We start from the raw sequence: 144,179 nt of genomic DNA on the forward strand, positions 1-144,179 counted from the left end.
CTTATAAAATTGAAAGCATTGGATTAACAGTTTTGATTCCAAATAACATTTTATAACATTGTTTGCGTGATTAACTATATCGTTTTCTTTTATTCGTGTTTTTCTTTCACATAAAAAAAATATATATGTTATTTTACTATATACCATATCTGAGACAAAAACGTATACTATTTACTTTGAATTTTACGCACCGTTTATTATTAAATTGAATGCACATTTTCTTTTGCATTTGCTTTTAACATATTATACAACGATTTACCATTTATGAATTTAGGCAGTGTACAAACGGATATGGTTCGATTCTGCCAAGTGTTTGGCAAACAATGATACTCCAAAATGAACTGTTTTTGACACGGTAAAACAATGTTTGAGCACTGCTTCAGTTTTGCTTGATGGATCCATCCAGACCTAGTTGATGGACAACTATCCTCAATTTGTATTTTTGCTGCGTAACAGGAGGAGGTTATTTCTTCAGAATCGGCCTAACACTGGATGAAAAATCAAGTTTCAGCAAAACTGAAACTATATGGAAACCTTGCTGAAACTTGAAGTTGAAGTTTCATGTATAGTTTCCGCAATGCGGAAACCATTATATCGATTCAGCAAGTATCCGTTAGGTTTCAGTCAGCAGAAACTTTAGTCTAAGATTCCTGATGGTTTCCGCAATGCGGAAACTAAATTTGAATCGTGTGAATAGTTGTGTAAATTATTATGGAAATATCAATCAGTTTCAGAACATTTCCGCTAGGTTTCAGTATGCTGAAACTTTAAGTTAAGATTCCTGATGGTTTCCGCAATGCGGAAACTACTATAGTAAATTTGAATCATGTGAAAAATTGTGTAAATTACAATGGAAATATCAATCAGTTTCAGAACATTTCCGCTAGGTTTCAGTATGCTGAAACTTTAAGTTAAGATTCCTGATGGTTTCCGCAATGCGGAAACTACTATAGTAAATTTGAATCATGTGAAAAATTGTGTAAATTACAATGGAAATATCAATCAGTTTCAGAACATTTCCGCTAGGTTTCAGTATGCTGAAACTTTAAGTTTAAGATTCCAAATGGTTTACGCATTGCTGAAACTATTACTAAAAATTGATTTAAATTTAATAGTGATATCATTTATTTTCAAAAAGGTTTAAGTTTAATTCTAGCCTAATGATAATGAATCCGTACATACTAAAATGTATAGTAAGGTTTCAGCGTGACTGAAACTATATGTATACATGTAACTATCTTCAAATGTGGCAAATAAGGCGATTAAGAACCTTACTAAGTAATTAATTGAATTTGAAAAGAAAAACTGATGTCTGATCTTGTTTAATGCATATGATGAAATCATTAATCTTAGGTACTCGGGCACGTGTATACATGTGTATACATTCTTTGTCCAGGTGACCTCCTCTGTGATTTTCCTGTATATTCTGTGTGGATTGCAGGGTTTTTTCTGTCAGGAGTGAACAAAAGACTGTTACATAACATATACACAGTACGAAGCGTGAGTTTATAACTGGAGCCCGGCGGGAATTTTTTTTCAATTTGTGTGTACCTGAGTTAGTAAAACTGATAAGTAAATTATAATTATTTAGTAAAATAAATTAATATACCTATTTTGTAAGACTCCTTCTTAAATCATTTAGTTATCATTTGAATGAACCTTGAGGTACAGTAACTAATTAAACAAACAAATTAAGGTAAAGTCGTTGTAAATTTTTACAAATCGTACCAAATATATTCGTACAACCTGAAGTTTAGAGCTAATTCATTTCTTTTTTACTACCACGCCAACACATGTACACAGGAATTTTTTTTAAAAATTCTACAGTTGATAATAACAAGTAAAACCCACTTGGAGTTTGAGTCTAATATAATAATTGTTTAATTATTTACATGCATTTCAGACTTTACTGCATGTATGACTGTATTATGATTCACTGGCGTCGGAAGCAAATTGAAAGTGGGGGGGGGGGGCTAGACTAATCCTCAGAAATATTGAGGAAAAACCCTAAAAACCCTAATTTCCAAAATCATGAAAATCCTAGTCCGTGGGGGGGGGGGGGGTGGTGTATACCTATACTATATACTTCCGAAAATAAATTTCCCTACCCAAATTTTTTTCCCCAAAATCATGAAATTCCTAATCCGTGTCGGGGGGGGGGGGGGGGGGGGGCTAGTATGCCTATTACTCCAACTTCTCAATCTTTCAAGGTAAATTTAGGAACAATTACATTTCCGGCGTGAAAAAGTGGGGGGGGGGGGGGCTATATGCCTATTGGTTAAGTCTAACTTTGCACTAAGCCCCCCCCCCCCCCCCCCCCCTGCCCCCCCCTCCCCCGGTTCGACGCCTATGTGATTCGTGCATTTCTATACTTTGTATTTACTTTCTGTAGTGTAAACACAGATATTGTTACATGTTTATGAAACATGCACATGTTTCTGTTATAAGTTATAATAAGCATTATTTATTATTTTACTGAAGTTATACGTTATATAACAAAATCGGTTTAAAATCCAGCACAAGCCATGTGGTGCACGTGATTTTTATCCCATTTTTAAAATTTGATTATACGTTCGTATACATTTGATGTAGAAAGTATACCAAATAATTGAAATTATATTGTGTTTATATATCAGTCCGACGTGTACGTCTTACTTCCCGGCTTGTTTAACGCGTTTGTATTTTAATTTCATAAGTATTCTTAACGTACTGTTCATCGCATGACCAATCAGTGCACATGTGTAACTGTAAAATAATTGCCATCAATTCATCGTAGTTGTAAATTCACCGTACGGGTGAACGCTGTTAACCGGACCCCGTTAATTGATCGGCATCTAATTATATTTGTGATTTCTGTGTGTTCATGCAGAACCTGCTCTGTGATGAACATAATATTTTCACACCTCTATATTTTGAATAAGAATATGACCGTGCTTAGAATCGCAGTGAAAATTGGACAAGTCAAGACTATATAACTTGTCAGTAAACTATATATGGCTCTATCAGATTAGTTTGGCAAAATCATCAGTACATGTAAATAAAATATAGTTAAAGACAAAATCTGATACATATGTCTCATTAAAACTTGGTTAATTTCATTAGACATTTGTAAACAAACGGTCGGCCATTTTTTGGGGGGTTAATCACGTGTTACAAATACAACTTGTAACAAACACACGCCAATACTTTGTCGTATTTAACCAGGAAATACTGACTCCGACAGTTTCTATTTAAAATAAATATACATGTAAAAAGTATACTATTCGGTAAAAAATCATAATTTTGATTAAACATTATTCATTTTAAACTATCCCAAGATGCAATTTTCCAAGATTTAGCGGGTTCTGATTGGTCAGTATTGGCGCACTTTATGATTCCGAGCGAAGGTTAAAATGGACAAGAAGGTGCTGATGTAAAATGGAGAATTGAGAAGCATTAATAGCCTCTACAACAAGGAGATAATGCAGAAAGGAAGAATTCATGTCAAGGTAAATTAAATCACAATATAGATACTATCAATCACATTTTCAAGGCTCTAATTTATCTCTCATTTGTAAACGAGATCTCGCGCCATCAAATCAAGATGGCGTCATTTTTTCAAACTTTGTTCGGCGTTTTAATTTTTATTACCGTATCTCTTTTAAATATACGTTTTGACCAAGTTAACCATGCATTAACCAACTTTATATGCATGATAATCAAGATTATCCAGGGTATACACATATATAATTATATAAACGTCCCTAATATATGAATGCTTGGTTGGTAAACAAGACGAACAATGAATCTTTCGCACATTATACAATTTACAAACTCTAAATGTAACGAAAAAAATTTATGAATTAAATCCGGAAAATGAAATCTTTCACGTTTTTCTTTTTCAGCATTGACAGCAAACAAAGTCAATGTTTCCGGTGATTAGTTGCATCCTCTGTTCGGTGATTCGGGTGAATGTTTTGACCAGCTGGACGATGTGAACGCAAGGTATTGCTTTGAAATTGATTATTTTCACCATTAACTTATACATGTGTTGGATGTTTATAATCAACTGTAGTAATTTTGGGGAAATCCAGCTCTAAGTTCTTGAAAAGGAGGTTGTTGGGGGGGGGGGGGGGGGGGGTTGAAACACACTTATTGTTGATAAGTTTTTCCATTGTTCAACAAACAATAATTGAATCAAAATGAAAATAACATAGCTTCAAACATATAATGAAACATTTTAGACCAGATACTACTGTAGTCATTATATGACATAGTTTAAACAGTAACTGGCAACTGCATAGTAGCTTCTGTATTCAGAATTTTATTCAGAATGCTTTTATTACATGTTAGGCTGAATGACTTATGTTTATTGTTTAAAAATCTAAATGAAACTTTATTATTCATGTTTAAGATAAATAGACAGACATAAAGTACAGCCCAGTGAAAGGAACAAGTTCATCGCAAGAGGAAGAATTTTAATGCTACCACTGTCCAGAACTACTAAGTCTGCTGTAGCCATGATGTGATCATATGAGTGCTTCACCGGTCTGGACAATGCTCGAAAGTCCCCCAAAAAGGCCTATTTCCATAAACTACGACTCGGGTTATATCAACAACAGCCAAGGACACTCCTTATTGATTCGAATGGACACATCTCTACGACCCGACTAAACCTCTGCAGAACAAGACTTTTTAACTGTAAAGTATTCTCATTTCAAAAAACTTTTAAACTATAAAAGTACTTTTTTTATATGATCAAATACCAGTATATTACAATGTCTGTCTGTAAGCTAGAATCTTAGAAAATCACATGGTTTGACTTATTAAATGATTGATTAGACCTTGCAGATATTAACTTTCATTTTCTTAAATAATTTGTTATATTTGCAAATATTGCATAAAATATTAGACTCCATGTAACATATATCCTCACACCTCCAAGTTGATAAGTGTTAACTACTTTTTTTTTCCATTTTCTTTGTTTAAACATTTATTGATAACTTAGTTTTTATTTGCAGCAATATATGAAAAATTAAGAAACCAATCTTAAATGTAAAAACACTGCATTAGGAGATGAATGCATGGGTCATAAAAATGATAAAATACACCAAACAATATTCAATTATGTCGTATATGAAAATATATAAAGACAACATATACCCCATGTATTACAATTTTTATATAACAAAATTACTTGAATGGAAAGTTGTTTCCATGTGGGTTTTATTTCAATCTGTGTTATGTAACTAATATATAATTGGAATTAGCTTTTATATCATAAGTAAAATGCTGGTATTGATGAGAATTGTAAGGTGAATGATCTGTGTGATACTTTGTATTTTATACATTCATGCTACAAAAAGCAAGTACATGTACATGTAGTAATACTTGTCATATATAAACAATGTATATTTTACTTCATGTCTTGGATTTAAAAATATTAATGTAGGTAAAGTAGTGAAATGTAGGAAGGTAAACCGTGTGTAAAGAAGAATATTCATCAGGAATGAAGTGTGTTGCAATCAGCATAATTAATTAAATGTGTACATCATATTTTTGCACATGATTTGACAGACTGCTCCATTGTTAGCTTTTTATTGGCCAACAAGCTTTTCATATCTCCCTCTGGATCATCTATTAAATACTGACAGGCTTATGATATTAAAATCTGATCAGTTGGTACATCATGGGTGGAAATGAAAAGTTCACTTTGGACTTAATGGATTATCAAAAAAATGATATCAAATCCTGTTCTATTGTAAAACATTAGATTATATTACTAACAAAGAAAAGGTTTATCCCAACTTGTAAGTGGGTCACTTTGACCTCATTTTAGAATTTATTGACATATTCAAATCAAATCTGGGTCATACCTCTATAGTCAACTACTATCTTGTAGTGTATTTTTTTTTTAAAGATGGATACTTTAGACTTTTCAAAAATATTTTATGGTGTACATATTCATTGTAGTTCAAAACAAATTGAGACAAGTGTACCATGTTCATGTAACAGTGAAGTTTTCTTTGTTTATTCATGTACGTGCAGTTATTTTGTAAATTGCATTCATATTTTTAAAAAAAGTAAGATCTTTGTTGCATTTTTAAAGGGAGATTTTATAGGCATTTAATCGAGATGAAAAAAATACAAATGTAAAGATTTCTATGGGAGTTTTTTTTCTTGTGCAGTTTTATCATTTTTTAAATAAAAGTCCCTAATAAGGGAATTGCCATATGGATGTTTCTCCATTATTGTATCTTGGCTGTATTTTATTTATTATTGGAAACAATTTCAGATTTTTGAACAAAATAAATTTGGAACTGTTTGAAATTGTTTTGTTTTTACATAAAGTAGAAACCTTGCTCAGCTTTTGTGAAAGCAAAAATATAAAAAGTTTCAGTAAGTTTCAGTTGCGGAAACCCTTTGTAAACAATATGTTTCCCAATTGTATATGGAGGTTGAAACTATGCAGAAACTTCAAGTTTCAGTAAGTTTCCGTCGCGGAAACCATTTGTAAACAATATGTATCCCAAACGTATATGGAGATTGAAACTATGCAGAAACTTCAAGTTTCAGTAAGTTTCCGTTGCGGAAACCATTTGGATTCATGGACAGCCTAAGTTTCAGCACTGCGGAAACTTAATGAAACTTGAAGTTTCGGTGCTGAAACCTGTCGGAAACTTAAAGTAACCTTAAGTTTCCGCAGAGTTTCCAAAGGGTTTCCGCAGTGCTGAAACCAGATATTTCATCCAGTGTAAAGAACAAAACAAGTATAACACATCATAACATAATGTAAAAACTTTAATGAAAATGGGAAAAAATAAAATTTCTTCGATACAGTCATGTAATTTGCTTTTATCATACAATATAGACATTGTATTTGCTGTTTAATATGTGTATACAGGGTTCCCCTTAATTTCAAATAGCGCGTTGCATTCATTAATCAGAGGGAGCTGTTAGCCTCTGTATAAATTCGATGTTACAGAATATTTTTAATATTGATTAAATGTTTAGTTAAAATACTATTTATATACCATTATATACTATTTTCAGTAGAATACATGTATATTATTTCTTTTTTAGTATACCATACGCAACAAGTCGCCGGAATAAATCGTTCATGACTCATATGTAAGAAAGTCAGTTAGTTAAAGAAACGTAGTATTACAGAATGTTCAAATGTGCCTTTCAATTGAAAAATCGGCTACTATTATTTTTTTAGGAACGTGGCCTTTTGTATTTTTTGAAAAGAGTAATGGTTTTTTTTTTCAGCACAATCCTTTAAAATTTTTAAACGGTGTAAAATATTTCAGCAGTGATGTAGGTTACAAGAACAAAATTCATATATATTTGCAGATTCACAAGAAAGCTCGTGTTCATTGATTTTCGAGGAATGTTGCCTTTTTAAAAACAATTATTTCAAGTTATTGTAATAAAGCACTTATTCAACGCAAATCCTCGGTAACTACTAAATAGAGTTACAAGGAAAATGGTAGTTGATGATGACTTAATATGTACTGATTAAATTTGCAAATATAGAGGATAATTAGATTTCATTATTTTAACGAAATGTTTTCCCCCTGTAACGTTAGAGGTACGCCTTTATTGATTACAGCACTTATATATATTTTTAGTGCAGCTCCTCTCGAACCACGAAGTACATGTACAGTTTCACGAAAGTCTGTAGTTTGAAATGATAAATTAATAGATATTATACTTACATGGAATTTTGATGTGATAACTTTTATTTGAGTTATACACCTTCACATTATTATTTTGTGAATTTTTTAAACCCTGCCATTTATTGCATTTAAACATGTCATAATCACTGCATGTACAACATTATGCGGTTCTGTTAAGTTTCTCATGTTTTCTTTCACCAATTGTTCAATTGAAATAGCATATGCGTATTGATTTTGAAATAGAATGAAAAAACGACAATAACAAACCGTCAACCATCTCAAAAATCCATAAACGAAATAAAAACTCAAAGCAGAGCGACACGGACCTCCAAAAAGATAGAGGTAGGATATGTTGCCATTGACCATAATAGAATTTCAATTTCAATTCTACCTCCAAATAGATAGAGGTAGGATATGTTGCCATTGACCAGTCGAACCCGCCGTGTGCTCTTTGTTGTGTACGAGCTCTGGTGACCTCATCTTATTCAGTTTTAGACTTGGATCTCCGTTAATGAATTTTTTTAACAATATGGTTTAATAAAGCACCTAAATATAAACAAAATATATAACAATGCATTTTCGGGGACAAAGCTTTTCTAACTGGGTATATCCCTCTAACTATTTTTAGAATAGTTAAGAAAACAAGGTAGTGCCTTTAAACAAAATAGTTCCTATACTTGCAGAGTGTACAACATGTTTAGGGACATTTTAAATCAAAATGCTTGACACATGTAAGAAAAGATGATTTGTAATTTTAAAAGCAAGCGCCAAAATTGAATTATCATTTGAAGAAAAGAATTGAAATTGTTTGATGTAAACCCTTTCCAAACTTTTGAAATTCCCTACTTTTACTTTCATTTTCAGAGTTTTTCAATACAGATGCATTTTGCCGGAAAACGAATCTGACTCCACACCACAAAATTTTAACAGGAAAGAGACAATTTGATGAGTTTACATTCAGGAGGTCCTTCGTTGCTGAACGATAATTAGGGCTGGAGCTATGAACCCTAACGTTAACATTACCGCCCATGGAAAATGCACTAGTGGACTATATCCAACTGAAAAGTAAATCGCTGAACAAGATGCCAAAATATTGAAAAGATAAACTTCTGTTAGTATGTTTTATTTTATTTAAGCACATATTCATCTATTGGTAACATTAACACATATTCAAAACGCTTTACATAACATAAAGAGACGCACGTTCTTTATTTTATTCATATTGTAAAGTTGATTTCCGCTTTACAATTCAAAATCTTATAATCTGTAAGTCTGGGACCCGTTTTAGAAAGCTGTCATAAGATTTATCATAAGACACGTCTTAAGATTGTCATAAGATTTGACTTATGATTATCATAAGATATGACATAGCTGTTTCACAAAGCTGTCATAACTTTAACTTATCTTAAGTTAATCGTTAATCGTTATTATAGTAGCGATTGCATAATGTAATCAGTAAATTGTAAAGTTAAGAATTTATTTACGAAAGCTGCAGTGTAAATATATATTTAATAACATTACTGGATACTTTATAACATACCATATGTTTTTGTACTTTCTTTTGATAAGAACAATAAAAACAAACCAGTGAAGAAAATAGTGTTCTTTTTTTGATTGATGATTATAAAGGAGGCTGAATGTTTGAAAGATAAATCTACAAAAATATAAAATGATAATTTTGAAATCATAGAATCTTAATTTGTTCTATAGTAATTCAAAATTGTAATTTACTGACCATTTGGCCTCCTAAATACCTGTATACAAATGCATGTCTCGCATTAAAATGATGAAATATCTTTAAATTACTATTACTTTATCATTACCCGTATATAAAGCAAAAGAAACAGTTATGAAATTTTATTAAAATTTGAATGAACACAATATTCAAAGAAAAGATGACAATTACTTAGTTCTCAGAATCGAGTTTGAATTAATCTTCTTTTAACTTCAGCACCGTCATTGTTTACTCCTTGGTATATAACATTGTCTGGTTGTTGAAAAACACGATAATTATTTATGTTTTCGGGCACATGGACGTTATTTTTTATGCAAATGTGATGTAGCACCGCACAAGCAGTCACGATTCCACAAGCTCTCTCGGGCCGGAAAAGTAGGGTCGATCCCTCCGGAGCGCTCGATGCATCGGAACCTCATTTAAAGGACACCAAACGCTCGCTCAATGGGGCCCTGGTTTTAGCGTTGTCATCATTGTATGCCTCCTCATGGGGGTTGCTTGGGTTCAAGACGGGTGTTAGTAAGTGATTCTTTAACGGGTACGCACTGTCACCAATTAGACAACCTTTCTTAATGTTGCTATTCTCAAACATTTGACACAAAACAGAATTTGAGAACACAAATGCGTCATGAGATGATCCAGGCCACTTTGCTACCAAATTCAAAAATTTCAAATTGGAATCGCAAACTGCCATCACATTTATTGAATGAAAGTTTTTTTCTGTTAACAAACAAATACTCATGAGTTGAAGGTACCTGAATAGGAATATGTGTCCCGTCTATTGCCCCTATCACATTTGGGAAATTGCATATATATGAGCGAAGTCCAGTATAGTATTGTTTATATCTCTGTCAGTAGAAGGAAATTTAATGTAGACAGGACTTAAGGCAACTAGAGAAGATGTAGCAGCGTAAATAATTCTGGACACGCTTGCTTTACTTATACCATAGATATCTGCACATACAGCTTGAAACCTTCCACTTGCATAAAAGCGAAGCGCAACCATGACTTGCAATTACGTTGGAAGGGCATGTGATCTTTTGGTCGGGTGCTATAAACGATCATTGAGCTCATTACATAAGTCAAAGATACCATGTCGTGGCAAATGGAACTTCTCTTATATGTCACAATCGTCCATATAATCTAATGGGTTGATTCTGTCCCTGAATACACGCTCACGCCTTATAAGTTGCCTATTTCTTATCAAAACATAGGCCGCCGCCATGTTTAAATTTGACTTAAGAGAGGTATCTGGGTGTCTTAAGATTTTGAACAATCTAAAGATTATCATAAGTTAAGACACTTTTGTGAAACAGCTATGATAAAAACTTATGACAAATTTTGGTCTTAAGAGAAATATTTGTCATTAGATAGTTTTGTGAAACGGGCCCCTGAGGTATTTATATACAGCAGGATTGTATCCCAAACAGCGGCATCATTTTGCATGTTCCACAGCATTTAGAATTATTGATATCCTTGAAAAAGAAAAAAGATAGCAGTATTTGAAGCTCTACCTTTACAATGTATACGTTCATGTATACAAAAGTACCCATACAAATTTATATTATTTGTATTATTTAAAGACGTTATTTTTGTTATCTCATGTTGGACTACAAACTGTGTATTGGCCCTTCTATGCAGTGTCTGCTAGATTTGCAATTATCATGGAAACAATGTAAGGACTTTTTGTAAGTTGCATGTTGGTTGCTAACTGTCCAGTTCCGCTGATGGTGCTTCTATCAACTCCGATTTTGTTATAATCAACAATGATGTGCTCAAAACCATCATCTTGCTAGAAGACGCCATTAATTCTTTGATAACTCTACCTAACAAACAATATCACACAAGTATGCTGTCTGAACCTTAATGATGTATAAAAACAGTGCATGTGAATATTCAGCTTATTAAAATTTGAAACATGGAACAGTTTGAAATAACCCTTGAAAAAAAACCCCGAAAACTAAAAAAAGAAAAGTTTTAAAAGATTTCTGAAAATGCGTATTTTTGTAATTTGTTTTTTTTTTAGTTGACATATTTCGTTTAAATCTTCAAATTACTGTATATTCTTAGATAATTTAAAACAATGTATACGCCAGGTCCGACAGCAGCAATGACTCTCCGTATTGGTTAACAATATTACTTAACAATCCATTGTTATAAACAATAAACCAATCAAAAATCAATTTTCTTCTGCTCACTTTGAACTAACATTTTGATATAATCCCAGCAAAATGTCGAAAGGTATTGAGTCTTATTTGATTATGACCATGATCGTTACTATGGAATGGTCAACGCAGAAATTTCGCAAAAACGACACTAAGGGAGGCTGAGCTTAACAAAGGAAACATCGATCATGATATTAGTTTCCTATTCTTATTACTCGTGTCATTCCATCAAGTTTTTTCACGCGCGAAGTCCAGCTAGATTTGACAAGAATGTGATTTTAAAACTAACGAAGAAAAAAGGAAGGTTGAGATAGATCGTCCCTAGCAAACAATTTCCAGATTTAAGCGATAAGCAATATGTGTAAGGCATTTTACTTAGCCGCAAATCAAGTTACTTAAAGAAAACCCTGTATCCATATAGTTTCCCCACAAAATCTATATTAGGTTTGTTATATTTATCTTACACACACACAGAGAGAGAGAGAGAGAGAGAGAGAGAGAGAGAGAGAGAGAGAGAGAGAGAGAGAGATTTCACCTGAGCTCTCTTAAAAAAACACACAACGGCTAATATCGGAATTGTCATGGTTATCTGCTTACACTTTTTAATGGATTTCGAAGACACCTTCATGATTTAAACTAAATAAAAAAAAACAATCCACGTAAATTCACAGATGTTTAAAAAAAAAAGTATATTATTTTTTCCACTAAAATTAAATTGTTAAGTTTAGATAAAATGTATAATATATTTATTCCTTTCATAGTCATAACATAGCAGCAATGTGAAAATACAATGTAATAGCGAAATTACATACTTTAATGTGTTGCAAATTTTCTTTTATGAGAATTTTATAACAAGCATTAAAACACAAAAAAATATATTTTTTCCAGCAACAGTTTAATATACATTTCACGTTCTGAAATGTATTGATATCTACTAACTGGATGTTGGAAATTTTACCATTCAAATCGAAACTGAAAGAAAATATTTAATTAATTCATGAGGTTTTTGATTGCGGTTACAATAAAAAACGTTAAGAAAATTGACAATGTTGTGTCACAATAATTGCATACTTCTTCGAAAGAAATAATGTTTTAAACAAATACATAGCTCAAATCAAATCTTATTTACCTTGGCCACATGCAGTTCATGTACTTTTAAGGTAAACTCGCTGGAATTTCCTTTAAAACGAAACAGAAACTTCTTTCATATTTATTTTTGTACAGGTAAATTATTTAAATACCTTTAAATAACACCTTTACAGTAGGCGATGCGGTTATTTTGGAACTGTTATTATCATGCAAATTAAGCAGGATTTACCATGATGATGGATAATCTTTTATTTTGCTTTCCAAATATCAGACACAACTGCAGGTTATCGGTTCATGTATCTGACTATACTGTATTTTAGACCAAAGATGAATGTCAAATACAGATGTGATGTACTTTAATAATATATTTATTTATCGACTTCTGTCCGCTAAACACGCTATCTTTGCTTAACAAATGCATAGCGTGCTGCTCTCGTACAAGACTCGTTTTAGAGCGTTTAATACCTGTTGATATGGAAAGGATTTTAAGGCAAGAATATCAGCTTTAAATATGCATGATCGTTCATACTTTAATTCATGAAACAATTTAAAGCCTTATCAGTCATAAAATATTGCAGAATGTTGCAGAAACTTTGGATAAGGATATGTATGAGTAACGCTGACGACAATTGATACATTCTTGCTTAAAAATGTTAAGTTCTTTGAAATAGAATATGTTAAGAAGGAAAGATTTAAAAGCTTATTTGGGTATTGTTGACACTGTACCAGTATGTCATTTAAAACATGCCACACAAAAACTTCAGCTTAAACAGTGCTTCTTAATTAAATGGAATGTTTATGCATTTAAACGAAATTAATGAACCCATTTCACAGTGCGTTGATTGTGTTCCCAATTTAGGGATCCAACTAAAAAAGACTTGAATTTTCACAACGGAACAGAGAAGAGAGAGGTTTGAATTACAGTTTGTACTTAAATTGTTCCTCTATTTATAAATGTGATATGATGTACATGTATGCGATGCAAACCGGAAATTATTAAAATGAAAACCATTAGAATGTAATTTCCGCAGACAAAGTACTTACATAAAAAAAAATAATTCAATAAACCTTACATCTAGATTTTTTTTTCGAAATGCCATTTTGGAGGCTCCTACTAGCGTTTCAAATATATTTTGGATATACAGGGTTTTTAGAGACTGCTGCTCAAGGAGCTGGCAGACTATGTGATGGGTAAGAACTTAATTATGTTTATTGAATAACATACTATTTTGACACTCGATTTATTTTTACTAAAACGTGTTAGTAAACTCAAATTAAATGGACCTTGATTAAAATTATTTACTGGTGATAATGTATTTTAACAATCAATTATTCACATCAACCATTGCATCAAATATTACACCTATCGCTATATCTAATGCATGCGTTTAACGTTTACAAAAGGACATTTGTGCAAAAAATTATCATAATGAATAAAAAGGGTTAGATTATTGTTTTTCTATTCATTTCTATTTATTTGTAAATCATAACTTGATGATTTATTTATTTGTCATTAAATCTGTACTAATCCATATACATATAGTTCATTAGAGCATAAAGACGTCCAACATTAATAATTTGGCAAAATTCCTCTATACATAGCACTGTCATTTTTTACGTGGTTAACGTCGCATGTATCATATTGTACATTATTTGCCTAATACACAATTGGAACTGAATCTATAATTTAAAAAATGTGGCTATGTAATTGACTACCGACTGATATAGTCAGTTATACGACTGTATTAGAACGTTCACTTTAAGACTTATGTTTTAGACGGTTACCATATCCTTTTAATCGTCATTTGTTTACATTTTAGACTAAAAAAGATATTTATATTGCTCCTAAATGCCGGATTGTCTAAAATTCCGACCTGACTCCATTGATTTACATGTTACGTTTCTAAAACCAATATACATGTATGGCATACACACTTTGAATATTTTATTATGATAATGTAGAAACTGAAAAAGAAAACTCGTGATGCATCATTCTTAAGTGTAGCAAAATAAACATAAAAAAACTAAAGATAAACAAGTACTGTGGGATCATTTAAATTCGTGGGAGGAGATTTTCATAGATTTTGGATTTTTGCTGACTAGTTTGGATGTATTTTCTATGGATTCGTCTGTTTCAGTTTCACTAGCTCTTGTTCTTTGTTTTCTTTGATGACGCAAATTTGTTGGGGGTGGGGGGGGGGGGGGGGGGAAGGGGTGCTACCCAAAAATTCCACGAATACCACAAAAAATTGAGTCACAATGGATTCTAATGATTATTAAGTTTTTGCTTCCATTGCTTCGTATAGTATTTGTTACGGTTTTTTTTTAGTTTATCTTTTGCAAATCAAGATAGCATATGGGAAATAATTTGGTTTTATTTTATTTGATAGGAAAAACGGATGTTGTGCTGGATATACTTGGAACGAAGCACTTCAAACGTGTAAAAGTAATTGCATGTATCTACACCATTTTACTTTATTGTATTGATAGTTCTCTTTGAATTCTAAATATATAGACGTAGAAAGATCTAATCAATTAAAAACGATTAAACTTTGATTTCCTGCAATTTTGAACTAAACAGTTCAGGAAATTTGAAAGAGCACACATATTACTTTGTTGTAAAAGTATATTTTATAACAAATTTGATACAAATAGGCCTATATCTTATTACCGATTAAGAAGCGCAAAAATACTTTTCTTATGTATGTACATTTTATGAATACATGAAGAACAGACAGTTTGTTCAGGCAATGTAAAGTATACTCTGATTTGTACGATATGTTTTATTATAGAGTGTGCTATAGGTTACTATGGGGCTGACTGTGAAGAACCCTGTCTGTATCCGTATTATGGTGAAAACTGCAACGGAGAGTGTGAATGTTTACGACAGTACTGTAATATGTCAGTTGGATGTTTATGTAAGTTTCATCCATTTGAAAATCTTTTTGCTGAATGTAACAATTTACAAAACTGTATCATTTGAAAAAAAATGATTAATCAACTATAAAGATTAATGTGTATTAAGGGTTTGAAATTTAGTGTTTATAACATACTTAAATATGCATTAGGGACATGTAAAAATTTGAGGAATAAGGAATCATTCTCTGAGTATTGTGAGGTGACAATTTTCGTCGGAGCGTGGTCAAATCCGATGAAGCCGTTATTATTGATTTGATCATGCCCCGACCGAAATAATCACCTCATAATATTAAAGAATGTTTCCTTATTACATTGTACTTACATATATATGATTTTGAGCAATTGTACAATCAAATTTTAAATATTGAAATATTTAGGTGATTTTCATTCCTTTTTTATTATGCAATTCGCTTGCGCCCCAACAATACGTCATTTGAATTTATCTGACTGTACAGTACAAAATCTATTCGTAGTGTTTTCACACACAAAGACACTGAAACATGTAAATATAAATCAATAACCGGTGCATTTTTAACTTTTAGATCAGAGAACATCATCTGTAGACTTGCAGCCCGATCAAAATGGAACGACCCAAAGTACTAGATTTTCATCAGGCATGGATTCAAATCTTACAAATTCATCTCCACTTAACCCGACAAGCTCCGATATACAAATACTTCCTAATGATTTCGGATACATTGTGATATATATCTGTACAGGAGGGTTTTCCTTTGTTGTTATTGTTATTGTTATCAATTGTTTACTCTATAGACACGCTGTTCGGCGTTTCTATTCAGTCTCTATCACTGATGGCGATCGTAATTTAGCTAGTTCCAAATTTAAACAAAGCAAAAATAAAATATTTGAAGGCAATGCAACCATGACAATGTTCTATAACAACGACACAGATTCGTACCATGTTCAAATTCGAACCACAAACCATCAAACACCAACTGACACCGTATACCTCAAAGCTGAGGAAACAAATCGGGATCGAGAAGAAAAACCGGTATATGAATCACTTCAGGATGAAATGAAATTGACGCTACGTACTCTGTCACGCTGTCCTGATGAACATGAAATAAATGACGCATCAAATTCACCAGAAACTGAAAGTGAATGTGATACAAATGTCAAAGAAGTAACTGTTGCCAGTGATTCACCACACAATGAACACCAGCATCGCGATGTGACTACTCAAAATGTGTATTTAGCAATCCATTAGGTTTAATTGTATGGTATCGTAAAAAATAAATACAATATAAATTATCCTCTCAGTAAATTGTTATTATTTAAACATGTGTATCTGTATATCTACATGCACATCTTTTCGTCTGTATCTTTGTGTCTGTCATTCCTTTGTCTCTTTTTGTCAATCTTTCTTTAGATCTATATCCTGGTCGGTAATTTGCCAAAAAAGTTTAAATTTTACGTGTATGTATCTTTCAGAAATATCTGTTTATTCTAATTTTTGTAAAAATTGCGCATTTTTTTTTCATGTCTCGGGGGTAGCTATAACGTATAAACTTGACACAAAGCAGTTGGTCCCTCGTTTACGTTGTTTCTTATAAAGACGTTATCGTGTTTTCATCAAATCGAAAGAGTAATTTTATTGTGCTTTATTTTGATGTTCAGTTTAATAATTGGTTAAAACGCGGGATAAATTTTTCAGGTGGAAAAATATCATTCAATTTCAGCTTCGCTTTATAAATGAATATTATCTATGGTATGAATATATGCAGTTTAAAATTTTTTGATTCGGAAATTGCGTTTATCATTGTATCATTGTGTTAACAAAGTACAAATGCCTCTTATAAAAGTATAGATTTAAAAAAAAAAGTATCACATCATTATCACAAATATTTTAGCACTCGTAAACTGGAGTTGTTTTTTGACAATTAGGTTCGATTTTATCCAAGCTAAAAAAAAATATTCGATGTTAGACAACGAACGATAACCCAATGTGTGCTTAATGCACCAGAGATGCCGAGTGTCTTTCCCTTGTGTTTACTTGTTGTGTTATTTTTCGAAAATAAAATGTTTATTTTAATGCAAATCGACTATTGTATGATAGAGACAATACTTTTCTATATGGGTTTCTGCAGCACGTAGATTTAGAATTATGTTATTAAGCATGACACTTCTTATAACGTGATCACGCTGAGGACTTGATTATGTAAGAAAATTCGTTATGGTTGCATTTTTCTGGTCGATATATATATATTAGAAAAAAAACTTGGTTCCTGTATAAATATCACACATGATACTAATGTGACATGTAGAAATAAATTCAAACAACAAACTCAGTCAAAAAGTGTCCATGTCTCTAGCAATTTGTGTCTTAATAAAACAAGACTTTATTAATCATATCAACTTAAATATTTTTTATTGATCTTTTCATATCAAAACGTAAACCAAGGAAGAAAAAATATATTAATATGAGTCTAAAATCTGTTCTTAATTTGCATCGAAACGTTTTTTTTCATATAATTTTTAACGTTATTTATGCGCCGTAGTTAACAACTTTGTGTTACTTAACATGATTTATAATATTTCATTACAGGAATCAAAGGACTTGATTTTTACGTATACGTTTCAATGCAATTCTAAAGAATAAACCACGTTTTAAAAAAAAGTTTGTCCTTAAAATGTTATATTTTTAATATATATTCATATTTACTTAATATAGAACATGAAGAGACTTCCTTAATAAGTACATGCCAATAAATCTAAAATAAAATCTGAATTTAGAAATGTTATTGCGGTTGTACAAAGTCAAGACATAGAATTCACTGAAATGCTCACAATGAACGTAATGTGGTAGTATTATGCAGCGAGTCCATTTCGTTTAATTTATGTAAGGTCGAAAATATGGATTTTCTGAATGATAGATCATACATATTCAGACACGATTATGTATATGACAATCCAAATATACATGTGCATGTAATAGGTCAGTACTAATTACCAAAATGACATTGAATGGTCTGTATGGTATTTAGTTTCCTAATGCTTATATATTAAAGTACAAAAGCTCATTTTCATAATTTATAATAAAATAAAAATGTTTATCATATAAATTAACATTTAAAAAAAAAAGTGATTTATAAAATTCATTTCATTTAAAGTGTCAATATGTAACGATACACTTACTTTAATCAACACTACTTTTCTTTCTACGTACAATATATGAAAAGCGACACATAGCCGACAAAGAGTTGAATTCATTTAACCGTGTTTTATCCATATTTTATTTTCTTTCTTTGCAGCGTATTAGGTCAAAGTGAACAAATATAGTGAATTACCTCCGTATTACAATGTAACATATATCATACAGATTGTCTTTTTACTTTATCTAAACTTATCTACATGTGTTGATGCGCCCCAGTCTCGTTTTTTTTTTAAAGATACAAGTTACCATTACATGTAGCAAAGAGGGGCAGTTTCAAACAATCACATAATTTAACCCCTGTTACACTTCTTTCGTTCCTTTTTTTTTATTTTGAAGCCATGCAGTAAAATGATTGCCATTTAAATGATATCCAATACTGTGGTTTCATCAATATTCGTTGAATACCAATTTTCGTGGATTCCGTTGTTGAATTCATCCACGAAATTAAATGTTCGTCGAAGTGCAATTTCAGCTAACATTTTGTATTGATAGGGTCATTGGGGACGAATTTACGTGTCCTTGAATGTGTGATTTTCACTTTATCCACGAAAATTGATACCCTTGAATATTAATGAAACCACAATATTTGTGAGAATGTTTAAAGGTACATGTAAACCATACCGACAGAAACATTGTAGGATTGGATCTGACCTAGATCTTGAGGATAGTGTATTAGCAGTCTCACCTTTCACAATCTGCTGTTTGAAAAAGCTCCCAGTGAATTGGCAATTTAAAACCGAACCAAAAGCTTTATCTGAACAACAAAATTTAATCAACGTTGAGAATCCCCCATTATGATGTTCTATATGCTACCCAAAGGTACATGTATGGAATATGTTTGTTGTCTAAAAATTAAAGAAAATGGATTTTCTGTGTGTTAGTGCGTGTTTTTTCCCTTTCGAAGCAGAATCAGCTTTCATAACTGGAATGCAGTTTGAATGTAAAACTGTCAAAATAAAAAAAATATATATTTATTGATCTGCATATCTTGTTAAAATTCCAACATAATAAAGTTCTCAGAAGACAATGATGTTTGCTTCCTAAGACCTTATAGTTTATGTATGCATACATATGCATTTAAGATAGTATGTCTTACATGTAATTATATGTATAATTTTGATCAGCTAAACCAAAGGCTCCACTTGTCAAATGTAGGGAAAAAATATTTTACTACCTGTTCAAAATCGTTAACAAGAGAAATTAATAAAGGCTTCTTGTCTATTATGAATAATTTAAAAAGTTTTAAACAATACTTTTTAATGAAATCGGGTCTCTGATCGCTTTTATCAACTCGGCCAAAGACAAAAATATATAATTTGTAGGTGTTTTTGATTATTAGTGACTGTAAAGTAGCTGTTTTAATGAATTCGTGAACCACCGTAAACCAGAGTTCGTGAAAACACTGCCTTGATTATTCTTCCCCAGCAGGTATTTTAGAAAGTCTTGTTTTATTTTATTGGTTTGTTTAAGACTATTTTCAGTTGCAAACCCTATCTCAGTTAACTAAACTACGCAATATTCGTAAAGACCTCTTTGCTTATCGATGTATTAACTAAGTAAACAATTGTACCTGCTAGATGTCACGTCACTACGTGCCTAAAATAACCCCAGACAATTTTGGACCTTACTTGTTATCTGTTTGTTTTGTTTTTTTAAGTTTCGTCAAACTTTATGGCAAATTGTTTTATTTAACAAATGAAAAAAAAGTTGATAAATGTATCATCCAAATACTTTATTTAATTGCAATAAAAAAAACCTGGAAAATACGATTTGTACAATCAAATTATCTAATTAATAATTATATCTAGAAATATCATAAATAGAATAGATTGTAAAGATAAAAGAAATCTGAATACACCAGTAATTGTTTCGCGTAAATGTCTGAGTGAAGTGTGTATAACGAGCGCTTCAATTGTTCACTTAGAAAATCGAGAGAATTTTCCAATCAGGTATATCTACTATATATTAAGTGAAGATTTAAAAAATGCATTTAATTATACGTCTTTTGTTTGAATCCTACATGCTTCTTACGGTTGTTCTACATGTAATAGCATGGTAGATTAGCAACGTGATCTTGACACAGAATAAAAAGGCTTACTCCATCCAATACATTTGATTCGCAAAAACACGGCAGCGATAAAAAAAAAAGCGAGGTTATTTAATAACTTCGAAACCTACGCTTAAAAATCATATTTATTTGATCGTTCTGCAAATTGGCCTAATACCATTTAACATTGTGTAAGTTTTGCTTGTTTTATAGGAAATTCTTAGAATGTGATCATAATCATCGCAAGTGTTTAAGCTTTATGCACATACGCTCCCGTTGCATTTTAAACATTCGATATGCACATCTGCATAAAGTATAATCTGATTATATTTGTTGGTAAATAAAATATATCTAATAAGCGTTGTATTAGACAAAACACTGATTAACAAATGTTAAATTCGATTACATACCCATACTGATTGATTTTGCACAATGCAGCAAGATAAATATTTTATCATAAAGTCACAGAATATACTGCAGAATCATTAGATTTCGTAGTGGTACAGTATCCGTGGAAGTCGTGGGTGCCTCGCATCCACCAATTAACATCTTCCACGAATTAATAAATTAGTGCTATAAAGTCATATTTCCTTTTGTAGGTATAAGATAATAAACAAAATTACGTCCTTACATTCATGTACCTGTAAAATTAAAGCAATCAACGGAAATGGGCCCAAAACATTTTGTAACTTCACAGTAGCTGGAGCAAGAATTTCAAATTACTTCACTACTTTTGATTAAAATACAGATGTCCGCTGGTAAGTACATTTGAAAAGATCATATGCCGTTCGTACTAGAATACGCATTCATATTTAGTCTCATCAATGCTTTTTTGCATAAGTTGCTTGATGCCACGTCTGTCGGGTTTTCCGTTATTCATCAGGGGAAATTCCTGAAATATATGGATGATCTGTGGAACGTACATCATCTCTGACATACGGCTTTCCCTTGTGATATTAAACTCTTTTCTGATGAAGTTCTGCATACATTCCTTTGTTTCTTCACATCCTTTTTTGTAGATAATTGCCGCACCAGGAAGGCGATCTCCGGACTCCTTCTCTTTAACCGGAATTACAATCACGTCGAGCACACTGGGATTACATTTGATCACGTCTTCGATTTCATATGGAAATATCTTACGTCCTAACACTTCAATAACATCTTTGAATCTACCTTCAACCACGATGGTATTCTCATCTGTTACATAACCACCATCTTCTGAAAACATCCAACCACTTTTTAACAAATAATCTTCCAAACTAGGTTGGCATTTATGGTTAAGGTACCCATTAAATATTTTTACTGTTCTTATGTAGATGTTGCCTCTCTTTCCAACCGGTTGCAAAAATCTTTCGTCATCCGTAACCTTCATTTCAACCCCAGGTAAGGGCCTGAGACTCAATAGACCATTCAAGCCTGTTTTATTTTCTGCATTGAACGTCATAGAAGCAATTGCAGCAATTTCAGTCATACCATAGACAACCTGAAGTTCATCGCACATTTCCCCAATGCATTCTAAAAGAGATGAGAAAACAGGAGAACTGCCTGTAATAATTTTGTTGATTCTTAAAGGCATTTTTCTTTTCAGGATGATTTCTAGCATCGAAGGAACCATGTATGCTAACGTTGCCTTCTCGTTCATGATTATCTCACATACAGCTTCAGTTGCATCGAATGCTGAAGGAAACTGCAAAGAATTGCAAAGGGTAACCCGGGTTGCACCACATCCCATCTCAAACTGGGGATAGCCGCCTCCCCAAAAGAAAGCCCTATCACTATAGAAAATGTCAGAATCGTTATTTGATTCAGATATCCCCACGAAAAGCCAGCACATGATAACTAATACATGGTGGGAATGTGGAATTGCCTTTGAAATGCCCGTGCTGCCTGATGTCAGAAGAATGAGTCCTAAATCCTCCGGGTCGAGTCGGGGTAAGTCAACTTCAAACTCTTTGGTGCATAAATCGTCCACCGTGCATTTAATTGATGCTTTTTTGCTTCGATTGAAAAGAATCAAATGTTCCAGGGTAGGTACATCATCAGAACTTGTTTTGCCATCAGAATATGCATGATTAGTGATTTTCATAGCGGTTTCTAAGTTATCATCGTCCAAACCCGGATCTATTATCAAAGCTTTAACAGGTGCAAGACTATTGAGTAGCCTAACAAGATCACTTGATTTGTAGCAAAATGGTAGACATAGAACACACCCTCCTGCCATTTGTATGCCAAAATTTGCAATCAGCCATTCGGGAACATTTCTTCCACTTAGACCAATGGTATCCCCTTTTTGGAATCCAAAACTTACCAAAGCTTTTGCAAAATTAACAGCCTTTGTGTAAAGGTCTTGAAACGTCAAAACGGTTTTTTTCTTCTCTTCGTCAATAAATATATATGCAGCTTTGTTTGGTGTTTCATTTGCTCTTCTTTTCAGCAAGTCGGGGAATGTGATATAGGGCGAATTTAATGGAATCGAAGAGGAAAGGTAACTGTTTGCCATGTTGCGAATGCAATTTCATACGTTATATTACCCCAGCCAGTACTGCAAAATGTAAAGTTATTATAAACATCAAACCAATGTTAGTGAACATAATTTCGAATTTTTTATAACTTTTCTTATTAACTGACAAATTTCTCCCGTTTGTTATCTATGTCTTACCTGTCCGAGAAATAAATCGCCAACTGAAGCAATATGCGCCGACACAATTTAGATAAACTTCTAAAAACCGGGACGATATCGATGCAATGTTAATCTTACCTGTCCTAGGCGGTTGAATTAAATATTAGAGAGCAAGTATCATGTTTTGGTATGCAGGTTATTACGTAAGCATTATTTTTGTCACGCAAACGAGATTGCCGGTTATTTGTCTCGTCATTGAATTAATTTCGAAGGGGATTTTTTTTAAGGACGCACCTACAATTTTGCGTGCATAAGAGTCAAAATTTGCGACATATATAATGTGCGTATTTTTAATAAAAAGTAGTAAACGAAAAGAAGCTCAATAGTTATAACGTTATTGTTAATAAACCAATCTTGTTTAATTGCTCGCGTACCGTGGGTGATCGTTCGTGTATCGTGCGAAATCATGCATGTATCAGAAACAAATTAATTTTAATTGTTTACTGTGAGTAATCGTGCGGTCTTTTCGTTTTGTATTTTTTACGGAATGCCAGGAATTTTTCTTAAACAACGACAAGAAGGTTTAAAAAAATGAAAAAAAAATATGCAAGAATGTTAATGCATAACGTTTTGAAAGAAGAATACCAACAATTGTTTACATTAATGTATCATGTCATCGCTATTCTTTTTATAAAATATTTTCTCTTTCGTCATTTAATAGTTCGTATTTCAACAACTCATTTAATCCGTTGATACAGTCATTCCATGCATATCTTTTCCAATTTTATGCTATTCTATGGTATGCGATTTTAATGATATGCTGTGAGATTTCAATGCAATGCTATGAGATTTGTATGCTATGCTATGAGAAATGAAATGAAGGGCTTCTCTACTATGGTACGCAATGAGATTTTGATAAAAACGCCTCCATACACAGAAGAGTTCCACTCATTTGGAAGTTTAATGATGAAAAACCAAATTTAACCACTAATCTGCGAAACCATTTAAAACCCAGTAAAATCATGTTGTATGCTATGGTAAAATATGACGAATGAGATTCTGAGATTGTATGCTATGGTATGATATTCCAATGCAATGCAATGGAATTTCAATGCTATGCTATGAGATTTCAATGCTATGCTATGGTGTATGTTGTAAAATTTATGCTTGAACTGACTGTAAGTCGAGCGAGTTTTGCATGATTTTATAAATCAGACTACTAGTACATGTATTTAAAGGGGCATGGTCACGATTTTGGTCAAAAATTATTTTTCCTATTTTTAAATTTACAATGCTTCAGAAAGGCATTTTTAATAGGCAACCGAAATCTGAGTGTCATTTGTTGAGTTATAAGCGAGTTATAAGCGAGTTACAGAGCTTGAAATTCTTCGCTATGTAAACAAAGCATTTGTTTACTTTTTGAACGTTGAAGTAAAAATTTCAGGCTTAAACCAAAAATGAATGTACTAAACGTTAGGAACTGTTTATCTATGCTTAAAAAAAATAAAAAAAATAGACAAGTAAGCTGGAAAAAGATTTTTACTGATATATTGAACCTTTGTAAACAAAAACAGGGCACGAGCCTTGTTTGCATGACAAAGAATTGTGAGCCCTGTATCTTGCTTATAACAAGTTTTGTGATCATTAGAAATGCATTTTTAAAGCATTGTAAATAATAAAAACCTATAATTAGAATTTGACCAGAATCGTCGTGACCATGCCCCTTTAAAGTATCCGCTATATATCCTGACACATGATTTTAATCATATTAGCACGTTGAATGAAATCAGTCACGCTTACACATTTACTGTTTACACAAACTTAAATCCCTGTTACACTGGAGCTGCGTCCTCACGGCGATCCCCCTGCGTCCTTAAATAATGTAAAACGCCTAGGTAAACGCAGTAGAGTCTCCTACAACGCCGTAACAACGCAATGGCGCTTTCCTCTTCGCGGTGGGATCGCCTTGAACATTTTAGAACGCCATGCGACTGCGCGTATTTTGAACATGCAGAAAGTACGCGCCGTGGCTATGCGCTCTGAAAAACACGCCATAGAAGCGTAGTGAGGTCGCCGTGACAGCGCCGTAAGGTCTCCAACAGCGCTCATGGAACGCAGCTAATCACAGTGTAGACGCAGTGATATGTCAATTGCGCTTGCACGGAGAATTCACGGAGTTCTTTCGGGATCTCACTGCGTCTCTATCGCGCTCTCACTGCGCTTCCACAGCGTTTGAAGAAGTTTGAAGTTTGCACAATAGCAAGCGATGTAGTGATTACTAAACTGGATGAAGATGACTATGTAAAAAGTAGCATTTGCTAATATTCCAAGACCTATCAATAGACTTGGATGAAATTCATGCCATTTGGTTCTGATGTTTTCACATCTTTTCTATGTTTTCTAAAAACTAATAACAAATCATTTTTTGTAGACCTGACTACTAAGAGTTTTGTCCTAGTCTTTCACAAATTGATTAGAAGTAGTTACTTTCAATTACAATGTACTTTTATTAAAAACAAAACAATTTTAATCACTTATTTACTAGTTGTGAATTCTTGTTTGTTTCCCATACAATTGTAAAAATTATTATTAACCTACCAAGAAGTAAAGAACGTCTTTGCACACAGTCAGCGCGCAGAGCACGGCGTGAACGCGCGCTAAAAACTCCTAGCACGTCAATAGCGCTCGGCGGAGACTCAGCGAGAGCGCAGTCAATCGCCAAGTAGAACTCTGTGGAAACGCAGATACACGCCGTGGGAGCTCCGTAAGAACGCATTGGTCGCCGTCAGGACGCCGTGGCATCGCCACTTGTAAAATTTTCAAATAAAACTGTACAATTTTTCCGAATTTTCCTTGCGATCCTACAGCGATTGCATGAATTTTACGACGCCGTGAACACGCCGTGGGGACGCAACTTGGTGACAGGGCCTTTAACAATCAAGTTTCCTTTCAAATGAAAATACGATACGCATTTCTCCCTGTTACACTGATTAAACGTTCTTTGAATTAAAATTTATTTAGACGCTTTAAAATTTAGACTTAATCAGATTCAATCAATTTTGAACCGTATATTATGTAAATACGGGATTTCTAAAATCAAAATTTACATGTACCTGTTTCTCGCACAACTAAATCGTACGTAAGAGGACTGAATCACAACAACATCAACTTGAACGTAAAAAATATCGTGAATCTATACATTATGTTTATTTCTTTATGTTCATTTACAATTAATTTTTTTTTAACTTATGATGTTAGTTAATATTCCTTGTGAAGACAAATCAATTGAATTGGTGTATGGATTCTATCATATCGTTTACTCGTATAAACAAAACAGTGCATGGCTACCATGCATGCCGCTTTTCAACGAATCAAAAGCATATTGTAATGCAAATACTTATAACGCGATGTGTTTCTTTAATACTAATATTTGTATAGTTCCCATAATTAAATCTTTAATAGTCAATCAACATTATAAAATACAATGATATTGTGTGGTAACTTCAAACAATGGACGCCAACTGCATGTGTTAATCGCTTTACAAGATAGTGATGACATTGGCTAGCAATTTAACGACCAAATTAAAAATTCAAGTTTAAACGGATTTACCTACATTCATGTTTTACCACGAACACCTTGCAAAATGTAATGATACGACAATTATGCAATCAATAAGCTAAAACGTGCAGGTGAATGATGATCAATCCCTAGATTGCTCTAAAGATGTCGATTCAAGGAAGGAACGATGACCTTGCTTGCTTGATTCTACTTATCTCAACACTCAATGCGACAACGACCTTAACCATTTATCAAGGTGCAGACAACTACAGGCGAAACATAACGTGCAACCTTTACAGGATGAATCACATATCCTGTTTGAGCACATCATGTTTTTATTTCTGCTGACACATAATGGTAAATAATTAAAATTCTGTAATTAAAATTCATAATAACCATTTACTGGACAGACAAAGTCAGTTTCCATAACAAAAATGAAAAACCGGATTTCTTTTCGGCAAATCTTATGAAAGCTTGTAATTTTATATGTTGGTGACTCAGTTTCAAGTTTTACTTGTCAACTAAAATATTTTAATATATTACAAATTTTATCAATGTACAAAAACACGTAATAAATCTCCCAGATATAACACAAAGATCTCCGAAAGAAAACACTTGTCTTTTATGTGACACCTCTCCTTATGTGAATGGTTCAAATATGTACATGTGCATATAATTAAACATACATCTATATCGATCTAATATCTAATGGGTTTTTGATTGAGAATGATAAACAATTTGCAGTACGGTCAAATCATACTTCCTTGCTCTACTGCCCTCGACGTTTTACAAAAAAAAAAAACCCTGCAGCGTTTGGTCAGGTGACACTGGTAATCCGTAGTCCCATTGTAAAGCTGTATCACCTACGTGTCCTTCTATGGAGTAGATTCATCGATCAATTTGTGTAGTAAACAAGCAAGAGTTATCTCTCAGAATATAATTGCCTTATCTTTCTTTATTATGTTAATGAACCTCATATATACTGGAAATGATATTTTGATCATTGAATTTGATAAATTACTGTTCACAATACATGCATATAAAAATCCTCGTTACTTTATTTTGGTATCAAAACATTAAGATGCATTGCTACTATATAAACTTGTTTTTTGAACACAGTGTTTTTTACACGAAGAACCAAAAAAAAAAAGTCAAAAAATTACGATGTATCATCAACAAAGACTTAACTAATGTACATGAAGTTGTACTTAAATTCGAGTTGTGTAACTTAAGAATAGTTTAATATGTCTGTATATATTGTGAAAACACAAAACATGCATGTAATATTGAGGGTAACCAGCAGAAACACCGAAAGAACTTAATTACGAATACATTTCCGACCTGATACTGTTTTAGTATCATAATTTGTTTTATACAGAAACGAGGAAGGAAATTCAAGTTTAATAAATTAATTTCAAAATTGAACAAAAATAATAAGAACAACCATGCTTGATTCATATACTGGTATTTGTCCTAAATAACATGTAGCGTATACGTGTAATTATATCGTTCTAGTCACCGTGATGTTTGTGAATTGCAAAAGTTACTACTTGTTATCAATATTGTTTGCAATTAGTTTAAGAGGATTCTGTGGAATCTGTAAAAAGTAAGAACATACTTCATTGTTTTCCAATCACTGTATTCATTTCAAATTAGAATCTCCATTTTCATTTTTCACATTCGTGTTCTGGAAGCTATTTGTTTGTTTGTTTGTTATTTGTTTGTTTGTTATTTGTTTGTTTGTTATTTGTTTGTTTGTTATTTGTTTGTTTGTTATTGTTTGTTTGTTTTGGCTTTTTATTTAATTCGTTTTTGTATTTGATGATTAGGTACACTGTGGGGTTTTAGTAAGATCTTTCGAAGGATACTTTCTCATTTTATAGTACATGTATGTAGTACAGTATACTTATACAACGTTTCAAGAAAAATTAACAATATTGTCTTACAACAAGAAAGATGTAAAGATATCTTTGTATCGGCAACTCTAAGAAAAGTCATACGTGTTTCTTCTCGTTATTTATTTTTTTTAAATCTTAATTTTGTCTAAACGAATAATATTCTCAACTGAATCGTCTACATGTTGAATTATAAAGTACGTCTAAATACAAAACATTAGACAAATGGGGGGGGGGGATACATGTATGGAATTATTATCAACACTTAGTTTCTCACATACACACAACAATAAATCTTTTATGATGATCTGAGCCTGGTACTAATATATTTTTGATAATTATGTCTGTTAGGATTACTCGTATTATCATTACTTTAAACAATATCACATGTACCTGTTACCACAAGAATCACACCATGATCAGAATGGCAGATAATCAATAATCTTTTAAAACAAGACGTAGCTCACCTTTATCTGCGAAGCTTATGAAACTTGTTATCGATGTGGTTCACAGACAATTGTTTTTAGAGAATCGCATAATTTTATAATTTTAGGTTTAATAGGTGGCAGTAAAATTATATGTACTATTTTATATACATGTGTACCGTATTCATAATTTCAGTTTTTATCACTTAATGATGACGGATTTCCAGAGATTTACCTTGATAATGAATGGTGTTGGGAACATGTCCAAATATATCTATTAAGATTAAAAAATTTGAAATCAGAAAATATACAACTATTCTCGTTTGTTATTGTTTCGTAATGTTCGAAACTTCATACAGATCTTAAAAAAATCCATAATCTGATTTATATTTGGATTTATCCTTTTACTTACTCACGTAAATTCAAATTGATTTCTGGTTTCATGCTTTAAATATTGAAAAAAAAAATCAGGTAGGTGGCATCCACGTGTATCATTTAGTGTTTGTAGAGTTGATTTCTATTTTCAATTCTATTTTAAGTAGTACCACCGTAATATGCTGCTTTGGATTTTATTTGAACTCCGTTACCTACACCTGTAAAAGTAAGGTATAATGATAACACAAATGAAATTTGATAAATTCATTTTAGCTGAAATTATTAAAAGTAAAACAGAAAATAACATACATTCATCGTCCCAATCAGGCTAGCTTCATCGTATTTCATGATTGAAATATCACTTGGATTTTTGTTGATTGTTTTGTTTTGTATTCTGTTTTTACTTGTTTTTATTTATTGAGGGTGGGTTTTTTGTTTGTTTTTTTTTTTTTGTATTGGTTGTATATATTTGTACAGTTGTATTTTAATCATTTGCAAACGGTTTTTTGTCCTGTCTTGAATTCACCTAGACACAATTAGTAGTGGATGTTCTTTCTGTTGAACACACTTATCAAAAAATTCTTTTCAATTCGCCCAGTCTTTATGTGGGCGGCTGAAAACGAAGACAAAAGGGGCAAAAATAAAACGAGAGAAATGTCTCCAGATAAACATTAAAGTTTTTTTTATTTAGAATGTATGTCAGGATACAGTGGACGGTATTGTACGACTAGATGTCCTTATCCTACATATGGAAGCAGATGTCAAGGATATTGTGACTGTAGCAATGACACCTGTGATGTGTCTATTGGATGCAAAATCCTAACAACAGGTGTAAACTTCTCTTTCTTTACATTTCTAAGCATCTGTCTTACATGAACCTGTTGAAATAAAAGATAATGTTTATATCAACTTTCAAACAGATCAAAAGCTCATATTCAAGACGTCATGTTCATAATTGCACAAAGCTATGATTTGGATGTTTTATTATGATTTGAAGTTGATTCTTTTGTTTATATTTTGTTTTGTTCTCTTGAAGCTATTAGAAATAGAAAGCATTTTCTATAAGTTCTCATGAAGATGAGCTTGTTTGGTACGTAATGAAAGCTTCTGAGCAACATTTCAGTAATTTTAATCACGTAAAAAAAAAAAATTATTTTCAAATTAACTCATCTACAAAAATGTTAACATGTTTTTTTTTTTTTTTTTTTTGGTTTTTTTTTTTTATATATTTCTCTATTGAGAATGCATTTATATAACTTTGATAAAAGGTGACAAATGCCATGACAAACACAAAAAACAAGAGTTTGATTTCGTCAGGACAATAGTTAAAGAAGCCTCAAATAGTGTATTTTTTCCAGTCTTTACTTTAAAGATCTGCTAAAGAGAACGTCCCAAGCCAGTTCTGTTGAAAGAGATGTAATATGGATCAATAATAAAGGTATGTGTCGTGTAATCTGCGGTCCGATTACTTTGACTTGCAAGCGTGCTATGGTATAATCATAAACATTTTATTTCGAAGTAAAAAGGAAAAAAATGAAAATAACGCGTAGAACGATATTTTAACTGACACCAAATGCTAAAACACTTTACCACATCCTATTGAAGAAAGTTGTTGTTTTCGTAAGCATGACAATCTTTGTAAGTGGAGTTTTATCTCCATTTTGAAAACATCGATTGTCATCTCATACAATGTATGACCCTTAAAACTTTATAAAACTGTTTAAATAATTGTATCAAAATCAGAATATCAGAAAAGAATGTGTAGTCTTTGATGTATAGAATGGGTGAAGTGCAAATGGTGTCAATCCTCCGAAAATAACATTTGTTAAACAAAGTAATTCATTGTGGGTGTTTTTTTCTTTTGATTTAATGGTTTTTTGAAGCTTCTTTTGAAAAAAAATTGTGAAGTTCAACTTGTTAAATCTTTTAAAGACATTGGCCAAGAAAATCATTAGTTTATTATTAATTTCGCCGATATTATATTTTTACGAGGACTTTTTCTTGATTTCAGAGAAGTTTTCAATATTTCAAAGCATTACATTCAAAACATCAATTGTTTTTAAAACAGCAGGATCTATAACTGATAGTCACCTTTTTCTACGAGGTCTTTGCCCAAAGTAAAAAGTGTTTTTAGTTGTACGAAAACAATGCGAATTTTCCGTGCAGCTATCGTAAGACAAGGAAATACATCAGCACGATTGACTTGCAAGTGACCAAAATTGTGAATGTTTTACTTTAATTCGCAAGGCAACCATACGTCTGGTGCACAATAATGACGAAAGTATGATGCCTAAGAGTATCGCACGTTGCGAGTGCCAACTCGTCTTAAACAATGTGTACATGACATCTACGACCTGCACGTCCATTTGTCTTTTTTAACCAAAAAAAAAAACAAAAACACGATTTTTAACGCTACGATCAGCCATGCCATTGGAGCCAAGACTGGCAAAACTCGTAGCACCTAAACGATTACCAAACACGTACGATCAGATTTAACTGAGGTTTACAATAAACGCATACATTCATTTATTATTTGATTTTATTGTCATTAAATACGAGAGAGAGAGAGAGAGAGAGAGAGAGAGAGAGAGAGAGAGAGAGAGAAAGAGAGAGAGAGAGAGTGTTTGTATACATGGATGTAGTTTATAAAATTACACCAAAAAGGAAGCTAAACTATTTACACGTACGGTTCTTCTTCTTCTTTACCAATTTAGCAAGTGTTTGTAAGGTGGTTATTGTGTAATTCATACAATATCTTAATGCTACGCAATAGGCTCCAGTTGTAAACAATTTTGTTATTTCGTTAGAAAATATTTGGATGAATGATAAACTCCCCCGACTTAGAAAGCTGTAAATAACGATATATTTTATTCACAGCAGAATTAATCCATTAAAAATTCGTAAAAAGAGTATCATATGTCGAGAAAACACTTTTGCATAATGATTTATCGGTAGCGTTTTTGTGAAGTTAAACATTCTGTGAAAAGAGCAAGGTATTCGGTAACCCGTTTGTCTCCCAAAACAGAGAAGGATTTCAATTGTAAAACGTGTGTTAATTAAAAATATAATAAACTTAGACCAACAATTACTATTGTGAATAGAGAATCATTTAAACTTGAAATACTTTTCTAAATTATAAATGTGATTTGACAACAATGTGACTGTATGTATCTAAAAAACTGTATGAAAAATATGTACTTTTTGATTTTGATAACGAAAAGATCAAAAACATACCCTTTTTGTTGTGCCATAAACAGAATTTCGTCTTTAATTAGACTTTGACTTTATAAATGACCCCTGAACTATACGTTTTTTAGTCTGATTCCACAGGATGGAGTTTTGTTATTCAACTGAAAGAAATATGACTAAAAGGTACGTAGCTAAATGTGACTGAATGGCATAGTTCTGTCAAACACCGACCTTCCGTTAACACTCAGTCATTGAATAAATGGAAGAACTTATTATATGCTTAAATGCAGTTTTACTAGCACTGATATTTGAACTTAGGTGTAGCTGTTTTTTATTTCTCTTCAGAGGATCTAATATTAGTCTTTTTGGCGATTTATGGAGAAAAATAAAATATCCCAATTTAAAATTCTTTTGATGCAACACATTTCATTTGTGTAGCGTATTTTTTTTTTCTATATTTCTTTTTCAGAGGATGTGAACATGCTGTAAACAATGACAATTGTAACATATACATGTATACTATGTGTTACAGATACATGTACATTTACTCATTATAATAACTCTGATTATGACAACTAATAATGATAATCTAATAAAAAAAAATCTTTTCTTATTGCATAGTTTTTATCAACATTATAAACAGGGGCTTTATTTTGTGTTGTGTTGAGAGACATGTGATTCATAATCGACTGTGATGAAACTGATTTTCTGATTAAGGATACTTTGCAAACAGTAATAAAAAACAAAACTATTGTTTATATCTTCATTTCTTTTCCAGAATATATTTGCTATTTATTCGTTACTTTTAAAAAACAAAATAGAGAGTGTGTTGTTAGGATCGAGCATCAAATTCTGCTTGAACTGCATTTTTTTTAATTATTGCGAGAATTTAAAGGGTTTAGTTTATTAGCACATTGAAACTTATTTTTCTCAGGAAGTCGTTAAATCGTTTATCTAAAAACTGCAGTGTTTCCTGAGTTGTAACACTTATTCAATTTCCTCTTTATTTAAGGAAATTAAATTATAGCATACATGTTAATCAGTGAAAACAAATAGAGTCGATTGACCTTATTAGTCCGTGAGGGTGAAATAATCAGTACTGCATTTATTCTTTTTTTGTACCCAAATCATTTTCGCGGCAATATCTTAAATATTTCGCAGAAAGATGTACATGGTATTTGTGCAATGAAAACAGGTCGTTTTCGAGATAGGAAAATAGTGTTAATTTGAAATTTTTTACATGAAAATATGCTTTTCATCTATTCAAAAATGATATATAATAAAAATCAAAAATCGTGTCAAAATCTGTATCACACCAAAAACAATCATCGACCAATAACAGCACTCTGGGCTTCGGCCAGCTGGAGGTGGCCTGGGGTGCTGATATTGGAGTATCGGTTTGATATGAGGTGTAATATAGATTTTGCCATGTCTATTCTTTTTGTTTTCTATTTATTTGCACAGATTGAATATTTTGTTGGATCTGAATAAATGGACATAACTACTATTGTAACGTGTAAGGAAATAGAAAATGTACGCTTCCAACATTGAAATTTGTTACTTGATTTGAATGAAGAAAAAGGAGGACATGTGATAAGTCGTATTGTCCCTGTTTTTCTCCTTTACAAAATACTAGCTACTTTTTTACCGCTTAAAAATATCAGTTTAAATGAAAAATTGCGTATGATCTAAGTACATTGCTCTAATTGATCAATATTCACAAGATGACAATAAAATAGTTTATGTCATACAACTTAAGTGTGTTTGGGATTCTATTATTATTATTATTATTATTAATTCTAAATTTCTTTAAAAATGTTGAAAGGATATTATAATTTTACAAGTTGACTTTCATTTCTAAACCTTGCTATCAATGATGTATTTAATATGAAGGAGACGATAAAATCTAGATTATGAACAATCATAAAGGACTCAACAAAGGACTCTATCAAACAACTGAATTAATTGCAATAAAAATCAGATATCTGAACCATTTTTTATGATTGCAAGGTCAATATTTTATCCTTCATGCTTGAAATTTTCAAAACAAAGTTATTTAATTCACCAGCCCTTTCAAACTGCAAAACATACTATCATAATGTTGTTTTTTTTACCCACAATTATTAATAAACGTACTTATATTATGGCAAATTTGACATAAGTACAAAACATTATGCTGTTGTTTTCAGACAATAACAAATGATGTATCTATACACAAATGGTCACGTAGATGGCTAAATCAGAACATGTTAATCTATAATATTAATGATAATATATCTTTGTAGCTTCCTTTCTTTCGTACCCAAATTATCCATTTTTTATCAAATGGAATACATATGTTGTCAGTATGTGCTTCTTCATTCCGTACTTAGACAGATACAATCACTTGTGGCCGTGCAGTCACCAATAAGAGTTATCTTCCTTACAATAAGATGGCGTTATTTGGATAGGCTAATAAATTAGTTGTCATTAAATACTCGTCCATGCTGTTTTTACACAAACCCTCCACTTTGAACACAAATACCATATAATAATCTAACTACCCAAAGTTTATTGTTGATTGTCTTGGTCACATGATTGCATTGAATTCGTCCGTTTTTAACATCAACGGTGTATATCTATTTTTTATTTACAAAAACATTTTGATACATCAAGTCAACTTTTATATTGTTCCAAGTTTTGCAACAAATATTAAATATACATAACATTGTAGCACTTGTTATAGAGTTTAACAATCCTAGTTAACATCTATCTATACAATTAGAATTTTGTGATGATTTACTTTCTGAAAATGTTTGGACTTTTAAGGACATTTCTAAAAGCAATATGATAGAATGATCATTTTAGAATTAACAATTTAATATTGCTCAACTTGAACAACTAATTTTCACTGTTCAAAGTACAAAGTGTATAGAGAAGTGTCTAACACTAAGATTCAATAAATTTAACAATAAAAATGTCACTTTTTACAAAATTAATACAAGCTGAAATAATCTAATAAAAGAGAACGTGTACATAGATAATTTAAATATAAAACCGATGATGTAGAAATGGTTTATACCTATTTCTGTTTTATTTTCGATATAAAAAAAACAATTAAATCTGCTATTTCATCTTATAAACAACTTCGCCATAAAATAGTATGAAGTCCTTAAATGGCATCTCTGTGGTATACAATGCATGATTGCATAAAAAGGTTCAATAAATCAATAGCATCAGAGCTAGAGTGGGAACATCTCTAAATGCAACGCACATTTTACATGTGATAATCCTTTACTTTAAAGTGCACCTCTACCTCTAAGTTACTAAGATTTAAATATAGTGTAATTAAGAATGTCTATTTTAGTTACCTGCTACATAATATGTACGTCTATTTGGAAAAAATAAATTAATGATAAAACCTGCATATATGATAATTGCATTTAATTTTATTAATATATCATTTACATTTCATTCTTTAACAATAATCGCTCATCTATAGCAGTAATTCTATAATACGTCCTCGAAAAATATTTTATTCAAGGAAGTCATCAGGACAGGCGGATGCGAGAGTGCGTGTTATAAACTTGATAATTTAAGCACTTTTAAACTTGAGGTCAATGATATAACTAAGGTCTGCTCATTAAAAGTGTTCATTTTCGAAAATTTTATACAATGTACATGTATAAGGGAAGGCATAGTATATATGTGAGTCAATGTGTATTTTGGGCTCAGATCGGTCCTTACATGGTACATGTACTTACATGTCCTCTTTCTCATTTTTAACAATCGAACAGTAATCAATTCCTTGTACTGTGAAGCTTTTCACTTAATTAATCTTGAAAATATTGTTATTATCATAGTTATATCTTATAAGTGCATGTAGCACATTTATTACATGGAGTTACATAGGTAGAAATAGAGGTCGTGTACATTATTGAAATTATGTTAAGCCGTATAATCTTGAAACATAAATTGCTAACCATGAGGTTTATAATAAACACCTTATATCGATTTTAAGTGAAATGTACATAAATACAAAAAAGCAAAAATTCCTCAAGTTAACACAACACGCAATATTTGCATCATAATTAATTCTAAAGCTATGAAAAAAAATAGGTATATGGCTTATTGAGATCGACAATATGTTAAATGTTCTTCAATCAAATAATTAATTGTTACATGAATCTAAAATCAGTGACATTGAGGAGAGATACATGAAAAAATAGAGAGCAATTGTTAAGATTAGACGGAGATAAACAGAGACAAGAAAGAGGAAAACAAGGAGAAAAAAGTTCAGTAGACGAATGTTGCCGAAAGAGAGTGAAAAGTATCGTTATTTTATCATAAATGGAACTTAGATATAGATATAAGAAAGAAACTGGACATTTTTAAAGTAGGATGCGGGCATATTTGAGTTTAGGAATCGCTATAAAAATTGTCAAATATTAGTGATTGTGAATGCTTTTCAAGTTTTATTTTCCCTTTGCAATTGTATACATTATATATATATTGGATTGACAGGAAGCAATTAATTCACTCATAAATCGGATGTTTTCTACATTGAGGGTTCACACAGTCCAAAGTACATACATCGTCCCATTTGCAATTTTATTTGAATGTCCCTTTTATCAACTAAATTAAATTGTATCAGCATTCTTACAGTTAATGGAGGTGCTGAGTAGTAAACATATCTAATTAGATAGAAAAAAGTTCATTGTGTTAAATTCAATGAAATATCACATCTTATGTACATCACTAAAAATAGATCTAGAACTGTAATAACACATTGATTAAAATATGATTAATATTCTCACGAAAACTAAACATATCCGAGTGTTATCCTGTATATATATATATATTTTTAATTTTTCCGTGAAAACAAGTGTTGTGATCTATATAGCTAAAAAAAATTACAACATTGAAACGTGAAGTCTATTGGAAAATGTGTGACAGTATTTGTTAATGCCAAATTAAAATCATAAAAAACATAAAATTCATCAGTACAAATAATGCACATACTATTTTAACTATTTCGTTATAAAACCAAATGTCTAATTAAATAATTATGTATACTGACCAAAGTGTTTCTCTAATATTTTTTTTTATAATACAAACTACAATCAATACAAAAACTGGTTTTTTTTATCATCAGCCACTGCCTAACAGGTCGATTTTTTATATGAATGTAAAAAGTAACTCTGCACACAATTATATGAAGCATTGTTATCAACGTATACTGTTGCAGAACAACTTGTCTTCGCAACGCCGCTTAACCCAAAGAGGACGTGTGGTTAAACAAAATCAACTGTGAAAACTAATCAAAATTATTTATAATGCAAAAATGTACTGGTATTGTGTTTATTTGTATTCATTTATTTAAAAAAGTAGTCTTTTGTGCACAACTTTGTTGAACTTTAACCCCTGACATGACACACACTCAAAATAAAAATGAACACCAGAATACTAGTGTGATAAATGACCAATCTCTTCAAGACAACGTTGCTTTGTGGATACAATGTACGTTGCCCTACCTACGGCAACACCTAAAGCACAGATTTTTCTAAATCATAATACCGATCTTCTAATGTCATGACTTATAGCTTTAGCGTTGTTTAATCAACCAAATCAGGACGTCTATCAAGTCAGATCTAGTTAGTCTGAGATGTTTTTATGTACATGCAAGAAGAGAAGTTTTCATATCTCTGAGTCTCTATCTAACCTCTTATTGGGCGTAAATATACTTCTATGAGATGGTTTTGGGACTGTTTGTTTCGATTTAACGCAGCAATTATTTGCAATCGTTTATCTTGCCTTTCAGATGGTCGATTCTTACCTACGTGAATTTAAGTGTATCAACTAGGTATACTTCTTAAAAAAATTTAATTTTGGCGTTAGAAACACTATGGATTGTTATTTCTATTTATATATAAACATTCCTTTAATGTATTTCTCATTCTGTCTCTCCCGCTAATCAATCGTGGATTCTCTTCCCCGTCGTGCCAGGCAGAGCTCATTACAGTATTAACTTTTTATTTGCACGATTTTTACAAGTTTTGTTTTTGATAACTTATACATTGTTTATGCATACAATATGTTTATATCACTGTAGAGGCGTTTTGACATTTAGTGCAAACAATTCAATGTTCAGATAGGGAATCGAACATACGATGCTCCCTACTTGCATCGTCTCAGTCCATCCAGCTGAAATTGCGTAGTACAATACGCTTGGAATTAATATGCAATAGACTAATGTCCCATCCAGGAGAAGTCAACTTCCTCTCAAGCTCTTATCACCACGGTACAAGAGCCAGAGAACAATCTAACTTAACATCACAAACATTGGATAAAACTGTATTTTTTTTAATTTAATAAAAATTCAAGTCTTTGTTAACATATTTTGCAAAATTGAGTGTTTGGAAATGTTTACTTAGATTTTGCATTCTTTATATAAACTTCGTTAATTTTGAAAAAAAAAATTGTTTTTGTTTAGAAACAATAACTCGGTAAACCTAATTAATTTATTTGTATTGCTAAGTTAAAACGTTCACTAGGATATGCATATCCTATACTGCGCGAAGTGCTTCTCAGACGATATGGTCACGTAACAACCAAATTCAAATTCCTGTGAAATTTCTAGCATTCCTGTTTCTTACTTTCATTTACATTCTAAAAAAAAACCTTCGGAATTGTTAAAACTATTGAGATTTTATTTAACCGACCAGCAAAAAGAGCGTGCTATGATCACTGTGACGTCATAAAAAAAGTTCACCCAGAATGAACGTTTTCGCTATTCTAGAGGTTCATATAAAGAAACTTTGCAAATGTAAATATAGAAGAATGTTCAACACTCAAAATTCATTAATAATGAATATACGTGCGATTTGCAGAAATGGGTATTTATCATATTCAATTAAATGCATGATAATTGTACATAGATAATATAGTAGATAAGTAATGTCGAAATAATCTATACGTCTGTGTGTGTTATTTGTAACATATTTATATGCAAAATCAAGACAAATTAATCGACGGTTTTATCTAGACAACTCATTTTGTAAAATAGTATGAAAAACTAAAATATCATACTTGTGATATATTACGTAAGACTGTCCTTGAAAACAGTCGGAATGCTTTTAGAGCTAGACGGGGACATCGCCAATTCGCGAGGAACATTTTACATATGTTAGATCCTTACTTCATAGGGCATCTACTAAGTATTCCTTTACATATCACAGATCGGTCAATTATTTGAAATGTTTGTAGCAAATAAATTTAAAATGGAAGAATCATATCAACCATTCAAATAGCAAGCTGCCTCAATGATCTTTAAATTTATATGTTAAGTATATCATGTTCATCACATATTCGTAACAAATAACTGTTCATTTGTAGCGCTTATTTGACACCTCTTTCTTGAAGTGTATTTACTTAAGTAAATCATTATGAGAAGCGGGTGCAAAAGTGCATGTTTTAAAAACTTCATAATATATCCACTTTTTAAACAAGTGTTTTAAAAATTGAGGTCAAAGATATAACTAAGGTTTGCTAATAAGAATTATTTGTTTCCCTGATTTATAAACAATGAATAAGGAAAGGCGTGGCGTACATGTGATTCAACTTGTAATTTAGGCCCAGAATGATCCCTACATGGTACGTGTAGGCCTCAGCATTCTCTTTTAAAATAATTGAACAACAATCACAATACTGCGTGCCTTACATTTCCTTGTACATTTAAGCTTTTTACTAAACTTATCTTGAAAATCTTAATATAGTTCTATATTAGCACATTTATAACATGAATATATAGATGTAGGTTGTGAACATTATCGAGATTTTGTAAAGCAAAAAAAAAATCTTTGAAACATAAATGGGTAATTGTGTTGTTTATTATCAACACCATGTTTAATCTTTAAAATAAAATGATTATAATTGTTAAAACGCAAACATTGCTCATGTTGATATATAATTGCAACATTCAAATCATAAATAAATCAAAAGCCATCAATAAGGAAATGGCCTAAAGAGGTCGATATTGTGCTTTTTTTTACAAGTATTTTATAATCGTTATAAACAAGTAAATTAAATTTATCCGCCAAAAAGTACTTCGGTACAAAAATAGAATACGGAACTAGGGGTAATTCCAAGAAAGATGAATAAGAAAAATGGCCGCAAGGTAAACAACCAAGGCATGTGTGGAGAAAATAAAAAAGAACTACAGGAAGTCCACTGCCTGTCGTGACCAACTATTTCAAGTTGGAAATGACTCCCGACGGGTAAGGGTACTAATACTAAAGATTAATTATTTATATGAAAATATTTAAATAACAAATGCATAATACACAGGTCAAATGCTACGTCATACTCGTCAACGGAATCATAACGATACACAGGCAAACCACTAAGACATCGAAAACATTCATACAGAATTAAAAACGAAATAAGGGCATTATAATGTTACAATTACTTTATCTTTAATTGAATTAAGATATTGTATAAGAAAGAAACAGGGCATTTTAAAAGTATATTGAGTGCATGTATCCAGGGATAAAACACAGAAAGACAACAAATATCAAATACTTGTAATTAAGTTAGAATTACATTTCAGCTTCATTTTCCCTTTGTAATTGTATACATCGCTTTTGAACAGCTGTGTTTATTTATGGGGATAATTACCATTGCTTTATTGGCTTAAACATGACAAAAATGACACATTTGACCAACACTTTATTTTGGTTTCCTTCAATGAAAAACAAACACAAAAACAAAATCAAAGTGTCATCATCACCAGTGAGTGTAGCGTACGTAGCTTTACAAAACATGAGGGCCAAAAACGATTTCAACCCGTGTCTATTCAAAGCCAATGGCATGGAACATTTTGGTAAAAACATTTATTAATGACTTCGTAGATTAGCGAAATTAAGTGACATGTTAAGAGGTGTATGTAAAGGAATTGCACCACCGGCCATCTCCGTCTGTATGATTTTTTTTAAAAAGTCAGTTTGCACTTTTGCCATTATTTTTATAAAAAAGGTAGTTTATGAGGTTACTATACATAAATATATGCATGTATGTTTATGGATGATTTTTGAAAAACATTTTCAAAAAAACATACATCTGTAATAGTGGCAAAACATTTGCTTAATAACATGAACGTGGATAAGCATGAAGCAGTTGATCCGCTCAGGAATCGTACATTGAGGGTTCACGCAGCAATACTCACATACATCGTCTAATTTATATTTGAAAGTCCCTCTTCAACTGAATTGGATGTTACCAACATTGTTAGAGTGCTTGGAGGTTTTGAGTTGTAAACATATCTAATTATATATCAAAATATTATATCATATGCACATCAAGTAGAAATGAATTTGGACCGAATAACACGTTGATTCAAAAACGATTAAAAAAATTTCCACAAATAAATAAGAGTTCTTCCTACATTTTTTGATTTTTCCGTGCAAACAGGTGTTGTGATCTACATGTATAAAGCTAATTACAACATTGAAACGTGAAGTATATTGGAAATGGTTTGATAATATTAGTTTATGCCAAATTAAATTCATCAAGTAAATAACCTTTCAGTTATCATGTATTAGTAAAAATGATAGATAAAGTATTGTAAATATTTCATTATAAAACAAAATGTAACATTAAATATGTTCACGGACAAAAGTGCATAATATTTGTTAATGATATAAAACACAATCCATGCATACAACTGTTACTAATAACGGCCGCTAGAAGGTCAATTTTATGATATGAAAGTAGACAGTGACTCTGCCTTTATATGGATCATTTTAATCAACATCTAGTATAACAGAACAACTTGTCTACGCAACGTAGCTTTGCTCAACAAGAGCGTGTGGTTAAACAAAATCAACTCTTAAAATTAATCAAAATTATTTATAATGACAAAATGAAGTTGTATTGTGTTTCCTTGCACTCCAATCATTTTTTTAAATCGTCAGATGTCCTCAACTTTGTTAAGAACATTATGGGGATTACGGCCGTTCTATTTGCGCTAGCGTCATTGTTTTCTATAGTTAATAATGATGGATATTTTTTTAAAGTGTTTGTAAAAATCGGTAAAGTACCATATGAAGGTTTAATGTCACTCCTGACATGCCACACAAAAAAAAAAATGAACACCATAATATTAGTGAGATTAATAACCATTCTCTGCAAGACAACGTTGCCTCGTGGATACAAAAGAAGTTGCCCTAACTGCGGCAACACTTATATTTTAAATCTTAATACCCATCTTCCAATGGCAAAAATTTGCTTTATTGTGGTTTAATCAACTAAAACAGGACGTTTGTCAATTCAGATCTGGTTAGTTTGAGATAGTTTTATGTCCGTGCCCAAAGAAAGTTTTAATATCTCTGAGTCAGTATCTAAGTTCTTATTGGAAGTAAATGTTTTTCTATAAAATGGTTTCGGAACTGTTTGATTGGATTTTACGCAGCAATTATTACCATTCATTTATTTAGCCTTTGAGATGATCGATTCGTACTTACGTGGATTTAAATGTATCAGCTAAGTATACTTCTTAAAATACTTTAATTTTGGCGTTACAAAATCCATGCATTGTTATTTCTATTTATATGTAATCATTCCTCTTATGTATTTCTCGTTTTATTTCTCCCGCTAATAAATCATGGATTATTTTCCCCGTCGTGCCAGACAGAGCTCATTACAGTAAGGAACTATTTATTTCCACGATTTTTTCATCTTAATAATTTTAACTTATATATGTTAAAAATGTTTTTAAATTTTTGTAGAAGCTTTCGATATTGATTGCACTTAGTAAAAAAGAATAGGTAAAGAAGAAAGCATACAAGGCTCCCTATTTACATTTCCCAGTCCACCCAGCTGAAATTGGTATTATTTTACGCTAAAGTTAACTTGCTATGGACTAGTATTCCATCAAGAAGGAGTCAATTTTCATTCAATCTCTACGCAGCACGAAAACCGGGACGGACAACAGTATAACATTTGTCACTTTATCACCATATACTAGTATTTGATAAAACTATTACATAAGATTAAACAATTCAAGTCTTCATTTACATGTTTTTATTTAAACATTGAGAATTTTTGAATTTTTACTTTGTATTCAATATGTGTGGACATTGTTACTTTTGGAAAAATGATTTAATTTAAGGAATTGTTTACGAACAATAAATTATTTTAACCTTAGCAATTGATTTTGAATGTTCAAGGTATAAAGTGCATACGAAATGTTTAACACTCAAAGGTTAATGATAATGTATGTACGTGCAATTTTCAGAAATGCATGTCAATTTTATGAAATTGAATTGAAGATAATGATTGCACAGATATCAATAATGTAAAAGTAATGCATGTAGATATTGTGTATATTATGTGTGTGCCATTTGTAACATATTTATATGTAAATTAAAGACAAATAACTCTAGTAATATATCTAGAAAACTTAAACCGTGAAATAGTTTAAAAACTTAAAATATCATATCAGTGATATATTTAAGAATTGAAAACTTATTTTTGAAAGTCGTCGGTCCTGTAATACACCTATAATATGGTTTGATAATTTGTCGGCACCTCATGGTGTGTAAAAGTACCGACGGCATCCAAAATAAAGCAATAAATGCTTATATTTATTTTCATATTGATATCTATTTTTATAAAGTATATGTGTGCGCTGCAAAGCCAGTAAATACGCTCTCAACCAGGGGTATGAAACATACATGGAACAGCCATTTTAACATGTTATTATGTTCGATTCTGCGACTTAATATATATTGCCAGAAACTGTGTAGAGAAAACACTTTTTAAGGAGTAGATATAATTTAATGATTATTTTTCAAACGTACATATTAATAAATTGGTTACGTAAGATTGAAGGTTTCATTTAATCCCACGAAACTAGCAAGGACAATTTTACAGTTGTTATTTTTTGAATACTTTATAGGGCATCTACTAAGTATTCATTATTGTATCACAGATTGGTCATATACACTACTGGCTCTAAGAACCCCTGTCAAATCAAATCAAATTTAAATAAATGTATTATATACTTCTAATCCGAAACACGGCACATTGTTTAAGATAATGCATGTTTGTATTTATGTTACCCCGTTACCGGCATTTGTATAAAGTCATGCATTAAATCATTCATTAAACGCATCATTGCTCTACATGCATGAGGACATTTCTATACAATAATGCAGGTATATTATAACTAAACTGGAAAATGCACACTGATAGAAGTTAAAAGTGTCAATGGACCGGTCTAATCCCCCTTCCGAAAAAAAAACAACTCTCTCTCTCTTTCTCTCTCTCTCTCTCTCTCTCTCTCTCTCTCTCTCTCTATTTACATGACCTTCATAAAGACTTTTTAATTGTATGCATCACAACCCTGGGCACAGAACATTGCAGATTTCATGCACTCTTCCACTTATTTTTATTTTATTATTATTTTTTTTTACAAATTGCACAAAACAGTCAATTGTTTAAATGCATGTAATAAAATATCTTGATTTGTGTCAATGTGGAGTCAAACATTTCACGTCCGTAACAATATTGCCCTCTATGAAATGCAAAGGAAAATAAGCACCGTCTAAAACAGGAATGCTAAATATGATTTTTTTAAAACCTGAATTAATTAAAAGCTATTCATTTACTTAGACCGAACAGGGGATGTCAGGGGCATGCACAGGGTAAATAGTGGCTTACAGGGGGTGACAGGGGCGAACAGTGGGTGACAGGGGCGAACAGTGGTTCACAAGAGATGTGTACATGGGCGCACAGAGGATGACAGTGAAAACACAGTGGGTGACATGGGAAGACAGGGGGTTTTCATACGGATAGGGGTTTTTAGAGCCATTAGTGATATATGAATGTTTATTTTAGTAGCAAGTAAATTCTATACGGAAGAACTATATCAATCATACAAATGTCAAACTGCCTAAAAAATCTTTGCTTTTCACATTTTGAAAATATCATTTACATAATATTTTCTTAACAAATAATTGCTCATTTGTAGTGCTTATTCGACAACACGTCCTAACGTTTTTTTTAATTCAGTTATCACTAAAGGCGGATGCGAGAGTGCAAGTTTATAAATTTGATAATTTGAGTACTATTTAATCACAAGTGAATTGAAATTGAGGGTAATAATAAAATTAATGTCTTCTAATTACAATTGCAAGTGGTCATTTCCTAGACGATGTGTATACGTGATGCAACATGTAATTTAGGCTAAGATTGGTCCTTACATGACACTTACATGTCTTTTTTCTCCTTAAAATAATCACGATACAACTTGTCTTACATTTATTTGCACTAGCAAGCCCTTCACTTCTCTTGAATTTGTTACCTCTGTTATATTGCTTTACTTATGGCTTTAAATGCCAGTATATAATGAATACAAACAGCAAATGTAAGATTGTTACAAAATTATGGAGTAATAGAATTATATCGTAAATCAAAAATTAAGAGTAATATCATTTTCCCAAACGTTGTATACAAACAGACATAATTTTATTTATACATTTGATTTCTCATATCAAAGTAAAAAAAGAAAAATAAATGGGGTTCACTTCTCAAAAATTAAGTTATGACTTGAAATAAGCTAATTTTAGGTAAAAAAAAAAAATCTTGACTTCTATGAAATATAAGCTAAATATGTCAAAATATATCGATAGAAATATCAAAATATTGTTCAAAATGTTTTTCAGGACATGAATATATCTTAATACACAAATTATCTGGAAGTTTAGGCTACGCTGAAAATTAGGAAGCTAAAGTTACAATACTCTAAAACTATTGAGTTATGACAATTGTTCATTTTCTTCCTTAAAACCGTTTGTCACAAAATATAGTCCCTTAATAACCTTAATAAAAATATATAACTTTCTTTTAACAATTTTATTAGATATGGTTTAGTTGGCATTGTTAAAAATAAATATACAAATACAATTCATATATGTTGCAAATTGTTAAGATAAGAGTTGACATAAAGTAGTTATCCAAAAAAGAAAGAAAGAAAGAGAGAGAGAGAAAGAGAGAGAGAGAGAGAGAGTAAAAAATAGCTATCGATAAGAATTGTTTAAAAATAAAATTAAGAACAAAGTATCGTTATTTTATGATATACTGTATACAAATTTATTTTCGCTTCTTCACTCGGAAAAAGTTTTGTCCCGTCTTGAGTTATCTCAGCTTAAGATGGGTTTACAGAAATGTTTTAGCCATTGAATTATCTCGTTAAAACTAAGGCGTAAGGGGCAAAAATAAAACGGTGGCGAATGCTTCCGTTTAACAACTTAAAATTTAAAAATTCCTATACGGTATTGAACATAAACATTATTTAAGAAAGAAACTGGATGTTAAAAAGGGTGTGAGCACGTTACCAACTACGAAACGCCTAAATACGAAAATAATTTTAATTGCTAAAATAACGTTTTGCCTTCATTTTCCTTGTGCAAATGCAAACATCACTTTTGAACAGCTGCGTTTATTTATGGGGGAAACATTATAAATCTATCACTATTATTGCTTAGTTAGCTTGAACAAAACATAGAAAATACATTTTTGAGCACCATTTTACTCTGATTTCTTTCAAATCCAAAAGAAACCATTTTCTTGCTTAAAAAATAAAATACCATTTAGCCAAGTTTAAACGTGGATGTGGTTTTAGGGGTTTATTTTATGAATATTTTTACATATGTTGTTAGCACGATTAAAATTATGGCAATTGCTATCATATATACAGTGTTAGTGATGTATTTACTTTATATCAAACACTATGACTAAAAAAGTAATGAACATCTAAACTAAACATAACCATATATCAGAATGTAGATACTACTTTCACAATTTCACTTTTCTCACTCCTCTGTGTTGTTACATGTAACCCGACTGACAGGGGCCAGGTGAGCTTGTGTTGTTTTAATAGACATGTGATCAAATATTAACTCTGGTCCAGAGTTGCCTGATTTATATTGTCTTTGCTAACAGCAGATTAAAATTAAAATTGATTATTGATAGTTTAAACCTTTTTCAAGCATTTATTTACCATTCATTAACAATAAATTTGAAGTGTGTGTAGTCTTGATCGGATATCAAATTTTACAGCCTCACCATGGCGACATGTTATTAATTAATTATCTAATAATACTGAATAAGGTCCTCATCAAGGAAATTGGATTCATCAAAATGACATTCGCCAAAACTGATTGTATACCTTGTACCCCCTACCCCTATACAAAAGGTAATGTAAGTTTGATGCATCTTCAAAACTCTGTCTTCTCTTATCTATAACAAGGAGTAATTTTACTATATGTTTGTACTTATGATCTTGTGACGTACACGTGTAACTCCCTCTCTACATTCAAATGACATCATAATATTAAGTAATGGGTTAGCAATCACTTTTACTCTGGGCACATTCTGTGTCTAATGTTATAAAATGAGTGCAACTCGGAACCAAAGTATACATAACTATGTAATGTTTAGATAAAGAATAGTTTTTAGTGATGTTTAACCTGGTTTTTCTTTTTATGCTATTAACGTCATTGCTGTCATGAAATATGTTATTTTCTGGGTTTTATTGTATCATATATCTGATCAATTAATTATGTGACTGTGTCACAGATTATAGAATGTTAAAAGTGTTGCCTTGGTATCAAGCCCTTATAATTACATCTAAATTCAACCCTGGCTATAAATATTTTCAACATCGATGGCACGATCAAATGGCGTATCTAAATGTTTAATTAAAGACTTCCTAAATCAGCCAGATTCAGTGTATTTAATATAAGTTTCCCATTCAATATGATTGCACCACCCAGCATATCTGTCTGTTGACTCGTTTGTTTTAAACATAGCCATATACTACTTTTGTCATTTCATTCTTGTAAGACATTAATAATATAATTGTCGTAACGTTATTATTCCTTAACAAATACGATTATATTGGTTGTTTGTCATCTTTGGTCGACAAATATACATTTATACTTCGAATAAATGATATTACTGGTAATTAATTTAGATGCTTAGTATTTTTTAATTGACTTATGAAAGTGGATAAGCAGGAAGCAATTGATCTATATCGAAAACGTATATTTTCAACATTGCTGGTTCACACGGAAAAACTCTCAATCATTGACACAGGTTCATACTAGTATACAATTATTTAATGCTTGAGCAGTCAATGGACCCGAATATTAATCCTGACGTGCAGGGAACAGAGCTCTCAGTATGATCTATTGCCCGAGTTTGCAGTCTATTGACCGGCGGCCTAATAGATCGCAGTCTATTGAATATCTGAATAGAACGGTTTCAATAGTTAAGAAAACCCGCATACACGTACAAAATAAACGTAGATATTTAATTTGTAATAAAACAGCAAATTTCCTTTGATTACGTAATAAAAAAACATTTATTAGCAATTCCGTTTCACAATATTGTTTGGATGTATCTCTCTTTAAGTGAATTGAATGATAAGAGCAGTTCTCATTTTTAGAGGTTTTGAGTATTGAACATATCTAATTTTATATTTGATATATACACATTTGTTTCTTAAACTCGATAAAATATGATACCTTATATTCATTACCTTGAATATATGTTGACTGTTTTTTTTATCAAATAAATAAACTTTCGTTGATCATTTAATATTATTACAACTGATTCACTTTTAGATATTGCATTTTAAAACCAAATCAAGAATATTATATTTACAATGTATCTATCAGGTACACTTTTACACAACATACTTTTAGTGGTACAGAAATCATGTTCTTGAATGTTTTGATAAAATATATCCGTTTACGTTTTTTATATGAATTTAATATTTGTTCTTTCTCTCGCTGCATTTGATATAAAAAATGTATAAAGATATTATCCAACAACGGTGGTATAGAACCTATATAGACGTAGACTACACATTATATGAACAATGATAATATACACATAAAAAATATTGATTCATATATATGAACATTTTATACATAGAACAAAATTCAAGTGAAAATAAAGGGAAAGAAAGAAAAAAATAAATAGGAGGGGATGTTTAAAAGGATTGATGGGAATAACATAGAGGCAGACGGTGAAGAAAAAGTCAAAGAAGCTATGGGTGAATGATGCAGAGAGAAAAAAAGAGAGAACTATAGCTTGATAACTATATTTTGAAAACAACATAAGGTCAAATAATCGATATTCTATCATAGATCGACTGAATTAAGATATTGTACCGGGGGAAATAACTGGATATTACAGTAAGTTCAAGCATAACTTTTACAACATTCACCATAGCATAACATTGAAATTTCATAGCATAGCATTGGAATCTCATCCCATAGCATGCAATCCCATAGAATCGCATTCGTCATATCACACCATAGCATGCCATATCTTAGTATACAACATTATTTTAATCCGGTTTTAAATGTTTTTATTTGAAAAAATAAATGTTCACATAATAGATTTGTGGTACACTTTGGCTTCTTATTAACTTACTTCGAAATGTGTGGAATTCTTCTGTGTATGGAGGTGTTTTTGTTCAAATATCATAGCATACCATATCATAGCATAGCATACCATATCATTAAGCCCTTCATTTCCATTTCTCATAGCATAGCATCCAAATCGCATAGCGTTGCTTATAAATCTCACAGCATATCATTAAAATCGCATACCATAGCGTAACATAAAATACTAAAAAAATATGCATGATATGACTGTAAGTAGGGTGTTTGCATGTTTCCAAATAGAAGACGCAAAAATTATATTAAAATATTGTGTATACAATCATTAGTTTTGAACAGCTGTGTTGAATTATTGGGAATACAATATGATAGCTATCACTTTTCTTGCTTAGTTGGCTTGAACATGGCGAAAAATACATTTTTGATCAACATTTTATATTTCTGCTTTCCTAAAAGCAAAAGGAAAACATACTTTTAAAACAACTTAACGTTATATACTAGCCGAATTTCGACGAGACCGCCGTTTTGAGGGTTTTTTTCATAATCAATAAACATATCAAAGGTTGAGAACATGGTTAAAACGATGGTAGTTATTACATGCACACAGTGTTACAGATTCATTTACATGTACGTATCATTATCTGATTAAATAGAACTTATGAATATTTAAAACCAAACATTACTATTAATCAGAAGTTGGTTATTTTGATACTATTTAGAATTCGTTTTCTCAGTTTATGTGCGTCATTAATCCCAGCGATAAGACACAGCTAGTGTTATTTTATCCGACATCTGATCGAATTACGTATAGATAATTGTCTAATTTATATTTTTTGCTAACATCTGTACAGTGTATCAATATTAATTGTTTATAGAGTATACCTTTTTTCAAATATTTACATAAAAAAATCATTTTTGTGAAAAGAATGAAGTTTGTGAAGTCTTAATCGGATATCAAATTTTACTGCCTCGCTATACCGACTTGAGATATGTGTTTACTTTCAGTCTGATAAAAATATACTACAAAGCTTCTTATTAAAATATTTGGATCAAAATGATATCAACCAAAATTAATAATAAACCCTGAATGAACAAAACGCTAACTTTGTGGACCCCCCTCCCCCCCCTACCCCTCCAAAAAAGAGCTATATAATATATGTTCGATTGCATTTTAAAAATTTCCATTCTTCTTTTAATCCTGTAAGAGTGTGCAGTATTAGAAATTGTATACCTTTTACATGTTTGTTTATTTTAAGATTGATACTGTGCTTGTCATTGCTGGTCTTGTGGGGTACACGTGTGACCTCATCTCTACGTTCAAAAAACAAAACATTAAATAATGGGTTAGACAACATGTTTACTCTGAACACATGCTGTACATTAGCCTATCAAATGGGTGTGACTCAGAACAAATCATATAGTAAGTAAATATGGGATATTTTCAGGAGATCTTTTGTTCTATTGCTTACAATAACATATTGCTGTCATGGCTCGTTACTACTGTTGTCCCTTCATTGAATGCAGAAAGCAATTGCTTTACCCGGAATTCTTATATTTTGCAAATTGCAGGTCATACAGCAGTACTCACAATCATTGTCAGAACTATTCACATAAATGAAATAGCACATTCAAATTTAATATTGTTTTAATGAATCTCTTTTTGACTTAATTGGATAATTAACTTAAGGTGGTTTTAAGCTGTTTTCTTATTGTAATAACTATATTTAATTGAGTATTTATTATATGCATACTTATTTCTAAAACACAAAAAGATATTATATCTTATGCCTATCATGTAGAAATTGAGTTGCAACTGTCATAAAACATTGTCATTGTGATCAATTTTACCAGCACTTCTTCTTATAATAGATAACATTAGACTATGTTCCTGATTTGCATTTTTTGAAATTGTTCATGAAACAGGTGTTGTGATCCGTGTAGCTATTTGCTGTTGAAACTTTAAAAATACCTTGGGTATAGTTTGACAATTTTGGTTTATATCAAATCAAATTCATCAAACAAATAAACTCTTCTGTGATTTTTTATACGTAAAACTGATGCATTTATAAATATTGATAATAAAGTTGTTCGAATGTTGAACTTTGGGCCGTACAGCTCATAAGTATATAATAATAACTTCAAGTTACAAGTATACAATATTTTCACTCCATTGAGAGCAAAACAGGGGTGAATCCCTAGTCGCGTATTTGACATTTCACAGTTCATAGTTCTTTATAAAAAGCATATAATATATGAAACTATTTTCAAGAAACACAGACTGTGTGTATTTGCTAATACACGAATGTAAGTATAACTAAAAAATTGTAGAAGAAATACTATTAAAGAAAATTACGATCTTCATACAGAGAAGATCAAATTAATACAATAATACATGTTTGTTATCTCAACGTGACATTAAATTATGATGATCAATGTTGAATTTAATATGGATATATCAGACACATCATTATCAGGTATAATTTTACAGAAATCATGCACTGAAATGTATTGATAAAATCTCTTTCTCTCCCTTTCTTTTTTAAAAATAAATCTCTATTTTTTTCTTTGTCTCACTGCAGTTGATTTTAATTGTGAATTACATTCCCAGTTGTGCCAGACAGAACTCATAACAATAAGGAACTATTTTTTCCATGACTTTAACAAGTTATTTATTTTGATCGAGATAGCTAAAAAATATTACTTATTTAAAACAGAAAAAATATACTGCACGCTATTTAAAAGAGAAAAAATATACTGCACGCTATTTAAAACAGAAAAAATATACTGCACGCTATCAATGATTACGATTTATTACTAATGTATCTCAAATGATCAGTCAAAACCTTAACAACAGTTATCAAGTTAAAAATGAGATTGTTTATTGTTGTTGTTGTTGTTGTTTGTCCTTAGTTTGCAACTTTGCTACTTGTAGTGACAATTTACCTGCTCACATCTGCCAAGACTTTGCTTTCTAAAAAGCTCAGCTAAAAACCAAATAATTCATCCACTCAAAGTGGTCATGCAGTAGACATGTAAGTCAAATGTTCAGGTATCACCATCATCAAAAAAATTATAGCATATGCAATGCAAACAGAATAATTTCTTTTTTACAATTTGTTTTTTGAGTTCAAAGCAACCCGATTCCAAACAATCTTTTTATATGATAAAATGTATGTGCTGTACACATATAGTGCAAACGATCAACATTAATTTGCTTATCGCAGAAGGAAGGAAGAGGGAAGTAGACCACTCATTAGGATTATTTAAAACCATTTATTGTGATTTCCTCAGTTGGTGTTTTCAATTTCAATCAGAATGGTCGCAAATCTAACTCATTCAGAACTGGATTACTTTGAAAAATTAGCAACATTAATATCAGTATTATCAATGTGCTCAATATGTGAAGGTATCGGATGTGAAGGGTAAGTAAAATGATCAGAATAATTGCTAAGAGCTTAAGTTAAACCCCTGTCACACCGGAGCTGCGTCCTCATGGCGATCCCGCTGCGTCCTTAAATAATGTAAAACGCCAAGGTAAACACAGTAGAGTCTCCTACAGCGTCGTAACAACGTAACGGCATCTTCGACCGTCGCAGTGGGATCGCCTTGAACATTTTAGAATGCGACGGTGCGCATTTGAACATGCACATAGTTCACGCTGTGGCTCTGCGTTCTGATAAACACGCCGTAGAAGCGTAGTGAGGTCGCTGTGACAGCGCTGTATGATACCCAAAAGCGCCACGAGAGCTCCATCAGCGCGCTCAAGGAACGCAGCTAATCGCAGTGTAGACGCAGTGATAGTCATTGCGTTTGCACGGACCTCACGGAGTCCTTTGGGATCTCACTGCGTCTCTATCGCACTGTCAGTGCGCATTCACAGCGTTTAAACAAGATGTTTTTCATTTGGCTGCTGTGAACCACAGCGACCCCAAAGAAATGTTGCTGCGTTCATCGCGCTCTCGTGACGTTTCTTCTGCGTTTATACCGCGCTCCCTTTCTAGTGTGTTGTCATCAAGATCACGAAAACTCGAACGATGGCTGTTGTAAAATAGCAAGCGATGTAAAAATTATCAAACTGGATGAAGATGACTATGTAAAAAGTAGCATTTGCTAATATTTTAAGACCTATCAATGGACGTAGATGAAATTCATGCCATTTGGTTCTGATGTTTTTTGACATCTTTTCTAACAACTAATAACGGATCTTTTTTGTAGACCTGACTACTAAGAGTTTTGTCCTACTCCCTCACAAATTGTTTAGAAGTAGTTATGTTTCAATTACAATGTACCTTTTCATAAAATCAAAACATTTTCTTAATCATTTATTTACTAGTTGTAAATTCTTTTTTGTTTCCCATACAATTGTACAAATTAAAATTAACCTACCAAGAAGTAAAAAAAACGTCTTGTGCACAGTCAGCGCGCAGTGCACGCCGTGGACGCGCGGTAAAAACTCTTAACACGTTATGAGCGCTCGGCGGAGACTCAGCGAGAGCGCAGTTAATCGCGAAGTAGAACTCCGTGGAAACGCAGTTACACGCCGTGTGAGCTCCGTGAGAACGCCTCGGTCGTCGTCAGGACACCGTGACATCTCAAACTTGTAAGTGACATCTCAAAATTTTCAAATAAAACTATTCATTTTTTTTAAATTCTCCTTGCGATCCTACGGCGATTCCATAAATTTCAAACGCCGTGAACACGCCGTGGGGCGCAGCTTGATGCATGTGACAGGGCCTTTATCGCTCACGAACGAATTAGAAGCAAATGAATGTTCGGATTCCATAAATTTAATGAATACTCTTATCCATTCTCTTGAGAATGTTATTGACTTCTTATCTTTTTCTATTTTTTTTTTAAATGTAGTTTTTACAAAGGGTGCTGCCCGGGTTCTTCATGGAATACAGTGACTCAACAATGTGAAAGTGCGTTCTTTTTTTTTTTTATAATTGGTCGACAACAAACATTCCACAAATAAAATTAATGAATTACCAACAATAATTTATCGACGATTACACGGCTAACGAGCATATAAATATTGATCTTTAGATAATGATATAATCTTATTTAGATATTTAATAGCTTAACATATTTCGACTTGTTTAGAATGTATGCCAGGTTACAATGGGATCAACTGTACAACTGTGTGTCCTTATCCTCTGTATGGAGTAGATTGTCAACAATTATGCAACTGTACCAAAGACTTATGTAATGTTTCTAATGGATGTGTTGGTCCAACCACAGGTAAAGATATTGAAAATATTTGCAATCAAATCCGCTGTAAATGAAAATGTAAATGATTTGAAAAAGCATGTATATTATTTGATATTTTTGTTATATTGTTTATAATTGTTCGGTCAGTTTATAACAGATCATGAGATCATAGTTTTTTTGTAATGTACATAATCTTTTGTATCTTACTGATTCATTCATTCAGTATACTGCATAATTCGATTTACAATGACCTCAGAGGCACTGTTATCATTGAAACAAAGGTTAATACAAAATGTATTATACGCTACAATATGACAATGCAGATGATCCTATGGTGAATAATATTTTTACTGACATACATGGAAGTATAAGTATCATTAACTAAATTTGCAAATTGTTGTTGTTTTTATCCAGACGACAAAATGACAGCAACACGATCAACTTTCCACGCCATACAGAACTTTTCGCTTGTTGTAGAAAACAACACCTTGTCAATAGAGAACAACAAAACAGGCACTATTTATCAGCAGCCAAGGACAGTAAATACCAATATACTCATGTGTATTCAAGTTTTTGGATATGTTGACATATTTTTAATCTGCGCATACTTCGCATTGTGTTTATATGATCGACAACACTGGACTACTGGCATGGAAACAAATCATAATAATGTTCCCGGAAACAATTCAACATACGAGAATGCTGAAATAGTTTTCCTCTCAACAACAAGAAACCAACTATAGTAATGTTTCATTGTTATACGTGTTCAGTTAGTGCGCGATTGCCATTTAATATTGACTATGTATGTTATAGCACTTAAATCTTGTATATACCAACTGGTGAACTAAAGTATATTTTCTTAGTTAGTTGAGTTTATTCCCTAGGTACTTTTCCTTAAAATAATATGGATAAAAAAAATGAAAATGTATGAGTACAATGCAAAACATTTGTTTATTTGAAGAAAAATCTACAGAGTGTCATTTTTATTCTTTAAATTGAAAATACTGTCCATCAACACATCATGATAATACTAGAGTTTGACTAACTGTACTTTTAATTTACATTTACATGTGTATATAAATTATATACATCACTGTATTATTGTTAAAGTTGTCTTCAGATAGTACACTTACTATAGATTTATAAAATGCAAAAGCATTAAAAAACATTTTTATTTGATTTTCATTTTCTTTTAAAACAAATAATAACATGATTAATAACAATTTCAGACTAAATGTTAGAGAGACAAAACAATGGGAGAAATATATTTCAAACAGTATGCAAACATAACAGTTGTATTGGTTGATACTTTGAGACCTATCTTAAAAGACTACTTGAAAACACATTATAGGATTTGAACTCATTATCATTTAATATTTATCAGTTTGACGAGACATTAGCGCATCTGAATGGTCGAAATATTTCTTTGATACCTGCATCAATAAAATTTTGCCGGATATACAGTGTACTTTTCTAAACTGTTTTGATTTAACACTATTTATAGAACGGGAATTTCCAAAATAAACACTGTCAACAAAGTATAAAGTTATGTCTGTTTATATATCGGTCTTCTGCTTCTTGTAATATGTGTAGCGAAATTGAAGATGTAAAACATTTGATTTTTGAGTGTGAACATGTTAAGATGATATGGTCAACTTTAAGCTTAGTTATAGGATTTTATATACAGTGGAAACATGTTATTTTGGGTTTTTATTTTGAGAGAAATACAAAAATACGCTATTTTAATACTGTTGTGTCATTCATAGCATACAAGATATTTGAATATAAAATGTGTTGTAGGTCTCAAAAGAAAACAGAGAGATATAATGAATTAGTTTTATATTTGAAGAACAATATCAGATACAATATCGATGTACTTGTAAATATGTCAAAAATACAAATGTTTAGAATTAATATTGTGAACTTTGCAGTTATGCTGTAATTGTTATAATACATGTAATATTACTCTATTATTAACTTTCTTTGCCCGAGATAGTTGGATTTTGTTAATGTGCTGATTTGTAATGTGAAATAAAAAAAAAAGTTATGTCTGTTTAATTGTAAAAAAAAAACAAAAACAAAAAAAACAGCTTTATAAATATCAAAATGTTCAAGTTAAAGCTTGACAAATTTGCTGATTTGTAATGTGAAATAAATAAAAAAAAAGTTATGTCTGTTTAATTGTAAAAAACAAAAAACAGCTTGATAAATATCAAAATGTTCAAGTTTAAGCTTGACATATAAACAATACAGAAAAACTCGGTTATATCAAAGTCTCAGGAACCAGTGGAAATACTTCGCATTATCTGTAATTCGTTTTATCTGTTATTTACATTTTCCAGTGTCTTTGCCTGAGATAACACTACGTATCGATTTTGTACTACAAAATCCATAACTTCAAATGACGCAAAATTCAGGCGCCAAAAGGGTTTGCTTACTCATATTTAATCGTACGATTGCTTAAAATTATATAAATATAAGTAATAAGGAATCATTCTTTGAATATTATGAGGTGATAATAATGTCTTTCGGGGCCTGATCAAATCTATCATAAAGCCCTTCGAGCTTTTTTTGGATTCAATCACGCCCGACCCAAATTATCACCTCATGATACTCAAAGAGTGATTCTTTTATTCCTCATACAAAGAGCTAGTAATAATTATTATGGCGAATTTGCTGTATACATGTTTTCTTTCAAATGGCTACCATTTGAGCTTATTGTGGCATGAAATAAAATCCATAAATAATTTTAAACGGTTATTTAGTGATTGATATGAAAATAAACTCATTCAAACAATTGTTTCAATGGGTACTGCTAAGTTTTTTAAACTATAAAATACTTCGTTGTAAACGATGTAAATTTACTATAATTATTCAGCTCTGAAGGACTTAAAGTCAATTCGCTTTATCCGTTAAATCTTTATAAACGAGCTAGATATAATCCTAAAAGTTTGCAAATATTTGTTAGGAATTTTGCCCAACAAAACGTCGCTATATTCCAGAATTCGCTATATTAGTGTTCATAGTAAACGAGTTTTACTGTTCACATTACTAGATTCTTAAGGCGACGATTAACATATACGGAAAGGCTGGCTGTTTTAAAAATAATGATACTGAACATAGTGGGCGATGCACTTTCACAGTAACACTGCTGTTCAGATTTGCTAACAATTAGTTTTAAATTAACACATGTACTTGATCAGCCATCAGAATAAAGCCTCGTAAACAAAGCTATGTGTAGTGTATCAACTTCTTTAGCGTATTCCAAGCGGCAGATACCAATAAAGTACCGCACTGGCTATCTAGTTACCACAACATTTACGCACATACATACTATTCTTTGTCGCCATACCAACTACTTTCTTCCAAAGTAGCGTCTACTTGCATCATGGTTATCTAATTCACATTTAAACCAGTTTTACAAAATCTTGATGCACAGTAAATAATATCACAATCCATCACTTGTATTTTTTTCCTTTCGTTTTCAATTCATCCGGTTCATATTTCAATTTTCTATTCGTGTTTAATCCATCAAATTCAGCTTCATCGCTCTGCATCAGCTTAAGGCTTATATCCAGTTTTAATATTTTTGCTGTTATTGTTGTGTACTCATATGCATACGCGCCGCTTCACCTACTGTACATTATTTACATATTTGATTAATGACACTTCACGCTTTAAGATTTGAAAATGATTTTCAAATGATAAGAACTGAATTTAATAAGTTTTCTTTTCACCGACGTTTCAAAGAAAAAAAAGACCCGAAAACTTTTTCATCAATGTGCTTAGTGCATCATAATTATCATAATCATAATTACTGCCGTTTCAATTTTTTACTGTTTTCTAAAAACAGTTATCTCTCTTTGACTATTGAGTACCGGTGTTGTATAGCAGTTTTTCCCCCATAGTAGCTTTTCCCCCCGGAAAACCTACTATATAGTAGACTTTTCCCCCGGGGGGAAAAGCTACTATATAGTAGTTTTCCCCCATAGTAGGGTTTCTCCCTCACGTTTTTGGTTCAGATTTTATAAAAAATATTTATGGAAATCCAGTAAGGATTAAAATCAATGGTTCTACACTCCCAGGTTGCATTCATCTGTACAGGTTAAGTTTCGTTTTGCCGATTTATTATTTTTATAGACAATGCTGAAAGTTGAACATGTGTGTAATGGAATTACACATAGAACTTAATTAAGGTAATTTATTGAAAAAAGTTTTACAAGTTATACACTTATATGCATAATTCTGTGTTCTGAAATTGTATTAAGCGAGAATGTTTTAGGAATTTTTTGATAAATCTATCAGACTGTCTGTTTTCATCCAGGCTAAACCCCTGTTTTAGAGAAATTTTGTTTCCGATGTTTCAGAGCCCGATTTTTAAAATCCTATTATAATAATTATAGTGCATATTCTTTAGGGTCCAATGTCTCATAAACTAGAGATAACCATATCACCATATTTTTATAGTCGCAGTGGTTTACCACTTGAAGATGACTCTGAAAATTTCAGCACTCAGGGTAGGGGCCTTTGATGTTTCAGGGCACGATGTTTAAAACCCCATTATAATGATTGAATAGTGTTCTATAAGTGGGGACCCGAATTTCAAATTCTAGAGATGACCAATTAATCATATTTTCACAGTGATAATGATAAATTATACCACTAGTAGATGACACCGAAAATTTAAGCCCCCATGCAGGGTAGGAGCCTTTGCTGTTTTCGAGCCCGATGTTTGAAATCCAATTATAAAGAATATGTATTTTTTAGGGCCCCATATCTCAAAAACTATAGATGATCATATTAACTTATTTTTACGGTCATTTGAAAGTAAAAAACATCATTTAAAAATACACAATCACTAATATATTTCTTTATCAAATGATTGAAACTTACGTTTAATTCTGCTGCTTTTTTTTAAATTTTCTAACAAAATTTTTTTAAAAGGTACGCGGGTAAAATTCATTATTCTTCAAAACATTTAATCAATTCATGAGATGACTTATGATATAATAAATAATTAGATAAATAAATCAATGAACTTTTATTCATAAAAGGAGAAACCGAAAATAAAAAATGGATAACCAACCTAAGCGCATAAGCGACTTTTTTACTTGTTAGTTGATTAGAAGTAAAAAAAAAAAAAAGTCAGCTCATCACAATATATGTGTTTGTTGTTTTTTGGGGTTTTGATGTTGTTTTTTTATTACCCTTGTTTAATTGTTCGAAGAAATAATATGGTACACAAGTAAATCTTTATTGCAAAAATATGAAACAAATAGTATAAATGTTTAGGTAATTGAATCGTCTTGATTTATATGGCATCGTTTTCAAAATTGTACATTTATAAATCACGTTGCAAACTTAAAAGTGGAAAATTTAGCAAATAGTGAGTGACAATATAAACATAAAGTTAGTTCAGGCTCCATTTCACATTTTCCAACGTAACATGCAAAGATACCCACATTGTTCTGGTTGTGAAGACATTTCATTGTTTTTTAAAATGTTTATATCATAATATCTCGCGTTTTGTAGAAATGTGCTTAAAAATATGAATATGCGTAACTTTAAAACGAAATGGTACACACTAACTTTACACAATCATGCCTTTAATACATAATTAAAATACCCCTTACCTATGATTTAGAACCCCATCAATCAAAGTAAAACTTAAACATTTCAGTTTATTATCATGTCATTGCATCATATCTCCCGTTTGATATTTAGAAGAAGAAATATATAATTGTTTTTAAGATCGTCAATTCTAACGGTATTGATTTAAAATTGATAGCCTTTTGGACGAAGGGAGTAATAAATTTCCACTTCTTATTCCCTTCCTCTACAAAATTAAGTTAAGATTGGTCAGTTAGTTCCATGGGAGAAACTTATACATTGATGTTAATACATTGGAAAATTAAAGTTCCAAACTGGCGTATTTTCACTCAAATGTGTTCTCACGTGTTCATAACGTCGAAGTTAAAACTGTAGATAAGCATCGATTAGATGAAAAAGTTTCGAGGTATTCCGAAATTCGTCTAAAAGGTGTTCCAAAAAGATGTGAGAACATGTGAAATAAACGATTATGACACATGAATGTTATGAAGGCGCATGTCTTAGTTCATATTTGGGGTTGAAAAACCATGTATTTTATTCTATGTATTAATAAATGCCATAATTATCCTTTTTTGTGAGAAATTAATATCATATCAGTTATTGCAAATTATTGTCACGAATGGTCCGCAATAAACATGGCCGGAAAGTAAAAATGGGGGAGAATCCACTATATAGTAGGTTTTCCGTGGGGGTAATCTGGCTATAAAAAGGGGGAAAGCCCACTATATAGTCAGCTTTCCGTGGGGGAAAATCTGCTATATAGCCATTTTTCCGGGGGGAAGAACTGCTATATAGCCATTTTTCCGGGGGAAAAGATGGCTAGGGGGAAAAGGCACTATATAACACCGGTAGATCGCTTTCGAAAAATATGCGGAGTTTTCCTATCCCATGATTTAAATAATAATATTTTGCATAAAAATTAACCCAGATATTACACTTTGTCAAACCAGTTCATTGTTTGTATTTTGCTTCATTTTTTGGTATACATGTAGTGTTCTCCGCAGCAAGTGTCCATATTTTAAAGTATCTAAGTTGGTAGAAATTGTACATATGTCATAAGTGCAAGTTATAAGTAATTAGTAACAATTTACAAATATTGACAGGGGTTGAGGGCAAATTGATAATATTAGCCCTCGAGGCACGAAATATTGTCCTACGCAAATCAATGTTGCCGAAAAGACTGTCAACATTTGTTTTGTTATGAGAAAAAAAGATCGCAGTCTATTGTCCGGCAGTTCAATATATCACTTTCAAACCCGAATACACATACAAAATAGTATGCAGTTGTTGACTGGGGTAAAAGGCAACAGTTGATGTGTCGGACCGGCTCGCAAACTATTGCCCAGGGCCGAAGGCCGCGGGCAACAGTCTGCGAGCCGGTCCGACACATCAACCGTTGCCCTAGACACATGCAGTCAACAACTGTTTTGTTATACCCTTCTAATCAATAACACGTTTTCGCGGAAATGTGACGTCCCCGGTCAACAATCTTTTTTAACAGTCGATTTTAACATTTCCATCTACATGTAACAGTTCCAGTCCAACAGTCAAAATGCTGCACTTTTTTCGTATAGAGTTTTATAGTAACTGTTTTATAGGGGTATAATAAACGAAAATATTCAATCTGTCATAGAACAACAAAATCTCCTTGATTAGGTAATAAATGATTTTATTTCTCAATAATTTGCAAATCCTTAAATTTCTTGTGATAGCTTAAATCGTCGCATTGCCCGTCCCTTGTCTACTTGCTTTGACCGATTGTATATTATGACAAATTTACTTAATTACGTCACCGTTTACGAATCAAACTATCAGAGGCGATTAGTTGAAATAGAGGGGATACTTTCTAGATATCAATCCTAGCCGGTCAATATTAAAAAACAAATGTTGACCGGTCAATTTTTTTTTGGACGAGATATTACAATTATTGACAATTCGTATACTAGAATATAGAGTTATATAGTTAGAATATACTACTGAATATAACAATGTTATTTATTGTTATAAAGTATCTATAAAAGTATCTGTAATACATAATATAAAATATAATTAGTGATATATTTTATCACAGGTTAATTAGATCTTATTTTTTCATTGAAATTCATTCTATTCACCGGCTACAGGTTTTCATTTCACAAATAGGTACATGTATTTTAAATGTTCCTATGATTATTTTTAAATAACTTGATTAAGATTGAAGTTTAAAGATAATGTAATTTAGATTTATCGATTCAAATGTCTAATTAATTTATTTATTAGTTAATTATATCCATATATTGTAAATCGATTATATATATTTTATATTACATTTATTATCACTAAATATTATTTTATTTCTATGACCTGTCTTTTTTATTCCTTCATTCATTTATTTCATCATGTGATCATGAATAAAATTGACAGATCTAACACAGCATTGCACTTTGTTTATTTATATACAAAAGACCCAGATTCATGAAATAGGTTAGGAGCAGTTACCCTTTTAATGAATTATTACGACTAAACGAGAACTATTCCCGGTTTCATTAATAAAAACATGATTTTGACACGTTTTTCCATCCACGTCTTGTTTTTGTAATCGTATAGTGGTTATTGTAACGTTACGACACCAATGTAGTCTAATGTTGTCAGTCTCAAACAACTTTTTTTTGTTTGTTGCATTTAATAACAACACTATTAATTATCAATTTTCGTGGTATTCGTGGGTAGCCCTCCACCTTGAAATTACATTCTCGACGAAAACAAATCTAGATAGCTGCAATTCTGTAGCTCCCGCTCTGAAAAGAAGGATGGACGGCCTGGGGGCTACCGTGCCACCCATTGAAAAAATGTATATTTACTGCACACGAAAACGTGCGCTAGATTTGGACTGGTTAACCTTATTTGTACGCAAAATCTGTGAAAACAACTAGTACCATTAAATTTTTCATGCATTATACTACTGAATCTGATATTCTATTCACTTGCCTCGAATTCTCTCCGGAACACACTACCGACCTCGAACAATCAAGTATGTTAAATTTAATTCAAGATCAAGAGTTGCCTTTTCATATGTAAACAAAACGCACCACTTCACTTTACGGGACATGTGATGGTGTTTAAAAGACTAAAAGAGCCAAATAAAGATATGATATCAAACACGATAGCAGTAAATTGCATGAAAAAATTCAATGTTGTTTTCATAGAATAAGCGTATAAATAATGTTAAACAGTTCAAAACTACCGCTTTTGTGCGCAATAAATACAACAGTTTTTTTCAATGGGTGGCAATGTAGCTCCCAGGTCGTCCATCTAATTTGTTCAGACCGGGAGCTACAGACCAACGGCTTAAAGTTAGAAAGATCGGGTTATATTTTTAAATGAAACTGAAAACGACGCATCCACGAAATTACTTCCCCACGAATAAGCAAACAAACCACAATCCACGAAAGTTGGCCCACACGAATTTAAATGATTCCACAGTATTTCATGCAATATCTGTTTTTAAATGCATGTTATGCCCAAATAAGACGGCCAGTGTATAAAATTCAAAACTTTCCAATGTCAAATACAGTAGTAACACAATGAAAAGTTGTTTTTTTTTAAAAGTAAGACGTTTATTTAAAATTAATATCCGAGCAACAAAAAGGCAGGAAAAGCTCACCTGTAGTCAGAAACTGAATTTAAAACGACTTGTGAAATAGGCTCACTAATGGAAGGAACACATATAATATATATAAATACACACATACAACTGTTATTGCAGTTATTTGAACATTGGACTAAACCAACAATATACCAAAAACACTGGTATTCTTGAAGCTGACATGAATTAATAAAACAAAAATATGATTTATATTTTACATTTTTTCACCAAACAGGCTGAAAACACAATTCTACTACTGAACAATTATAACCCGAATCAACGAATGATTTGAAGCGGTCACTATTCTTTAATATACTACAACATAATTATTAAATCATCTGATAATAAATACATGTACGTAGCACATTCACTGATAATGAGTATATAACATCAAAACGTAAATCTGTTTAAAATCATGTAAATCATAACGATGTCTATTGTCTAATTTTTTAAAGCTCAATATTAGGCTATCCCAATGACCCTCCTAACACATTAGCACTGCGTGTTCTTACAAAACATTGAGGAGTTATATTAATGATCGTACGTTTAGTCTAAGAATAAAAAAGTATACAATGAAATGATAAATCGCCCCCTCAAAAAAAAAATCCAGATAATTAAAACAAACTGTTACGATTATTGTAAAAAGTTCGTAAGTATGTTTTTCTAAAAAAAAGTGTGTTTATTTTCTTTTCATTTGTGTACGCCTATTTAGCTATCCAACAACTCGAATACTTTGATAGGAAGTACATTGTAAAACATCCATTATATTATTAAAATGAACATTCAGTCTGATACAATCGGCAGATGCCTAGCGATGAAATTCAAAACAGGTACTATTGCCTTCGTCCGATATTTTTTTTAAATACCTTTAATACTAATGATGAAGTAACATTGACCTTGAACAATGAAGCCAGATAGGGTTCATGGCTTTACCATGATAGAACAGTCCAAATCTCTTAAATATGATCTAATTAAAGATATAGACTAAATATTAAAAATTGAGAACCTAATAGACATATAGACATACATTTTAATTCTTATATACCTATGCACCTCGTTTGCAAGGAAATATGGGACATAATTAAATTACAATAAAATTATTTTATGATTTCATGTCAACTTACAACATGTATCTAATAAACTAAGTCTTTGCTTTACTAGCAGGGTGAAACATGAATAAAATATTCAATGTATATTCTATAACTTTCCTTAACAATCTACATGTAAAGCCCCTTTCACAATTGGCGGACGACCACTTTACACCACTTTGCGATCGAAGTTGTTGAGCTTCGCGCGAGCTCCCGCATACGTTGCACGAGCTCTCGCATTCGTTGCATACGTTTTACTGGTAGCATCAAGTCTCCTCTTAATAGTGGACATGCACACTATTCAGACGCGATCCAAATTATTGCAGTGCAACGCACGAACTTACGTACGAACGTTTTACAACTTTTTGTGTACTCGTAAGACTGTTACACGATTTATTAAGATCGTAAGATAAATCGCTGGTGTTTATGCGTCTGTTTTGCGACCGTGAGACTGTTGCTCAGTGTGTCTCATGTAATCTTGCAACGTTTTACTATCATTGTACGAATTATCAGCCTCAATATGCTATGCTTTGCTACTAGTATATATACCCTATTTCATATATTCTCTGTTTAAGAACAGAATTTACAATATACATTTATTGCATGTTGGTGAGGGAAATACATGCCATTGTATGAAGATTTTTTTCCTCAAGAAAAATCATATTTCCCGATGTTTTTTCTGGTGAATAAATCTTCATATTCCTTTGACATTAATGCAATAAACGTTTTACTATACCAAGCAACAAATGATTACACAACATACGTTGATTTCTAATAATGTTTGACTTTTTAACAGTCGCAACATTAACGTCGTGATTGTTTGATTTTCCATGCAACTGTCTCACTTTCCTTTCATAAATCATAGATAGTTAAGTTCGTTCTGAGATATAAAGAGAATCATAATGGTTAAATATTTTTGATTTGTCATATTTGTCCACATCGTATGCTCATATCGGCTTTTTCATTCTTATGACATTGCCCTGTCACGTGACTATCTAAACCAATCAGATATAATATAATATTCATATTGAGGTATAAGGCCTAATAATAAATGCTACTGCAAATCTGTATTTTTCTCGCTTTCAACTATGTCTACTGAATATGGGCGGTCTATATACCCCCTCTGACTCACACGATCATTCGTACCATGAAACGCATAATCGCACGTCCAATCACATTGGCGCACGTTCAATCGTCCGATCACCTAGTCTCTCGCGCGTTCCTATCTTTCAACAGTTGCTTTCATTGTACAACAGTCGCATACAGATGCAAGATATATCGCAAGATTCAATGCGTTTACATCGCATAACGCTCGCTTAGATCGTGCGAAATTCGTACAAATACTTTTTTCATATGCGATTATTTCGGCAACAAGTAACGATTCATATCTAACTTTTTTGGTCGCACGAATATTTGGTCGCTTCTGCCCGTGCGCCAATTGTGAAAGGGGCTTAGGAAATAAAACAATGTGTAGAAGAAAAACATAGATATTGACTTGTAATGGTATCAGTATTATTAGTACATGTATGTATCAAGGTAATCACAGTACAATAAATGCTTAAATTAATAGCTAAATAGCTGACATTAAACAACAACACTTCTTTACAACACGTTAAAAAAATGTGGGATACATTGTTATTCCAGTTAAATCATTCCAGGCTGCAACAATTTAGCCCTCTACCATTTTCCCCTTCATTTCTCGTAGGGAGGGGGTGAGAGGGGGTACAATCATTTAGGAACCACGTAATGGTCCAAGCCATTCCCGCTCAACTCATCAATTAAAAAATCTTGAATTTCCCTCCACGTTTACTGGCCTTGATCGATATGGACAGTCAATGAGGATTGAGAAGCATATCTTAAACTAAATATAGAAATACCTATTTAAAACAAATTAACGTAGCTCGCGGGTTTGCTGACGTCACAGTAGGAATCGACGTAAAGAGATGACCGTCATAGTAAACTCATAGGCCACATTTTTTATTAAATGACAAATTAGATATTTAGAAGCATGAAAGGAAATATTTTTAAAAAAGATTATTAATAAATGCAGTTTATTACTATTTATACAAACATTTATTATTATCAAGTGCTGAAAATTTAAAGATGTCACATACATTGTCACATTTTGTTCTATAAAGTATAATGTGCATTGGAACTCTTTTTAAAATCATGTTTTAAAATAGACAAGTATAAAATTAATTGAACCGTATGCATTAACTTTGCCTTTTTTTTTTTACAATTATAACTTCCGTAATTTTAACTACCGATCAAATTTTTAAAATTCTTTTGGTTTTAGCTAATTATTTTTTACGATTACAAACTTTGATATCATTTGTTACCTGGCAATTTTTTTTTATGCATTGATTGACTTAGAGTTTCATAAAAACAAAAATAGCAATTTTCTGTATCTTTACAGCCTTACATTAATTGGATTTGTGCATTTGATAACATTCACAATAATGTATAATTATTATTTACATGTTCTAAAATATGTTAATCAGCTAGTCTTGTCAATAAATGCATTTGAATTTTGGGGTTCTCAGACGTAAAGAAATAATGACGTCGGGCTAACGTCGTAATGAAAATATAAGGTTTTGAGAAATCTTTTAAATCTTTAAAGTTGTGTTGCCAAAAATTGGCTGAGAACACATACTGATTATTTTTTATGAATTGATTCAAAATTATCTTCTCTTTTATTGTGTTGAGTATAATTAATTTCGTCCGAATCGTTTAAAAGATTGGAGCTTAGTTTTGTAATGCGTTTCTCGACTAAGATGTGCATTTTACTATATATTTCATTTAAATGGCGTTGCTTGATTTTGTCAATAACACTGTATTTAAAACACGGTAACATTATTACCACGCAGACGAATTTCAAATAAATTTTAGAAATAAATTTCTGAAACCTATGGATCACGTAGACAAATTTTCAAGGTAGGTTTTCTCACAAGCATGTAAACCCGCGAGCTACCTCAAATAATGCAGTAGATTTGAATTTTTCATCACATATCGTTTTTCATAAATGTTGTTTTAGGAATGGAATGACGTAAGACTGCCTAATTTGAACTCATATTAAATTTATCAAGCCAAACAAAACTCTACAGACCTGTAGAGGAGCAGATTGGATCTTAAACCCTTTGGCTAGCGATGAACAAAACTCTAAACAAAATTCTTTAAAGAGGACTAGAGACATACCATGTTTCTGGAAAACCGACTGGTTAATATGCGCGTTTTTTTTTTAATCGGGTGTTTATTTACATGTACATGTAGGGTTAATCATGAATCAAAAATCTTTTAAACTTTAAAAATTTAAAAAATCTAACTTTTAAAATAAAATCAATTAAATCGGAGTCAAATAAATTAAATCATTTATTTACTAATATCTTATGGAATTTTAACTCTGTCAAGAAAAAGGCAGACAAAAATGGGAGATGGCTACATTATTGCAGTTAAATCACTCCTTGCAAATACCTTGCTTATTTTTTGATTTTTCAAAATAATCAATCAAAGATTCGACTTGTGCAAGGTCTTTCACCAGTATTTGTGTTGATTCTTGCGAGATACTTAGATCTGGGCTGTAATACTCATGATGAAGGTTTATCAAATTGGGTTGATTTTCTGCACTGCAGTTTTCTGAACTGATCACTGCAAGTCTTTCAAATCCATCACTAAGGAGGGACAGCAGAGTTTGGCAATCCTTTAAGAAAAGAAAAGAAATAAAGTTAGAGGCCTGTAAACCACACTTCTCACCAAAGCAACATTTCCAATCTTACTGTATACTCGTTATTTTATGACACAAAAATGTGTACTCTTACTGTTGTCATAGCATGTCATTTGGGGTTAAAAATTTCAATGAGTATTTATGTGTTTGGGCTTTAGAAACACAATTACTTTCTAACAATTTTTTTAATTCAAAATTTATAATGAACTCTTCAGGCCTTTTTATCCAGAGTCCAAAATTGAACCAATCTTACTCTGTACTTACAATATTATCACAATGCTTGCATACTAATGAATTTTAATAAACTGTCAATACCAAAGTAGTTAATATATATATATATATATATATATATATATATATATATATATATATATATATATATATATATATATATATCCTTCATTTTCGTATGGGAAGTATCAGTGTGAGAAAATTTGCACCTCTCCTAAATACAAATGCTTAACAGTAACGTTATATCTTTAAATACATTTCCGCATTAAAACATGATCGAACACCTCAGTACTGAACCAAGGGTCATAACTTGAACAAACATAAATCTACCTTGTATTAAGAATTTTTTAATGGACAATCAGCACTCGTAGTGCAAATAATTTTCAGAAGAATTGTTTGACTGTTAATAATTGAACTACTATATTATGTTTAGAATTAAATCTTATTTTAAAAGTTTGTCTGAAAGTTACTGAGGGGTTCTGGATAACACCCCAAGATTCCAAACACCCTGACCCCCCCCCCCCTCCCTTTAAATCTGAACACGATTTAAACAGTCCAAACTGTAACAAAGATCACACAAATCATTAACATTGAATGAACGAGTTCTATGGATTAGAAAAAAAATAAACCAATTACCTGCTTGAGGTCTTTTTCTGGTTTCAAAAAATGTTCTATAAGACATAAAATGATATCATAAAAGAAAAAATAAACAAGACAGTCTACTTTGATAAAGCATATAAAATGTGGATTTGCGCAGCTTCTATTTTCATTCAGTCATTGGTGTACTGTGGGTGATACTTCAGATGTATTGCAGTTTAATTTTAATACTAGTATATATATAATTCTGTGTTCTAAATATTTTTATTGGCAATGTGTACTTATGACGTACAGCTGTTGCAATTGTAATATTACTGAATGTAGTTACATAATATTATAAGCAATTTACCAGAGATTTGAACATTTTTGGAATTTTCCTGAAGCTAGCATGATGGCTGAAATGTCTTATACTTCACTTAATGCTATGTAATTATATTACATTGTATGCCATAATGTCTCATAAACTGAAAAAAGGTTTGCATCATGTTTTGTAAAACCAGTTTTGAATAACTCATAATTAAATGCGACATAATGTTTTTTTGAACTGGTAGATGTAAGGTGTATATCTAAGAATGCAGTTATTTCACTAAAAGTAACTTTGTGAGTCCAAGAGTATAAAAGCCTTCTCAAACCATTTTGCTAATCAGATTCAACAACACAACAAAATGATAATTCTGTAACAACGCATGATTGTGTGTATGTAAGTTTTAACAACTGGCTCTGTTTGAGCCTTTTCAGGAAACATAAATTGACAAGTAAAAAAAGCAACATCAATTGTACTAGTCAAGATACAAAGACATGACAGGAATACAAAAAGCACTTATTTTACAATGTCAGAACAGGATTTCAACACAAGAATATGCATGCAAGAGGTCCATTTGATTACAACTTTGAAATTAAAAGGTAGCAAATTATTCAATTGTTTCAGAAAATGTTCTAATGATAACATGATTTGCTAAGGGCTAAATATTTAACCTCCATGAATCAACAGCTTTAATTTAAGAATAACTACTACTCATTTTGCACAAATACCATGGAATAAGAATTTTCAAAAAACTTGTATGAATTTTGTAGCAAAGTGATGCTTTGTACAATTTTAATATCTTCAATTTACCGCTAAAATTAATAATTTGAGATGACCTATATCGTAAATTTTGCTAGCCCAGCATTTGTTTGACAGTATGTGCACATCCATTGTAGACATTTTAGTGTGACTTTTATCAAGAGGGTGTAAAGACCAAGTATCAGAAGCGATGGAGACAAAACACATATGTGAACTGTATACATGTATCTAATAAGCATAAAAAATATAATAAATTTAACTGTGTCATCAATACATCATTATATCATACGGATACTTAAACATCTAGATCTGCCAAATATGTTTATTTCACTCTTTCTCAGGTGTCTCATTTTAAATAATGTTCTGAGGTTGTACCAAGTGTGGAAATTTCTTAACACTTAGAGTTAACGAGGCCGGGTCTAATTTGCTCTGCCCTAGATTTTTGAATGAAACTTTTTACATGAATTTCTACTGATATAATTATCATTTTAAGATTAAAAAATAGGACATTTACCACACCGTTTTCTTAGGGGGTCATTTCAAAGTTTGTAAATCTTTAACATAGGACCCTATGGGATTTTGCTGAAATGTATCAATTTTGCATATTTTTTACATTTTTTCAAAACTTCTGCCCTAGGGATTTCTTTTTCTGTTCTACATATTAGAGTTATTGCTAAAGGGCATCAAATGGTCAAATAAAAAAACCTTTTACCTCCTGGTTTGTTCCAGGGGTCTTATCAAAGTTGATTTTTGTATGCCCAATTTCCCAGATTCGTCAGATAATGGCTATTTTTTATATGACAAAGGCGGAAAAGGTGATCTTTATAGTATTATTAAAGCATTCAGACATATTTAAGTAATAAAAAAATATATAACTCACATATTAAGGGTCATTAATATAAAATACATGGTTACCGTCTTGGAATGTATGAATTAAGCTATATTTAGGCGGGTTAAGAAAACGTGACAGAGGGCTAGGCTTGCTGAACCCTCTTCACGTTTTCGACCAGAGCCCAAATATAGCTTATACTTCGAGACATTTATATTTATTCCACAATATAACATTATTCTTACGCATCAAACGAGACATTTTCAACAATTTTCGCTGAATATCTGCAGTTGAAACTATCACGCCATGGCGTCAACCAAGCAAAAAGATGACGTCACAATACAAATGAAACGCTGCGCGAAAGCGTGCGTACTCGTTCTGTACTCGGCCTCGTTAAGACGCTTTCTTTGTCATATGCATGAACAATATTCACTGCCTGTTTATTTCTATAAAACTTTTTCCAATATTCCATTGACACTTGCTGTCATTCAAAATCATCTGATGTATTCAGTAAATAAATTTTGAGTCATTATGATTTATTTTGAGTACACAACATCTTTAACAGGCAATCACCAGCTTGGTATTGCATAAAAAATGTGAGAAAGATTCAAACGCTTAGTACAACCACGACTTCTTTTCTTTTATTGAATTGTGTTAAAAAAGAAATAATAATAAGATGAGAAAAATAAGCTGTAGTGTCTCTTTTAATAAATTAATTATGATAAAAATTTAAGAAAAAAACAAGCAATCATTTTTATGATGAATTCCAATGTAATATTCCTTAAATTTTCTCTTGAGAGCCAACGTGTATTTGTCTACTTATTTTCCTTAAGTGTAACTGACCAAAAAAACTCAACTAAAAACTTAATTTTTTTTCCAAATTTTATTTTACCTTCATGCTACCTTTAACAAAATCCAACTACAGCAATGAAACCAACCCTTTTAGCTTCATTGATCATTACCTGAAGTACATTTTCAAAATATGTTTTAGTGGCAAGCATACAGTACATAGTTACTTAATATCTATTTAATTAAACTGTCTCATTTAATGCAGACTTACCAGGCATTATTTCTTCCTCAACGGTCATTATTTTTCTTGTTTTTTCTCCTTGAATAATTAAAAAATATCATGATAAAACATAAACATATATTCAAAGAAATATCTGTTACTAAGGCAGCACCAGCTTGCTAAAGTATATGTATCGCAAATACATGTAAACAAGGCATTGAAATGTATCTGCCTGCATCAGCAATATATTGCAATTTCAGAACAATTTGAAGCCATTCTATGATACATTGTGTATATTATATCCAAACATAGTCAGCTTGCATGAAAAACTATCACAACAAGCATTCTGAGAGTATTGCATAAGCAATACACGTCCCCTACCGGTTTGGGGGAATAGTAAAAACAATGCACTGTTATGCAGAATATCGAACCTAAACATTAAAAAATTGGAATATAGAAAATAATTTTTTTCGAAAATATGTCAACCAGACGCTACAAAAGTGTAAACTTGATATGTATTTTACCATTTTGAAGCTGTTCAAAATATTAATATTATTCCTCAAACGCATAAAGAAGAAAAATGTGGAATACAGAAGTGGGACAGACAGACAGACAGACGGACGGACGAACGGACAGACATACAGACATACGGACTAACGGACGCAGAGGAAAGCTATAGTCCCCTCTGGTGAAAACCGGTAGGGGACTAATAACTGACCTTCTATGAATCCATAGTAGTAAGTATTACATAATGGACAAGATTGAAAGTCTTAATATTAGATTCCTTCTATGAACAAAAACAAGAGGCCCATGGGGCGACATCGCTCACCACAATGACTTTATATGGGCGTTCAAAGAATATTGTACCATATGGCCCCTCAGTAGAGTAACAAAAAATAAATATTGTAAAGTTTTTGAATTTTACAAATATTTTTGCATACACTTATTCTTCGACATTGTACCTTTAGGGAATACCATGTTTACCGAAAATAAGAAAATCCTATCCAAGATATAACACTAAACTTTTGGTAGGGGTACACTGTTTACTTCCAATTCCCTATATTTGCATTCTGCATCCCTCCTTCCACTCCCTTTACAAAGCGATCAAAATATTTGAAAGCATATAGGTACATTTTCTTCCTCAACGTCTTACTAGTTATTGTCTTTTTTTTAAAATCATTTTAATAGTTATTGTTAGTTATTAATAAATTCCTATAGATGTGAGGAATAAAATTGTGCCTCAATGAGCTCAATTCCTCAAATTAAAAACATTCAAACACTTAATTGGTCTTCTCCATTATACTTATAAACGACCGTTGTTTACCTGGCGTAAACTCATGTGACCTTTTAAACATACACACTTGATTGCTTAATACTCTCGAATGAAACATGTTGTCAAATGACATGTCAAAACGCTTATTATAGTCAATGTATCGACAGGCAAATCACTGTATTTTACTAAGGCTCACCCATTATTTTAATCTTTATTCAATTATAACAAATTACTACAAACCATGATAATTTTCCGCTGTAATATTTTCCTAAGAATAGCGATAATAACTTTATTCCCGTGACAAAATGTGTCAGAACTATGGAAACTGTTTTAACGGTGTTGTTTTTAACGTGTCTTAAAAAAACTATCGAAATTGATGTAAATTCATCGTATATAGAGGGAGCCCTAGAAAGTAGTTACAGCATATCATATTTAAATCTTTCTTTACAAGTATTTGACAGATATATAGCGATACATTTTTAATAATCAACCAAAATTTCAACGTCAGTTGTAAAATTAAAAGCAAGATACAGAGCTAACTATTATCATGCTAGGTTTGAGTCATAATTTTTTCACATGGGTTTATTACATTCATCTTAAGTTCAAGATCTAGTAAATGATTCCAGGCTGTCTTTTTGGTTCTAGAACCATTATGACATCATAATTGATTTGATGAATCTTTTCTCGTATTTTACGACTTTAAAGGAATTATGTAGAAAGTAAAACAATATTTTTATGTTCTATATTTAATCATGGTAAAAGTAATCCCGGTACCTATATTCAGTTTGACATCATTTTAAAGAGGAGGTCAAAAGCTGGTTAAATGCCGTTTTTGGAGACTGCAGGCATTCTAGATATATTTCATTTGTCACAAAATGGACAAAACTCCGAGATTTGTTACTTTTATCCTTCATATTTCATTGGGGAATTATTTTGCCTCAGCCATGTTTTGACGTGAACCTTCAGTGAAATACTGTAATGACACCAGCATTAAGCAAAGAATCTCGTTAATGGAATACCGAACCCGAAGATATCAAGTGATTGAAACACGCGTTTCCTTTATTATTATTTTCGTATTAACTAAGATTAAAAAAGAATTAGCCCATAATTTTAGCAATTTATATTTTCCTTTCCATAGGGATTTTTTATACTATATTACGTTGAATTTGACTCAGTAGTTTTTGAGAAGATTTTTTAAAATGCACCCCTTTTTCTAGTTTCGAGAGGTTCTCCTCTTTGAATCAAGATCAGTCTTTTAATTCTGCAATTTATATTTGCCTTTCCATACGGATGCTTTGTGCCAAATTTGGTTGAAATTGGCTAGGCAATTTTAGAGAAGAGGTTCAAAATGTAAAAAGTTTACAGACGGACGGACAGACAGATATTTGTCAGACAAAATGTGATCGGAATAGCTCAATTGAGCTTTCAGCTCAGGTGAGCTAATAAAAACTGACACCTAAATATCTTTTCTGTGTTAAATTTGAAATATGCTTCCCTATCAATCTCTCTCTCTATTTTTTCTCTTTCTCTGTCTCTCTCTTAGTTACATGTAATTCATAAGTTAAGTTAGTTTAATTGTAATGATCAGCATAAATACCACTTTCACTGAAAGATATTGTAATTATTAAAGATAAAATACCATTTCCAATGCACTGTCCAGATGGTGCAACATTTCTGCTTCCTGAAAAAAAAAATTCATAATTCCCACAAAATTACAGATAAATCATTGAATAAAGGACTAATTTTTATCTGAAAGTCTCTGAAAGATATATTTATATTACAATGATATGTAACTATAGGTTGAAGAGAAACACTATATCTATATGTTTAGTGTTCAATAGCAATATGGAAAACCCCATACCTGTTTCTGTATCCCTTGATACTATTAACATCGGAGATTCCTCTACACAAGTACTATAATTGGAATCTAACAAAATAAAAAAAAGTCTAAGTTGGCTTGTCGATAGTTTTACAATTTAAGAAAGACTAACATTTAGCGTTAATGGCATAATGATAATCATCTATACTATGAAGGATATAATACCTCTTTTTCTTTTCTTTGTCCTCCAAAAACGTATATACATGTACACACACACAGTGAGAACTAAGACTAGAACCACTAAAATTAATACTATGACTATGACTGTTGATGACACTCCATTTGATTGTTCTTCACTGGAAAAAAAACAAATTTAAAGCTTTTATGATGAACCGTGTTATTATCTTTAATATAATGCAATGTCGCAAAAGGGAAAGTTTAACAAATTGACAAAAAAAAAACCCACAAAAAACCCCCACAGAAACAGAAACAAAACCACATATATATATATATATATATATATATATATATATATATATATATATATATATATATATATATATATATATATAACATTTTTGAATAAGTTTTCTCGTTATGTCACAAATGAGATAATTTTATTACTATGCCCTGAAAATTGCTGAATCACACCGGAAACAGTTATATTGCCCACCCGGAAACAGTTATATTTCACAGGAAATAGTTATATTGCCCTCCCGAAACTGTAATATCACCATCGCGTGCAAGAATTCTGCATATTAATTACGTCGGGTTCGAAATTCAACGAGTCAGTTGCTAAGCAAACGTAAACAGATCCGCGAATTTTAAACATGTCAGGCCAACGTCTGCGGTTTGTTCATCTAAATTCAGATGTACTCGATAGTTTAATTGATGAAAAAAATTCGGCAAATACAACAAAAGAGAAAAACTCAAGCATTAGTGTTTTAAAAAAATTTCCTCTGCCTTGTGAATTAAATAATATGTTGATAACCCGAGTTTGATTTGTTTAAAAATGTTATATAACATATATCACATGTCTTCTCGGGCGACAATACCAGAATATTTGTCCCTCGGTGACAGGAAAGCCCTGGAGTGTTATGTCGCCCTCTGCCTTCGGCATCGGGCGACATAACACTCCAGGGCTTTCCTGTCACCTCGGGTCAAATATTCTGGTATGTCGCCCTCGAAGCCATGTAATATATGTATAATATATATATATTTGTTATATTCAGTAGTATATTCTCACTATATAACTCTATATAGACAAATAGTCAATAACTGTAATATTAGCTCGTCCGAAAAATATTGACCGGTCAATATTTTTTTGATATTGACTGGCTAGGAATAATATCTAGAGAACATTCCCTCTATTTCAAATAATCGCCTCTGATTTGTTGATTTGTAAACGATGACGTAAATAACTCTTCGCGACTCCAAAACAAGGTGACGTCATAATAGACAGTCAGTCAAGGCAAGTAAACAACGGACGCGCAATGCGACGGTTTGCTATCATAACGGATATAAGGATTTGCGAATTACTGTGAAGTAAATCAGGTAGAACATCTGTATTTTCATTCTTCCGGTCAGCGGAATATCAACAGTGACCGTTTGATGCTGAGGATATTTTGGAAATGAACTTTGCACAAATTTGAATTCGTGAATTCTTTGTTGAGCTGAGAAAATTACGGCGATCTGTTTTCAATTACTTTCTTAAATTTTGGTTTGTTTCTTCATATAACAAAACAAATGTTGACTGTGTTTTCGGGCAACATTGATTATATTAGCCCCCTTGGAACGAAAATATTGCCCTCCGCTTCGCGTCGGGCAATATTTCGTCCCTCGGGGGCTAATATAATCAATGTTGCCCTCAACCCCAGTCAATATTTGTATAATATATATAAAACTTAAATAAATGAAAACACAAAGATCGAGTAAAACATAAGCGCTTTCATTTTCTTCAGATGTTTTACAATACTAACATGGTAACGTTTTACTCGATCTTTGTGTTTTCATTTATTTAAGTTTTATATATATTTCACCGACCACTGAGGTTTTTCTTGGATTTATCTATATATATATATATATATATATATATATATATATATATATATATATATATATATATATATATATAATCCAAAATGAGTCAAGTTAATCCACACAAGTAATAAATAATAAAAAATAACAGAAAGCCGATTCAAAACTCTACCGGTTTCATTATAATCTTCAGGAGTTATGAACAATCACCATAGATACATAAATACATACATTTCAAATGATCATTGTGACGTCATATAACATCAAGTATATGTTGCGCTTTTCAGAGTTCATTATGACGTCATAGTATAAGCGTTTTGTAATAGTACGGGAAAAACATATAATATATTCAAATATTCTATAATTGTTCAAGAAAAACATAAAATATATTCAAACATCATAATTATAATGCATTCAGTTTTGGTTTATATAATGAAATGAAATGCTGTTAGCGGACATCTCAGAAACTGTGCCAAGAACATTTTTCCGAACTTTACAGTGTGTCCTATCTATAAATTTTAATATGTAAACGGTGTGACCGTTGGACCGAGCGCAGATTTAACACAGTGCAGTTTGATTTTTGTATAATAAAATCTATTTAAACGCACACAGAAGGATCCGCCTGCATGGTTGCCTACTCAAATCATTCGTCAAAGTTAAACTAAACGTCGCGTGCTCAGTCTACATTATGACGTCATATTTTAGACGTAAAACGTTCAAGTTTTGTCTTCGGAAATAGCCGAAGAGAGTTACGCGATTCCGATTTTTTTTTATTTCTTCTTTCATTGTTCATCAATTAAATTCATATGAATGCCGCTGTAATAAAATTAAATATTTTGTTAAGTATCTAAAAGATCAGTTTCTTGACGTTAATGTTTTTATTTTCCATCTGATAATTTGATAAGACATACATAGAACAAGTCGTGTTTCTTGCTTGAAGCACTACTGAAACTTATCTGGTTTCCTTTTTAATTTCTTTTAGTTCAAATTACCTTCTATTGAAACACTGGAACTTATTTAATCGAGTTCAGGGGCAATAAACATCGATAAGTACCAGTCAATCAATGATCGAACTAACTTTTTAAAAACAAAATGGCTGCCAATATGGCGGCGCCCAGGGCTGGAAGAATTTTTTTTTTGGCCTTAGTATCCCTGATTCAACTTTCATTTTTCACTGATTTTCTTATATATACGTGTTACCATTAATCCTCGCTTCGCGAGGCGGGCTTCGCCCGCCTCTCGCTGCGCTCGGTATAAAATAACAACCGAAAAAGAGCGTGAAACAAAAGAAAAACATTTCATTTCATTATATAACCCAAAACTGAATGCATTATAATTATGATGTTTGAATATATTTTATGTTTTTCTTGTACAATTATAGAATATTTGAATATATTATATGTTTGATAAAGTAAAATATATAATACAACATTATATAATACATATTGTATAATATGATACAATAATATATTTTACAATATCATACAATACATTTCATGTGATATGATAATATATCATATTATAAACCAATATCATATTATACAATATCGTATGATACGATATTATATAATATTTCAGTATCATATTATACAATTTCATGTGATATAATTCTATATTACAGAAACTAATATCATATTATACAATATCGTATGATACAATATTATAGAATATACAATATTGTATCATAGGATACAATATTATTTTTTATAATATCTTATGTAATAGTATCATGTGATAAAATAATAAATTTATAATACAATATAATATTATACAATATTGTATCATAATTTACAATACTATACATAACGATATCATGTTACAATATCATAACATAAAATATCAAAATAATTGATACAATATCATATCGTATCATATAAATTTTTATAATATTACATATGATATTATATTGTATCATATTAAACAATATTGTTTTATACCATACAAAATTCTATCATAGGAATCATGTTAAATCATTTATCAGCAAACACAGCTATCTATCAAGCAGGTTTGAGTGAGGTAGGAGATTTCTTTAGCATCCTTGATAATGGAGATCAGGCTCTGCATCTGAAGCAACCTCTGCGTTTCATTTACAATATAGTTAAATCAACTATGCAGGCTATCATCTATAAAACATTTGACCTGTTCCAAAAAAACTAAACCTCATCCAGCATCCGAAACCTATGGCTCAGATTCAGCATTCATTGGCCTGTCAGGTGCATCAGTATACATAAGACGCATCTCCATGCAAGTTTGGTGAAGTTCAGAACAGTAATAACTAAGATATCATCATCAGAGGGCACTAGCAATTAATACCTTAATCTGCTCCAGCATCCGCAACCCATGTCTCAGATTCAACATTCATGCCTGTCAGGTGAATCTGTATCATAAGACACACCATCCATTCAAGTTTGGTGAAGTTAGGACCTGTAATAACTAAGATTTATTTTTTAGCATCCTTGATAATGGAGATCAAGCTCTGCATCTGAAGCTTCCTCTGTGATTCATTCATATTATAGTTTAATCAACTATGCAAGTTTGTAATAGTACTTTTTTCTATTAAACATGTGACGTGTTCCAAAAAACTTAACCATATCCAGCATCTGAAACCTATGGCTCAGACTCAGCATTCAAGCCTGTCAGGTGCATCAGAATCATAAGGCTCACCATCCATGGAAGTCTGGTGTAGTTAGGACAAGTTATAACTAAGATATAATCATCAGAGGGCACCTTTTTCAAAAACTTTAACCAGCTCTAAAAACCTTAACCTCCTCCAGCATCCGAAACCTATGGCTCAGATTCAGCATTCAAGCCTGTCTGGTGCATCAGTGTCATAAGACGCACCATCCATGGAAGTCTGGTGAAGTTAGGATAAGTAGTAACTAAGATATAATTATCAGAGGGCACCTGCAACAAAAACTTAAACCAGCTCTAAAAACCTTAACATCCTTCAGCATCTGTAACCTATAGCTCAGATTCAGCATCCAAGCCTGCTTGGTGCATCAGTATCATAAGACACACCATCAATGCTAGTTTGGTGAAGTACGGACCAGCAGTAACTTAGATATTGCTATCAAAGGGCACCTGCAACAAAAACTTTAACCTGCTCCAAAAACCTAAACCTCCTCCAGCATCCGAAACCTATAGCTCAGATTCAGCACTCAAGCCTGTCGGGTGCATCAGTATCATAAGACACACCATCCATGCAAGTTTGGTGAAGTACGGACCTGCAGTAACTTAGATATTGCTATCAAAGGCACCTGCAACAAAAACTTTAACCTGGTCCAACCACCTTAACCTCCTCCAGCATCTGAAATTTAGGACTCAGATTCAGCATCCAAGTCTTTCAAGTCCATAAGTAGGTCCAGATGCATCATCCATGCAAGTTTGGTGAAGATAGGACAAGTAATAGCTTAGATACAGGACCTGCAACAACAACTTTAACCAGGTCCGGACGCCGACGCCGACGCCGACGCCGAGGGTATAGCATAAGCTCCCCCTGACTTCGTCTCGGTGAGCTAATAAAACCAGCTTTATGGAGTCATATACAAAATATCTGAACAATGTATAATTAATCCTTATAAAAGAAAATCCCCCTGCATATTCTTCTGTTTATCATTGAGCTCCTTTGTATAAGGAGGACTTTTTAGTCGTATTACATATTGAGCATTGCAATTCTTGAGAAGATGATCAGACTTAAACAACTGTTCATATATGGATTATAAACCTGCATCAAACTTTGAACCTCTTGTAAGGTCCAAAAATTGTCCAGGGACGAGAGTCTAAATTTAAGAATCAACGATATGTCAAATGCTTGCATATATAAGTCAAACCATATATAAAAACATTTGAGTTCTTGTGAAGAATTTAAATGTTTTCCTTTGTAAAATTGGAAACCCCCCACACCCACCCCCCCAATGTCGCCCGATCCTACTTCTGAAACATATGATTTTGACAAATTTTAATCTAGACTATTTGAAGACTGAACTGACTAAAGTCAAAGTTTTTCTAAACAATTTGTGTTTCAGAAGATGTTTCCCTATATATTCTTATGTAAAAATTTGACACCCTCTCTAATTGTGGCCCCACCCTACCCCAAGAGATCATGATTTGAACAATTTAAATCTTCCTTACTGAAGATACTTGCAGACAAGTTGCAGATTTCTGTCCAATCTGTTTCTGAGAAAAATATTTTTTAAAAGAGTTTTCTCTATATATTCAAATTTAGAAATGTGGCCTCACTACCCACCTCCCCCCCCCCACCAATTTGGCCCCTCCCTACCCCTAGGGATCATGATTTTATCCAACTTGAATCTATCCTAACCGAGAATGCTTTCACACAAGTTTTAGCTTTTCCTGGATTTAAATCTACACTACCTGAAGGTGCTAACACTCGGGTTACAGCTTTCCTGTCTCATCAGTTTCAGAGAAAAAGATATTTTAAGATTTACTCCATATATTGCCAAGTAAAAATTCGACCCACATTGTGGCCCCACCCTAACCCCTGGGGATCATGATTTGATCAAACTTCAATCTACACTATCTGAGAATGCTTCCATTCAAGTTTCAACTTTTCTGGCCGAATGGTTTTTGAGAAGATGGTTTATGAAAAAATACCCACAAATTTTCAATGATTTTAAAGTATCTCCCTGGTTGAAATCTGCCTAGTGGTTCTGGAGAAGAATTCGAAAATGTAAAAATGTTACGGACACTGACAGACGGACGGACAGACGGACAAAAAGTGATCAGAAAAGCTCACTTGAGCTTACAGCTCATGTGAGCTAAAAATGGGTGAAAGAACAACACAAATTAGTTTTTATACTATTCTGTTAACAGCTGGTACAAATTATGTTAGCGGTCTATGTAATAGATAATTAGAAATCAACCCTCTCACAGTAAACTTGTAAAATCCAGATAATGTTCATTCTGCCTGTAACTGTAAATAAATAGTTGTCAAACCTTACAAACCATTTTAAAAATCCATACTCCATACAAATTAAATGTTCTTGCTTTAAATAATGTTTTATAAATTGTGTGCAATCAGAATCAAGAACAATAAACACATCACCTGTAATCAGGCAATTTTATTTTTATCGAAAGTTGGTGTTTGATTATGATTATAATTCAGCACCCATAATTATATGATATTAAAATTATTATTAATACACAAAATGGTCTTAAGTTAAAGATAAGTATCTAATAGTATCAACTATCTAATAGTAAAAAATATGGATTATAACTCACAAAAAATATAGAAGATTAAGGTATTTAACAGAATATTTACTTATTCATATGAGTGGCATTAACTGTTGAGAAAGTAGTAATTGTTGCTGGTCCAACTGTTGTCTTTTTTGTCATCTCATAACAACCAGGATCTGTATCCAAAGAAAATTAATACATGACGGTGGTTACAGTTATGTTGAATTTTGTGTTTAGTACATATGAATTAGGCTATAAAGTCACAAAATGGTTTTTCTTATACAACTAGCTTATGCTAGTAAGTTTTTACATATTCATCACGTTCATGCATAAATATTTCAATACTTGTAAGTATACTGCATTCAAATAAATTTTCAACGAACATCACCTGAACACACCAAAATACTATCGGTATTTATACCCGCACTCTCTAAAGAAAGTTTGGGTATATTGTTGTTACCCTGTTTCGTCCGTCCGTTACGTTTTACTTTCTCAAACTGCTCTTACATCTTATAAACCAGCAAACTGAACTCTTGGAGTTTGATTAGGGGTATCATGTTGTTTTGTAAAAAGGTTTCAAATATTCTCTGTTAGTCCTGGGGGTCAAATAATTGGTAAAAAATGAAGTTTTTTCACAAAAAAACCTTCTTCCTCGAACTCCTCCTACATTTTCAACAGTAGACAAATCATCTCTTGGAATATGTTTTAGGGAATCCTATAGATGAGCAATAAGGTTTTGGATTTTTCAATTTTGTCCTGGGGGTCATTTAATGGCTGAAAAATAACGTTTATTTTACACAAAAAAACCTGGTTTCAAAAACGTCATTTTTTTTTTCGCAGTAGCCAAATGATCTTCTAGAATATGATTGGGGTGTCATATTAAAGTGTGATCAGGTTCCAGAATTTTTTTTTATTAAGGGGATCAGTGGGCAACAACAAGTGACGTATGGTTCCCAGAACTCCTCTTACAACTTTTGGAGTAGCTACGTCATATCTTGGGATATAATTGGGGCTGTCCTATAGATGTGCAATAAGGTTTTCAAAGATTTAAATTTCATCCTGGGAGTCAAATAGTAGCAGAAAATTGACGTCTATCACTAAAAAACAACATAGATCCCAGAGCTCTTCTTATGATTTAATGGATAGACACATCATATCTTGGGATATGATAGGGACTGTTCTATAGATGTGCAGTAAGGTTTTAAAAATTTAAATTTCATCCAGGGAGTCAAAAAGTAGTAGAAAATTGACGTTTACCATTAAAAAAAAAACCATAGATCCTAGAACTCCTCTTATGATTCAATGGATAGACACATCATATCTTGGGATATGATAAAAACTGTTCCATAGATGTGCATTACGGTTTTGAAAAATTAAATTTAACCCTGAGGCCCATTACCTACATACCTTTTGATGCCCTTTAAGGATCAAGAATATATATAGTTAAGGGGTGGGGATCTCAACCGTTTTCGAGATATTCGTGCACTTCCTGTTCGAGAGGGGTCAAGACCATCCCCGGGGACCATGACCTACATACCGTTTGATGCCCCTTGACACAAGGAACAATAGTAGATATGGTTTAAGGGTGGGGATCTTAACTGTTTTGAAGACATAAAGGGACTTGCTGTTAGAGGGGGTCAAAACCACCCACAGGGCCCATGACCTACATACCATTTGATGCCCCTTGACATCAGAAACATGAATATATAACAGTTACTGGGGTCATGATTATAACAAGTTTCTGCGATATATGGTAATTTCCATATCCTGGGGGTGGGGATGACCCCAGGGGTAAGATAAACCCTATATATTGCCAGTAACAGTCAATATATGATTATGAAAACGCAATATTATTATCTTTGTCCGTTTTCAAGTTACCGTTTACAATAGAGTCTACGATTCTACCTACAAGGTTCAATGTTAGACCCCAACCCTTTTGACACCCCCCCCCCTCCCGAAAAGTGGTTGTCTAACCCAAAATGAAAAATCAAACCAGGGTGCACAACTAAATATGCAGGCCTATGGTATCCTAGAGTTTTTTACAATTCTGTTCAGCCATCTCTCAGAAACAAGTTCAGAGCAGGAGAGAAGAAAAAGAAGATGAAGAACTAGAAAACTGACCAGTCAGGAAGGGCCCCGCCATGACAATTAATATACAGAAGTGAAAAAAACTTTTAATTCCATCCTCTTTATATTAACAATGATGAAAAATAAATGCCCGGCATAAGATGTAAAGAACTGCAAAATACAGGATCTCATGATTTGTAGTTGGATATGATTTTCATCCAACAATTAAAGTGTTAAACTGAGGGGTAAAAATATAAGGGTGCAGCTCATGGAATGAGAGTTTAATTTGATTACATTAAAAAAATATATATATGAAAATAATAAGTAACAACTGTATTTTTAAAATTTCAAGATAATTCCTGAATGTCCAAAAACTCTAAATAGTAACCTTGTATCTGCATAAAACAGAGATAACCTCATGTCTTATAAAGAAAACTAAATAAAATGTGTATTTAAAAAAAATTTAAACAGGTGTTTTATAAAATGCAAGCCTTCAGTGAATGCAAATACATTGTATCACCCAGGGTTAACCTCAACTTCAAAACAAACATCAGTTGCAGACAAAGGTGTTCATTAATCTTCATATCTGCAGCAGGCAAGATAATTAATCCCAGGGGGTTAATTGTTCTGCTCTCTCACCCTTTTCTTCTGAATTTACAATAAGATTTGTTTTTTTTTCAGAAATGACAGAATGGGGTTATTATCTGATTACCTGTTAAATTTAACAGCATTAAGCTAGGCAGAAAAAAATAAAATAAATTATTATTAAAAAATAAAATAGTGAAAAAGGATATCTTAATATATATCTTGATATTAGAATTCAATAAAATTATCATAAATCATTGTGTACGGTATTTTAACCAAAATAAAGTATGAATATTATATTTTAAATCCATATTTCAAAGAATGTACACAATACTACACATCATTCAAAATTGACCTTAACTTCAAAACAAAGTTCATTTACAGACACAGGCAGTGCAGTAATTAATCTCAATGTGACAGATAAAGATAAAGCTTAGGATTTTCTTCCTGTGGAAGGTTAATTAATCCCAAGGACAAATATTGCACAGCCTTCCTAGTATACAATGGTAACATTCTCAGCAGTCATCTCTCTTTGCCCATTCATTCTTATGCATAGTTAAGGAATCTACCCCACCACCCCAGCTCCAAACCAGAAGACATAGAGAACCAAACTTAGCATCATAATATGTATTTCTGCCTACTGAACTACCATACCAAATTTGAACTTGATTGGGCAACCATAAAAAAAGTTATTCGAAAAAAACAGAAAATTTGTGGACGGAAGAGTGACAGACGGATGGACAGAAGGACGGACGGACAGAGTGATTACTATAGGGCACCCGCAAATCCTTGCGGGGCCCTAATAATAATACATGTATTAAGAACCGTACAAAAACAAAATGTCTCCAAATTTCATTTGGGAGACTTAATAATAAAGATTAAATAGAGATAGGATCATCAAACATCCATAATTTAAATATAGTTGACAATTCTGATTCTAAGGGGGTCAGGATGACCCCTTAGGGTCATGACCTACATGCCATAATGATCTGATGCGCCATAACTTAAGGAGGATTAAGGTGGGAATCTCAATGGTTTTTATGATATTTGATAATTTCAGGAAGAGCATTTGGGATCATGATCTACATACCATCTGAAATGATTTGAACTAAGAAACGATAATATTAAATATGTGCATGATATATGATTCAATTTAAGAACTCAGAAATAGATCAATCATCTATGTTTTGTAATACTTCCTATGTGTATATACACCTATTAGTTTGTATTTTGTTCTATACTATTCGTGTTCATGACTGTCGTATGGCTTAGTCTTATTTTAAATTACATTAAAAAATTGTGAAATATATGACTTGGAACCCCCACCCCAAAACAAACTCAAATATTAACTGCCCCCCCCTTAATTGTCTAATGAGCTATTAAAATCAAAATATAATTTGGGTGTCTAAAAACTTTTATAAACTGGTAAAAAATGTTATTCTTTACTTAAAAAAAATCACATTACATGTACACCTTGCATAATTGATAAATGATCTATTGAGATATGATTAGAAGTCATATTTCTACCTTGGGATCAACAACTAATATTCATTGACAAGTTAAAATTAATAACAACAAATGATTCAAATTATAAATGTTTATACTCCACATCAACCCCCCCCCCCCCCCACCCCAACCAACCTAACCTGGTTCTAAAGATTCAGTCTTCTTAATACATTCTTACATGTGTACAGTAGCAAATTTAAATCATTTCTTGATTGCTTTTTCTCTCCTAATGCATTTTGGAAATTGCTTAATTCAATTTTAAAGATTTATAAGCAAAATATTATATGCATGTGTATTCGCCTATTTGGGGCAATTGTAAAGTCTCCTAAACAAAGCAGTGTCATCATTAGGCTAGGAATTACCCACATGGATCAAACACTACATATTAATAAGATAAAATACTTTATTATTTCTAGCTCTAGAATTTCAGGCTGTCTCCAAAGGGGCATAACCTATATACAATGTGACGTGCAAAGACACAAAGAGCAAGGATAAATTATATGGTTTAAGGATGAGGATCTCAGAAGTTAACAAAACATACAGTGCATCATTATTTCCTATTTCATAAACATAGGTAATCATAGATTACTAAGCTCACCGAGACGGAGCATCACCCTTATGAAACATCACCTTCATAAGACCACCTTTATCATTTTATATGAAAATCATACTTAATGATCTTGGATATACATGGATTCTGTTTTGACAAAATATCGTATATCATCTGATAAATTTTTTTATGATAATCATATGTTCATATGTTAATCAATTCAATGATATAAAATTAAATATTGCATCATGTCATATTTATAATATATATCATATAATACAATAAAATACCGTAATAAACAATAATGAGATATGATATTGTAACGTATGATATGACATTGTATTGTGTTATACCTAATTGTATTTGATCACATAATACAATATCATAAAATATAATACAATATAGTATTATATTACAATATCATATTACATAATACATCATAACATTGAAACATGATATTATATTGTAAAATATAGTATGATATTGTATTGAGTGACACTGAAACATATTTGATACATTATATGATATTATATCATATAATACAATATAATTTGATTCCAACATTGTATCTTATCAAATAATACAATATTATGTGATAAAGTAAAATATTATAAAATACATTATTATATTATACATATAGTATCATATGACACAATAATATATATTACAATATCATATAATACAATTTCATGTGATATGATAATATATTATATAAATCAATATAATATCATACAATATCATATGATACAATATTATATAATATTACAATATCATATAATACAATTTCATGTGATGTAATTCTATATTACTGAAACCAATATCATATACAATATTGTATGATACAATATTATAGAATATACAATATTGTATCATAGGATACAATATAATATTTTGCAATATCTTATGTAATTGTACCATGTGATAAAATAATATATTAAAAATACAATATAATATTATACAATATTGTATCATAATATACAATACTATACATAACAATATCATGATACAATATCATATCATAAAATATCAAAAAAATTGATACAATATCATATCATATCGTATAACTTTTTATAATATTACATATGATATCATATTATATCATATCAAACAATATTGTTTCATATCATACAATATCATAGGAATCATGTTATATTATTTATCAACAAACACATTTATCTATCAAGCTGGTTTGAGTGAGGTAGGAGATTTCTTTAGCATCCTTGATAATGGAGATCAGGCTCTGCATCTGAAGCAACCTCTGCGTTTAATTTATAATAAAGTTAAATCAACTATGCAAGCTTTCATCTATAAAACATGTGACCTGTTCCAAAAAACTAAACCTTATCCAGCATCCGAAACCTATGGCTGAGATTCAGCATTCAAGCCTATCAGGTGCATTGGTATCATAAGACGCATCATCCATGCAAGTTTGGTGAAGTTTGGACCAGTAATAACTAAGATATCATCATCAGAGGGCACTAGCAATTAAAACCTTTACTTCCTCCAGCATCCGTAACTTATAGCTCAGATTCAGCATCCATGCCTGTCAGGTGCATCTGTATCATAAGACACACCATACATTCAAGTTTGGTGAAGTTAGGACCTGTAATAACTAAGAACTATTTTTTAGCATCCTTGATAAAGGAGATCAAGCTCTGCATCTGAAGTTACCTCTGCGATTCATTCATATTACAGTTAAATCAACTATGCAAGTTTGAAATAGTACTATCATCTATTAAACTTGTGACCTGTTCCAAAAAACTTAACTTTATCCAGCATCCGAAACCTATGGCTCACACTCAGCATTCAAGCCTGTCAGGTGCATCAGTATCATAAGACACACCATCCATGGAAGTCTGGTGAAGTAAGGACAAGTAATAACTAAGATATCATCATCAGAGGGCACCTGTTTCAAAAACTTTATTTAACCAGCTTTTAAAACCTTAACCTCCTCCAGCATCCGAAACCTATTGCTCAGATTCAGCATTCAAGCTTGTCAGGTGCATCAGTATCATAAGACGCACCATCCATACAAGTTTGGTGAAGTTAGGACCAGTAGTAACTAAGATATAATCATCAGAGGGCAACTGCAACAAAAACTTTAACCAGCTCTAAAAACCTTAACCTCTTCCAGCATCCGAAACCTATTGCTCATATTCAGCATTCAAGCTTGTCAGGTGCATTAATATCATAAGACGCATCATTCATACAAGTTTGGTGAAGTTAGGACCAGTAGTAACTTAGATATTGCTATCAATGGGCACCTGCAACAAAAACTTTAACCTGCTCCAAAAACCTTAACCTCCTCCAGCATCCGCAACCTATAGCTCAGATTCAGCACTCAAACCTGTCTGGTGCATCAGTATCATAAGACACACCACCCATGCAAGTTTGGTGAAGTACGGACCAGCAGTAACTAAGTTATTGCTATCAAAGGGCACCTGCAACAAAAACTTTAACCTGGTCCAACCACCTTAACCTCCTCCAGCATCTGAAATTTAGGACCCAGATTCAGCATCCAAGTCTTTCAAGTCCATAAGTAGGTCCAGATGCATCATCCATGCAAGTTTGGTGAAGACAGGACAAGTAATAGCTTAGATACAGGACCTGCAACAAAAACTTTAACCAGGTCCGGACGCCGACGCCGACGCCGACGCCACCGCCGACGCCGACGCCGAGGGTATAGCATAAGCTCTCCTTGACTTCGTCTCGGTGAGCTAAAAAGGGGGGGGGTGTTAAAGACAACACCTGGGGGTCATTAAATGTACTTTACACCATTTGATGCATATCATAATGACATTAGAAGATATTTCGTATTTTCCTGTTCCGTGGGGTCAGAACAGTCCCATAAGGTCATGACCTTCATTGTATTTGATGCATTATAATACATTAAGAAAGAAATATTCCTTCCTTTCTATTAAAACTCATATAACAAGAGGCCCATGGGCCACATCGCTCACCTGAACAGCAGTTCCTTGTGACATTCTATTTTGTAGCATATGCTTTTTCTATTTTAAACATTGAACTCCTTTCTGGGGCCCCAGTATTGGTACGAGATTCATAGTTGGCTTTAACGACATAAATAGTAACATATGAATGAAAATGTGTAGCAATGCGGTGGGACCGCATGAACACAGCCTGAAAAACTGAACGTAGAAGATTTCCACATCAAGAGGAATAACTCTCAGACTGTACAGAACAACATCATGAAAGATAACTCTTGGTTCAAGACTGTACAGAACAACATCAAGAAAGATAACTCTTGCTTCCACTACATTAGAGTTTACACAATTTGAGGATCCTTGCATAGTAATCTCACAAACTGGAGCATTATAGTTCTCAAGAAAAACTTTCTAAAAACATTTTCAATATATCTTTTTTAATGTTAAACTTTGAACCCCTCTTGGGGCCCCAGTATTAGTCCAGTGCCATAGCTTTATTTATTTGGAATCTACATTCTTTAAGGATGCTTGCATAGTAAGCATTATAGTTCCTAGAAAAAGATTTTTAAACATTTTCCCTCTATATTTCTATGCTAAACGTTGAACACCTCTTGGGGCCCAGTATTGGATCGAGGGTCATGGCTTTTATAATTTCAAATCTACACTATTTGAGAATGCCTACATAGTTATCTGACAAATTGAAGCATTGTAGTTTTCGAGAAGAAGATTTTAAAACATTTTCCATATATACTAGTCTTCTACATTTAATTTTTAATCCAGCTTGGGTCCCCAGTATTAGTCCAGGGGTCACTATTTTAAAACTATCAAACCTACAATATCCAAGGTTGTATGCATGCTAGTAATCTCACAAATTTAAATACTGTAATTCTTGAAAAGAAGATCTTTTAACATGTTACCTTTATATTACTATAATAAACTTTAACCCCCTCTTGGGGCCCCAGTATCGGTCCGGGGGTCACGATTTTACCAATTAAGAATCTACATAAGCCAGGGATGCATGCATAGTAATTCCACAAACTATAACATTGTAGTTCTTGAGAAGAACATTTTAAATCATTTTTCCTATGTAGTTCTATGTTAAACTTTGAACCCCGCCTGGGGCTCCAGTTTTGGTCCGAGGGTCATGATTTCTACAATTTAGAGTCTTTACTATACATATCAAATGCCGGAACGCCCACAAAGGCTTCGAGCTGACATTTTCTTTAAGATAGGTTTCATTAATTCAGACTGGTGTACCAATAGTCGTATATCATATAATATCATTATAAAAATATTTTGTGTAACTAAATTCGTACATATTATAGTATGTATTGTCAAGCAGACAACATACAAATACACATAAAACATGGGTTCATCAACAAGAGGTCAATAGCCCTCGCCGTGCACCGTGACACAACCGTCCTCGCCGAGGGAGCCCGCGGAGATCCGTGCAGGTGTCACTACAGCATTAAATTTTACTATATATTCTTACCAAAATTGCACAACTTTACATACAGATTAAAAATTCAAAACAAACTTCTGGAAAAAATCCTCTTGAAATCTTTTTAAACAACGCTTCTTTTACAAATTTCTAGCAAAATACACACGTGCATCCAGCAAGGCGTGAGACTTTGTTTACCTCCAAGTTACACATGTGCCTGAAAATGAAGCCCGGGCTTTTAACCCCCCCCCCTCCGGAAACAACACGCATCAAAAATTCAAATGACCTCGCATTATTACAAAACTGAAATAGTTAGACCTCTTACAAATTGTTTTTCATCTCATAAAAAATTCAGCTCCTGTCGCGTGCGGAAACGCCTCAAATTCAAAGAAAAATTCGGGAATTAGTTTGCCTCAGCCATGTTTTGACGTGAACCTTCAGTGAAATACTGTTATTTGACACCTGCACACGCTGTCTGAGTTAGTTCGTACGTACAATTAGTCCATAAATACCACAATATGCAACTATATTTTTATATGCAATTTTAACATCACCATGTGATTGTATACTCAGTATATTTCCTTATAAAATACGTAGTGATGCATTTGTAATACAATGAATCATAATCATGGTTCAAAAATCGAAGAAATTTCAAAGTTCATAAATAAATTATCTTCTTTCTGCTTTAAACACTCTTAAAACAAATTTTACGGGTTCATCATTTGTATACGACGGTAACACATAAACAGTGTTTCCCTAATTATAATAAAACATACTTGTTTTTAAATTTAATTCCCGTGTGAAACAAGATTATCTATGGTATGGTTGTTTACAAATAAATCCACACCACGTGCATTGATCTGCCTATCTATAATGCTCAACCAAACTAGCTGCAATCTTGCAACAAAATCAAGATAAAATTATCGCTTCCATTTATCTTGGAGACCGTGACCGATAACAAATAAATTTATATATTAATTTTTATTTTTATCGGGCACGGTATCCAAATAAAATGTAAATGAACTAAAATAATATTTAGTGAATGTTTACACCTTATCGTATTCATCCGTCATTTCTTGATAAAACAACCTTATATACTTATACAGTGAGTTGTCAATAATCAGGGAGACACAGTTGGGTTTTTTGTGCACAATTTAGTTGAATAAATGGAACAAAAGTCATGTAAACATTTTTCCTATGTTAAACTTTGAACCCCGCCTAGGGCCCCAATTTTGGTCCGGGGGTCACGATTTTTACAATTTAGAATCTTAACTATATATACAAGCTTTTGTGTTATCATTGGCATTTCTGGTGCAGTGGTTCTTGAGAAGAAGATGTTTTAAACATTTTCCTATGTATTTCTATGTTAAACTTTGAACCCCGCCTGGGGCCCCAGTTTTGACCCGAGAGTCACGATTTTTACAATTTAGAATCTTCACTATATATACAAGATTTTATGCTATTATTGGCATTTCTGGTGCAGTGGCTTTTTAGAAGAAGATTTTTTAAACATTTTCCTATGTATTTCTAAGTTAAACTTTGAATCCCGCCTGGGGCACCAGTTTTAATCCAAGGGTCACGATTTTTTACGATTTAGAATTTTCACTATATATACAAGCTTTTGTGTAAAAATTGGCATTTTTGGTGCAGTGGTTCTTGAGAAGAAGATTTTTAAAGACACGCACCCTATACTCACTGTTTCACAATTATCTCCCTTTTGAAAAGGGCTGTGCCCTTTGTTTTAACAATTTATAATCCCCTTTCTAAAAGGATGCTTTGCTTAAATTTGGTTAAATTTGGCTCAGTGGTTTTAGAGAAGAAGTCGAAAATGTGAAAAGTTTACAGACGAACGGACGGACGGACGGACGACGGCAACGGGTGATCAGAAAAGCTCAATTGAACCTTCGGTTCAGGTGAGCTAAAAATGATAAGTGTCTACACTAACTTACATGTAATACACAAATTTAATATGAAATTTGTATATGCAGGGTCAATATGGGGTCAACTCAATAGTGTAAGTCTGACAAATGAAAAAAATAACTTTTGCAATTAAAATGACAGAAATCTTACAAATGCGATAGGATAGATAACGATGATAAGCTTAGAAAGTGAAAATGAACTTAATTATGTATGCTGGCATCTCATTATATTGTGCTACTGCTCCTACATGTCATATGCTTACCTATATTGGTCTACATCATAATGATAATCCAATTAAAGCACAGTAATGAATTCCTTTAGCTGATCTTAAAGGGGCATGGTCACGATTTTGGTCAATTTTTATTTTTCTGTTTATATTATTTACAATGCTTTATGAATGCATTTCTAATGATCAAATGAAATTTGGGTGCCCGTAGATGAGTTTTAAGCAAGATACAGTGCTCACAATTCTTCGTCATGTAAACAAGGCTCATGCCCTGTTTTTGTTTACATAGGTTCAATATACCAGTAAAAATCTTGTTCAAGATGATTTGTCTATACTCTTTTTGATTTTAAGCATAAATAAACAGTTCCTATCGATTAACACATTCATTTTAGGTCTAAAACTGGAATTTTCAACATTCAAAATGTAAACAAATGTTTACATAGCGAGGAATTGTAAGCTCTGTAACTCGCTTATAACTCAACAAATGACACTCAAATGTTTGTTGCCTATTAAAAATGCCTTACTGATTCAGAAGCATTATAAACAATTAAATCGAAAAAATCCTTTTTTGCAAATGGAAAACACATACATGTATGTAAACACTTGAAACCATCTATCGAAGAGCTGGGTAAAACTTGTACCCGCTAATGAGACCTGCAGACCTGAGTTGTGTACGTAACTTCAGACAAAGATCACTGACAGTTATTTGTAACATGCATGTATTTTTATGACATATTCTTCAAAACCCCTTGCACTATTTTATTAGGTAAATAACAGCTTTAAGGTGGTGCAGGACACCTGCATATTGTGATGTATACTTCCTATTGAGATAAACAAAAAAGTATAAATATTATTATAATTAAATATTTACCAAAATAATGTTACCTAACATTGAAGCGTAGTGGGTTAGAGCGATTACATGTCTGTAAGAGCATTGGGGTCCAAGGTGTATTTTTGGTAATTTTACTATTCATATAATTGATATGAATGAATTTTTATTGGGGGGGGGAGGTCTGGCTCCCCCACTCCCACCCCTTCTCTCTCTATATCTGTGCACACAATGATGTACATGTAGGCACACAGAAGCAAATCTAAAACCGGCAACCGCCACGGGGAGGGGGCATAATTTAATTTTTAATTTTGTTTGTAATAATTTCATAGACCATTATACTTTCTATGACATGAAATGTTAAGATTTTTGATTAACTGAAAATTTACTGCAAACAGCTCAACCCCAAATTGCACATAAAGTGCAGCTAATGTGTATTATCATATGGGATGGGATCTCATCCTTCAGTTATGAAAATTATAATTTTTAAATGTAATATTTACCGGAGCTTCATTTTTAATTAAACTGGTACAAAACAGTGTTATTTAGGGGCAAACACTTGGTGCAAAGATTACTCAATGACAGAATCTAGTTGATCATGTTGATGGATCGATAATTTAGGTACTGTATATTTTATAAAACATGATTCCACAAAAAAGATGTCAATTTGTTTTGATACTTAATTTAGTACACTCCTAGCATACATTTTTATTGGCAAAATTTAGATAATTTTAGTTCTATTTCATCTTTAATTCTAGAAGCAACTTTGAAAACAATAAAGGTGGTATGAGACACTTTCATATTGTGGCATACTTCCTAATAAAATGATGTTATTTAAAAAAAAAAAATCTTTCCCAAAATTTAAATCTAGGAACATAGCGCAATTGGTTATAGCATTAATTTAGCTAGAAATATGTAAATCATGAGTTTGAATCCCCTTTCAAGCACTTAATATTTCTACCTTTCCAAAACTTTTTAAGAATTAATTTTTGGTCAGATATTGTAAAATTTAAAAGATTTTAAGCTGATAAAAGCATTTTATTAATAAATGTACTTTTATCCACATTAATATGTACAGGTGTTTCATATCACATTAATTTATTATAATGCCCTGCTTATCATACTAACTAGGGATTTAATTATTTAATGTATCTAAAGCACCAGTCAGTACATACTTAACAAAGCCGACTACAGTTCAAGTATGCACGCTTTTGCATAGCATTTCATTTGCATTATGACATCATCTTTTTGCTTGGTTGACACCATGGCATTATGTTTTCAACTGCAGATATTCAGCGAAAATTGTCGAAAATAGCTTGTTTGAGGCGTGAAATTGATATTTGGGCTCAGGTCAAAAACATGAAGAGGTTTAAGCAAGCCTAGCGCACTCTCATGTTTTCTTACTTCCCCTAAAAAAAGCTTATATAATAATAATACATATATATCAAGAAAATAAGCATGCATTTTTTAGTTATGACCCTTAACATTAAGTCGCAGACAAACTTTACATCGTGTTTAGATGAAAAAAAAAATTGTGCAAGTTTCACTTTTACTTTTAACTTCAGAGCCCTGAAGTTAAAAGTAAAAGTTGAACTAGCACAATTTTTTTCATATAAACACAATGTAAAGTTTGTGATATTGGGAATTTCTTGGTAAGTAAATTGAGAACTTTTTTTTTTGGGGGGGGGGGGGGGGGGAGGAGGGGGGTCCCATTATAGAACCCATTATTATTGGACATTTTTTATCAGACAAAGAGATTGACAGCCCTGCATTTCTGATAGCGGTACATGTACCGGTAATCATCTTATCAACAGCTAAGGGACTGAGAATTGTGGTCACTTGTTGTTCTACGCCGGGGCTCACCCTAATCTCAGTGAATGTTATGAGAATGAGTAAAACTAATTGCAATTGCTGATAATGTTGTTCTACCACATTGCAATAAAAATATTTATACAAACTTACACTTATACGCATCTGTTGATGGATATGAACTGGGACATGGATTTTGTGTAAACTTGAAACAATTTGTCCTGAAGTTCTGTTGAATAAGATTTCCACCAAAATTGTATTCTGCGCAGAAACCTAGAAATAATTGATATACATTACATAGATTATCATAAAGCACTATCTTAATTGCATGACATAACTTAATAAAAGTGTTCGTCTTTGAAATTTGACCAAGAAACTTTCTTCAAGGTTACCATGGTTACTGCACACCCTTAACCAGTAGTACTCTGTTGTTGAGGTACAAGGCAGAATGGCCCAATGGGAGAAAAAGTACTGAAGTACTGAAAGTCAACCTCTTTTGGGTATTGTAATTAATATGCATATTGTAAAATTAAATATTTAGCCTCTCTCTCTCTCTCTCCTCTCTCTCTCTCTCTCTCTCTCAATCAAAATCAGATGTAACAAAAATCAAACAGTTTATATACCCATGTGATGATCAATGTCTATATACATGAGTCTTGATTACTTTAAGAGCTGCAAGATTTAAGCTTTAATTGATCAACATTTAGCTCTAAAATTTTCATGTTGGATCACTCATAAAATTACTTTTAAAAAATTCATTCTTCTGAACTACAAAAACATAAAGCAGACTGTTTAATATATTGAAAGATTTATAAAATTCATTGATAAAAAAAACAAGTCACATGATAGCCCTTTCTTTGACATGTCAGAGACTCACATGTTTGCATTTTACCTCTTATCTGAATTCTAAACTTTATTCTAAGACTCTATCCATTGATTGTTACCCTGCTTTTGTTATTTGATATTTGAAAAACACTCATTCATGAAAAAGGAGGGGGGGGGGGGGGGGGTGTTTGCTCAAGAGTGGGAGTAATCTCGATTATCTATACCTTAGCTCTGTGAGGGACCAAAAATTGTAAACTGTTAATGATAAAAGACTGCAGGCATTAAATGGTCATCCTTTTATAATTATGAGTTTCATTTATAATGCACAGCCACACAATGCATACAGCTTATTTCTACAAGTATACGCTGCACAGGATATTTAAAGTAGATTTCCTAGAATAGAAAACATATTTAATTCAATAATATTACCAAGTGACAATTTACCATGCAGTTTTCCAGATAGAGTCAAAATTGTTAATGGACGACACACAGCAAATACCCTAAACATGCTAACAAAAGTAAAAATATGTTCAATATATGGCCATACTGTATAGCCGTTTTTTTTTTTTGTATTTTTTTGGTGATACACAAATTTGGCCGATTCGGGCCTAAAAGATGTACCATTAAATTTGACAGATATTTTGGTGAATTCATTTTCTTATATACTAGAGAAGTTAATGCACACAAAAACCCTTACTCACCATTACATGTATAAGGTGGTAACAGTTGATGTCCGATCCTAGCTTCCCACACTTCAATATCAGTTATAGTATTAATAGAAGTATAAAAAAAGAGCAAAAAAAAAAACAACTCAAGCTAACATCCCTGTCACTGAGGTTAATTACACAGTTGAACAGCGAAAAGTGATACAGTATATCCAGGGTTTTTTGCGTGTCACAAAGTTTGCCAAAATGGGGAAAATATGTAACAATTCTTGGTTGTGTCAATCATTTTTTTGCAATTTGAAATGTTTCTTATGGATAATAATACGGGCTACAATTTCTGCTTATTCAATATTTTGCGATGTACATTTAAAGTGATTGCAATTAGAGCATCACAAAAATTACCAGAGTAAATGTATATCTGTATCTGTAACACAGTGTGCATGTAACAATTGTTTCTTTTTTATCAAGCTCACTAACTTTGAAAAAAAAATATCAAAAAAATAATCAACAAAATCTACTGTATTATAGAAGTACTTAAATCTGGTGATTTTAATTTGGTGAATTTTCAAAAATAGCCATAATAGGCCAAAATTATATCCCCGCCAAAGTAACCAGCCACATGGTATTTATCACCCCTCCCCATAAAAAGCCTCAACTTCTGCCCCATGGTCTGTGCAGTGAATTTCTCATTCAAACATCAGGAAATTATGAACATAATAGCAATGTTAAAAATGTAAAATTGTTTGTGCATTTGATCAGGACTCAAGAGGGGTAACTTTTGATTATTGGTTAGGAATATTTTTCCAACCCACTAATTAGTTACTTTAGGTGGTAAATTTGGGTTACTTTATTGATCATGAATATAAAATCTTGTCTTGCCCATAATGATATTCTTTTTTTAATTCATGAAGTTGTCCACACTACTTCATATTTTTTTAAGTAATCATACAAAAGGATTTTTGTAAAACTGTTTAGGATCTTTCTTTAATCAAAATATCTCATTTAAAAAGATTGGCTAGATTATAGCATCATACATAAATCAACAAATTGAATCCTACCTGAAACGATAAACCTCTTATAGGCGCAGACTTCTAGGGTCTGATTGATAAATGCATTGATAACACAATGGTACTCAAGTCTATCAGGTTCATCACATTGATTGGCATAAGCTTCACAGTTCTTCCTTGCTGCAGCCTCCATCCATTTCTCCAAACTGTCTGGACAATCCTCAACAATATCCACAGTCTCTTTTGATACTTGACAGGAATCAGTGATAGCTCTTGATACCTGAAAGATATATATATAATACAACAGGCTGAAAGAACATGAGAATTATTAAAACCCTTTAAGAGAATTCTTTAAGGTTCCCTTTAAATTCTTACTAGATACAAATTCTCTTCTTACAGTTGTAAGAAAAGAATAAAAAGTTGATAATTATTTATACATTTAGAGCTTAGGTGCAGCCATGTCATCTCTTGTATATTCTATCTGTTTTGAATTCACACATTGAGTATGAACTTTGGGTAAAATGACTTATGCTATTGATAGGGAACAAAAGACTGCTTGTATTGTGTATTGTATAAAGATTACACATTATCAGAAAAAAAATATATAACTACCTAAAGGAATAATTCATCAAAAAAATTGACAAAAAAAATTGGGGGGGGGGGGGGCAGTAGAGCTTAGTGGGGGTAAACAAAACAAAGACAGCCATAAACTGAAGCTCGATCAAGTTGTCTGGTAAATAAATTCAAAATATAACGCAGTGGGTAGGTATTTAATGTTCATGTTTATTGCTAAACTTGACCTGATGTGCCTTAGAAAGGGAGAAAAGGTCTTTTATTGTTAGGGTTTTTGTTTCCTTTTTAAATTTTTTGTAACTATTACAGTGTGTGTGTGTGTGGGGACGGGGGGGTCAACTTATCAGAAATTTCTTGTCAAGCAGAAAAAATATTTTAAAAAGTTTGTGGTTATATCTAACTTTTCAAAAAGAGTGGGGGGGGGGGGGGGGGCTGAGCCTTCCCTAGCTGGTAAGAAGCTTAAACTCATTGACAATGACTTACTGTAAGAACAAAATAAATGTCTCAGTATGAGTAATATGCATTTTTAATTAAACTATGATTTGTTTTATTTATCTAAATAAAAAAATGAATATCAGTATGGACATGATGACTAAAAACTACTTGTTTGAAATTCTAAGTGTTATTTGAAGTACATATACATATATATTTTAATAGGTATTCTATATTATGCATATCAGGTAAATCTCACAAATATAGTTACAGCACTAAAAACATTGAAAGAAAAAAAATAACACAATTAATGTAATAAAAATCAAAATCTTTTAATATTAAAAATAAAATGATTAACACTGACATATATCACTTAAGATCTCTGTGTCATCCTTTACTTTCTCATCATGATCTGAAAATTTAAACTTTCTAAACACTGGTAGGTAAAAAAAAAATTCTTCTTATGTATCAAGTTTCTGGCATGATTCCAATACAAATACATTTAATTTGCTCAAGTACCATACTCAATATATCTACTGCTATCATTTATCCAATGTCTAGGTATTATTTGTTACGGAATAATTATATATATATATATTCTCTCTGAATTTGCATTCTGTATTACAATCCACCCACAAAAGATATTCAAAAGGAAATCTTCATTTTATGACAGTGGAAGAGTAGGCACTTGTGAGAAGACTCAGCCTCAGAAGAGGAGTTCAGATTAAGCTCTAAAGGTTGTTAGGGGAGGTGCAGATGCCCCCCCCCCCCCCCTCCTACACACCCACCTCCCTGAATTTTTTTTTTACACTTATTAAATTCATGTTAAAGTAAAATAGTAAAATGACTAAAAATAGGCAATGGACATTTCCTGGGAAACAAAATGATCCATCTGACCCCACCTGGAAAAAAATTCTAAACCCATGCATCATGGATGTCCCTTTTATAAGTGCCTCTGAGTAGAGGACATTTGTGAGAAGTGTAGAATGAGTTGTATAAAACTCTAATTAAAGCTAGCTAGGTCGCAATTCATGTTTGTTTCCTGCATATAGCGGTATGACAGCTGTGCATTCCTTTATAGCTGACCAATGTCGTCTCTTGTTAAACTCATTAACACAATGGCTTTACTTCACATATTAAAAAAAAGTTTTGTGGTATTAAGGCCAATCCAATGATTATCCAATCATTTAGTTATTCTAATTTAGTCAAAGAGCTTATTCATAGCTTAACAGTTGTCTTATTAAAATAATAAGCTTATCAATGATCCAAACATGCTTGAATGGTTGTTTCAAAAATAATGTTGATTCAAATCGGCTTGTGCAATGTACTAACCTACTAAAATACAGTTAGCTGTCTACCAATTAACAGCTGTCATAATATGAATTTTATGTTAGTAATTCTGACAAGTCCCTCAAATCAAAAAATTTAAATGTCAAACTTGTTGATATCTTTATTCAATAAAATAATTGTTCTTATCTGTCAAAGTTAAACATGAGATCGAATATAAGTATTAAATGTATGGTGCCTTACTAGGATCACAAAACAAGGATTAGCTAAGCTAACAGCTAGTGCAAGTATATTTAACACATAAACTCTAAGTGTTTTAACATGTTTAACAAGGAAGTAAATTTTTTAAGTTGATTATACTGTGTTTAGAAAAAGGAACCAGATTCAAAGAATCAGAGTAATATATTATACTTAATTCTTTACAAAAGGGAAATTACATTTGATATGTTAATGAAATAATTAGATACATGTTCATATACATGTATATACACACATCTTACTCATTTTTATAACTTTTTGGTAGATTTTTATTTTCTTTTATCAGCTGGATTTCTTAATTTTTTGTCTATCTTTAATATCAATTCATTAAAACTGTCACAATTAATAATGACTTTATACTTATGTTAAAGAGAATAGGAATCGAAGGGTGTAATTTAATTAAGTAGCAAATCTTAATTATACAACGACCAACTTTTAAAATGACAGCTTTATTTTTATCTATAATTTCAGGACGCATCCAGCTATTACTTTAAACATGGATATTCTTTTATAAATACATGTAGTATTTTTTTTCTTTTATAATCATGATGATATTTGGTGATACATGTAGTTTTCACTGCTGCGTCTTTTTTTTTTTATTAAATTGTCAACAATTTCCAAAATTTGATATAAATTGTATCAAGCGCAGATCTATTGTTAATGTTCTCTGTTAAGAAGTTCAAGTACCCCGATTTTTAAACATTTAAAAAAAATGTGAGAGAAGGTTAACGGTAGTGACGGCAAGGATACCTTTAACGCTACACAACATCCAATTATTACAACCAACATCAGGTTTATGCGCATCTCTTTGTACGTCTCCATGTTGAATTACGTTGTTTCGGTTTCGATAAACTTATTCGCATACCCTTGTACCGTTCCGATAGAAAACAATCATAAAAACCCAAGACGTTGCGAATGGGGAATATAAGAACGGACGAGGAAAATCGGGAAAAAAATCTTTAAGAATAATAAACTCAATTTAGATAACATATACCAAATAAGATATATTAGAAGCACTAAATAATTTTTTTTTATCATTTAGGCCCTATATACTACTGAGTTCCCAAAACAGACTCAACGAAAGCTAGGTGCGTTTGAGATCAAAGCGTATGAGCTTAGCGGCGTACGTCGTTAGATTGTTAACCGTTAATTTAACACAACGACAGTCAAATTTGAATAATTAAACTTGCATATACAAACATATTTAATTGATATGCATAGTATAATGTTCAATGTTGATAAATTACATAAAAGATGTCTATATCCATTGGCGGCCGCCGCACTGTTCTGTACCGTAACCATGTAAACTGATTTCCTAAGATGTTAAACGCACCTAAGACATTCACTGCGGGTTTGATGGAATTCAGGACAACAGCCGAGAGAATAGAGATTTGAGTTTTATTCAAACTGAAATAAATAGTTAGTACAAGACAGAGGAATTTCCAGAAAAAAAAACCCTCACAACGTATGGTTACAGAAATCACAAATGAGCGACTTCCGGCACACCTCGGCCAGGTGCGATCCAATTTTTTTTAAGAGCACCGTCTATTCGTAACGGCAGTGTTTAGATCCGGTCTCGCTGACTCTCTTTCAAATTCCATGTAGCGACAGTTCAAGGCAGTAACTTGTTAACATTGGCCAAATAGCGACACGTCGAAAAACTATTAAAAAAAAGAAAGCTCGTATTACTCAAAAGCCCTAAAAATGCACAGTTGCGTGCAATGCTTGTATGTTAATAGTTAATTCTAACAAAAACACAGAACACACGTAATATCATCTCGATGATCTTTATAATGAATATACTGTTATAATTGTGTGCACAAACTTACACTGGTTTTAACTGGTCCCTTCATTCATCGAACCATGGTTAGAATGGGATCCAACTGCATATTCAACACTCTGTAATGAAAAATTGGACAACAGAATTGAGGCTACGGTACATATGTAAACCTTTCAAATATTTCATGAATACTGTACGATAAAAAATATCCACCAACCAAATGTAATTGTTCTGTTCGCTTATCTAGAGAATGGGGAAGGGAGATCTCGACACACCACCCAACCACACAATTACAATCCTAGAAAAAAAATTATTAACAAAACACAGTAAAATATTAGTGGGTCCCTGGAACTTTTGGCAAATATAATTATCCCTTGCCCGTACCCCGGGATTTTTTTTTATCCACGGGATGGTAATTGATTTAACATTTGAATTAATATACAATCTCTCAATATATTTCAAGAATGTTCCTTAATTATATGTATTTAATTTCTCAATTGCATTCTACTACGCATATCATCATGAATGAATAAGAGAAGTACATGTATATTTCATAATATCTTCTTTTTTTTTATTTTCCTTATTAAAAAGCCAAATATTATTGCTATTCATTATCTCTACAAATATAAAATGTCGCCATACATTGTACATGTATATGGCAAATGTTGAATTGCTGTCAAACAAGATCGAATTATTTTAGAGACAATTCAAAGAAATGTTACATGTAATCAAGACATCAGTGGTTCTTACCAAACGAGTAAAACCGATCAAACATCGCTTTATCTTCAATTTATATATTTACAATCGCATAATGCCTAAATTGGTTACTTATTCTATAACTCTATAGTTGTGTTATTTCTTTACATATTTTATAGTATCACATACCCATTTGGGGAAAAAAACTGAGTCAAAACGGACAGCACGATGTGGCTATATGTGCAACAGAGGGACAACCATGCATTTTCTTCTGATCAATCCAAAGTATGATGCCTGAAATACATGAACCAACAATGTATTATAAGGAAAAAAGAAAAGATACGACTGGAAAGTACACATACTGATATTTTATTAATAAAATTAAAGAAGAAAATTAATTTTCAACTAGTCTGCAAGCTTACACACGCATATATATATATATTTATGCCTAGTGCAATTAAACGTTTAACGTACATGTACGCAATTTTCATACCCGTTCCATGCGCAAGGATCACCATTTCCATACTTTGCGTCAGCTATTTCGGCAAATTGCATGCACAATGCGTGTTTCTGTAAGAATCATGTCAAATATATTAATTGAATTTCCACAAAATTCAAGTAAAAGGAAAGCACCTCCCTTGTCATGGCAGATTAAAGTCGCACATCTCTCACAGTAGTCGCGTTGAAAGAAAGTCAACACATCCGTAAGACAGAATTTAAATGTCCAAAGCTGTTTTTGTGAGAAATTAAAAGCACTGCACTGTATCTAATTCAATAGGTAGTTTCAACGTGGTCCTCTAGATCTCGGATTACAAGCAATGATAATACGAGAAAAAACTTGTATCTATGTGCTTTACATGTATATATACAGCTAGTGTCCCGAACGACAACCGAATAATTTATTACTAATACAAATATTACTTTTGACAGTTCACATTTTAATAAAAAGGAAGACGGACACATACATCAAGTTACAGAAAATATAAGTTTTCCCCAGGCATCTTAGACATGTCTGGTTAACGTGATCGATTGATAGGATTAAAAGTAAGGAAAAGTGCACGTAATCACGCGTGCATTATTTTATTACTGTGTTATCTAATCTAAAGGCATCTGTATCACAGGAACCTGACGTTATATATGTATCTCATGATAAAATATACCCTCTACCTGTGTACTTTTAGGTAGCTATATGGGGTTTAATTTTTGGTTATGAGAATAATATGTTTAGTCAGGTGCCTGTGATTTGTACAAAAACATGAATATTGTACATCTGCATTCTTTAGACGATGTCGATAACCGAAATAAATGGTACTATTTATGTGCATTATAAGTGTACATGTATTTGCATCGAAATAAACTTCTATATATTTGCTGCACGTAAATTTGTAGAAATGTGGGGGATTTTCGATTTAAAAAAAATAGATAGAGGACTGACCCCCCCCCCCAACATACTTTTTTGAAAATCGTCTTATATTGACATAGAAAAAAGTACATGTAACAGTTTTAACGATCTGCGCCCCCCCCCCCCCCCCCCGACCTCTTTTTAGAAAGAGTTTAAAATTATAGAGAAAATCCACTTCCACATCTAAAGATAACAGGGCTTCGTTTACCTTTTTTACATGTTGGAGTAGGTTTGCTCTCTTCCCATTTTTCAGAAAAAATATTAATGCTTCGTGCCTCGTATAAAACCACATACATTTTTTTCACTCTAATTTAAGATAGTTCCATGCGGTTTAAATTTCATGATAAATGTATGCTTTTGAAACAAAATATTCACTTGTCGCATACAAGTATATATATGATCACCAGATAAGAAAATTAATACTCTACCATTTTTTAAAGTTAGGCGAACGGATTTTGCACGTACAGATACTTGGTTGCCTAGATACACATGCATCTGACTTTCATGAGTTAAAAAAGAAATTATTTTGCTAAATGTTTATTGTTTGAATATACCTACTCTATTTTTCGGGGGTGGGGAAGGGGGGGGGGGGTAGATGTTTAGATTTAAGATAAATGTACACATATATAAGAGTTTTAAATACATGTCGATAAAATAATTATGTTGGCCTATAGATACATGTATACGTAGTTCATAGGTGCAATAACAGCAGCTGCTATAATTTCATTTTAAAAAAAATTATGGCATGTTAGTTTAGACATTAGTTCAAGTATTTCAGATTTGCAAAGTCTGTTCTCGAATTAACAGGTATTTTAGATAGAATATTATAATCTTCAGTTAAAACTTTGCGAGATTTAAAAGGTTTTGTTTCGCCCATTTAAACGCCGGGTAAACAATTAGGAAAGATTATATTTGTTCTTTATGTTGTACTCTATTTACTATCGCTGTAAAGAGAGAGAGAGAGAGAGAGAGAGAGAGAGAGAGAGAGAGAGAGAGAGAGAGAGAGAGAGAGAGAGAGAGAGAGAGAGAGGAGTGTTCCTTCAATACATAGGAAGGTTTTTCAACTACCTGGATTAAACGTTATGCTGTAGTTAAAAAAAAAATAAAACCTTAGTCACATGAAATCTAGAATACCTGTTCAGTGTGCCCTATATATTGTGGTGTACAGTTTGAGTAAATATTCTATGGAAACAGGCACGTAGCATCGTTTTTGAAAGTGGGGGGGCCAGACCCATCCAAAAAATCTTGACAAGCAAAAAAACAAAAACAAAAAAAGAAGGTAAATTTAAAGTTTCCAAAAATCTTCAAAATCCTAATCCGTGGGGGGGGGGGGGGGGGGGACTCAACTTTACTTCCCAAAAAAATTCTTCCTTACCAAAATTTTTTTTCCTCCAAATAATGAAATTCCTAATCCGTGGGGGGGGGGGGGGACTTCAATTTGACTACTCATTTCCTTATTTTCATATCAATTTTTTACTAACTTCCAAAAAAGTGGGGGGGGGGGGCCAACTCCATTATAATTCAATTTTTTATATGTAAATTTTAAAAAATTTGTTGCTGCGAGAAAAAGTGGGGGGGCCAGCCCCCCCCCTGGCCCCCCCTGATGCTACGTGCCTGGGAAAGATATATATTCCTATCTTAGGAAAGTGTGAACATTAACTCATTAATTATTGATTTTCTAGTTGCACCCTTAAATTGGATTTTCGTTGAGAGCGTGTTAACGAATGCAAGTACTGCATGTAAGTGTATTGACACTGAATTAATAAAGACATTGTAAATACACAACATTCTTTTTAAATTATATTGTGTAAATTGATTATTTAACCCCAAATACCCGTTTAAACAACCTTTGATGTTTAGAGGTACCCAGTGTTTGAATAGCTTTCATGCTCATTGAAACGTTTCCCTCGTGTCTATCCTTCAAGTGCACGTGTAGTCCAATACTGCAATTACACAGATCGATGTTTTAGTTGTTGTTGTTTGTTTTTTTTTGTCATCTTGTTTTGGATAATTTTGGGTTTTTTCCATTTGCCTGTTTGTTTGTTTGTTGTTGGTTTTTGTTTCACTCTTTGCTTGTTTGTAACTTTTTATTAATTTTTGGACGGGCTTTCCCATGAGAAACAGCTAATTAATGCATATATGCAAAATCGAACTCACATTCCCCTTTTTTCTGAGACAAGACTGCCGATAAATTGTATCTGTACGTGTGTATGCAGTGTTTACATATATCTACTGGGCAAGTGTCCAACAACATCTTTACTATGCTGATATGAAAAAAAACCGCACATCGCATCAATTTACAGATCTGAATTAACTCATTTTAAAACAGAAAAAAAAGTCAAATGAACTTTTCATGTATCTGAGTTATATTACTTGCCCATTGCAAGTAAAATTAATACATTGTCTTACTTGGGATCGTGCAGAGTGAAATCCTGATTAGGTGTAAGAAGTAAAAATTATTTAGATTCACAGCGCTCCCGGTAAACCAGTATCGTAAATCGGTGTCAATAAATGTAAACAATCGATAACGAACCAGAGTTTATCATATTAGTAGATAAAAGAGAATGGGAGTGATCTCACTCTCCTTCTCTCTCGTTCCTCACCGACAAAACTCATGTCCTACAGATACATTTATTGGACAGAGCTGTCATTTAATGCTACATCTATTAGCACAGACACCATCCGTGCCATACTTACATGCATATTGATGGCCCAAGGTGCATTATAAACAGTGTTTAGATTCAATACATATACAAATTCAGTAATATTATAACAACAAAGTATGAGAAGGGGACAACATTATTAACAATCATTATGATGGGTCTTTGGTATGTGGTGGTAGTATAGTTGTACCATCCTGTGACACAAGGCATACCATTTTATACATTTTTCTTACCTTGAGAAATGTGCCACCCGATCCTTGTCATCCATACCAGCCGCAAGTATAGTTACTCGTCTGATGTAAAAAAAGAAGTGAAATACGTTGGTAGTTAAACATGCAGACAGTAAAAAAAAAACCAATCAAAAACTGAATAACTGTAAATTAATGAACCCCTACTGAGTGATTCTTCAACGCAAATTCGATTAAACTAATATTTATCTATGTTATTTTGTATTTAAATCTCCTTGAATGCGTCTATTGAGCACTTACTTTAAACGGCTTCTTATATACCGGTATCTACCGAGAGTGCTAGTTTTAAGTTAAAAGAATAATTAAATAGGGTGTATGTAAAAGGAAAGTACGTACAGGTACACCACCAACTTCTGCTGTTTAGGGTTTAAACAGATACCAAAGTCCTAATTTAATCAATTTGAATTCGTATCCTCTCACGATTTTTGTAAGTGTTCTAAAAAGGACTGTACTGTCGGAAAGCGAAGAATGTATGATACTTAACCTTGTTTATTGTAGGTTTACACCGAACGATCAACAGTGTAGTAAAACGCAATTGCCGTAGAAGACATTCATAAAGGGTAAGTGTAACCACGGCAAACATTTGACGAAGCAGTCCTATTCTTAAACTTAAACGATCATGCGACAATCATCTACAATGTGACTACGCTTCTCTGAGTCTTAAACAGTAACATAACGATAAAGTGCGATCATTCAGTGTAGTATTACAAAAATTGGCACCATAAAGTTACATGGACGTCTATATTCGTGAATTGAGTTGCAAATCTGTGTCTCGAATTTGATCTAGACTCGTGTCTGTATCGATTGATTGAGAAACGATTAATTTATCTATATTTTGAGCACAGTGATTTCCCCATACCGTGGGCAATGCATAAAACACCCGAGTCAATAAGCTATTCGTGCAGAACGTGAATTTCTTTCAACATACTTATATTTTTAAAAAAAATCTCGAAAAAGTTTAAATAAAATTGACACACAGTCTCCAACACTGAACAGTATATGCATGTGGAATATATGAGGAAGTAAATTTAATGTAGATTGGTATTTTGGGATAAATTGCTTAGTTATCTTACCAACTTTAGGAAGTATAATGTTTCCAAAAACTTCCAAAAACTATATTTAAAAATTTAAAATGCACGTGTTGACAAATAAAGAGGAATGATTTTGTGTCGTATTAGGGCTTGTGCACGGAACAACCTTCACACTGTTTAGTGTTGATAAACTGTACCGAAATAAAATATGAACATATATCACTGAGGTAAATACAACTATGTACCCCTGCACACTGATAACCTCTCGTTGATAGCTACTGAGATGGCGGCGAGACACCAGTATGATTATGGTCCGTAAACATTACAGTCATTTTAATTTGCTATCAAATCACAGGATTGAATTTCGACAGGGAATCGAAAGTTTTACAAGACGCATTAATACTGTTAATGTAGGGATTCTAATAATAATCTTTTTTTTACTTACCGTAAGAAGTTAAACTGTCTCTGAAAACAGTGAAAAAAAAATCATTATTACATTGAAGCTGTACTTTTGACCGACTTTTCCTTACATTCAACGGTGCATAATTTCATCTCTAATTTCTTTTTACCATGATAATAAAAAGGATCTATATACTGTTCGCATATGCCTGGAATTCACATTATTGAGGGTAAAAAAAAAAGGCACGTTCAATGTTTATATAGTGGAAATAATTTTTTATTCACTTTTTTGTACACAATTTTTGGTACTGAACAAACTAGATTCGCCTATCAGTGCAACAACACATTTATTTATCCTTAGTTTTGAACGTTACCAATAATCAAAGTTAATTTAAACGATACAAAATCTAAACATTGTACGTCTACATTGAGGGAAAAAGAGGGAGGGAGGAAATAAAAAAAAGATATCGGTCAAGAAATACTACAACACATAAATGCAAGTTTAACACTCAGGTAAATAACCTACCGTATATAAGTAATCACGTCCTCGCAGTCGAGCCGTTTGACTCAAAATGATATTTAATGTGTCGCATATATTTAAATATCAAATAACAAAATCCCCATGCAGTGACTTTTTTATAATGGTGATCAGATAAGATTGTACCCATGTATATCCATTTACCCCACTTGTTCAGCAGAGTATAGACATAAATAAATGTCGGAAATTATCAGTTTATATGTCAAACAGGACAGATAATTATTTTTGCGAACAGTTCAATTAATAATCATATCGGGTGGGGTTTTTTTCAATGCTTTATTTCAGTAAAAAGCATTTTTTGAAGCCACAATTCATTGTATTAATGAACAGTAATGCTTAATATTTTTTATGTACATGCACCTCGCTTCTGGACGTATATCTTCTTTATAGGAATAAGGAATCAATCTTTTAGTATTACATGTATGATGTGATAAATTTGGTCGGGCATGATTAAATCCAATAAAGCGCGAAGGGCTGTTTGATAGATTTGACCACGCCCCGATTGAAATGATCACCTCATAATATTCAAAGAATGATTCCTTAAGTATTACTTAGATTTACTACACAATTATAGCAATTGCACAATCAAATATTTGAATATAAAAAGCAAACCCCACTTGCGCCCCGAGCATAGTCATTTGAATTTAATGGTTTTTATAGTACAAACTCGACTTCAAAAGTTGACAAGTACTCGATGTAGTAGAATCCTTTATAACTTATATATTGCTATATCTGTCTCTTTAGGACATTCTAGACATGTTCGAAAGGATTGATGTCTGCTGACTTCAAAGGCCATTCCATTTTTTTAAAAGTCTTTGCCTCAAGGTAACAGTTCTAGATGTTCGGTCTGCGTGGCCGAGCGTACTAATTCTTTAAAACAAAATATGAATCCATGGTCCCAGCAAATGGTCTCACATTTAAAGAATCTCATTTCTATATTTGATAACGGTCAGTGCTTCTTTTTTGATGTCGTTTAGCTCCGTTGACCCTTGAACAGAAATGATTCCCAACACCCACATAAATGTTCATTCTTCTGTCTACACACTTAACACCCTCTATCATTAAAATCATTAAAAAACACACAGAATTTTTTATAGGTCTCTAAGGAGTTCCGTGTCAAGCGACGGATTTACCGATTTGCATAATTTCTTGCAAACTCTAGTCACCTAACTTTGTGGTCTGCATTAAGTCTGCATTTAATTGGGCGTGTATCAGGCCGTTTTTCTTATAGGTTAGCTTCGAAAAGCCAGGTCCTGCAAGTTTGATTTGGAATATCAACACCGTGAGTTTTGTGAGTTAAATCGGGTTTGCTGTGCGTTAGTACTAGTTGCAGTCCTGCTAGGCGGTCGTACAGCGTGGTGTTCTACTTTGAGGTCTTTCCTGGGCTAATCCTGTTTCTTAAAACCTTCGCCACAACCGATCAATGACGCTTTGTGACCTGTTCATCAATCTACCAACTGCACTATGTGACATTCTAGTTTGTAGCATAGTTATCGGATTCCTGTACGTTTAGACGTTGTCTTTGAGGCATCACCTTTAATCATTTTGTGTATGAACACTGTTTGTTTGTCCTCATTTTTTGTAATCATGAGATTTTGACAATATTTCATAAAAAAACCCAACATATTTACCAGTTTTACTCTGCGTGGCAGTCTAGGGATAAGACGAGAACTGATAATGATAAGTGCAACAAACAGCATTTGGATTTATGGCTAATCATACATGTACATATCAATATAAAAAATAGAATTTTCGAATTCAACTAAATTATATATAACCCTTATTTTCTGTTACAGTCGGTTCAAGCATATCTTTTACAACATACACCATAGCATAACATTGAAATCTCATAGCATAGCATTGAAAGCTCATACCATAGCATTAGAATCTCATACCATAACATACAATCTCATAGAATCGCATTCGTCATTTCATACATATCATAGCATAGCATACAACATTATTTTAACTCGGTTTTAAATGTTTTTATTTGAAAAAAAATAAATGTTTACATAATAGATTTGTGGTAAACTTTAGCTTCTTATTATTTTACTTCGAAATGTGTGGAACTCTTCTGTGTATGGATGCGTTTTTGTTCAAATCTCATAGCATAGCATAGCATACCATAGCATAGCATTCCATATCATTAAGGCCTTCATTTCAATTTCTCATAGCATAGCATACAAATCTCATAGCATATCATAAAAATCGCATACCATAGCATGGCATTAAATTGTAAAAGATATGCAAGAAATGACTGTGAGTACAATACTTGATCAAGACAGGTGAAACATAAAGCGTACGAGTGCATTTTTTTTTATTTTACAATAATGGTTTTGTAATTCTCGTAAGGTAAATACTTTTAAATTCATATTTTCCCTTACGATCTCCAAATAGAGTTTAAATGGCTAATATGTTTTATGGTGCGACCGTTGGGGCGAGCACAGCATGTGATCAAACACTGATTTATAATAAATCAATAAAAATAGAATTAACAACGTGAAATTTGAATGCAAAAAAATAAAACATACTTTTTTTTCAGTAAATTTTCATTATTCATAGTTAATATATAAATATTCATTGCACTGTATCTCCTCTTTTAAAGTGATTGTAACGTCAGTTCATCCCCCTTTTTTGCAGTAGACATTTTTTCTTAAACCTACATATAAAACTTGACTCATCATAGAGCTCCCCCCCCATGTTAAAAATATAATATTTTTATTATTTATTTATTTTTAAAATTAATGTTTATTTTTTTTTTAAATTACGCTTAAAAATATTTGCTTATCATATTAAAAGAACACGGTGCCCCCCTCCCCGCATGTAATAAATAAAAATAAAGACACCGTTGAACTGCTAAAGAGCTGAAGGATTAGAATTTTCATGATTTTCTTTTTCTTTTTGCGTGCAAAGATTTTTTGGATGAGGCTGCCATCCACCCACCCACCCACCTACTTCCTTTTAAAAAAAGGCGATGCTACGTGTACGTTCCAGGAATATACCGTAATCATAGTGAATAAAATAAATGTGAGCATTCATCCAAATGAGTGCAATTTACAACTGTTTCCTGTATCGGAAGAAATGTCCTTATTCTTCAGCAGTTCTTTAGCGTAGCCTTTGCAAGATTTTGAGAGGATTTTGGACATTTCAGCAGATTTACAATAACTTTAATTAGCGTAATTTCCCCTTATTAGTGCTTTTTGTGACGTCAAAGCTGTCGTTGGTTACGTGTCGCCTGGCTCTTTAAAACTCCCCTGAGATATAAAAGTACGCGAAGTATACTGTTTTATTTACTTTAAAAAGCATGATGTTGTTAAAATTACACATATATGCTTCTCAAAAGTTGTACTTTGATTCTCGCGAGAACGTGGGGTTGGAAACCATGGGTACTATGAATTGTGGTCAAAATTTACTGACGCCGAAAAAATCTATCGGATCAATGTGTAAAGAACTATATCTGATAAGAGTTAAATTTGGCCCCCATAATTCGCCATTTTTTAAGTGTTTCGGGTACAATAAAATGTTAACTAATTTTTTAGAAGAGTTGATATAAAATATATTTTCCATCTATTTATTTTATTTATTTGCACTCACTGGCAGTATATGACGTCAAAAGTTACGCCATTTCTATAATTCAATCAAAATCGGCCAGAAATTGGCATTTTTCTTATATATTTACGAATGGGAAATATAGAGCGCATGCTTGAACAAGGAAAATTGTTTTGTCACTTATTAGTCTTGGCTAGATACATCTCTGATTAAAATATTTTATTTGTTCAATAATGCGCTCTATGTTTTCGGAAGGAAAAACTGCTTGAAAACAAGCCGTTTTACGCTAAAAATGCAAAAATGGCGGGAAAAGGTTGTCTTTACAATGTCATATTTCTAAATTGTGGGCACTTGAACCAAAATGAATATTATGTAAACACATCACATACACATCTGCATTAAGAAAACAAAGAATGATAGTAAAATGATGATGTTAATTTGAGGGGGCCATTTTAGGCCCTTATCATATATAGTCCTTTGTGACGTCACTCGATTATTTTTTATTGAGCGTGTACTGACGTGAACTTTAGAGGTAGCACTGACTGTAGGCCTATGTCGTAACATCGTTATTATTTTTATATTGTTTTGCTGATTCTCGTGAGAGTGTGAAGTGATAAAAATTGCCATGTTTACAGGGAACTACTGGGACGATGAAAACAATGCATTACTGGTCCGATTTACTGACGCCAAAAAAATCCGTTGAATGAATGTGCAACTATATATATATATATATATATATATATATATATATATATATATATATATATATATATATATATATATATTCCAAATTTTCTATTCACACATGCCTTGCCGGTAGAGCTCGCTTCGCTCCGGCGCTGTATTTCCTTTTAAAATGATAATAAACAAATTATTAAAGTTTCCATATTTTTAAAACTTTATGAAACATATGTGCTTCATCAAACGGATATCGGAGTAGATTATACTAAATTCTGATAAAATCTTCGAGTCAAGGAAGAAATATCAATGTAAAACAGATGTGCATTGGTTCTTAGTCGTTCTCTAATGTGTGAAAACTAAGGTGAACTTTGGGGGTTTGTAATAATATTTATTACGAATGATATAATTACAGGTTATTAATTGTACTTATGAAACTACAGAAAACGTCTATGTATGTTTGGCAATTTATAATGTTTTCTGAATTAAGAACGAGTTGTTGCGGTTCATGTACGAAATCAGTAAATAAATCAACGATGACAATTTACTTTAAGATTGAATAATAAACTGCGATCCAACACGATTGTCGTACAAAGAACTGTACAAGGAATACATGCTATTTCTAAGAATAGATAGTAGTTAATTCGAATATATTTGATGATACTTAAACAAGTTAATATTTAGACGTATCAATAGCTATACTTTTGTATAAATCACTCATTTAAAATGTAGTAGGATATGGCATACCCTTTTAATCAAAAGATTAAATGATAAATAACTAACTGTTACCGGCATTTAACACAATGAAACGACTAGTCAAAGAGCATTATCTAACAATCTACAAAGTATTTCTTTTCTTAGTGATGTTGAACAAAGTATTAAAGTTTACATATTTTTAAACTAAATGAAACATGTGTGCCTAATCAAATGGAAGTCGAATTATCTAATACTTAAACTGTATACAATTTTTGAGTTTCGACGTCAAGGAAGCAATGTTGAAACAGATGTGCCGTTTCCTTATTTGTGAAAAATTCAGTGAACGTCGGGGTTGGTAATACTAAAAAAAAAGGACACGGAACGACTGCACTCCGATTCAAGGTTTTTTCAATGTAAAAAACTAAAAGATTGAAAGTTAATCTGTAGAATAAGCAAAACACAGCCATTGGAAACTTCAATACACCATATAGTTTTCACGCATTTGGAATCGTGGCGAAGTCATTTCCTTTGCTTGTCTACAAATGATATCAAGGAAAGAGTATTCGAAGTATAATTATTATTTTATCTATAACAGAAGATAACCCTGATGTTAATGTGTTGACAAGAGAATTGACCATAGTAATTTTAAAAGTAAATGTTTGTCATAGCAATGCAAACTTTACCAGCACATTCTGTTTTATTCTACTTTCATGTACTTTACTTTCGCCAATTAAGTCAGATTTTTTGTTTAAAGAGGTTCGTTCCTCTGTTTCTTGGTAGCAATTTTGGGGCACACGTATTCAAGAAATCATGCACCATACATTGATTTTACCCATAAATTCATATTTTATAATTCCAATTGAACTATCTTAAGTAAAATATTAATGGAAAAATTACATATTTACAGAGTTTAATATGGGACTATATTTTGTGGCGGAGGGTTTTTAAAGAAGAAAATGAACATTTTTCATAACTGAGTTGTTTTAGAGTACCGTCACTTTAGTTTCCTTATTTTCAGTGCAAACACAATCTCCAGATAGTTTGTGTATTAGGATATTTTCGTTTTGTCACTAAAAACATAATTTTACAATTTTTAGATATTTCTATCGACACATATTGACAATTTTAACTTATATTTCATAACAGTGAAAGAAAAATGAATCCAAATTGTTGCCTAAAATCAGCTTATTTCATGCCATATATCAAATTTTTCATAATAGACCCATACTTACATGTTGAATTGGTAATGGATAAAAATAGCGTTTCATTAGTGCAAAAAAGGTCGAAATATCAAATAGTTGAAATTGTAACATTTTTCTTTATGATAATCTTAATTTTCTTTCTTTTAAATAGTATATTTGTATTTGGTGCCATGGTTCATTCCAATTATAAAATATAGAGGGAACAGCGATTTATGTACAATCTGCACTTTCAGTGCAGAAAGGTCATTATAAATACACCGTAGCGCCAAATGAAGCATATAGAGCCCACACATTTGTTTTGAATTTTGGTTAAGCTATGTGTGTAGATTTAAAAAAAATACTTTAGAAAAAACACTTTAAGACTTTTGAACGCAGGTTTCAACGTCCTTATGTCAACTGGGTGTTCCTGTTCCAGTGGGTCCTCATACGAATAGTAAGCTAAGCCACGTCGCAATGTCACAATATTTACTACGAATGCTTGTAACTAAATTTCACTACCTCTACTTGTGGAAAAATAAAAGTGTAATAAAGTATGAGCTGTGGCGATTTATATACGAATTCAGTCGATAACTTAATGATATCTACTAATGAATATGTAAGATGAAAAGCGATTCAATAGGATTGTCCTACAAATGACTAAAGAACTGAATAGCCTATGCATGATACTCGTATAGATGGGCGTTCATTTACTTATACTAAAAGCTGCCTGGTCCAATTTTTGGGTTTTTGCAAAATCAAAACAATTTCCATCCAAACCAATTATCTTAGAAAATCATAGACATCACCTTTTTTACACCAACAAAATCGATCTCCTTTCAAAGTTTATAATATTGTAAATAAAAAAAATCTTTATGGAACAAAAAAAAATTATGCGTCATGGAAATGTTTAGAAAAGGAGATCGTTAGGTTTCGTCTTCAAAATGATTGAGTTTATTCAACCTGCATGCTATGCATTGATTGTAAGCAAAACAAAACTTTAGAAAAAATATATAAAATGTACATAGGATAATCTTTGATTTGCCAAAACATTTTAAAAGTTTTCCCTTTATTTGAAACGAATACCAAGTACGTAATACAATCATACCCGCCTCGAAGTCGGGGCAAATCTTAATAAGGGGCGGTACCCTTATATGTGTAGTTTAATTTGTATATCAATTTCTATCATTTTCTAGTTAAGCTAATTATACGTCAACATTTGCATTCACAAAGAAGGTTTCAACAGGTTCATATGTTTTTCTAATTATATAGATATATATTTATTAACACTTTAATCAAGATTTTAAAAAGTCATATATATTATGTTAATTAGTTATAACGCTAGTTATTAAAAGGGGATTGTCACGATTTTGGTCAACAATTATTTTTTCCGATTTTAATATTAAAAATGCTTCAGTAAAGAATTTTGAATAGGCAACCAAAATCTGAGTGTTCCTGGTTGAGTTATAAGCAAGCTACAGAGCTTACAATTCTTTGCCAGGTACACAAAACTTTTGTTTACACTTTGAATATTGAAGTAAGAATTCCAGTTTTTGACCTAATGAATGCGTTGATCGTTAGGAACTGTGTATATGCTTAACATGAATAAGAAGATAGACAAATCAGCTTGAAAAAAGATATTTTACAGATAAATTGAACCTATGTAAAGAAAAACAGGGCACGGGCCTTGTTTACGTGAAAAAAAGAATTGTGAGCCCTTTATCTTGCTTATTACTCTACGACTGACTCTCAAATTTCATTTGATTATAAGAAATGCGTTCTTTAAGCATTGTAAATATTTAGATAAGAAAAACAGAACTTGACCAACGTTTCTACATGTTTTTGGTTGTATCAAGTTGAGATTCTTTTCTCAAACGCGCATAAGTATCCTAAACAATAGTTTATATGATATATCATAATTGTCACGTTTTTAACAGTGATTGGTTACATACTTTTACGTACATCTTTATTTGAAGGAATTAATATCATTGTTTTATGCAGTGTACATATTTTTACATAATTGTTTTGCATTATTATTCTGTGTCAAAATGCTAAACAATTATGTATTCTAAACTTTGTCCTAAGATAGCCGCTACAGAACTTATACGATGGAGCTTAATAAACGTGTGCTCCACACAAGAAGGATAATTCCACAAACACCAGTTGCTTACAGCTAAATGGTTTTATTGTGTCATTTCAGTGTGTATTATCACATATCTAACAGATGTTCAATTTATGATATGATTTATTTTACCCAGTCAACATTATTCATTGTCATATTTTATCATATTTTAGGACTAATTCTGACCTATAAACGCTTTACAAAACCATTTTCTTAAAAGTTCACTCAATAAACTACAAATTATATTATCCAAAAAAAATATTTTTGAGGTTGCAAAAAAATTATGTTGGTTAATATATAAACAAGGTAAGTCATTTGTAAGTGTGTGTGTGTGGGGGTGGGGGGTGGGGGGGGGTGGGGGGGACTGGCTTCAAAGCAAAAGAAATATGAAAATTTGTGATTTTTTTTATATTAGTACAATGTCACTTAAAAGAAAACAATATTTTCGAAGATCGTTATGCTTATAAACACACTTTGTATAATTAGTTTTTTCATCATTTTTTCAATATTAAGTTAAAACTTCTAAATAAATATTGATGAATTGTTCGGATAAAAAATATCAGCGCTGCAATGTAAATTTAAATTCACTGTACTTCATCTATTTCATTTTTTTTCACACATATATAGAGAATGTATAAATAGAAATATTTTTTTTGTTAACGTTATCAATAACCCGTAACAGTATTTTTTTTAAGGACATTAGAAACAGGAAGAAAAACACAATTTTAAACATAGTAATTCTGTTTCTGTTACTCACTGGTACTGCTCTTTATATATGGAATCAAACTGGAACAAACAGGAAGACTATAGACAAAATCTTCCGTCAAGTATTATCAATCGTATCGTAATAAACTAAGCTTAGGCCGAAATAAGAAATTAAAAATTATTTCAGAGTTAAATCATATTAATTAAATTTAGAGAAAAAAGTAAAATTAACGCGATTAAGGGGGTTTGGAGGGAAAAAAGCGACCAAACGTCTTTCTAATCGTATAAATTTTACTTAAGAATCAACTTAAGTTTATTTGAGAATGAAGAAACTAAAATCACTGAAATACAACTTTCAAGGAGTTTTAAAGATAGAACTTGAAAAGTTCAATTATTTTTTTATATTCCAGATTAACATTAGGTTCATTTATTTGTGTTAATAGTATATGTGCATGTAATGCTCGATGGGATACAAGTCAGAAAAAGGTGACAGTTGTGATTATTTATCTTTCAACTCAACAAAAGAATATTATCATACATTATCAGATGTAAAATGTAGAATATCATACGGTTTCTGTATTTAGTGCATATGTAACGGTTTAATATGTTATCTCAATTATAGCATTCTTCATTAATTAATCGTTCACACATTATCTACACTTAGGCTATAAATCATATCAGTATCTTATTCGCCCCTCTAATCTCACCCCCTGCTGACTCCACACTGACCATTAATTATATAATTATACAGTGTATTGACTCCTGATAGTCAGGATCCTAAAATGTGCTCCTGATCGTCAGGAGCGGGTCTTGGGTACACCTGTATATATAGCGCGACAATAGCTAGTATAGATAACTTACAGTATCAGAACTTACTGAGAAGATAGTAGAACTTACATGTACTTAGACGCAGAATTTACTTAGCACTTGGATCATTAATTTCGGCTATGTTTTGGATTTACGTGTATATGTGATTGTGTTTATTTGGATTTTATACTGTGGATTATTTGTTCAGAATGTTTATATTTGTGATGTGTAATAAACTGTAGACTAGGAATTTGGCGTCTATTTTCAAAATGTGAGACACCAAGATCATGGAAACTGAAAATCATGAAATGTGTTGTAAGACCGCTCGGTACAAATATGCGTCAGAACAGGGGGAAGGTATTGGGGGGGGGGGGATTGCTTTTGCTAAGTTACACATAAGCCATTATGATTACCTGTTATTTCTTGTCAAGATTTCTGTTAAGTTTAGTCCCACTTCCACTTTCAATTTGCTTTCGACGCCACTGTAGTGTACATAGCGTGTTCATAGATTTAAAAAAAATCATAATTACTTAATGAGATATCCATTATAATATATGTCAAAATGATAGACTAAATCAATGTAATGCTTGTACTTATAAAATTACGCCATGAATATGAATAATAAAAGTAGCAACTTATATCAAATAATTTCTTAATTAGGACATCAACTATGAAACATCAAATCCAGTAAAAAAAATGTATGTACATATTTCAACTAACTTCTTACACGTGCTATACACTGGTGTTTTAAAAGCTAATCCAGAGTCCAATTGAAAAGAAGAAAATCAGATGTCAAGTTGTGAACAACATTTAGCATTTAGAGTTTATAAATGTTTGCTATAAAATCATAGTTTTTGTCATTGTTTTAATCATATTGATTAATACTTTGGTAAGAGTTAATAATCGTTTTTGTTTAGTTTTAGTTCGTAAGAAGAACAGACGAGCAGATACTAAGTTAATCACATTTACATTTCTTTGTAGCTTTTCTTTTGTATTTAGCACTGTATATGTAAGCAAAAACTTGTCTCGGTGTTGGTTTATAAAACATTGAAATGAAGACTCTTTTTATCAAATATACCAACAACGTTTAAGCTGGATTTGTCAATGGAAAGTTATTTGTTGAGCACCATGAACATTATACAAGGAAAAATAAAACTTCACAAGTTTGGTGAAATTAGTTGAATCATATATTATCGTTACATTTATATAGAGATATTGCTAAAACTTTCATTTAAATAACAATTCAAGAAAAACATTGAATACATGTTTATTTTCGACATGCAAATGTATTAAATTTTTTTTAATTCGCCAAGACGAAATTGTGTTTTCAAAGAGATGATTTTAAACATTATAATTTGTAGAGTTTTATATTTTTTTCTTAGAACGAGGGCAAAAGTTATGTGTCCTTGCATTTATTAGTCGGAATGTATTTTTTTTGCAATAGAGGAAAGAGTCAGAACCAATGGTTCATATATCAAGTTACGAACATTTATAACACATCTGGAAGGAAGACGGAAGTTTTTATATTTAACAAAATGCATGAGCACACTAATTTATTGCAATCAAGATCTAGTGAAATCACGTCATGATATTTTTAATTAAATATCAATGTTTTGTGTTAAGCATATAATACTGTTTATATTATTTTGGATGTACAGGGTTTGCAAAGGTTCAGGAACGCAAGGACCATGTAAAAGGTATTCATGTTGATTTTGTTCGGAGGAATCACAATATAGTATTCCAGAATTAAAATGAACTCGTATTTAGGATTAGATGTGTTAGCAAATTTTAAGACATGTTTTGATATATTTATTTGTGTTTCAAATAGAGGAGGAAATAAAAGTTTATTGTTATTGATTTGTTAGTAGTTTTAAAGGTTGCTGCCCGGGTTCTACCTGGAATAGTCAGAATCAAAAATGTGAGCGTAAGTAGGATTTTATAGATCATTAAAAACTTGGTTCCATACTTAGTTTTATGAGATTTAATATTCTACACATATATTTCTCTATGTATTTTTTTAGAATGTATGCAAGGTTTCTCAGGGGAAAACTGTTCATCACGATGTCCTTATCCTACGTACGGAAGGGATTGTCAAAAACTGTGTAACTGCAGCAAAGATATATGTGATGTATCCACTGGGTGCCAAAGTTTTACCACAGGTTATAATGTACTTTATTCTACAATGAAAGCTAAAGCACAACCGTTACGGTTAATTCAATTCACATATAGCAGCATGTACGTGGCATCGTTCTTTAAATTTGATAATTGATTTTGATAGTAGTAGAAAACAAACGATTTATTTCTTAAAAAAAAACAACAATAATCACTATTATTTTTGCAGTTATTTTTAGTTTAACACGAAGGCAAATTTAAATGTTTTAATTTTAACCAAACCAACGTCAGTCGAGATGACAAAGTATGCGATGCACTTTGCTAATTGTTTTACAAGCAGGAGCACCTTGTATGAGAATGTATATTTTTTAAATTATGTTACAAAACATTCAGATAAGCGTATTATGTGTCAGATTTTATGTTTAAACTGAATACCTGAAAAATTGCCAGCACCGTACAACTTAAATTCTAAACGTCATGAAATGTCATTCAAATTTAATCCCTGTAGCAATGCATTCAAAAGTATTTTAAAAATATTTCTTTTAGGAATCTTATTATTAATACTCTACATAAAGTCAACAATTGAAGTTTTGAAAAGATATTCATGATTTGATATACCCATCAGATCTATTTCATTTTTTTTTTAAAGATTACATCTTTAGCTATAATTTATTATTGAGTGAAAATGTCTTATTTAATATTTACTTGAACTTACCAGAAATTAAAACAAAATACTTTACCCGATACACAGAATATACACCTATATACAAATATACAGTATACATGTATTTAGTTCAACCAAACATGTTTGATTTGCTTAAACAATTCTCCTTATATTAATTTTAATCTAGGTAAAATAAACTTAATACTGATGTTAACAACTTAACGAATATATTCTTAAGAATAAATACTCTGACTAAATAGTGTTACAAAGCATATCTTTTAAAAATAATCTACAATACGGTTTGACGAGGCAACCGTGTAACAAACATTTTGTGGCATGGTCTTTGTTTTTAGACTGAGTGATTGAACTTATCAGGTTTGATAGGTAAGGACTGCAATTAGATAAACAGTGTTTTGAGATGTATTCACTTTTTGTGGGTTCAAAGTTACAGAATGACAATTTAAATTTCGTTTTTGCATTTATTGCTCTTGGAAAGTTAATAATTTTGACACATCATAATTAAATGTTCTAAAACCTTTTTTTTTTTACTTTATTTAGAATAATTTGTCTGTCATTTATCTTATGAAAAAGGCTTTCTCTTTGCTGACCTGAGAGATTGGACCAATGATTAATCAGTTAACAGTTTTCAGTCAAAAAGACCCGTGCTCTTTAAATTTTTGGGAGTTGATTTTAATCAACTCTCCTATGCACTTACTCGGGCAAAGCGAAAGTGAAACAGTGTTTGGACCTGCTTGTCGGAGATTAACGGAGACAGCCCAGCGTTTGGTTGAACAAGACAAAGAGTTCAATCTTGCCTGGATCCATACAATTTCTCAGAAATATTTTGATTAATGATACTAATTGCCATGCAAAATCACATATCGTTCATTCTGAATAAATGATAATCGATAAAATCAACTCCCGTCAGTACTTCAGTACTTTGAATTTTAGTGTCGTATAATTTTAACATTTCATAGACACATACTAGATAAAATTCATTATGAAATGCAACTTTAAATACCCGCATCGCAAAGCCATGTTTTAAGGTTTCCAATATATATATATTTAATGCTACTAGATATCCATGGTTTGTCTTCACGTTGGTTTTCGGAGAACAAACGGAATACACCAAGTTCAGTGTCTTATCACACGCCAAAAGAAGGTGAGACAATAAAATATTTTAATTTTGATGTGAAATTCTCCACTAAGCGATGAAGAGTGTCCATATATATAAGCTGGTATTTTGCATGGTTCATCTACATACATGTATGTGTTTCAATTTATGTAAGAACAATAAAGACTACTTAAATAATTTTTTGATTGAAATTCAATAGAAAGAAAACGGGAGTTTGGGAGCAGAAACTATTCTTAACAACATACAACAAACATTAATATATATAATAATTGTTGCATTCAGAAGAGGTCAATAAAATAAAGAACAAAAATAATGTTAAAATTTGAGATCATGACACCATGGTAAAGGATAATGTTTGTGACCAATTGTTTTCATACGTACTTAACATCACATCAGCATAAAGTGTCCTCTTAATCAAATACATAATTGCTTCCTGTGCATATTATTGTTTCGTTTTTACTTTCAATGTTTATCTTAAACCTGATAAATACACTACGAACTGTAGAATTGAATATTTTGATTACTAACTAAAGAAAGAAGAATTAATGAATTATTGTCGATGTGCTTAAAGATAATGACACAAATTCAAAATATTGACTAATACGATTGGAATTAAATTCCATTTCTATTATTTTAAACATAGACCTCATACACTCATCAAATGTTGGCACATCATATAACTCTTGTGTTTTTCAATGGAGAAGTGGTTTGTTTTTAAATTATCAATCTTATCTATTAACGGATGTTTTGATTATTATTTTAATCAAAACATCCGCTAATAGATAAGATTGATAATTTAAAAACAAACATTTTTGAACGTTGAAGTAAACATTTTACTTTTAAACCTAAAACGAATGTGTTAAACTTTAGGAACTGTTTATCTATGCTTAAAATAAATAGACAAATAATCTGGAACAAGTTTTTTTTTACTGGTTTATAGTACCTATGTAAACAAAAAACAGGGCACGATCCTTGTTTACATGACAAAGTATTGTGAGCCCTGTATCTTGCATATAGCTTTACAAATGACTCTCAAATTTATTTTAATCATTAAATTATAAAAGCATTTCTGAAGCATTGTAAATGATAAAAACTTAAAATTTGACCAAAATCGTGACCATGCCCCTTTAATGCAATGTTCTTGGTTCCAGTCTTATTTTGTAATTAAGTTGAATATAAATTTGAGTACACCAAACACCTAAAAATAACCATAATGTTCTCATTTTTTCACTTTACATTTTACCAATATGTTTTTTGAAACGTTATGAAAAGCTATGTTCACATATGTAATCTTAATATTTCTTTACTGTAAACAAAAAACTGATCAATAAGATACGCCAATGCTTGCTAAACTCTGCACGGTAAACCCCTTAAAGGACTAAGGTAAAAGATATATCTGTATTTTTTACTCCATGCGCCGATAAATTTGACGAAAATGATATTTTGAATTTCCTTATTCTGATCTAAACTTAGATTATTACGACTGACTATACTACACTGAATATTTTCTCAATGGTTTCTTCATCTATATTTCAATTTATCTAATTATATATTGAAATAACAGTGATGGAGGGTACCCAGAAACAAAGTCAGAATATTTATATTTATATTCTTCTTCCCGTTTCTTCAGTCATTACAAGCTTAACTTTCAGAACAAACACCATAACATAGCATAGAATTGGAATATCATACAATGGCATTAAAATGTCATACCATAGCATTTGATTCTTCTACCATATTATACAATCTCATAGCATATCACTGAATTCTTATTCGCCATATCATATCATAACATATCATACAACATAATTCCAACTCAATTTTTAATGATACCTTTTAAAGAAGAAATGTCTACAATGCAGATAAGTTGAAAATCCTGGTGTTTTTTTGAAAATAATTTAATATAAATTAATGTTTGGATCTCTTCTGTATGCGGAGGCGGATTTTTAAATTTCATAGCATAGCACTGCATACCATAACATACATGTATCATATCATTATTCTTTAAATTTCAATTTCTCATAGCATAGCATACAAATACAATTGCATTGGCCTAAAAATATCTAAGCATACAATTTAAACAGCAAACCATAGCATAGCATAAAATTGTAAAGATATGGATGAAATGACCATTTCTTTATTCTCGCAAAATTGCTTTGAATTAGAAACACGATGCGCAAGAAAAATTTAAGTATTTTTTAATATTATGCATTTATATAATTAGAAATACATACGTATTGTAAAAACTTGCTTTGTAAATGTAAAATTAGCTGTTTATTCAATTTAACTATAAAATTATATAAAAAAATTAGTATGAATTTAATACTCATCAAATTAGAGTGTATGTGCATTTTTAAAGTGGTTCTTGGTATATCTCGTTCAAAAATTGGATGAGTTAGATTAATTTATTTAAGGATCTAAACTTTTAATTGCTATTATTATAGATTGGTTTCAAACAAATGATTTGCATTAATTATTTCTGAGTGCATTACCAATTGATAGATATATTTTAAGTGAACACTAATTTTTGGTGCGGAAGTCAGGCATACTTTATATTCAATTATGGTCAATAGTCTTGTGACTTTAACAAATTCTAGAAAAGTTTTAACTGATATCCATAATGTTCCTAAATCCTTATGCTTAAAAAATTGGGAAAACAGTTGCACAAAACAACGTTTTACAATAATAGGGGGAGCACCTTTTCTGCAAAGTAAGACCTAAACATAAGCCAAAAAGCATCAGGGAGGGGCCACACCCCCCCCCCCCCCCAGTTTTTTTTTCGCAGCAAAGATGATTGTTCCTTTAAAAACTGAAATATTAATAATTAAAAGTAAAATAATTTTAAAAAAATTGTAGAGTTATAGGTTTCCTACCCCCCCCCCCCCCCCATGGATTAGGATTTTAAGGATTTGTGGAATTTTCTTTTTTTATTGCTTGTCAAGTTTCTGATAATTAGTCTACCCCCTCCCCCCTCCCACTTTCAATTTGCTTCCGAAGCCACTGCGTTTGCACATCTGAAACTGCACAACGTATAGTATTCCTTTCGTGGTCTTTAGATTTTATGCATTTGTTTCAATTAAGTTTTATGTGCATATTCTGTCTGTAAGTAATGCATTGACCAATTTATTAGATGTTAATATTCTCCTGGTTTGAAAACAAGTATGTAAGGCGACGCGAGGTGTACGTCCACACAGCTGAAACCTCTACAGCGATGTACTCTAAACTGTTTAGAGGTATGTGCCTTATACAGGGAATGTAGAGACAGCAGCGATGAAAGAGAAATATGGTGGACAGTGATTTTTTTTACGAGCGATGTTTAACTTTAAGAGTTGCTTTACGTGACCAATACGGTTTGAAAACAGGTAGCAGCTGCGTTGTTTTTATGTAAAAGATCAAATATTCTTTTAAGTGTATAAGTAAATTTTATTAGATATTGCATATTGTTGAAACAGAATACCATTAGATATTGAGGTCACAAAAGTCATACTATCTTGATTGGTCGAAAGGGTTGAAAAAAGCAAAGAATGAGGAAAAATAATGAAAGTTTTAGAAATGTTTCCTTATACATGTACCTTTATATTAGGCTCTTTTTAAAAGCAGTTACAATATGTTAGTCTGGTAATAGTAACTATCATCGAGCCATCATAACATTTAACTTACAATCTAGTAACTTCACTTATGTGTAATTATTTCATTTATTCATCGCATAATACGTTGTCTTATTATATAACAATCTTTTCATGTAACAATTTTAGTTAATTTTAATGGAAGTGTTACTTATTACGCATCTAGATTTTGACTATCAAATATTCTCAAAAATTATAATACATGTAATACGGAGTTTGTGTTGAAGATTGTGTTTAGTTTTTCTCTCTAGAAATACTGTTTTCTTTTTTAAACCGCTATGTTGAAAATACTTTAAATTTAAGTTTGCTCAGGTTTAACTTTTAATGTTCACTTAAAGCCATAAATCAATATTTTTTGTTGGAACAAATGGCATCAAAGCTGTACAATATGCCTCTGTTACTTCTAAATGCATTTACTATGTAGATGACTTTAAGTGTATTAAAATGTATACATGTATATGAAAATATATAACTTGTCAAAAACTAACTAAGAGTTGCTTTGTTTATTCATGAAGTTATTATAAAAACATGAAGAGTACAAAATAATACTTGAAAGCACTCATAATGTTTAACATTAGATTAAATTAAAGGTCATTATGCGATTTGTGTGATATCGCTAATATTCAATTAGTTATTTCCTTGTTATATCCGTGTTATTGCCCAATATAATATATTCTTCCTTTTCAATACCAAAACAAATAACAAAACAACTTCAGAAAAAGAAATGTAACATTTGCATAATTATGAGAGGATACAGACAGCATTGGTTTTTTTTTCTTCTTACTTTTTCTATGCATAAAATGTATTGAAGTAGCAGCTGTTTTCCTCAGTTTAGTGAATTATTATTTTTTAAATACCTATGTTCATTTATATATATCGTATAACATAACAATAATACATTCGATATAGCATTTTTTTTAACTGTAACTCTTAAAATCGGTACATATTGTATTTGCATCAATGTTAAAGTGTTTTTTCACATAAAAAGAACTGTAATTTATCATCAAATCTAAGTTTCAGAGATCTCGCTAGATACTAGTATTTTTTTTTCAAATATGGTACAAAAGATAATTATCATTTAAAATATTGTGATACTTTGTGTGCAACTATATGTATCTACCCTTCAAATGTTATGTACCATGTTTTAAGTATGTAAACATTATGTATATTAATTATATACGTTGATTATTTATTTGGAAATTTACAACAGTAAGTAAAAAATATTCTGAAAAATATGTTTTTAGAAAAAAAAAAATCCGAATCGACATTTGATTTAGTATGTAAGCGCAATTATTCTAATAAGTTAAATGTTTTTTGGGAGTTGATTTTAATCAACTCTCCTATGTAGTTACTCAGACAAACCGAAAGTAAAACAGTGTTTGGACCTCAGCACAAATCATTGCTGCTGACAAGACTTAGTTTTTGAAAATAATTGATGAATCCGATGTAATGTATGCTAAAGCATTGTTTTTCAACGAAACAAATTTATAAATACCTTGAAAATAGTCAGATTTTAAATGGTACGAACAATTTAAATATTTTTGTAGTCGTATGTATTCCTACACCAGAGTTCAAAATAGTCTCGTTCAACTCGACGCTCGCTGTCTCCGTAAATCCTTTTCGGAGATTTACGGTGTCAGCCGAGCGTTTGGTTGAACGAGACTAGAGTTCGATATTGCTTAGATCCATAAAATTTTCGAGAAATATTTCTATTACTGATACATAGTCTGAATTCATTTTATCTTTAAATATTAATTATCATGATTCATATGGGGGTTTCTCGACATTCTTGTCGAAAAAGTCCAAAAATTCATATTAAAAAATGTGCGTAATTCAAATTAGAAACCACATATACTTGTCATGCAAAATAACATATCAATGATTTTAGAATAAATAAACATCGACAAAATCAATTCCCGTCAGTTCTTCAGTACTTTGATTTTTAATTCTATGCACACATAAACATTTGCCAACCTTTAGAAGTTCAGATATAAATTGCATGAAATTATATAAGACTTTTATGACCGCATTCACACGGTCAGAATTTTGATATAGAAAAATATGTATAATAAATCATATGTAATTATCACACATGATTAAAACAAACAGAATGAATTTAGGATAATCTTTATCCAACGCATTAATAACATTTACTTAATGAATTCATCTAGTTCTGATACAGAATTATACCCAGCAGAGGAAGCGAACTAAAGGCATTAATAAACCCAGCACTATACTCGTATAATCTTTTTTTATTGTTCTGTTTGACCTATGTTAAACGTTATGTATCCCTCGTGCTAATAACCAGGCTTTGTCAGGCCATTTTCTTTTGTATTTGACGTCAATGTACATATCATAAGGAAATAACTTTTTCCTGACAATCCTTCTTTAATTGTAATACATCATTTATTCTTTCTTCCTTAATTAGTGTGTCGCTGTGAAGATTCACTACAATGCCAATGCGTTAAGGCAGCGCCACAACATTAAAGTTCGAGGAAAAAAATGATTTGATACTCTCTGTTTGATCTTGATACCTCGACTAATATTATTATCTCATAATACCAAAGGAATGATTCATTATTCCTTAAATAAACTTCAATTTAAAGGAACGTTAGGTATAACACATATATAGTAACATCATTTGACTTAAATATGTTTTTAATATAGACTATATCTTATAATCTCATAATACGCTATAAAACCTGAGGTGTGTTAATTCAACAGACTATACGCTTGCGGACGCTCGCCAAAATTCCCTATATCTGCAACATGAATTTTGGCGAGCGCCTTGCGAACGCTCGCTCTATTGAACAAGCCTCTGATTTTGTTATGCAGTCCGTGTTAACTTTCCTGCACGTGCATGGAGCCTGCCATTTATAGCATCTCGATGACGTCAGTAAAACCACTTTGATAAAACTGTTACAACTTTACAAGAATGGAGCAAGAAAATGTAAAATTTACATTTGTCTATGGGATAGTAACATATTCATTCGAATCAAAATATACTAGGAAAAAACTTGAAAATTGAGCTGCGGACGATAATACATTAAGTCCATTGATTCCATCATTCGGGATATTGTGCTCCTGTGGACATTGCGAGGTCATGCCTACTGTAGAAAAATGCAGGTGTTGGAAACACTGCAAATACACCATTAGGAAAATGGGAGAGCTAGGATGCATATAATTAACGATGACTAATTTATTTATGAATTCTGAGCCAATCCACCATTTCCATCTCGTTTATTTAAATTATGATAAGATTCATTTATATCATTGCAGATACTTTGATTGTAACAAATAAAAATAACTATTTATACATTGACAAAACAGTTAAAACATTTCCAGTCATTATATTCTTCTTAGATGTTTACTATATATCAATACATAATTATGGGAACAATATGAATTTAAACATTAGACGAAACAAAGCACCATAGTGAAAACTAGTGTTGAAAATGCTGACTTTATTAAAGACATCTCTAGTTTAAAATTAAATGCATAAAATTGCAATTCAATTTGACAAACATATACATCTATTATAATTTGTGTAGCATGAATGTACAATTTTAAACATCTCAGACAGTCCAGATTGACAGCATACCACCAAATGCAATTTGTTTTGTTGGATATTTGACAGGTAACAAGTTAGAAAACAGAAATTGTGTTGTGGAAAAAAATTTGATTTGAAGATAAATTTTGATATCATGCAATACTATATATTTGATAAAAACATTTCAAAGATTAGACATACTATTTTTTTATCGTACCTTGCTAGCATAATGAAATAATAATGAATGTTCTATTCATAATAACATGCACATATGGTACATGCATCGCACTGCATCAATTAGATGTATGCGATGGTATTTTTTTTAATTGTAATTATAGAAAATTTAAATATGTTCTTGTTTGATCAAAATTTATATTCAAATTTAATTCTATGTTCACTCAAGCACGTAAATACGAAAACGTTGATTTCCAACTCGGGTACTCGTTGAAAAGAAAATATATTTTTACCGAACCGTCAATACTTCATTGGAGATGATGTGTAATTTTTGTCGATTAACATGTTTGAGTTATCGAACTTAGAATTTAACATAGTGACTCGAATAACACCAGGAGAGTTCCGAAACAAAAGACGACAGAAACGGAATGATACCAGTGATTTTCGATCACAACAATTTTCACAGTAATTTTACATTTAAATAACAAAGCATTCTTTTTATAACCGCTAATCAAAGACAGCTAGAAATTAATCAATCCTTACTGTATCTGTTTGATTGCCAGGTTTGATCACATTTTCACAACGGGGCCCAAAATAGAAGTGACACGGGTGAGAAACCAAATTTTAAAGGTGCCAATGACATACACTATTTAGACAACATTGAGATGGTGACCATCTTAAAGGGTTCTGCTTGAATAATGGACAAAAGGATGAAAAGTATTTAAGAGAATATTGATTTAACCTTGACCTCTATCTTAGCAATTTTCCAGCTTGCATAAAACTTTTAATACTGTTTCATTAACCCTTTCATACAGGCAATATTGTTTAATATGAGCAAGATGAAGCAAATGGAGATAATCTTCGGTCTAAAACTGAGATATATTATGACCTTCATATGACTATGTTCAAGGTCACTGCACACCATAAACGAAAAAGCTCTTTTTTGTGAAGAATGACCCAAGAAGAGAGGGTACATGTATATATACTGTGAAAAAAAGGATTTTTGTGTGATCCTATATGAATTGACTTCCAAACATTATTAAAGGTCACTGCACAAACTTTTACCATAGGCACTGTGAGTGAAGTATGGGTCACATTATTTCCAGGGGAAAGAAAACAATTTCGGACGAGGATTACATAGATTACATAGATATTGCTATGACCTTAACCCAGAAACATGGTCACTGGGCACCCTTTACTAGTTGGTGAAATATGAGCCAGATTTGGCCAAGGGAAGAGAATATATGCTCACAACAAGAGATCTCGGACGGACAGATTGACTTTAGGATGGATAACCAAACAGAAGGACAGATAGACAGACTGTTCACTGTAGGGCGCCCGCAAGGCAGGTCTCTAACAAGATATCTATGAGTCAATGTTCAATGGTAATACCCCCGCCCTGATGTTAATAAAGATAATAAGCAAAGTCGAAAATAAACAGGAAATTGACATCAAATTTGCTAAGAAATGAATCCAACCATATTGCTTTCCTCAACAAAGAGTGGGTTATCGGTGATAAATAGATGGTGAGACATCTTGGACGAAAATGTGCTTAAAGATTTAGACTAAAATAAACAAAAGTCATCGTTTAACAGATAGTAGATATCTGATTGGTATAAAAAATGATATAACTATATAGTGTGTCTATCTGAGACTGTGATAAAATTTAGAGCATCTGTGATAAATAGTTGGTGAAAAAAATGTGAAAGAAATGTTTGCTACCGACAGACATACGGACAGAGAGACAGCTGGCCACACAACAGCATAACAGTAAAACAGTGTACCCTCTTTTCCTTCAAAACTGGGGTATAGTAAGCAATGAATCTGAATTAATAAACCCATGTTTTCGCTGAAAAGACCCATACTGTTTACCTGTTCAATTGTTTTCACAAATAAGATTGTTTAAACGCACCCAAAAAAGGACTAGAGTTATTGTTTTTAACTTGAAAAATAAATAAATGCATGTACATACGGACAACCACTGGCACACTACGCAGCACTTCTAAGGTTTAGATAACGGTCGCGCCGACCAGAATTACGGTAAATGTTAATTATGACCACATTCAAAACATTACGTCGTCAAAAATGTTAATAAATAACTTAAAAGTAATTTTTGATTGTTATGGGTACAAAAGCATTATACTGCATTACAAAAATACATATGCGTGCAACTTTGAAGTCAAATAGGCTAACGCAGTCTCCACAACCCTACTTCCGGTGTATAACTTCCGGAGATAAACAAACGTAAACACCTTACAGTCTATACAAAATGACTATATGCTTCGTTTTCAACTGTAACCATGAAGGGTTAAAACGATCATGTAAAATATTCCGGTTTCCAACGAAACCATCGTTGGCGAGATGATGGGAAAAACTCTGTAGGTAAGATCCATTTATTTGCATTCCAATTAGCATATACGAAGGGGTTGCGGAGGGGGGGGGGGGGTAAATGTAAATTCCAATTATGCCTATATTTGTACATATTTGTGTGTTTTCTATTCATTTTTTATCGATCATACATGTATTTTAGGCGGAAGGACATATCTATAAAAGCTTCATTTGACTGCATTTGTAGTTGTCATTTCAAGGACGGAGTAAAAGACAATGAACCTACCATTTTCTAATGGGGCTCTGTTTTTGATTTCGAGGATCCAAATAAAATATCGAGGTAAATTTGTTTTTTAATACTTCTGTATTATAGTTTTAAATAAAATTATTGAAAAAATATTCAGAATATCCCCATGTTTTAAAAAAGGAGAACCGTACAAGCAGAGGCAGGTCCCCAGGAGATGTGTGTGAGCACCTTGGATGTCAGTGACTGCGCCCCTCAGCTCCCACTACATTCCTACCAACTTACGTTTGAGTGAATGATTGAGGAACGTTTGAGGAACACAAGGTTTTTTTTTTTTAACTAAGTGAATTATTAAATTATTATTGTAAATTTTTTTCTGCATTCGACTTTAATTCATTTATTTAGAACCTAAAGCTGCAATTTAAAGAACTTACAGACCGAATTCAGGCAATGTCTTTCAAAAAGAACCTTTACACTAGAGGATATAATAGGAGATGAAAGAAACGTATGTTAATTGCTAAGTGCATGATAAATCTTAATTATCTGTAAATCATTTCTCAAATTGTGTTAGAATGATTAACAGTTGCTCTTGTGTGTTTTAGAACAAGATGCTTTGTGGTTTATTTTATTTTCAGTGTTTATTAATGAAAATGGATTGAATGCTGGACAGTTTTAAATCCACCAAGGATATTTGATCAATTGGAAGCTGAGCGGGAAAATTTGTTTCCAAATGAGACTGCTGTACAGTTTTCTTTTTATTGAAATCATTAAAGTTTTTATTTTACATATAGATGTAATATTTTTTATTCCTTTCATATAAAAGAATATTCTTGAATTTTATCTATGAAAGTTTTCAACCCATATTTGAATACAAGAGTTAACGCGACATAAAGGATACTATTATGTTATAATACAGATGCTGATGTATACAAGTCTTCGACCAGACATGTTTTAAGCCATCGATGCAATGATGAGAAGATTCACCATAAGGTACATTGACGGATGGACTCCCTCATTTATTTCACAAAGTGATCAACTAATAATGGCCCTTATGAAACTTACCATGAACACCCCACTTTTAGATCTTGCCGAGAGGTTCAATACAAGTGCGACATCAGTAAATAATATAGTTACATCGCAGATATGTGCAGTGCATGAAGTACTGTTTGAATGTCTTGTAGAGCGCAACATTCCATCTTTGTAAAAGTGTAAAGGGTCAATGCCAACAAGTTTTGGCGATTTCAACTCATGTCGTATTGTGTTAGATGCAACTTAGATTACTCAGGATGTTCCTGGTAATGATATGAGGCTACAAGCTAGCACCTACAGTGGCTATAAGAACTTGCACACGGTCAAAAGTGTCACTGGTGTTGCCCCTAATGGTGCACTACAACGATAAATATAAACAGTCTGAACGCGGTGCACTTGTCGATGTGACGTAATATTGTGAATTTTGACATATACTATGTGTAGGAAGAGGCGGATCAATATTTTTTTTAACTTTAGATAATACATTTTATAAATGAACGGAGCATAACAATCAAACAATTATTATGCCATTAAGGAAGGAGTCTTTTCTGGTTTTCGACTTGTCAAACGTAAATTTGATTAATTGTTCATTAAATCAAGATGAAAGGAAATTAAAATAGTATATGTTTCTTTCTTTTTTACTATCATACAACTTGGCATAGAAAAATGTAATCAATGTTTAGAATGGAACAAGGACTATATTTTTGGCGTAATATTGGCGTAGGAAAATATCACATGTTGCGCAATTCAGAATTACTGCAGATTATATATATATAATGAGTATGTTTTAGCATTTTAAAAACAATAACAATAATGTTGGATTTTTTTTTACTAATGTGAACTAATAATATGATACTTTGGTTTCAGAATATGTTTTTAGAATATGATTTGCCTATCAAATAAAATTTTTATAAGCTTTTTAAAGCGCCCATTCTATACATTGATTTTTGTGAAAAAATCACTAAAATCGGTTTTTCTCTCTTATGAAACGGTCAATATATTAGCTTTTCTGTCAATTTATATCTTTATATAAAGTCTTCATAATACATAAAAATTAGAAATATTTTATTATTGGAAGCATAAAAAAATAATTAAAATTTCTTCAAAATTTAAGAAAATTAGAGGAAATTCGGGCTAAGCAATATCAATTTTAGTATAAATATTTATTCCAATTTAGTAGTATAAGCTGATAAACACTCTCATGGTCTATGATTTCATTGAAGATTTGAATCTTCAAATCATAAACAAATGTCTACAGAACTATAAAGAGCTACACTTATTTTTATCACTCTTTACGTTGAGGAAAAAGGTAGTGACCTTGACCTGACCTTTATCCGAAAACAAAAAAGTCAAATTTAATTAAACTGATAGAATCATTAAGTAATATGATCCGTTTGACTGTGTCAAAATTTCATGCATTTCTTATTATAAGAAGTATGTTTGATAATGAAAAGACTCCTTCCTTAAGTCCTACCTACTATGTTTGTTTTGAATTGGCATGTAATTATCTTTAAGAGCTTGTATTAATTCTTTTCTAGAGTGTTTACTGTACAAGTTCGATGGGTTTGACTTTAGGAAATCCGCTTTTTACAAGGGCATTCACTCAACAGATCATTTCGATCTTTTGGAAATAAATTAAGGGAATGTTAAATTTATTAAATATGCTGCTGCTTCAATGAAATCTAGGGAATGAATTAATAAATACATGTACGTAAAATATTATGGGAAGGTCATATCAACTCCAACCGGAGCTTATTTCTTTAATATTTTTTCTAACAAAAAGTGAAATCTATACAAAGCAGCAGCACTTTTCAGGATCTACCAGAAAAATAAAATTTAATTATCATTTAAAATTTTTGTTCAAACAAGGATATGACATTGTAATATTAATTTTTTTTTATGACCTCCAACAACCCATATCACGTGACCATCAATTCTGGGGACCAGATTAAGTGTCATACAAAGTAACATTTACTGTATTGTTTCATTTAATATCACATTGATATCATGTTAAAATAACTTTACATAAATAGTTTGTAATAATAGATGCATCGTTTTATGAACGTTTAAGTCCGCTGATATTTTCATAGTGAACCGTAAAAGTGCTGCGTATTACATGTAATTCTAGCAGCTCAGGAGCAGCTCTGCCATTGTCGCTCAAGTTTGCAGTGCGCCATATTTCCTCCTTTTACCATGTTTACAGTATATATAGAAATAAAATGTATTGATAAAAACATTTTCCATGGATAAATGTATTCTACAATGGTGTGATATTCAATAATCATGCCCAGAGAAACTGATAAAACCACTGTGACAGTATATAACATCAACATCAATGGTGATATTACTTTTTTCTGCTGAAAGAACATTTCTCTTTTTTTCCGAGTCACAGCAGAAATCACAGCAGAAATGAAATCAACACCGGAATTACAAATATAATCACTGGCAATAGGAAGTCTTTTCATAACCCTCCATTTGCTTGTTTTTCACTGAAATAGATGGCAAAAAATATCAAGAACCAAACACTATAATCCTGAAATGTACCGGTAAATATGTTATCCTTAAACATGTTAAATACAAACTTTAAGATAAACAAAAGACAATCAAAGGACAAATTCAGAACAAATTTTTTTCAGTTATATAAAGGTTCCCTTTCGAACCAATTTATGCAGCTATTATACAGACCTCTAGCTATAAAAATACTTTAATTGAGCTTTGTTTACAAAACAACAAAATTCAAACTCTGTATCTTGCTAATGTTACTCAATATTTGACTTACAAATTTTAACGCGGTATTATAAATACCCATTTTTACCATAGCTTTAAACATATAAAATTTTCAGCTCAAATTTTGTCTATATACCTTTAACAAGATGAATAATGTATATAGCTTCATTTTTTTTAATTGAAATCATGGTATTGTTAATAACATGTCTAAAGTTAACACGTCCTTGCCGTCTAGCCGTTTGACTCAAAATGATATTTAATGTATCGCGTATATTTAAATATACAATAGCAAAATCACCGTGCAGTGACTTATACATGTACGTTCATGATCAGATAAGATTTTACCCATGTATAACCATTTACCACACTTGTTCAGCAACGTATAGACATAAATGCATATCGGATATATATAGCTTATATCTGTCAACAGAATTTTTAGTGAACAATCCAATCCCTAATCATATCCGTGATTTTTTTTCAATGCTTTGTTTCTGGAGATTTATAATTTTTTTAAGCACAATTAATTGTGTTTATGAACACTTAGTAATGATCAATACGTAGATGAATAAGTTTACTATTTCAACCTGTGGTTTTATATTCATGCACTTCGCTTCTGGACATATTCTTTATCTTTTTTCTTTTGAGATCTACATGTATTTTATCCACTGATACGGGTTTTATTACAAAGTACTTTATATACATCTTGCATGACTAAAGAAAAATAATAACTTATTGTGTTCTCAATTTTTCGAATGTTTATATTTTTTAATGATTCATCCCCGGTCGCTTGTCAGTGTCGTTTTAGTTTAATATTTACATTTTCATCTTCTTCAGAGCTTTAAAGAATTAGTTCCAACTTAGCTCAATGTCTTAATTTCGACAACAAGATACAGTTTTTCAAAAATTATTAAAATACTATTAAAATATGTCATTGTTTACTTATGTAGTACAAAGAAAGAAGGTTTATCACAATAGGGGTTTTAAGGTTAACATTAAAATGCATAAAAAAGATATAAAAGAAAAAAAACCCTCACATTTAAAACAGTGATGATGTAGCAACTTGCTACGATATATAGTTTTTTTGTTTAACTATATTTTATTCGAAATTAGATAATAGTGTTATAATTCCTAAAAGAACAAGATGTCTATCAGCCAATACTTACTAGTGATACCCCCGCTCTGATGTGAATATACAAATTCGCAAACTCGTCATTTGACAGGAAGTTGACTTCTCAAAGAAACAAAAAGACATTCCACTATATAACTTATGGAAACAAAGAGTATGTCAAAATGTTAACCTTCTGCAATTATTAGTTGCTGAGTAAAACAAAGATGGGAATTTGTTACGGACGGACAGACACACACATAGACACACACGGGTAAAACAGTACACCCCACTTTCCTACCAAAGAAACTTCAGCACAATAATTAGATGAATTAACAGAAAATATCCTTATACTCATTTTGATATACAGTGACTTATTAAGTTAAGCCAAAATAACGTATCAACGTTCAGGGAAGAGGCTCGGGGGGGGGGGGGGGTCAAATTCCTGACTACAAAAAGTGGATGCATGTATAACATATAAAACATATTTAAAGGAAGTTTGCTCAAAATATTTACAGATTTTAGTGTATTCTATAATTAAGATGGTCATAGTTGGACTGCACGTGTAGATGTCACTGTACCCTATATTGGAGTTTTCTACTTCCCATAATATTCAAGTTGTATCCGCAGTGGCTTGGGCTGTCATAATTACAAACAGATAATCCAATCATCTTAGGCATCCTGAATGGTTTGCCAAGACGAAATACATGTAGTAGGATACATAGTGGAGTTATAAATGAATTTGAAATATAATTCTTTAATATATTCAAATAATTTAAGAGTATAAATTTACACAAAGAAGGCATTGGAATGCTTTACAAGATCTAGTCAGTGTTGATTGGTTGGAATGAAATAGTTTTTAAGTGGTCTTTACAGTTTTAATTATATAATTATCTATTGTCAGTTTATGTCGCAGGGTTTACGCAGTGACTTCAAATAGGCCAATTAAGATACTCCTAAAAGAAATAATGGTTATGAAAAGCGTCATTGGTGACTTCATATCGATGAACTATATTTAAACAAAATAAATTGCAAAGTTTTTACTCTAATGTAACAGCACATTTGATTTAAAAAAAATGGTAAGTGAATGGAAGAAGAATTATATACTTAGTAATTACGTAACTTGTTTAATTAAAGAACGACAACTGTTCCAATATATGTCAGACATGTAAGCCATCTACTTTCCATCAATTGTATGAATAATATCTCACTTTATTGTCTTTGGAAACTTCTAATGATTGAACGGATAGTCCTTTGGGGAATGCAATCCACTTCCTCCAACAAAATTACTTTAAATGTTGATAAGTACTCGATGAAGTAAGATCCTGTTGCTATATCTGCCTCTACAGATTATTCCAGAACATTCCAGACATGTTAAAAAGGATTGAGGTATGGTGACTATAAAGGCAATTCCATTAGCTTTTGCCTCAATGTACAGGTTTATGGAATTTACCCTTTTTGGCCTGGTGTATTAATTCATTAAAACAAATTATGTACCTATGGCCCCGGCAAATTGTCTAACGATTAAAGAATCTTATTTTTATACCTGATAATGGCCAGTTCTCTATTTATGATGCCGTATAACTTCGTTGACCCTTGCACAGAAATGCTTCCCGACACCATAACAGAACTAATCAGCCTAAGCGATCATTCTACGCCGTACAACAGTTACTGAAATGTTCATTCTTTTGTCTGCACTCTCAAAGCATTATATTATTTAAATAGTTGAAATACACACATACGTTGGATAAATCTGTAAGGGGTACATATTTCAAGGGGCGGATTTAAAGATTTGCACGATTTCTTGCAAACTCTAGTATTCTACATTTATGTTGGTGCCCGCCGTTGGTCAAGGGATCAACAATCACGTCACCATCAATATGCGGTCCGGTACAATCAACAACAATAGCGGCATTGGCTGGAATGCGAACAGAGAAAGTCCCTTTCACTCGAGCGAATCCATGAATAGATCTATTATCGAACACACTGTTCTCTGCAAACACTTCATTTAAATCTCCATTGACAGGAATCTCACATGTAGATAACATATCTCGACATTCGCTTATTATGTTCATGACGATTACACCGGGTACAGCTTCCTTACGTTTCCGGGTAGAATCATCAGTCGAGTCTTTCATTATCAATAAACCACACTGTTTAAGAATATTTCCATGATAATGAAAATCAACTTCAATATAACCGATATAGGGAATTTCTAGTCCATTGGCTGCTTTAAGTTGAATAAAACTGTTCTGAATCAGCGATGTACCAAGAGGCTCAATGAATTTGCGGTAGAAACTTTCCGTTACCGTGGAAACCATAGAACCCGTATCAACTAAGCACGCACGATTTATTCCAGAAACACTTATGTTTATCACCAAGCACTTTCCAATAACCCAGCTATAGAATTTCGATTTTGTTTATAATCATCTATTAACGGACTCACTTTAATAAATGTGATTTGTTTTCCGACGATCCGGTTGTTGTTTCACGGGGTTTAGTAGAACGGCAATTTCTCTGAATATGGCCAACTCTACCGCACTGATAACACAAAGGTGGGGAACGAGAATAGTTGCGATTTTCCCTTGTTTGCTGGCTGGTCCCGCAGTCTCTGATCAAACCGGTTAGAGAGTCAATTTGCTTTTGCTGCGCTTCAATTATTTTCAATAGCTAGTCAGTTGTAGGTGAGTCGATCGTCTGGGTATTTAAATTCTGTTGATCGTTGGTCGTGTTCGGTTTAGTTGAAGTAGCGATTGTATTGTCTGCGGTTTCCTCTTCTTCGCCGAATACGATGATTTCATCTCGAAAGGTGTGAAATTCTGTAGGTTTTATACTGAATAGTTTCTTAGTTTCTTTTCTTAAAGACGAATCACGTAAGCCATTAGCGCGCAATGAAACTTTAGATGAATAATATTTAAGAATACACTGGACACAACGAAAATAGAAAATCCAAAAATGAATTAATATACATGTATATGAAAAAGATAGTAATATAATAACATTCCTTCACTATTAAAGTAATAACTCTGCACTATATAAAACGTATAACATTATTAACTGTCACGTTTAGTCATAGACATCAATAATTTTTTATTTATTTATGTACCTCAAGACGAATCATCGAAGGCAAATGTCCATTTAGGTTTTTTCCAGTTGATAAATTGCAATCCAGGGTTGGGGTCAATTACTTTAAAATATAATTAAATACTTCCAAATACATTGCTGGTTTTGTCAAAACGTGCAACTACAATTACATTGGTTTTTTTTCAAAAGTCATTAATTACAAATACTCTCAATTACTTTGACAGAATAATTTAACTAAATGCATTTCAATATAGTTTTACATGTATTTTAGCTCATGTTTGGTTCTTTTCTATTGTGAAATTTTATTCAGTATTTTTGTCTTTGGTATGTTGGGTTCAAACACAAAAAAATAAAAATAAAACCTTAATCTAGTGCCCTGTGCAATTTGAGCATTATGTATAAACAAAACAGAAACATTTTTAGACATCTGATTAACACAAGCACAAACAGAAGTCGAGGCCAACAGGCACGCAAACTAAGCATCAATACATGTATAAGACATTATTTTTTGAATTGTAGGAAAAAAAGTAATTCTAATGTAATTAAAAATTAATTAATAATACAAGACTATTTTGTGGTTTTATTAATATTTAGGGGTTTCAATTTTTGTGGATAAAGTGAAGTCACAGTTTCAAGGATACGTCAATTCGTGGCCAATGACCCTATCAATACAAAATGTTAATAGAAATTGCGCTTCAATGAACACTTAATTTTGTGGATCAACTTAATAACGAAATCCATGAATATTGGTATTCATCGAATATTGATGAAACCACATTATAACAAATACCGTCTGGGTTTAATTGAAGGAAGATATTGAATCACAAATTAATGTAGATTCTCGCAAGAGCATATTGTTTATTTTTTTCTTAATACATGTTCGTTTAAATTTTAAAATCAGACAATCCATTCGTAACGTTGCAAGTAAAGAAGAATACCCTGGATTAGAGCCACGTTAGTCCACAATCATCTTGGTTTGCAACAAATTTCCATGCACTCTTTGAAATAGCTTTGTTTCCTTTTTGTTGTTATTCGAGATATCACAAACCAATTTGAAAATGTCAAATGTATTAGTTTCTGCAAAACAGTCATATCTAATTTAATTACTCGTTGAAGGAAAAAGGAAGTGTTTCATAGCTTAACATATAACTATTAGTCCCAAACACCCTGTTTATTATATCTAGATAAACATCTATTAAAATGGCAGGTTATTCAAATAATCGAGGATCATTAATTTGTGAAAAGTGTTCAGTATTTATAACAATGATTGCAATACACACTGGCTGTACAGGCTTATCAAAGCAACCATATTGTGGAGGGTAGATACATTTTAATTACAATGCGCATGATACAAAGTTGTATTTTAACCATCAA

General features: G+C 31.9%; 5 protein-coding genes and 3 long non-coding RNA genes across 11 annotated transcripts in view; 4 read left to right on the forward strand and 4 right to left on the reverse strand.

Moving 5' to 3' along the window:
- The window catches only part of LOC128169008 (uncharacterized), a 14,025-nt gene extending 1,293 nt beyond the window's left edge, over window positions 1-12,732 (reverse strand). Inside the window, exons 1-3 of the mRNA XM_052835182.1 lie at window positions 12,691-12,732; window positions 12,097-12,197; window positions 260-482 (exon numbers count right to left, since the gene is read on the reverse strand). Coding sequence (XP_052691142.1) covers window positions 260-482; window positions 12,097-12,189 — 316 coding nt within the window. The 5' untranslated portion in view covers window positions 12,190-12,197; window positions 12,691-12,732. The remainder of the gene's footprint in view (window positions 1-259; window positions 483-12,096; window positions 12,198-12,690) is intronic.
- Window positions 3,311-6,631, forward strand: LOC128169009 (uncharacterized). The gene is made up of 3 exons (XR_008241488.1): window positions 3,311-3,488; window positions 3,885-3,984; window positions 4,394-6,631. It is a non-coding gene; the product is annotated as an uncharacterized LOC128169009 (long non-coding RNA).
- Window positions 12,733-13,400: 668 nt separating the features above from the next.
- Window positions 13,401-17,017, forward strand: LOC128169005 (uncharacterized). Of its 2 annotated transcripts, XM_052835179.1 has the most exons (4): window positions 13,401-13,841; window positions 15,041-15,096; window positions 15,443-15,568; window positions 16,112-17,016. In XM_052835179.1, the coding sequence occupies exons 1-4, from the start codon at window positions 13,744-13,746 to the stop codon at window positions 16,792-16,794; spliced, it is 963 nt and encodes a 320-aa protein (XP_052691139.1). In that variant the 5' UTR covers window positions 13,401-13,743; the 3' UTR covers window positions 16,795-17,016. The 2 variants fall into 2 exon arrangements, with proteins under 2 accessions (XP_052691139.1, XP_052691140.1); XM_052835180.1 differs by lacking the exon at window positions 15,041-15,096 and having other exon boundaries at window positions 13,733-13,841; window positions 16,112-17,017.
- A 4,357-nt stretch (window positions 17,018-21,374) lies between these two features.
- LOC128169012 (uncharacterized) lies at window positions 21,375-23,565 on the reverse strand. Its single transcript, XM_052835184.1, has 2 exons — window positions 23,448-23,565; window positions 21,375-23,330 (listed from the first exon to the last, which is right to left on the reverse strand). Exon 2 carries the CDS (start codon window positions 23,286-23,288, stop codon window positions 21,582-21,584), a length of 1,707 nt encoding a protein of 568 aa, XP_052691144.1. The 5' UTR covers window positions 23,289-23,330; window positions 23,448-23,565; the 3' UTR covers window positions 21,375-21,581.
- A 7,357-nt stretch (window positions 23,566-30,922) lies between these two features.
- Window positions 30,923-33,508, forward strand: LOC128169011 (uncharacterized). Its single transcript, XR_008241489.1, has 3 exons — window positions 30,923-31,100; window positions 32,980-33,034; window positions 33,321-33,508. It is a non-coding gene; the product is annotated as an uncharacterized LOC128169011 (long non-coding RNA).
- Window positions 33,509-53,611: 20,103 nt separating this feature from the next.
- LOC128168998 (platelet endothelial aggregation receptor 1-like) lies at window positions 53,612-56,517 on the forward strand. The gene is made up of 4 exons (XM_052835169.1): window positions 53,612-53,726; window positions 55,168-55,226; window positions 55,408-55,545; window positions 55,930-56,517. Exons 1-4 carry the CDS (start codon window positions 53,620-53,622, stop codon window positions 56,256-56,258), a joined length of 633 nt encoding a protein of 210 aa, XP_052691129.1. The 5' UTR covers window positions 53,612-53,619; the 3' UTR covers window positions 56,259-56,517.
- Window positions 56,518-64,711: 8,194 nt separating this feature from the next.
- LOC128168997 (uncharacterized) lies at window positions 64,712-103,363 on the reverse strand. 2 transcript variants are annotated; one of them, XM_052835167.1, is made up of 11 exons: window positions 103,286-103,363; window positions 100,037-100,265; window positions 97,642-97,761; window positions 83,699-83,789; window positions 83,309-83,350; window positions 76,606-76,736; window positions 76,423-76,488; window positions 76,201-76,242; window positions 73,340-73,387; window positions 70,427-70,461; window positions 64,712-69,535 (listed from the first exon to the last, which is right to left on the reverse strand). In XM_052835167.1, the coding sequence occupies exons 1-11, from the start codon at window positions 103,355-103,357 to the stop codon at window positions 69,293-69,295; spliced, it is 1,119 nt and encodes a 372-aa protein (XP_052691127.1). In that variant the 5' UTR covers window positions 103,358-103,363; the 3' UTR covers window positions 64,712-69,292. The 2 variants fall into 2 exon arrangements, with proteins under 2 accessions (XP_052691127.1, XP_052691128.1); XM_052835168.1 differs by lacking the exon at window positions 83,309-83,350.
- Window positions 103,364-103,804: 441 nt separating this feature from the next.
- Window positions 103,805-111,319, reverse strand: LOC128168999 (uncharacterized). Of its 2 annotated transcripts, XR_008241484.1 has the most exons (7): window positions 111,281-111,319; window positions 109,310-109,369; window positions 105,505-105,581; window positions 105,201-105,305; window positions 104,533-104,613; window positions 104,365-104,434; window positions 103,805-104,196 (listed from the first exon to the last, which is right to left on the reverse strand). It is a non-coding gene; the product is annotated as an uncharacterized LOC128168999 (long non-coding RNA). The 2 variants fall into 2 exon arrangements; XR_008241485.1 differs by lacking the exon at window positions 104,533-104,613 and having other exon boundaries at window positions 103,806-104,196.
- Between the last annotated feature and the right edge of the window lie 32,860 nt (window positions 111,320-144,179).

The sequence above is a fragment of the Crassostrea angulata genome, unplaced genomic scaffold (assembly GCF_025612915.1).
Source record: "Crassostrea angulata isolate pt1a10 unplaced genomic scaffold, ASM2561291v2 HiC_scaffold_77, whole genome shotgun sequence".
Classification (NCBI taxonomy): Eukaryota; Metazoa; Mollusca; class Bivalvia; order Ostreida; family Ostreidae; genus Magallana; species Magallana angulata.

Excerpts from the sequence above, each read along its gene's own strand:
- LOC128169012 (XM_052835184.1), bottom strand. The coding sequence starts at position 23,288 with ATGGCAAACAGTTACCTTTCCTCTTCGATTCCATTAAATTCGCCCTAT.
- LOC128168998 (XM_052835169.1), top strand. The coding sequence starts at position 53,620 with ATGGTCGCAAATCTAACTCATTCAGAACTGGATTACTTTGAAAAATTA. Across the intron at positions 53,727-55,167 it reads GAAGGTATCGGATGTGAAGG|TTTTTACAAAGGGTGCTGCC; the intron begins GTAAGTAAAATG and ends TTTTAAATGTAG. Across the intron at positions 55,546-55,929 it reads ATGTGTTGGTCCAACCACAG|ACGACAAAATGACAGCAACA; the intron begins GTAAAGATATTG and ends GTTTTTATCCAG.
- LOC128169005 (XM_052835179.1), top strand. The coding sequence starts at position 13,744 with ATGCCATTTTGGAGGCTCCTACTAGCGTTTCAAATATATTTTGGATAT. Across the intron at positions 13,842-15,040 it reads GCTGGCAGACTATGTGATGG|GAAAAACGGATGTTGTGCTG; the intron begins GTAAGAACTTAA and ends TTTATTTGATAG. Across the intron at positions 15,097-15,442 it reads AGCACTTCAAACGTGTAAAA|AGTGTGCTATAGGTTACTAT; the intron begins GTAATTGCATGT and ends GTTTTATTATAG.
- LOC128168997 (XM_052835167.1), bottom strand. The coding sequence starts at position 103,357 with ATGGAGACGTACAAAGAGATGCGCATAAACCTGATGTTGGTTGTAATA. Across the intron at positions 73,388-76,200 it reads TGGACAGTGCATTGGAAATG|GAGAAAAAACAAGAAAAATA; the intron begins GTATTTTATCTT and ends TAATTATTCAAG. Across the intron at positions 69,536-70,426 it reads CAGAAAAAGACCTCAAGCAG|GATTGCCAAACTCTGCTGTC; the intron begins GTAATTGGTTTA and ends CTTTTCTTAAAG.